The following is a 130,767-nucleotide window of genomic DNA, read 5'->3' as shown; positions in this document are numbered from 1 at the left end:
CTCACTGAGTCACAGGATGGGGCAGGGACCACAGTGGTGATCTGGTCCAACCTCACTGCTCTGGCAGGGTCATCCCAGAGCATGGGGCACAGGATGGCATGCAGATGGTTCTGGGCTATCTCCAGGGAGGGAGACTCACAGCCTCTCTGGGCAATCTGTTCCAGTCTCAAGCAGACCTCGGAGTACTGGGTTGCAGCGCTGACAGAAATGCATGGCAAAACCTAAGAAAATCGGAGGTTTATCACCTAAAAGCAGTAGGGAAGCCTCGCCAAAGACACTCCTCACAGCCACCGCTCCCGCCTCTGCCGCCCCGCGACCACAAACGCTGCGCGGCACCGCAGCCAATCCCGCCGAGAAAACAAGGAGCCAAACAGAAGTCTGGCCTCGATCCACCGAAAGCAGGGGCTCATCTGTAAGTGTTACAAGGTGTTCCCATCCCACATTATGGCCGGACTCCAATTCGTGCAGAAGCTGAAATAATGGCTTTTACTAAAGGAGGCCTCGGCTCACTCCTGCCTGAGCTTCCAGAGGAGCACAGGAGTGATGCTCACTCGCAGGAGACTGGAGCTGATGGAGCCACAGAGCTGAGCTTCCACCTGCTCAGCTAAACCCAACCTGAGCCAAAATTTTATTGAAGTTAAATTCTTCTTGCACAGATTTACAAGATGCGACCAGCTCAAAATTTTAATTGCAAGCAGAGAATGATTAAGCTGCTTGTTTGAAAGGTAAGGCAGAGCGAGTCTGCTGCCCTCAGGAAGCACTCTGAAAGGGGACAGACAGTGAGCCTGGCCGGGCCTGGCTCTGCAGCAGCCTCGCCTATGGGCAGCAGAGGAAGGATAATCATCTGCTGGAAAGCTGCAACACTCATCTGGGCCTCCAAAGCCATTCATTACTGCCAGGGAAACAGGGAAAGTTGGGGGCAGCCAGGGAAGCCCTGCAAACACCAAGTGTGGGTACCATGGTGAGCCGTGCCCTTGCTGGATGGGAGAGGAGGCAAAACTCAGCAAGGGCTGACGTTCGGCTGGGTTTTCTTATCTGAGAGCATTTTCTGATGCTGCAAGGTTATACAGTGATTTAAACCACAGCACTTTCACTGCACCCACTATTGCCAGTCTATCTGTAAATTATTTAATAATAAAAAATAAAAACTCCTCTGCAATCTCCATCCCTTCATTCATTCCCTTCACCACCAGCCTGACACCCACTCCCAAACAGGCACAAACCCCCACAAAACGAGATCCAGCAATTGTAAGATTCAACTTCAAAGACATTAAGAGACATAACATTTTATTTGCCTTCTGCTTTTTAACTTTTGGGGTCCACTCAGGTAATGCTTTTGAATTTTTAATTAAAAATAAAAGCAAGGCTGCTTCTGCTGTCATTTCACTTTGAAGTTGGACATTTAAATATCAAATCTGTTACCTGAAGACTCTGCTAAAGCTATGAGTTTAGGAAAACTGCCCAAAACATATGTCTCAGCAGATCTGGACACTTATTATGGTTTGAGCTGGTTTTATTTTGCCTAAAACTCTTGCTGTACATTCTTTCAGCAATTTTAAAGTGATTTTGATTTCCATGCAGTTTTTCTTTTTGCACTTGAAATTTAAATCAGAATCATAGGACCACAGAATGGTTTTGGCTGGGAAGGGACCTTAAAGCCCATTCAATCCCACCCCTGCTATGGCAGGGACACCTTCCACTCTCCCAGGGTGCTCCAAGCCCTGTCCAGCCTGGCCTTGGGCACTTCCAGGGACAGGGCAGCCACAGCTGCTCTGGGCACCCTGTGCCACAGGGAGGGATTTAATGAAATGAATGCATGCATTTGCTATCGTGGGGACGATTTGCCTCCATTTCCATCCAGTCCCCAGCCCCTCCTTGCTCAGCCCCTTCCCGCCGTCGCTGGGACAGTTCACGTGTCCCGTTGGACCACTAAGGAGAAGCTTCCATGGACACATGGGAGAAGAGCAGGGCCAGGGGCTGTGCTTTCCTAACACCTTTGCTGCCAGGTGGGCATCGGTGCCCACCTTGAGGAAGCCCTGCAAGTCCCGTGGGCCCCTCCCCAGGCCAGCAGCGCTGGCAGCTGTGGCTGTGAGAGCGAGCACGAGCCCCCAGTGTTCCTGCTCCCTCCGAAGCACAGCAGCCCCCGACTGCACGGCTGTAATGGGATCCAGCAGCAAAACACTCTTCCTGCTGGAGGACTGGTGTATTTCATTGCTGAAAGAACTCAGAACTTTTGAAGCCTCTCCTTAATTTTCAATGAAAAGCATTTGGTTCCAGGGTGACAGACGAGGCTCTTAAGAGCTGTTACCACCTGAGGTAATTATAAAATGACGGAAGGGAAAGGGAAAAAAAGCAAGCAAGTGCCAGATTAACACTCAGTGTGTTTGTGCAGGACTACAAAGGCACTTGCACGGCTGCCTGCACAAGAGCTCGGCTACAACAGCTTCCAGTTGGAAAGAAAATTGAAGGAGGGTGGAAGTGAGGAAAGAAGAAATTGCAATTAAAAACTGAAATGAATTCCAAAATAACATATGAACTGGAACGCTACAAAACACTTTCAAAAAAAAAAAAAAAAAAAAGGAAAAAGGAGACTTTTATAGCAAACTGAAACCAGCCCAGATTGGAAAGAAGAGTCAAAAAACCTCTTGTGCAAGCCTGGGGCTGGCTCAAGCCCCAGGACCTGGAGGAGGGCTGTCCTCTCCCTTGGAAGCAGGTAAATCTCAGCAAATTGGAATTTCATTTTGACACTTCACTTAATATACTCTATGTATAACTAGAGGGAAAAAATTAAAGCAAGACAAAACCAGGCAAACAGGCTGAGCAAAGCCCTATGAAATGAAAGGAAATGGTTCCAGCAGTAATAATTAGTTCTTTAACTACAGAATCCCAGAATGGTTTAGGTTGGAAGGGACCTTAAAACCCATCCTGTCCCACCCCCTGTCATGGGCAGGGACACCTTCCACTATCCCAGGCTGCTCCAAGCCCCATCCTAGCCTTGGACACTTCCAGGGATGGGGCAATATGGTGAAATCCAGTGAAGTAAGAACACACAGACCATACAAGAAACATCTGGAGTGGAGGTACAATCCTTTGGTAAGAGATAAAACACAGCAGGTCTCAGTGAGGAGAGGTGAGCCCGAGGTGGGACTGCGCACTGAGTGACTGAGCAGGGCAGAAGCAGCAGACAAGGGGCGTCACCAAGTTCAGTAGCCTTCAACTTTGGATACCCTGCTCCTAAATCTAAATTAAACCAGAATAAAATGCGAGATTATTAGCCTATAGGTCCACATAATAAATTCCTCCTGAATTCTGCCTCCTTGCCAGGAGAGCGTTTGTAGCAGAGGAAAAGCTTGGAAATTCCGTATGGCGAGTGGCCGCACCCAGTGGCAGCCGCCAGTGCCCAGGGACACCGGCTGTGCCCACCCATCCCAGCCCGGAGTGGCGTGCACAGGGCTGATGGCAAAGAAAGGGCCTTTAATAAACCAGCAGCATAATCCAGGACTCTGTCCTCTTTATTTTTTTAATAGAAGCCTTTCACTATATGGAACTAATTATCGCCATCTGCCGTCCCCGGTCTTATATTTCCTCTCTCACAGCTCATTCTTCAAAAACTCAGTAGCTTCCTCCCCTTACATTTGTAAATGCTGTTGACTATGGATAAAATCCATGTTTACTTTGTATTCAGGGCCCATAGGAAAGCTTGTTTTAATCATCAACAGATGTTACATTCTGCTCTGCTGTGCTTGGCACACAACTTCAGAGGGAAATAAAAGAAAAATCTTTATTTTAAATTTAAATTGTAGATTGTTACAGACTAAATAAAATGCCAAATTGTTATTGGAAACAACATGGCCACTGTAATAACTGTAACTGACATTTACTTTTTACAATTAGGGTTTTTTTTTTCTGTTGCTGTATAACACAAGATGGTTTCCACATTTTGCAAAGGACTTTCTTTCCCTTTGCTCTGAAATGATTTGCAATCAAGCCACAGACATTTGTAATTTATTTTTATTTAATACTTTCCTACGAGCTTATGAAATACTGGGATTATTATGCTATATACAGTAGATAGTTTTTGAATACGTACTCTCCCTCCGGACTCATATTTCAATACACATTATCCCCTTGAACTCATTTATAAACACCCATTATTCCCCCAGACCCCGCTATAAACATGGAATATCTCCACGGACTGTTCCGGCCTTATGGTCCTTTTTATCTCTGGCTTCTTTCCTATTTCTGTTCATCTTTGATGTCTGCTCCGCGCTCCCCCAGCCGCGCGCGCCCGGGGCGCGGTGCCCTCCCGAGCGGCCGGCAGCGGGACCCGCGGGTACGGCCCGCAGGTACAGCTCCCCTCCCGCTCCCTGCCCAGCTGCTGGCAAAGCCGAGCTGGCAGCGGCTGCCTCGGGCACCTGCTGCAGGCGTGCCGACATCCCTGCCCGCGGCATCCCTGCCGCTTTCTCCGTCGCTGCGTGAGCAGCGGCAATGGGACCCTCGAGCCTCCGCTGCCTGAGCGTTCACTCCTCGCCCAGCTACCAAACTGGTGCTTTCTTTGGCTGCTAACTTCTCATTTCAGTTTTGTTTCCACACCGCTGCAGAAACTAATTATGAAGTTATTTAGGGGTTTGGTATTGCTCAGGAGCAAAATGGAGTAAAATGTTTGAACATGACAAACTGAAATATTCGGCAGGATAGCTCTTCACTGTACCTTACTTTGAGAGTGATTGCAAGGGCACATCTTCCACTAGGTTTCTCTAAGTCCTGTTCAAACTGGCCTTGGACGGAAAGGATGGATTCCATGCCAAAAGATGTTTTAAATGCAAGCTTTTGAGCCTGGGCTTATGCATCAGAACGTCTGGGAGTTTTTAGAGCAAGTCTGTAAGGGAGCAGAAGGAGCTGTGCTAGACCTGGATGACATGGTGACACTACTGGGGCTCTGAAGGATCAGAGTTGGGGGCTTAGATGTAGGAGAATTAATTTATAAAAACACAATGATGTACACCAAGGGCAGATGTTGCATATATTTGGGCAAATCTTAAGCAGAAACAAGTTTTAAAAATTTTCCTCATGAAACTTTGTGATCCAAAAAATAAATCTCGGGAGGAAATAAATCCTTTTCTTTTAAAAATTGCAAACTCCAGCACAATGCAAACCAGCTTGGAAAGCACCAGACGGCTATTTTACATCGCTGGTGAATACTGTTACGAATTAACAGCTCATTAAGAAAAAAACCTTTGCAAACCATGAATCTCAAAAGAAAGTCTGAGAAACTGTCATCTGCAATCTCCAGTGTGTGAATAAATCTAAAATCCATCAAGGGACAGGGTTCTTCCGAGAGCCAAACAAACAGGTGTCCCCTGGCCTCCCGACCCCGACATCAACAGCGCAATAAAACTCTTCCCAGTCCAGGACCAAACCATTTGGTACCAGTGCATGGGATAATACCTGCTCCTTAGAACACGGAAACACGGATAACAAATGCCTCTAAAGTCCCAGAAGAAACAGAGACGTGCACTGTGAAGTATCCCCCCAGGAATCCTGTAAATCATACCCAAATTTCACTTGTCCTGGAACAGGTTTGAAAATCTGTTTGTGGTTTCTCCTACATATTTTGAACTGTATCTGGTCAGTTCAGAAATGAAAGAGTCCTTCAAATTCCAGTGGAAAGATTCTCTGTACGTGTTATTTTAAAATAGTCTTAAACTGCAGACAAATTTGCTCTGCAAACTCAATTATTTTTATGGTTTTAAAAAATTTACTCTTTTTTTATCACATTTGACTGATCTGTACAGTCAAGTGCCATTACTTCATCCATTCATTCCTCTGTGCCAGATTCGTTCGCGTTGGCACCCAAAGGGCAGTGCTACAAACGCCCTGGGTTATTCTCTGCTCCCTGAGCTCCAGCATTCCCAGCGCAGCTCAAATCATCTCTGGGCAGCTGGAAGCACCACGAGCTTCTCCTGTTGGCTTCTATGAGCCTGGTCTCAGCACCAGAGGGATGAAAACCTCTGCTTTCGCAGATGGTGACCCACATTTAATTTCTGTGACTGCCCTTCCATCCATCCATTGATTTCTCTGCACTTGAAATGTAACACCAGCTTGGAAAGCTCTCCCAAGATAACCTTCAGCATCCAAAAGGCCCCCTCTGACTGAGGGTGAGAGCTCAGCCCCTCTCTGGGGTCACAGCTTTGTAACTCGCTGGGTTCACTTGGCATTGCAGCACAGCTCAGCCAGAGGAGGATTTTTACCAGCACAGGTTTACCTGCAGTTTATTAACATTAAACCCTTCCTCTTCATTGTCACTTCTCCCAGCTCCTCGTGGTTTATCCCATCGCTACCCTAACACAACGTTCTCACACAGATGTGGTAAACACCCAACAATAAAACACACAAGTCAATGTTATGACATGCATAGAAGGCAGCAGAATTAGAGCTGGGAGTGTCACTCCAGCCCTGTATCACACCACGTGTGGCACGGGGTGCCACTGCCACATAAAGCATGGGAGATTTAAGAGAAGAGCAGATAGGCATATGCAAAAAGGCAGAAACATTTTTTTTTTTATTATATTTTCCTGACAGCTCCTCACATTTATTTTCTTTGTTTCACCACTGAATAAATCCCTGTTCAGACAATTCACTATGATGGACTAAAACATAATGAAAAACTCAAGCTGGTAGGACTGAGTTGTTCAAGAAAAAGGAAATTATTTGAGGTCATGTTTATTCAGAAACAAAAGTGCCTTTTTAATTCACCGGACTCAAGATAATGTGATTTTTTGATCCAATTCTTTACATAATACAGGCCACCAGAATTTTCTGTATTACTTCCAGTTTAAAGCTCAATAGCTGCACTTGAACTACAGGTTTAGAAAATCATCCGCTCTTGATGCTAAAATATCCACCATAACAGCCATTAAGTTGTTCCAGTGATTAATCACTTCCCCTGATTAACATGTACATTATTTCTAGTCAAATTTTTGTCTACCTTTAATTCAATTCACTAAATCTCTGTATTTTTTCCTTCTACTCTTTAAGGGCTCTCTATTTGCTAATTCTTTTTGCCCATGCAGGCACTCATTGACCAAGTTCAACCACCTCTTTAGTGCCTTTATGATAACAGAAGAGTTATTTGAGTTGATTTTTTTTATCTGTCACCATAAGATAAATTTTTCACTTATTTAATTCCCTTTGTGGATTTTCAGTGCATCTGTTTCAGTGCCTTTTTCTGAGTGTCAGGCCAAGAAATGGACAACAGCACATGAAGGCACCAGAGGAGCTGCAGGGACTCCCAAGATTAACTAAAGGGAATTATCAGCATACAAAAACTTTTCAGCAATTATTTTTATTTTTTCAAAAGAGCCATGTACTTTTAAAGTGCATTTCAAGAAAAGGCAGTGTCGTTTGTTTTATATAAACAGACAACTTTGAAATGCATTCTCTTTAAAAATTATACCACTTCTTCACATCTTAATTAATGCCAAAACTTGATTTTCTTTCTTAGCAGTGTATTAGAAAACTGCTATTAATGTAATTTAATTTTTGTAAGGAGCAGCATTTGTTTTCTATTTAAAAAAAAATAGGTGGTTCTGAAATGTTGGTCTGTCAACATCACTTAGAACATTCCCATTCCATGCCTCTATGTAATAAATTAAATCAGAGTTTTAATTGTGCCCATGCTTTGTGGTTCCTGGCAGTACAAAAAGATCTTCTGTGAATTCACGTCCCAAAAAGCCCTACTGAGTGATTAATTACTGGTCTGGAAGATATAAATATGCTTTTCAGGGAAGTCAGTATGGACTGCTGGAAGCTTTGGTCTTATGTATGGCTGTAGGTGTCTCTCACCCAGCAGACATCACCCTAATTCAAACAAGATTCCAGTTCCAATATTTACTGGCAGTACAAACCCCTTTCCTGTCCACTTGCCCTATTTAATTAACACAAGATCTATAGATCTAAAAGTGAGGAACATGAGATATGTTTATTCATATTTTAGATTTCCCTGAGTTTTCCTCAGCCTGGAAGAAGCCACCAGCACAGTGTCTTCAGTCCTGCACGTTCTGGACATCGAAGCTCCTCCAGAACATTGTTCTGATCAGCATGGGAGTAAAACCCAGCCCAGCTTCATTTTCCTTCCCACCAGAGCACCATCAGTATTAAAACCAAAACCATCCCACCTGCACATCTGGAGCAAGTCAGTGCCACCTCAGCCAAACGACGGGGCCCAGCTGGAGCTTCCATCACCCCAGGGGAACATCTCCCAGCACGGTGAGGAGCAGCAGGCAGGAGATCAGTCAGCAAAAGGAAAACTGATCAAAACCAGCAGTGATTTGAAAGGACCTGGAACCACTAATGCGACACTGAACTTGTCACAGTCAGGCCACCAACACAAGCCAAAGCAACCTAAGTGGAGATCACTGCCTAATGGCCTGGCAGAGGCAGCTGAGGGATCACAGTCCAGCTCCTTGCCGTAAGGAACACCATTTATGTCACTACAAGCAAGAACATGACAAACAAAGACAAACAAAGACTAACTCCATCCTTCCTCTTTGAAAAGGTCTGTCCATAGTCAAGGAACAGAGCAAAACGTGAAAGAGAAATGTGTTTCTGTTTGGGGGATAGAAGACAAGAGCTTTGCAATCCTCTGAGCACCAAAATTCACTGAAATCACCAGGGCCATTGTGATTGCTCATTAACAATACACATCTTCCAGCTGACATTTTCCATTTGGACCTTGTGAAAACCACAAATCAAACATACATAAGAAGGTAGCCAACTTCAACCGAGGAAAGGTCTTTAAAAAACAAGAAAGAAAATAAACCTTTGATAAAATAATTGCTTCTACTGTTATTTTTTTGCTATTGCTTCAAAAACAATTTCTCTTTCTTTCTTGTTCATCTATCTGGTGTCCTGCTGGTGTGCAGATGAAAGGTCCAGTCTCTTTAAAATTTCATGCAGGGCTCTTCAGAACAACTCAGTTTTAAATGCCCATGGCAAAGACAACAAAATGTACCAGTAAATGGGAAGCAGATGAAACCCCTGTTTATACACTCCGTAAAGGTAGTGTGTGTGACAGGGGCTGTTTCCACACCCATGCACACTGGCAAGAACCATCCATAAAATCACTAAACCACATCACCTTACATTCACCAGGACTGACCACAGCTCAGCATCCCAAAAACTACCTGGGACTTAGCAAACCCAGGTGGGTACAATTCTATCACCTGGTAAGGAAGGTTTTTTTCTCTTTCTGCCCTTCCAGTACCTGAAGGAGCCTACAAGAAAGATAGAGACTATTTAGAAGGAATGACAGGAGAGGGGAGAATGGCTTCACTCTGCCAGAGGGCAGGGTTAGATGGGATATTGGGATGGAATTCCTGGCTATGAGGGAGGTGAGGTCCTGGCACAGGTTGCCCAGGGAAGCTGTGGCTGCCCCTTGATCCCTGGGAGTTCCAAGGCCAGGCTGGACAGGGCTTGGAGCCACCTGGGACAGTGGAAGGTGTCCCTACTGGTGGGACTGGATGAGCTTTAAGGTCCCTTCCCAACCCAGTCCATTCTGGGATTCTGTGGTATAAATGACATTTCCTTCAAGTGATTTTGCCACTCACTGAGAGCATGTTCTGACCAAATTCAAGACAACAGATTCTCACAATGTACTTCAAGTTTCTACGGCTCGTGAGCCAGCATGGTAAGCACCACAATTTAAGGCTGCAGCGTTCAAGTCTGACAGGTTTGTGTGGATTTGTAGCACCTTTTTCCATCTAATAAGTCTAAAGTATTTTGCCAGAACAGTCACTGAACTTCCAACCGGAAGCCACAGCATCTGTTTCCTATATCTCTGCTGTTGCTGCTCTCATTTACAGTGTTCACAACTCTGAGCACTCATGAGGAGATATTTCTCAGCTCACTGTGGAGTTGAAGCAGACGATTCACATCTGTGGTGCTGAAGCAGCTTGGGAGAGACCAGTGGACTCCCTGCCCATAAGTGGGAATATGTATAATTTAAAAAAAACAGAACAAAACACAAAAAACCCATCAGAGGAACCAGCTGTCAAATACTGAGATGCTTGAGGAAGAGCAGAAATGTATTGACTATTTTTCAGAGAACTGTTCCAACATCTAATGGCAATCTAGATTCCCCTTGGGAATAGGGTAGTTTTAGGTGCACAAACTCGTCATGAGTGGAGTTATGTTTTGTACACTAATGATGAAAAAAACAAAAACTGTATCAAAGTAGGTGAGATGGAAGGTTTGGACACTCAGCATCCTGACACATAAAATGTTACCCTGCAGGAGTCACTTGCATTAATCAAAGAGCTCTGGTAGTGAACTGCACATTGAGAACAAAAGCCAACCACTCAGTGGGTCCAGCTGTGTGATGGGGACGCTCAAAGTGAGGATGATTCAACCACAACACATCTCTGCTGCAGTCTAGAGGCTGAGTTTGGAGAGCACTGTGCATCACCCACAAGAAAACTTTTCAGTATCTCAGGGAGCTGCTATCAACAGGCTCATCCTGGATACCCTTGTGCCAAGGCGGTTCCAAGGAGACAAATCAAAATCATCAGATGTTCAAGAGAGCAGCCTTGCAGATGAAGGGTAGTACCACAGAGTGACAAATGAGTGAGTCATGGGCTACTGGATGTGCAGAAGTGAGTCATGGCTCAGTAAATGGGCTTGCTCTGGCCACATCCCTTTGTCACACAGTGCTAATAAGACCAACCCCCCCTAATTGCATCAGCCAGGCAGAGGAAACAATAAAACTCCTTCAGTCAAGCCTGAGCTCCTGCATCCAGAGCACCACCACCCCAAGGGATTTTGCAGCCAAGTGCTGTGAGGTTATGAACAGGGATGTGAAGCACAAACCACTTTCTATATTACCAAGACAGAAGTGAAAAAGCCCTGCGAGCCCCAACTGGGAATGAGTCCATTGTGATTTGCTCCACAGGATTTAATACACACACAAGTCCTGCAGAACATTCTCAGGAGTCTCTGCCTCAGCTGGGGTGGACACACTTCACTTTGGGCTTTTAAGGCTGAAAATAACACAGGTGATTTTACACAATAATCAGACTGGTGTAATATTTCCAACCAAATGGCATCTGCATGACCAAAATGGAAGATGTAAGTAAAAGGAAATCTCTGTTACTCACCCCAGAATTTAATCAAATGAGAAGGCTAAACAGTGCTTTCTTTGACAATCATGTCTATGGTACACGACCTGCTGTCACACCAGAACAACCTTAATACAAAATGAAGAACTCAGGGCTATTTTCTGTAAGTAGAGAAGTAACTTGGAGTTATCCTTTTAGCTTATTCATGCATTATGGACTTAATAGCTCAGTCTTGGTTTTTCATATGTTACTACTAATTAGACACGGTGTAGCCAGAGGCACAAAGCAATCAGAAGCAGCAGCAAAGATCCAGAGTCAATGTGTCCCCCTCCACAGGACCCTGCTCGTTGCCCAGCTGGACCCTCACTGCCTCTGACAGCCCAAGAGACACCTCTGAGCATAAAATTAGTACAAAACCTGTGCTACCTGTACAGTCTTGGGCCAGGACCTCACTGGCTGTAAAGCTGCTGTTCTCTCTGTCTATAAGGGAACCGTGCCAACACTGCAGTTCTGACCTGCACATCCCAACCAAAAAAGGCTTCTCTCTTCCCACTCCAGCAGAGCTGCATCCCAGAGGGATGCATGGAGAGAGATGTGAGCCCCAACAGCCACCTGGTTTTGGTGTTAAGGGTAGACCCAGGTTTGCAGCCCATCATTCCCCAGGGCAGAGAGGGACCAACCCTAGGCTCAGGACATCACAGGTGCTGCTGGTACTAGAAGGGACCATGATAAAATTAATGTGTATTAAAATACCACAGACTCCATCCCGTGACCTTGAGTTGCTCCATGGTTCCTAGTCCAACTGTGGCACCAAGGACCAGGCCAACAAAGTTTTCAGCTCCACAGGCAAAAAAGCTACAGCAGCGATTCTGATGGATTTTTCAAACACACCCTGAATGATCTGCACGTTACCTATAACCTTCTGCCAAGCCCCGGTGGGGCTCTGCTGAGGGCAGCTTTCACCAACACTTCACAAGAGCAGCTCGTGCAATGCCTGGGTGCCTCTCTCTCACCCTGCTCTGGGGACACCCTGTGCCAGTCCCTGTGCCAGTCCCTGTGCCAGTCCCCGTGCCCACAGCCCAGATGGCCCCACACACGTGCAGCCCATGGACAGCTGAGCCCCAGCACAGGGCTGGCAGGAAGGCAGCAAACCAGCCCACCTGGGCACAAGCACCTAACCCAGGAGCATCCTCATTAGAATCCTCATTAGCCGCTCCGTGTAATTAGCTCCAGGTAGTTGAAAGCACATTTTTGCTTGGCCTTTCTACATCTGTGTTTTCCCCAAAGACTTAACTACCTGGTTTAATGCTCAAACACTAAAACTCAGTTCTCCATCCATAAAGTATTTTAATCTAAAAATAATTTGAACCATGTTTATTTTTAAGAACTTTTACCCTCCCAAAAATAATGTTTAAAAGAAAGCAACTTTAACCATGAATACAGAGTAAATAATTGCTGTTGCTTTCCTTGCAAATAAATCACTTTTACTCTGAATTTAAAAAAAAAAAAGATCAAAAGTAACATTAATCATGCTGGCCAGGGAGCAAAAGGACATTCCCAGACATTAACTGCCTTCCAAATATGAAAAACATATTAAATATCTCCCTAAAACAAGATGTTTTCCTCATGTTTCTTTTGAGGGAAAGCTGCTGGGCACATTCCTGCTGGGCTAGGCTGGGGGGGCACCTGCAGTGTGCCACCCCTCAGCACACCTGCCCCACAGGCCTGGCATCCAGCAGGCTCTGGCTGGGATGGAGCTGCTCTGGTGGCATCAGGGCACCTTGCCTTTACACAGGAATTCTGCACTGAGAGCTGTCCTGACTGTGCAAATTGATTTTTTCCCCAAACTTTTGCAAGAAAACACACACATGGAAACTCCCACTCATCTGGCTGCCACCATGGCACACGTGGATCAAACACCACAGATTGTGCATTTACTTAATCATGAGCTGTGATTTCTGTTGCACAGGATCGGAGGCACGAGGGAGAGAAACCCACTTGGGCAGTGTAAGGAAATGCAATTAGAGTCAGTCCCAAAAAAGACCCAGGAAAGCTATTTTTCCCTCAGCCTGGCTGGCCCAGAATCCCAGCACACCCTCAGTAACCTGAGTGAGCAGGAAGGTGCTGACTGGGCCCCCAGTTCCAGTACCAACCCTTAACCCCACAGCGTGGGTTTGTCATTAGGACAAAAGAAGGGGGTGACACTCGGTGCTGGGCATCGCCCACAGAGTGAGGGCCATTAAGAGCACTACTCCTCCAGAGGGGTTTGATCCTTCCCCTTCCCACCTCCAGAGAGTTTTTAATGCTTTAAAGACACATTAAGAAAACCTGGATGCTTTCTTCCCTTAGCAGGAACCAGGGAACTGAGTGGCCAGTGCAGCGCCTACACCCCGCGCTGGGGCACACCAGGTGCTGGCCACAGGGACTGCCCGTGGGAGATGCCACTGGCTGCCAGGCTGGCACACCCACTGCCAGTGCCATTCCATACCGCAATGCCCAGTCTCTGGAATGCCCCCTTGCCCTGATCCTTGGAGCAGACACGCGTTAGACCGCTCCTGCCAGCCCCTGCTGCCACACCACACCTCCACGGTGAGGCTGCTCATATTCCTGCTCCCAAAAACACAGCTCTGCCTAAAAGGAGAGGATGGGCTTGGTGCCCCAGCAATAAAGGCTTCTCAGCACCATCAGTAACTCCTCTTTCCCTTCATTTTCCTGCTCCCCCCAAGAACAGGAGGGACACACAGACAGTGAGGCTGCGGAGCAGCAGCCAAATCTCTTGTTGGATTTGCTGTCTGTATTTCTTTGTTACTGAAGTCCCCCTAATTACTTTGAAAGTCTGTGGATTCTGGTCACAGGAATGAGGGGTTTCTGTCAAAGCAATTTTCCAGAAAAAGCCGTTTCTCTGGAATAACTTCTCATCTGCTAATCCAGCAGTGCCGCAGTTGCCGGCTGGTCCAAAACAAAGGAATAACGTTTTCCTCCCGGACACCCTGAGGAAGAATTTTATTAGCAGCATACATGTATGATTAGAATAACAGAAATAAAAGTTTATTTGTGAAAGAACTGACATCAAACCAATACCCAAGTCCTCTGAGGACAGGGTAGATGCCTTTGAGCAAGGAGCTTTTAAAAAACTACCAAAAGCACACAGGTCACTCACTTTTTCCATCGAGTTTCTTCTCTGTGCCTTACTAGTATCATTTTCTTTTAAAGCAATAGCATTTGAACTTGTACCAACTCCTAAAAAATTAGGATTTTACATGTTTATCATGTCTCATAAGAAGAAATTCCCATATATTCAAGTGGCAAACAGCACACAACACAAAGCCATAAAACTTGGCGGAAAGTTCATAGCTGCAAACCTTTAAAATGTTTCATGTGAAAGAGCTGATAATGCAAAAGGAAAGGCAGTGAGTGAGCATCCCGGGATTTGCAAATTAAAGCCGTGCAGTAGCTGACATCCAATGTCTCAGGTCCTGTTGGGGCAGGAATTGCCTGTCCCTGGCTTACCTGCTGTCCCAAGCGGAGCTCTGCTGGCGGCGAGCCGCGCAGCGAAGGTGGGCACAGAGGCTGCTGCAGCTGAGGGGCTCCCTCTGCACCCTCGTGTTCCAGCTGGTCCTGGTGGCACCAATGGAGCTTGGGAGGTGTTTGGGATCACAGCAGGACAACCTGACAACGCCTGTCCTTGGCTGTGGTGAGAGCACAGTCCCGAGGAGACCAGCCCAGTGCCCGGGCTGTTGGAATGTGTGCCCTTGGCTGAATTGTAGCACCAAAAAAGGAGCCAACAGAAATTATTGTTTTCTGATTCACTCTTAGACTAATACTCAAAGATATACAATCTCAAGTTATTTTCCAAACATTAGGAGTAGAAAAAAACAAATATTTAATAAATTGATTAAACTTCTGTTGGGCAAAAGTACTTCAGAGCATACCCTGAGCTCTGGGTGTGTCTGTGCCACCCCCAACACTGCCAAAAGACCTTGTGCAGAATTGCTACAGTAAAAAAAAAAAAAAAAAAAAAAAGAGAGAAAATATTAATACATGAGGCTTCTCCTCAACCTGTTTTCCTTCCCAAGGAAGGAGACAGTTATCCCTGCTCCAGCAGGACGGAGATAAGCACACACAGAATGCCCAAAGGCTACAGTTTTTCATTTTCCTCTTGGCCGATCTACAACTAAGCTGCCAAAATAAACAAACTTCGCCTTCCAGTCAGGCTCAAAATGAACCAAACTGAATTTTTATATCATAAAAGGAAGCAAAAAAAATAAGCAGGAACAGTCAAAATGCTTAAAATATCAACACTTTTTTCCAGAAGGGAAAATAAATTTCTGAAGACAAGCTATTAAGCACTGATTTCAGGCACTAATTACGCAGTCCCCAACACATCCAATGCAGTATCTCAGTCGCAGTTGCCTTCCTAAAGTCAATGAAGTGAGAAAGTTTGGCTTAATGACATCAGGGACCAAACCCATACTTTTTAGGTCAGAAGAGGACCAAGCACATATTTTGACTGCTACCTCATCTAAACTTGCTCTTTGCAGAGCAACAGCTTCACTAAATGACAAGTTTTTTTGAGTGACATTTTTGTGGCCCATTGAAAGCTCCAAAAAGAACTTGGAGAGAAATCCAAAGCCTCCTCACTGACTTTGAGCAGCAGGGATGCCCCAGGGTCACCTGAGCAGCCAAGAGCCAGCTCCAAGTGCTGGTATTGGTATTTTCTGGAGACACTGAAATTTCTCCAGAAGATCCAGAATACTTTCAATTTTAGACATAATATGAACTTTAAATGATTAAACGTTTCATCGTGTACTGAAGAACCTGAAGGATGAACTTTTCTAAAATGCTGAAACACAATAAGCAGTATGAAGACATAGACCCAGAGACTACCCCACAGCCCTGCCATGCTGCCATCAGTGCATCTCCCAGAATTCTGACCCAGCTCTGCCTCTGGCAGGCCAGGAACCACCAAGAGAGCTCAGCCCAACCTGTGCAGGCTCCCCCACGCCACAGCTCACCTGTCCTGTGTGGCCAGCTCCAGAGGTTTCCCTGAGCTGCTGTGTCGTGCATTGCCTCCTGCAAGAGATCTCTCGGACCATTTGGAATTAGAAACTGTTCCTTTTAATTACCTCTTGCAAATTACTTGCCCTTCAGAGCTAGGAGGGGCAGTGCCCGGGAGGCAATGGCCACGCTGGCCACCCCAGCAGCACCGGACACCTGTGGAGTGTGACAGCTGCCGTGGTTTTGGCCATGGGACAGGGGCAGAGCACCAAAGATTGCTGCAGCACCCCTCCTACCTCATCTTGGAGCAGCCCAGCACCGTTTTAACTTACCAACACCCAAGGCACCAGGGAAGTTGTACACAGGCAGGAAATTGTCCGACAGCAGATTGTTTTGTAGGATATCGAGGAAAAGGAACGCGAGGAGCAGCCAAGATGTCAGAGAACCCTTCAGAGGTTTCCTCCTCCCCGCTCCTGTGCTGACCGTCCCCAGGCTTCACTGACCTGCCAGTCTGAGGCACAGGCACACCAATCCACCATGATGCTCCATAAAACAGTGCAAAAGCACCTGCTTTAAAGAAAAGCCCATTTTGTGAGTCACATAGACAAAAGTACAAACCCCAAGTACCTGCTGTGTCAAGCAAAATACATAAAGCACAATCAGAAAAAAAACATTGAAAAAATGTGAATGCCACACAAAGCAGTCTGGAAGAGTAACTTAAAAGGACTGATGGGCTGCTTGTCACTTTTGTATGTACTCTTACCCTTCTTCCACTCAGTACACTCATTTCCCTTTTTTTAAAACCTATTCCCCTTACTCAGTGTCTTTGATCCTTTCAGAGTATGACACAACATTAATAACAGAGGTAGGCAAACATCCAGACCAAAACAGAGCATGTCATCTATCACACTTGGTTCCTCACAAAGTACAAGTTTAACTGGAATTTGTGTGGCCAGCAAGACTGAATTATAAATAATATAAATAAATTCACATTTTGATTTTTTTTTCCTTATTATTGTAATAGGAAAAAAAAAACCCAAAAAACCAAAAAGAGGAATTATTTCTGCAACAAATATCTTACGAGAACTGCAGATCCAGACCAACAGCGTGCCAGAAGGTTGGAGAGCACCAGCCGCACGCATGCAACAAGTGGAACCACGGCAAGAGTAGCCTCTCTTCGTTTTAAAAACAGAGTGGAACAGCCCAGCTGCCAAGGAGAGGGAGGCCGTGCCAAGCGAGCGGCGTGGCACACCTGGAGCGCGCGGGGCGTGCGCCGGGCCAGGCGCTGGCCCGCGGTTCTCTGCTCCAGCCCCAGCCCCAGCGGGAACGCGGTCCCTGCGCTCCCCTGAGAGCAAGGCCAGGCTGCTCTCATGGGGACAGGCTCAGGCACACACGCAGCTCCGGGCTCCAGCGATGGCAGGGCTGGTGGCTGAAGTTACTCCCTAAGGCGTGGCCTGTCCGTCCCTGCACGTCCAGAGCCAGGTCAGGGCCCCGTTAAAAACACGGGCGTTGATCCACGATGCGTTTCTGAGCTCCATGAGGGACTGCGGCCACAGCCGCTGGCTCCTCAAACAGGGGAAAGCTTTGAGTCACACAGTGGGGATAATTTTCTATTTAATCTCATGGACATTCCAACTGACCCCTGCTCCTGACATTGCCATAATTAGAAGCATTTGACATTACACTTTAACAACATTCTTCTTAGTTGGCATTTTTGTGAGCAATTAATAACCTTGACTAAAAATAAAATTTATGTATATATACACTGCGTTATGAAACACACAATATTTTAAGATAGCATTTCATCTGAATACTTTCTTGAGGTCATGTGGAGCATCTATCTCTTTATATGGATAACTAGAAGCAAAGAGGAATCTGTCGTGATAACATGCAAATAAGTACGGTGCATTCATACGAGACCAAACACTAGAGTAATAAAAAGGAAGGAAAACTACACAGCAGGACAGATATTTCCAGCATTAATGTAGCATTTTCACCTGCTGTGCAGACACAAATTCTGTGTACATGAATTAACACTTGCTCTTATTTGTTTTCTCACCTTCTTTATAGACTAGAAGCCCTATGTGCATCTTTACTTTCAACTAATATTAAGAAGCATCCATGGCTGCAAAGATTATTTCCATTTATTCATGTGAAAAATGGGGTTGTTGTGTACACTTCCTGAGGGAAAAAAATTTAAAGAGTTATGCCAAAAACTAAGGCAAAAAGTCTGTTAGACTCTCATCATTTATCACCAAGATACTTTAAAGAATGACTCTTACATCAAAGCAATGGTCACTCTATTGCCAATAATAAGGGCTAAATCAATTTAATCACAGAGCTTCTGTACTTGCTTGTTGAGCAAAGCTCAGCAGGAGCTCCTGGGCTTCATGGAGGCAGAGACTGTCCTCTGATTTCTTATCTTAATGTTTTACATTAACATTCTTTTAATATTAACAGGAACCTGAAAACAGCCCTGTATGTGCAACTGGATCATGTGCTTATTTCCATCAGTGTTCCTCTCCCTACCAGCTCCTTGTAGATGAGATTTCTAAAATAATTAATACTTTCATGGAGCCAGCTATGTTTTAACGCCAGAGACACGCAAGGAGATGGCTCTGAGAAAAAAAAAAAAACAAACTCATCACCTAAACAGGTAATTTTGACTGAATTCCTGAAGGGCTCCAGCACATGGAATTCCCTTGGCTGTGCTGTATGTTTGCTATCAGAACATATATACCTCACTCAGCTTGGCTCACAAAATCCGAGTGTGTTAAATCTCTCGTGATAGAACAGTCCTGATTGCCTTTGTTCTGCTAATTAGCAGGGGAAAAAACCCTTGGAACAAGTTTTTCCCAGTGAGTGCGTTAGGGCACACACAGTGCAGTAATAGCGCCACAAGAAACTTGTGTAACAGAGAATTCTGGCTTCCTGCTTTCTTAAGCCTGACACAAAGCTGGAATAATTAGGGTGATAAAGTCGAAGCAGCCTGAGTAAATTCAGCTAAATCTGGTATCACCACAGTTGGGACACTTATTTGCATATTTAAATTACTCAAGTGACTAATTTTATAATTTCCTTTTCAATTGCTGAATGCCTTATGTCTCAAACGAGTCCCCTGGGAGGCAGAGGCACAGCGCACGGTGTGTTAAACTTACAAACTTGTTATACTGCACCAGATTAGCATAATATTGCATACGTTATTCCTTATTTAATAAAAATTTAATTGTGCATATAATTTGATAATTCAATACCAATAATTTGTTATACAAATCTAGAATGCACTCATTTGGTTTCTTCCTTGGAAAAAAGTTACCTGTGAGTTCTCAGGGACTAAAACATTCTCACTACAGCTCCCCATTTTGCCATATTTTACCTGCAGCCTTCCTAAACAGGACACAGCTCACACCCAAGGAAATCAAAGCCTTTTACTGGCACTCAAATGTCCTTAAATCCAAGCCCCTGGGCTTTGTGTGGAGGACACAGAACACTGAGGCTGCAGCTCTTTGTTGATGATGTTCTGCTGATTCTCCTTGGGCACACGTTTCACACAAAGCCAGGAATGACCATGGAACTGACCAGGACAAGCAGCATTCTGCGGCCGAGTTCTCCACAGTCTGATGCCATGCGGGGATTTCAATCACAGACTGCAAACAGCCACTGAAAACATCTTGAAAAGCGTTTGGAAAATCCCGTGGTTACATCATTCCCAATTACCTACCCTGGCAGACCAGCCTTTCCACCGGTTTGTTGACATGCACTTTGGTTTTCCAAGTCCTGGGGGGAAACAGTGATCTTGGGAACCTCCTAATGAAAGCAAAACTCACTCAACAGGATCACAGGAATGACAAATTCATTCTCTTCTGTAGAAATTAGCAGAAAATATTTGTCTCAGGTGTTCTAGTAACATGTTATTTCTTCCCTCTTTTCTAGCTTGGCGCTCTGGAGCTCATGAAAACTTCTGACACAAAAAGGAGGGCAGGCAGCACCTCTCCAACCCCCAGAGCAGCCTTGGGGATTTAACACCCATCCACCCACCCTCTCCCCTGGTTGCCAACATCAAGTCCCAGCAATGCATTTTAATTGAGAGCAACCGCTCCACTAATAGAGGAATGCCAGAGAATGCATTTTTCCATAAAAAAAAAAAGTCCTAATAAACAGCCACCTTCACACAGGTGTTAAACCCATTAACCCTCACAGCTGAGAGAGGAAAGGGTTCTTTCTCTCACATGAAAGCAAACTTTTTGGAGAAGGCAGTTTCCACAGAGCTGCATTAACGTCCTCCCACAAAGGTCAGTGCAGCTCAGCCCGGAACCTCCCGAGCCTGCTGAGAAGCCCTTTACATCTGCCAAGCCTGTTTGCAATCTCAGTGTAACGTACAGGTCACCTTCCTAAGCTGCTCTAACTTCTCTACTTTTAAATTATTAGTATCATTTTATTTAAGTTTCCAACTTGCTGTGGTGTATTAGCATATTGAAATTAACTCTGCTGGCTCTAATCACTTTAACTTAATAAAACAGCTTACTAAGGCAAATTTGATAAAATTATAGTACCCCCTTGTGGTGTTACCTTTGTGCCCCAATATAACACCTTTTGATATTATATTTTAAAAAATCCTCTTTTATCAAGCTCAGTGGAGAACTAATTAGCCTTTTCTAGAATGCAACAGGAGCAAAGGGAAGTAAAGGGACTATCACTGGAATCCAAGAATGGATAAGCTAGAACACCACTTTTCTGTGAGCCAAGGGAGTAATCTTTACTAAAACTGACTCATTTTTACATCAACAAATACAGTTTATGACACTTTCATATGAAAATACCACTTGGGCAATTGTCTCCCTGATGTAAAATCAGTAAAAAATGATTTCCATAAAAAAACCCACCAAACTCAACAGCCAGAACACAATCAGCCCAATCAGCTTACCAGTTAAAAAGTAATTTGGGAGTTCACCAGTGATTATAACCCAAGGAAACACCCCCCAAACTGCATAAACAAACCTCAGAGGCATCTCCTTATAGATCCTGGATATGCTGTACCATTGCGCTGCTGCTTCCAGCACTATAAAAACTCATGTGGGAGACTGCTTTAGTACCCAGGACTTCAGGTGCCCTCCAGAACCTGAAAATATGGGAATGTGGGAACATCCAAGAGCCTGCTCAGTGGAATTCCACAGTCAGGGATGCCCACAATTCACAGCCCTTTTAAACCCGTCACCTACGGAGCACGACCCAACCCGTGACCTTCCATCACAACACTAAAAAGTTATCATCTCCTTCCTGTTCATGACAAATGGAGCTTTGCAGACACAACCTTCCCAATATTTGGCTGCAGTCTAAGAATGGAAAAGAGAGAAAGTCTGGCAGAAATACACGGAAGGAGATTTTATCAGGGAAGAGAGGACCTCCTGCTTCACACACACAAGCCATTAAGAATTTTACAACCAAATCATACGGAGCTGCATGTACAGAACGTGTTCCTTCTCCCTTCCAGCATCCCTGATACAGGAGCCTGGCTCCTGGCTGGATGTGTTTCCTTCTGCTTCAGGACTCAACTCTGCCTTTCTTTTTCTTACTGCCTTTCTGAAATTCCATGGAAAGCCATTGTTGTTAAACAGCAGTAAGTGTTACTCTCCCAGCAGTGTACACTAACAATAATTCAGCCCTGTGTCAGGGGAGGCTGTGAGTTCCTAGCTGAATTTATTTGAAAAATAAAGTTTGTTCTTTTTCTCCAAGATCTTTCCTTAAGCCAGCATGGAACTCTTGTAAAAGAAAAGTGCCTCTAAGTACCAACTACCCAAGGAACAGCCTTTTTATTTTATTTTTTTTATTCCTTCCTCACCATGACAACATAATAAATGAGCCCTGAGAGACTTGCAGTGCTTAACTATTTAAAATTGTGTATTTTATCTTTCACTGTAGGCTTCCAGACATAACATCCATGATCTATTTTCAAACCCTCTTCAGTGTCTCTGAGTGAAATGCGCCAATTTTCACCTGCAATACGCAATGATCAGAAGGACACCTTGAGCGGGGATTCTGGTAACACTTTACAGAACTACTCTTACAGTATTTTTGTGATCTATTAATAATTACTCGCTCCTGTAAAAGAAAGGCAACAAGGCAATAGTTTCACCATCTGCTTTTTCCATTTTTGTTTGGAATTCTGCTGGATGGCTCTGTATTCTTTCATACATGACTAATAGGAAAGATACAAGACTAATAGGAAACACAACTGCAACTTCACTTAGGGTTGGTTTCAGTTAACAGATGGGCTTTAAACTATCCAACATAAAAGCATTCATTTCAGAAGAACTGACCCCAAAACTGCTTCATAAAATGAAGTATTTCCATTTTTTTTCCCCTCAAAGCTTTAGGATATTTCATGACACTACAGTATAAGAGGCCCCTGGGTTAAAAAAAAAAAAAAAAAAAAAAAAAAAGTACACACACACACAATTTTTGACCTTAAATATCAGAGACTAAAGGTTTTGCAATAAAAGTATCAGCAGTAACATACATGGCTCTACAAAAAGCCTTCAAGACCACCGTTTTCCTTGCTAAATTTCAAGTGCCAACATAAAAATTACAGCAAAGAGATCTCCAAAATCCCTTTTTTCAGTCAAGTGAAGCTCTAGTTTTCCACCAGCCATACAGCAGCTGTGGTGGGACCTGGGGCTGTTGCAGCAGACTTCCCTCTGGGTGAGTAACTCCTGCGAGGCAGCCGTGGATGGACAGGGACTGGGGGCAGCAGCACAAGTCCTGCCTCCAAACTCCTGGATGTAGAGCACAGCTCGTGGAAAACCGCTCGTCCCACACACTCCTGGATTGTTGAAGAGCATTTGCCCAAGATTAACAAATAGGTTTGTCTAAATCCCTGGACGTGCCCGAGGCCAGGCTGGAAGGGGCTTGGAGTGACCTGGTGTCCCTGCCCAGTGTGGTGCCAACTTCAACCCCAGCCAGGCTCAACAGCGGAGCTTTCCCAGCCTGGCGCTTCCACAGGCTCTGGCTCCAGCCCAGCCCACACCACAGCACTGGCAGCAGCTTCGCGCAGGTTTACACTTACAATCAAAGATGTTCAAAATCGTACTCTACAGTATTTCCTGCAGCTTGGTTCTCCTACTTTCTGCCCCAAAGGTGCCAGTGTAACGCCCCGGACGCTGAGAGTGACGGCGCTTCCCAGAACTTCCAGGCAGAGCCCGAAGGTGGCGGCATTTTCGTATGGAAAAACCAGAATTCCCTTTTTTATAGTCACTGTACAGGCAGATTCTGAGCGCGTTGGTGACAGGCAAAGATTCTCCCCATCAGCTCCTCTCCCCAGCCGGGGCTGGGCAGTGCCAACCAAGCAGCAGCATTTCCCTCTAGACCACAAGCCCAACTTTACTTTTCTCTCCACCGCCTGTTAAGAAGCAGCATCCCAGAAGTCACCAAAGCACAAGTTTAGAAGCAGAGGAAGCAAGTGAAGCTTTCCAAATCTCACTGTACCCCATGGGCATGGATCTTCATTTTGAATACTTTTATTACTTCCTAACCAGAATTCTCTGAGCTTTGCAGAGAGGTATAGAATCACTCAAAAAATAATAATAAAAAAAGAGCACACCAAACAAAACTCCCCAAACCCTGCAGTTAAAAAAAGGCTGTTAAAATTTCATACAAGAATTAACAATGGGGAAAAGTTAGCGAATAGGATTAAGTAGAAAGTAAGTTCCTGTGTTTCCAGCAGTGGCTTTGCCAGATGCATCATCACATCTGCATGTGAGCAATTTTTCATTATTTATAAATGCGTAACAGGAACACGGCCAAGCTACAAACCAAGGAGTCCAACACACATTTAAAAAAAAAAAAAAAAAACCAACCAGGGAATGTGTCTTGGTTATAGAACAAAAGAATTCATTTTATCACTTGGCTTTAGCGCTGGAGAAAATGGCTCCTGGTGCGCTGAACCCCGTGATGAATGTGCCCCCTCCAGATCTTTATTGCCCCTGTAAATCACCGCACTGACAGCACTTAATAAGAAAGCTTTGGAGTGGGTTTGAAGTTTTGCTTTGTACAAATAAAATCTCATATTAAAGAATTTGCTAGTCCTCAAGGTGTGGAAAAATAAGTATGACTAGAACCTGTTGTGCTTGCTTTTTTTAACTGTTTGTTTCCACTATTATTTTTTTTTAAATCATTTTGTAGCAAAGGGACCAGAATAGCATAAGGAAAATGGTCTGTATTAAAATAAAAAATTAGAGTCAGGATTTAGTTATTAAAAACCCCGTATTTCTGATGTTTCTGTATCCTATGATGTCTGGACAGGGCAACAAAATCAGAGGCATAGAATATAAAACATTAAATATCTCCCATGGTGTGATATGACATGTTGACAATACTCCTGGTTTTTAACGAAAGAAAGTGAGGATTTGCTGTCCACAGTTATCGGTCAAAATTCCACTCTTTGAGAGAGGGCAGGATTTTCAGAGTCACCTGCTACCCTCCAGGTGGGAACAAAAGGGTTTAAATCCCTTGGCAGCAACTGCAACAATATTCACAGATGTGGTCAGTAACGACTTCTACATATAAATATATAATTTTATATATTTATACACACACAGCTTTGGTCAAGCACCCTATAGGGAAACAGAGAAATAAATTATTACAACACAAATATTTAAAGTTCATATCAGAAAGTGAATAGACTCGTTTATAATTAGAGATTTAATTGTTTGCTTTAGGGATGACATTCTAGAACAGATATTAAGGGGGGGAAATGGCTCTTTGGAGGAGCTCAAGCAAAGTGCAGCTTGGCTCAGGCCATCATGCACTCACTGATAGACAGTGTCAGCACATCACTGAATTACACTTTAACCAAATAAATCACAATTCATGTGGTGGTGGCTTTCTGTTCTGCTTCCATGACTGGTGCTATCCTTGCTCAATTCCAGGCAGCATCATTCCCTCTAAACCAGTGTATGGCACACCCTGGCTGAGGAAACCTTAACAGGAAACTACAGTTATTTGGACAAAGCTAAATGTATTTATAGGGAAATAAATGTATTTCCTGTTCAAACTGGGAGCACAAAGGTATTATGTGACAGACTATCAACAGGTCTGGAGGAAGTCCAGCTTCTCCTGACGGATAAAACATATTTGAGGAGGTACCTCAAGGAAAATACACGCTAGTGGGCATGGTCTGTAAGGGTAGGAAAAATAAAGGAAGGTTTTTCCCTAAAAACAAACCCAACCAGTATTAAAGGAGCACATTAGTAAGAGTCCTTTAGGATTAGGATCCAAAGTATCAGGTATCAATCTTTCCCAGCTGCATGGACCTTTCCTTGGATCTTTTTCTACCTCTCACCACTGGAAAGAACATCTGCAAAGGTGTGGCCCCTATGACACCAGAAAGAGTAACCTGGCCAGTGCACAACTCCAAACCAAGCAAAAGAAAGAAAGTCGGGGCAAAAGGAGGAGAATCAGGGCACACGTGGATTTGGAAGGAAGTTCCAGGTCCATCATGTTCCCCCCGGGCACCCCCTGAGATGGACACGGAGCCAGCACAGCCCCTTCCCCTTCCGTGGACATTCCCTGCTGCCCACTCCCCTGCAGCTCACCGAGGCAACAACTGGAGCCTGCTTTAACGTTTACAATCATTACCTTGATTTTTAAACTACTTGAGCCTGCTTTAACGTTTACAATCATTACCTTGATTTTTAAACTACTTGAGCCTGCTTTAACGTTTACAATCATTACTTTGATTTTTAAACTACTTTAGGATGGTTTAATCTTATTTCTCGAACAGGAAACCATTCTTAAACCTCTGAGAACAGCTGTGTGTAAGTTTTGGGGGTTGTGTATGGGTTGGATTGGGGTTTACCAACAAAAGAAAAGCCCAGCAAATACTGCAGGAATCACTTGTTCCATCTTAAGGAGCAGATCCCGGGTCCCCTCCTCCCTCCATCCCCACTCCAGGTGAGGCGCCAGTGCTCAGGGACGGTCCCAGCTCAGCACCCCGAGAAGGATCCCCTCCTAGTGTGGATGTTTGCCGCTCCACAGCTCAACCACCTCATTAGCTGCTTTTTATTGAGCACCGACGCTCATTCTCGATCCTCTGATTAAGCACCACCCTGGCGGGATCCCCAGCCTGCGTCTGCCAGCTGATTAGCTCCGTGATTCTGACAACCTCAAACCCAGCGAGCTGGGAAGGGAAGGAGCTGCAATCCCTGGGAGCCGTTTTACCCCTTTGTGCACAACATCCACACCCCAAACTCCCGGCAAGGCGGTCCAGAGAGTCCGACTGCAAACGCGCCAAGCTCCAGAGTCATTTCAATAAAAAGCCACAACGGGTTACCGAAATGCCCTTTAATTGTGTCTGCATCGCGCTCCGCGCTGCTCCCGCCCCTCCGGAGGTTTTAGAGCTGCTCTGGGAGCTGGAGCAGCCCCGAGGTGGCTCTGTCACCGCCGGGGACAGCCCCCCGGCCCCCTGCCCCCAGTCCATCTCCTCGCCGGCCCCCCGTCACTGCCTGACATGATTTAACAACTCTAATTCCTTATTTAACGATGTCAAAGGTTTTTAGGAAATTGACTGTATTTCACCAACGATATATTTCTTCTCGATGACAGAGTGGTTAAAATGATTTTTAAACCAAGACAGCAAAATAAAGCAGTAATAAAATCAATAAAAGGTGCTTAAAACATTCCTTCTATTAGGTAATGGCATTTAAAATATCCGTAGCTTGTAATGGCACTTAGGATATGCCCGAAAATCAATGAGCTAAATTACTTATTGAACTAGTTAATTTGAACATTGAGTTTTATATGTATATTGATAAAACAAGTGACAAGAACCCTGGCTGTGTTGGAATTCGACGGTCAGAGATCTCCCTCTGCTGGGAAAAAAACTCGGGAAACTACACTAGAGACTCCTTTTTCTTTTTTTCTTTTTTTTTTTTCTTTTTTTTTTTTTTTTTTTTTTTTTTGTTTGTTTGGGGTTTTTTTTTAGTTTTGTTTTGTTTTGTTTTGTTTTGTTTTGTTTTGTTTTTGTGGGTTTTTTTTTTTGTGGGGTTTTTTTGTGGGTTTTTTTTGGGGGGGGGGTTGGGTTTTTTGGGGGGTTTTTTGTTTTTTTTTTTAGCAGGAACACCAAAGGATGTAACAACTGAAAACTCCACGAGAGGTCTCAGACTGGGCAGGGTGTGTAAATTGCTGTTGTTTTTGCTAAAATCTCTGAAGTTTTATGATGCTGAATAGCAACACAAAACCTTCAATTGCACCCAAAATACCATTTGGTATTTTAAAATACCAAAACATTACTGCTATATACAGAAATATACAAAAACTATGTGGGAACAATGTAAAAAATAAAGGGATATAATAGTGCTTTAAAAACTGTGAGATCACCCTCAACAACTTTGGTATTTTTCATGTTAGTAACTCCTCTGTGTAACACCTTCAGGTAATACTTCCTTTTCCTTTTTCTTTTCTTCTTTTTATTTCTTTGGGGGGTTTTTTGGGGGTTTTTGGGGGGGGGTTTTTTGGGTGTTTTTATTTTGTTTTGTTTTTGTTTTTGTTTTCTTTTCTTTTCTTTTGCAAGAATTAAAGTGTGAAAGACAAGTTCTGTGTCAGCTTCTGCTGCTGAGCTGCAAAAACCCTTCTCCAAAGTTCAGTCCCACCTGAGCCTGTTTCTCCTTTACACGCAGCAAAAACCTCTACAAAAATCTGAGAGGCTGAAGGGCAGTGGCTTCACCTGACACGGTCCCTGGGAAGAAACCAAACACGAATAAGGATTTCTACCTATTTTGGTGGGCTTTTATCTCTGCGGCCGCGGGATTCCTGCCGTCCCCCGCGGCTCCGGGACCAGGGCGCTCTCCCGGGCCGGGTCGCAAGGCCTGGAGGGCGAGGGTTCCACCCGGTGCTGGCACTTGGACCCCATGCCAGGCTCCCAGCCTGTGAAAAATGCAGATTTTATGATTGGCTTTTCGCAAATATTACAATGAATATTATGTGTGTAACGTTAGGCAGTTATGCTGTATTAATTCTCCAGAGTAGTGTGTTAAATGTAGTTTTAGGTTATAACGTGATGTTAAAATAGAAACTCTGCGGCGTAAGGTATTTTTTTACTAGCTCAAGAAAGGGATGAGATAAACAAGAAACTCTTCACACAGAGATAACAGCGACAGAAAACCTGAAGAGTTACGGCCTCCTTATCAGAAAATACAAACATCCTTCCACCTTCTCTCCTCTTTATGGAACCACCAGGATTAAGGGGAAGAAGTTGACAAAAACTAGAAAAATTCTTAATTTGCAAGGAATTTATGCATATGAGAGATATGAATATGTAACTGGCTATTACTTTTAAGGGTTATTCTTTTGTTCACAAGGCATGGTTTTGGCAGCTCAGTGCCCAAAAACATCTGGACGTCCGTAATTCTTTGCTTTTTATTGTCTCGTAATGTCCTAATCCTCATTGTCCAAATTTTCATTACTCTAATTTCATTACTATTTTTTTTTATATCTATTTTGTTACTAATAAACTTTTAAGGTTTAAAAAAACCCAAGTGATCGGTGTTTTTCACGCAGCCCCATGCGGGATTCCTCCCTCTGCGAGAGGTCACGGAGATCCCTGAGCCTGGGAAAGGGAGGGATGGGGGAAATGAGGGGAAAAGACGAGGGGAAGGCGGGGGAAAGGGAAGGGGAAAGAGGGCTTTTAAAAAGTGGGGGGAGAAAGAGGGGAGAGGAGTGAAAAAGAGAGGAAAGGGGTGAAAAAAAGGGAAGAGGAAAGAGGGCTTTTAAAAAGAAGGGGGGAGAGAATGAGGACTTTAAAAAGCGGGGGAAGAGGGGAGAGGAGTGAAAAAGAGAGGAAAGGGGTGAAAAAGAGGGGAAAAGGGGGGGGAAAGAAAGTGGGGAAAGGGGCAGAAGGGGAGGGAAAAGAAGGTGAAAGGGGGGAAAAGAAGGAGAAAAGGGGGGAAAGGGGAGGGAAAAGGAGGGGAAAGAAAGAGAAAAGGGGAAAAGGCAGAGAAAAGGGGGGAAACAGGAGGAAAAGCAGGGGAGGGGAGGGCTCCGCCGCTGAGGGCCGCTCCCTTCCCGCCCTTTCCCGCCTCGGGCGGAACAGCGCCGCGGCCCAAGATGGCGGCGGCACCCTCCCAAGATGGCGGCGGCACCGTGCCAAGATGGCGGCGTTACCTCCTCAGGATGGCGGCCGTGGCCGCCGCGGCCCGTCCCCTCCGAAGATGGCGAGCGCACCTTCCCAAGATGGCCGCGGGCCCGCCCCGGCCCGGCGCCGCCCCGCGCGCTGCACGCCGGGCGCTCGGGGCGGGCTGAGGGCGCGGGGCCGGTCGGGCCTGCTGCGGGCGCGGGGCCGTCGGAGCGAGCGGGGCCGGGCCGGGCAGGGCGGGCGCCATGCCGGAGCTGGCCGTGGACAGGGTGGTCGTGCACCCGCTGGTGCTGCTCAGCGTCGTCGATCACTTCAACAGGTGCGGCCGGGCGGGAGTGGCGCCGCGGCGCTGAGTCACGGCCGGGCCGGGAGCGGGGCCCTCAAGGAGCCCGGGGCCGGGAGGGGACCTGGCGGAGCGGGAGGGCCCCGGGGTCGGAAGGGGACCCGGTGCCTCCGGCACCCCGGGTGATTTGGGCCTAATTCCGCTCCTTGCCGCTGGTGCCCAGCGGTTTTAGAGCCGAAAATGAAGCCGTGAATCGCAGGAGGCGGCCGAGCCCGCGGTGGGTGACACGGGGGTCGGTCGCTGCCCGCTGTTCGCAGCCGGTGGCGGGGTCGCGTCCCCCGTGAGTGACATCGGCCCGTCCCTGGGGACAGGCTTTGCTTCCGAGGGCCGCGGAACGCCCTTTTGTGGCTGTAAACACAAGCAGTGATAGCACAGTCACAACGCCTCTCTTCCACCCCCGCTGTGTCATCTCCGACTCGGGGTGGGGGTCCCTTCTCCCCTCCTCCCCGTTTGTGGCAGGGACTGACAGTCGTTTTTCCTTTTAGAATAGGAAAAGTGGGAAATCAGAAGCGAGTGGTTGGAGTGCTGCTGGGCTCCTGGCAGAAGAAGATCCTGGATGTGTCCAACAGTTTTGCAGGTGAGTTCGGGTGTCCTGCCCTTCTCCAAAGCCACTGAATGATTTTGTGAATGGATTGTGTTGGGGATTTTGAAGAAACCCTTGATCCATCCATGTACACCTCATATCCAACAACAAATGCAACATGCTGTTGACACCCCTAAGTAAACCTCACTCTCCTTTAGCAGCCAAAAATACCCAAACCCAAAGCATTTCAATAAACATTTTAATTCAGAAAGTTGGATTCTTAAACGCTGGTGTTTTGTTTTATTCCCAGTACCCTTTGATGAGGATGACAAGGATGATACCGTGTGGTTCCTGGACCATGACTATCTGGAGAACATGTATGGAATGTTTAAGAAGGTCAATGGTGAGTTGAGATCTTCTGACAGTCAGGGATATGCTCCCAAAAACTTCAGGGCTGTGGAAAAGGGAATTCCTACTAATCACAGAATCCTTAAGGTTGGAAAAGACCTATAAGATCATCAAGTCCAGCCAGCACCGTGTTCTCCACTAACCATGTCCCACATCCACACGGTTTTGAGCACTTCAGGGATGGGACTTGCATCTCAAGATGTCAGATGTGCAGGCTATCAGGCCCTGAGAGCCACACAATTAACGGAAGCTGTTAATTACCAGTGAAGGGGCCAGGAGAAAAGCTGTGGCTCAGTCATGGTGATGAGTGAGTGCGGTCACTGCTCAAGCCATGGCCTTGTAATCCACTTCCCTCTCCTCCACACAGATCAGACTCTCACCCTCGATCAGCCCACCCAGTCTCTGCCCAGGTCTCTCTGCTGGGGCCTCCCCCAGTTCCTATTCCAAATCCTTTCTGCTTTTGCTCAGCCAGAGAAAGAATCGTGGGGTGGTACCACACCGGCCCGAAGCTGCACAAGAACGACATCGCCATCAACGAATTGATGAAGAGATACTGCCCCAACTCTGTAAGTGGGGCCACCTTTGGCCTGTGGGGTTGTTCCTGCCTCCCTTTCCCTAAAAGGGGCATCTGGGAAGCCTTGTCCCCCACCCTTTTTGCTGGTGACACAGCTGTAAAGTGATTGAGGAACTGGGATCAGGAGGTTTTTGAATCATTGTCTCAGCGCCTGAGGTTACCCCTCTGAGCAGCCTTGTGGTGGTGCTGAGGAGGGAAGAGCTGGCTTGGGTATTTTTTTTCTACTCCATGACTGAAATCCAGTTTTCTGCACGGTTTCTTTCTCCCCAAGGTGCTGGTGATCATTGATGTGAAGCCAAAGGACCTGGGGCTGCCCACAGAAGCCTACATCTCCGTGGAGGAGGTCCATGACGTGAGTGTTCGCTCTGTGAAGTGTCACAGTCACAGCTGGAGGCTGTCACTCGTGGTGTCACTGCCTGCAGCTGCTCCCAGGTGTGCCCAGTCACTGTGGGCCTGCCCTGAGCAGCTCACTGCTCGCTGAGCCCCATGCAGACAAACAGCACCCAGCAGCGAGTCACTGTGATGGCTGCATTTAAATTATTCTGGATGCGTATAAATTATTGCATCTTTTTGCCTTTCTGAGGCCTTCACTGCAGAGCAGGAGCTGCTCTCCCAGAAGGCAACAAAGTTGGATCAGGAAAGAGAGAAATAATTGTGATATTTAGAATTTCCATTGCTCCCTCTGGGCACAGACTAGCAAAATGCAGAAATGGGAAGTTAGCCAGAGCAGGAGAGATTGCTGGGGCAGTCAGTGACACTGATTAAATCAAGGACAGCCCAGCTAGAGCTGTTCCTCTCAGATCCCTTGTGGCCTGTGTAGATCTGCTTTTCTGGTTTCCTCGGCGCAATCCCTCATCCCCTGGCTAAAATCCCCCATTTGTGTGTCCCTTTAGGACGGCACCCCGACCTCCAAGACCTTTGAGCACGTGACGAGCGAGATTGGTGCTGAGGAGGCCGAGGAAGTGGGTGTGGAGCACCTGCTGAGGTGAGGGGACAGCTCTCCTGGGCCCTGCCGCGCTCCCAGCGGCGCTCCCGGCGCCGCTGCCCGAGGAGCGCGTCGAACACGTGGCATAAATCCTGGGAGCCTGGATGCCATCAGCCCTTGGCCGTGCTCACACGGCTGGAAAGGCCCCAAGGGACGGTGCCCTGCAGGGTGAGGTTCTAATCCCGATTCTCTCTGGGTTTCAGGGACATCAAGGACACCACGGTGGGCACGCTGTCCCAGCGGATCACAAACCAGGTCCATGGCTTGAAGGGACTGAACTCCAAGCTTCTGGACATCAGGAGCTACCTAGAGAAAGTAGCCCTGGGCAAACTCCCCATCAACCACCAGATCATCTACCACCTCCAGGACGTCTTCAACCTGCTCCCAGACGTGAACCTGCAGGAGTTTGTCAAGGCCTTTTACCTGAAGACCAATGACCAGATGGTGGTGGTGTACCTGGCCTCGCTCATCCGCTCCGTTGTGGCCCTGCACAACCTCATCAACAACAAGATTGCCAACAGGGATGCGGAGAAGAAGGAAGGACAGGAAAAAGAAGAAAGTAAAAAGGAGAGGAAAGATGAGAAGGAGAAAGACAAGGAGAAGAGTGATGGCAAGAAAGAGGAGAAAAAGGAGAAGAAGTAAAAGGTGTAGGTTTTTTATTTGTAAATTAAAAATCTTGTAAACTAAATCCTTGGTGCTGGGATTTTGTATGTTGTGCTCAGCACCCTGCTCCTCCTCACCCAGGCAGGGTTGGGGGAGCCACGTGCAGGCTTTTGATTTGATTATGCTGTTACACAGCACTTCTCCTTCCCCCAGTGTGTCTTTGGGCGTGTTGAGGCCTCAGCTCACGCACACTCTGCTCTCACTGAGCATATTCCCATGTTCCAGGGCTAATCCTTTGCCATCAGCCAGTTTTGTGCACCACGGCCATCCCTGTTTAACTGGGATGTACCCCACTTGGTTAACTGGGATGGTTTAACTGGCTCTGTGCCCCAGCTCCTCGTGGTGTGACACGGCTGGGATGTTGTCACTGCTGTCACACCTCTGTGCCAGCCAGGCCCCAGCCCGTCCCTGGGGACAGCGCTGCTGGCCCTGTCACCCCTGGCTGGGACCAAGCAGCTCTAGGGGCTGCAGGAGGCTGTGAGCCTGGGGAGGCACCGGGGCCATCACTGCTGACAGAGCAGGCAGGGACAAAATCCTTGGGATTTGTGATCCCAGTGCTGAGCTCCGGATGGCATTGCGGCCCTGGAGCCCCAGCCCTGCACAGACCCCACCCTGGGAGCCACACACAGCCCGGACAGTGAGAGGAGCCAGCACACAGGCACGCCTCGGCAGCTGCTTTGTCGTTTATTGCACACGAAGCCGCGCGGGGCAGGCGGGGCCGTGCGGAACCGGCCGGTTCCCAGCCCGGAGCCGCTGCAGGGTCCCGTCTCCACAGGCCCCGGGACACACGGACACAGACCAGCCGCGTCTGTCACCCGCACACACGGGGAGGGACACAAGTGACAGCCAGGTGATCTTGCCCTCACTGCAGCCTGTGCGGCAGCAGAGGGAACACAGGAGTGTGGGCAGAACCCGGGATCTGAGCGCAGGCCGGCAGGGCCCCAGCAGTGCCCGGAGCCCCCGGGGCTGCTGTGGAGCACCAGCTCCGAGCAGAAACCACATCATTTAAATACAACTGCCCAGGGGTCACGGGCTGCACATCGGGACACGCCACAGACACCCTCAGCCAGGCTCTGGCTCCAGTGGCTGCAGATCTGGCCTGGGAAGGGGCTGACCTGGCGCTCAGGTTGTGCACAAGAGCCCCTCAGAAGCATCGTCTTGGGGGTCCCTGTCACTGAACGCTGGGTGCAGGATGGCACCCAGAAGTAAATCTGAGAGCCATTTTCCCCCTCACCTGCCACTACCAAAATGCCATGAAAAGGCAGAAAACACGAGGGGGAAGAAGAGCCCCTACCAAACATGTAACTGTGTCTGCAGTGGGGGGCTGGGGAGCCCCGGTGCCCCCTGTGCTGCCCCCCAGCCCCTCTGCGCCAGCCCTGCCAAGCTGGGCAAGCCAAGCCCTTGTGTCCTCCTCTCCATCACACCTCGGGTTTCCTGAGGGAGGGAAACACAGCCCTGTTCCCCCAGGGCTGTGTCAGTGCAGGCCTCGCCCAGGAACAAAAGCCACAGTGTCCATAGGGGCCCGTGCACATCCCGGGGAGGGCTCGGCCCTGGGCACCGGCCGGCAGCGCTCCGGGAACGCCCCACAGCTCCATCACTCCTGTCCAAACCCTTCCGTCTCCTCGATGGCGTAAAGCAGCTTCTCCTTCAGCTGCTCATAGCTCTTGTAGGGAGGGAGATCCAGGCGGTTGAAGCTGGGGAGAGAGCGGAGGCTGGGACAGGCCAGGAACAGCAGTCCCATCCCGGGGGACGGAGAGCACCCGCGCAGCCCCGCAGAGCTCCCCGAGTCCCCGCGCGCTCCGGCCAGCCCGAGGGGCAGTGACTTACCACGTGTGGCTCCGTGGCAGCCACGTCTCTTTGCCAACTTTATCGATGCAGAATTTCTGGGGCCCGTTGCTGCCTGTTAATGAAGAGCACAGCAAAGCTCTGTGCACGACCAGGAGCTGGAGAAGAAACCCCTCCCACACACTCTGAGATCCACCATCATGGCCCTACAAGCCCAGGGTCACACAGAGCATAAATCCATGGCAGCAATCCCTGTCTGTTTGCAGAGAGGATGTTCAAAAAACAAAGGAGGAAGCAAAAAGCAGATTCATAGCACAGAGGGGCAAGAGCACCATCTCTGAGCAAGGTGGTTCCATAGCAAGTGCTAAAACTCATTGATCTGTAAATCCTCAGGATTGTGTGAGTCCATCCAAGAGTTTCAAAGAACTTGGCAAGCCACTGAGGTGGCTTTTTAACACATTGGGAATGCTGGAGAGGTTCCAGGGGGTGGAAGAAGCTAATATGCCAGCAAGAACAACTGAGTGGGTTAAGCAAGCTGGTTAGCTTGACATGAATGCCAGGAAAGTCAGAGAAAGGCTGGTATAGGCCCCAAAAAGCAGTAAATTAAAGGAGGAGTGGAACCACACTGTGGTTTTCTGAAAAAGAGGCTTTGTTGCACGAGAATCAAAATTGAATCAGAAATCCAATCTCATTCAGATTGAGATCACAAACCAGCCAGACGAAGTTAACCCTGGTGGGACCCTTTGGTCACGGCCAAAGAACGGGTGTGGAAATGGCACAACACCAGAGCACTGTACTCAGACCTCACAGCTGCCTTCCTGCTCACATGCTGCCCTGAGCTCTGTGTGGGGACAGGGACAGGAAGGTGCCACCCCCCCAGGACACACCGATGAGCTCAGCAAAGCCCCCGACGGGCAGGCGGCAGGTCCCCGTCACGAACTGCAGCAGCCGGATCCTCTTCTCGTTGTCCATCTCCTTCACCACCTGCAGCAGGAACGCAGCAGCTGAGTGGGATCCTGGTCCCATCCTGCAGGATGGCTCCTGCCAGGGCACCCCACGCCCTCAGCTGGGCTCAGACTGACCTGCCAGAACCACTGGATCTGTTTGCTGTTCTTGGTGTAGTGCCTGTAGATGGTATTTTTCTGCCAGTCGTTCATGTCGATCTCCTGCATCCCGCACAGCATCAGCTGGGGACAGGGGACACTCAGCAGGGGACAGATGGGGCTCTGAGCACCAGCCTCTCTGGTGCCAGCCCTCACCTGGCCCAGGTGCCAGCACTGAGGTGTCTGGCACAAATTTCTCCCATCCAACGGGATGTTCTCTTGCCAATGGACCCAACGAGCCACCCCCAGACCCAACACCCAGGGCTGTCATCAGCCGACGGGCACAGAGCATGAGCAGGGTCACCACGTGCCACTTTCCATCCACATCCCAGCCCAGGTGCCAGCTCACCTCCAGCTCCTTCTCGTCGAAGTAGCGCAGCCACTCAAGCGGCACCACCTCGTTGAAGCCGTCCAGGAACGCCTTGGTCTGTTCCTCCACGCCCCGTGTGAACCTCCAGTCCGTCAGCAGCCTGGGGAGGCAGACGGGGTCGGCACAGAGCCAGCACCGCTGGCCTGGCACGGGGAAACCCCAGGATCCCTCCCTGCAGCAGGGAGGGCCCCGGGAGCGTGGAGAATGGGAGAGGGGCTCCCTCAAAGCACCAGGGCTCTCCTCAATTCCCACTGGTGGGTTTCTGTCTCTGTCCCCAAACCCACCAGCAGCATTCAGCCCCGACAGCGGCCTTAGGAGCTCCAGGGGTGCAAACCACATCCCCTGGCTGGAGCTGAGCTGGCCCTGGCAGCCCCCAGGCAGGCAGGGGGAACAGCCATGAGATGGGAAAGCAGCCTCAGCCTCTCTCCCCTCTCCTTTTTCCTGAAAGTACTGGCAACTGCCCAGCCCGCAGCAATCCAGACCGCAGCAGAGCTCGGCCAACCGCGCCAGCCCGGGCTTGTCACAGGCCACGTAGCCCAGGGAAGCGGCCACGTCCCAAGCCCCACGGTCCCACCCCTGCAGCTGGTGGGGGCGGGTGCCTGACAGGACCCCTGGGACAGCCACTCACATGATGTACTCCTCCTTGTTCTCCTCCGTCACACGGATGCTCTCACCACCCTCCTTCAGCTCGTGGGTGGTCACCTTGCCCAGGATCTCCATGTCCTGGATGAAGTACAGCTCCAGGCCGCACTCCTCCAGGCTGTTCTCCCTGTGGGCGACACCGGGATGTGATTCCTGATGGAGGCACCCAGCAGCAGTGGGGGGCTGTGGGGAGAGCTCTGCAGGAGGGAGTGCAGGGCACTCACTTGGTCCAGACGATGGAGTTGTAGAACTCAGGGTCGATGGACTCCAGGTCCTTCAGCGTCGGGCGCTTGTTCAGCATCCGTTTGTAGAAGGGCAGCGTGAAGCCGGTATCGATGAACTTCCCGTGGTACAGAGCCTGTGGCAGGGAGGGGACACCAGGTCACAGGGGACCCTGAGACACAGCCCTGGGGCAAGACGATGCTCCACCCTGGGGCAGCCACGGGGCAGAAGGGACTCATTCAGGGGTTCCTGAGCTACGGCACGTGCTCCTGGCTGGCACACGTGGAGGGGAAGGGTGGGCTGCCCCAACAGCACTTCCCGGGCCGAGTGGGCTGCACGGCAAATTCCACTGCATCTCCCTCTCCCCTCACAGCTCTATTAAGAGCACTTGTTTAAACAGAGCTGTGCTGTGGCTTTCCTGAATCCCTGGCTTCCAGGAGCCCCGAGGCAAAGGCAGCCAAAAATAATGCAGACGCTTGTCTAGAACGGCCCAGCGGTGAGTAATAGTCTGGGGTTTTATTGGTATCCTGCGAGGCGGGGCAGGGCAGGGCAGGACAGCGGGGCCGGAGCCGCCTCCGCGCGCACCCCGCGGGGCTGAGGGCCAGGGACCCTTCCCCGGGCTCGGGGAGCCCCGGCAGCCCCCCTGCCAGCCCGGGGCACGTTGGCCTTGAGCAATCCGAGACAAACGGGAGGAGCCGCTCTGGAGCTTGGGCAGCTGGAAAATCTCACACTGCTGGGACTAAAAATAGTCTCTGGAGCTGCAGACCCGACAGCACCTGGGGTGACAGCCAAAGACCTGGAGCCATCCATCCCCGCCACAACTCCTGGGAAACCAGGTCTCCTCTGGCCCCACAGCCATTCCGTGGATTTAAAATGCATCACCCCACAGCACCCCCTTGAAGGCCCATCTCCCACTGACCCACACGTGGGCAAGAAGGGGCTCAGGGAGGGCAGCAGTGCCGAGCCCAGCACAGCCACGGCACTTGGAGCTGCCCCTTGCCCTGCTGACCACCCTGTCCCCTGCTCTGCACGGGGGACACAAAGCCCTGGTGCGTCCCCCAGGCTCTCACCATGGCGATGAAGCGGCCGATGAAGCGGAAGTAGGTGAGGTGGTCGGGGTTGATGGAGGAGGCAGGGTTGATCTGCAGGCAGTAGTTGTTCTTGCCCGCGTACTCGAAGAGGCAGTACATGGGGTTGAGCACCTCGTGGGACAGGAGGAAGAACCACTCCCTGGAAGGAGACAAGGGGAACACGGTGACAAGCAGCTCAGGGAGGGGACAGTCCCTGCACCAAGTGGGTGCCCACCTCCTCAAGGTGCCAGGCAGGTGTTGGTGTGACTGGGTTTGTGAAGTGTTTCTGGAGACACCAGCTTGCTGCAGGCCCCACTCAGAGCATCAGGAACAGTCCCACACACAGTCCCAGCTGGGCTGTCCCACACACACACACCCCCGAGCACACCCAGTCCCTCCGCACGCGCTGCCCCGGGAGCCCCACGCCAAGCTCGGGACAGCACCGTCCTGGCTTTGCTCCCCCGGCCGTGCAGGCAGACAGGAATCCTCAGGCGTGGAGGCAGCCCCGGCATCCTGTCCGTGGTTCTACCCTGTGGTAGAACAGCATGACGTAACCTACCATAGGGTAAAACCACTGGCAGGACACGGAGAGAGGTGGAGCAGGAGCAGGAGCTGGGGTAGCAGCCCCACGAAGGGCAGCAGGCGAGCGTGGGGTGGCAGCGGGCAGGGACACGCCAACCGAGCTCCGAGGAGATGTCCCAGGTGAGCCAGAGGGGGCTCACAGGGACACAGGACCCCCTCCAGCCAAGCCGCAGCCCAGGCCCTGTGGTAACATCATCCCAGGGCAGCAGCAGAGCTGCAGAAACCACATCACACCCTGTCTGCCCTGGCACACTGACTGTCTGGGAACACCAGGGCCTGTTTGCTGCAGGGAGACAAGGCCACTCAGCCCACTGCCCTCACAGCTGGGGGCAGCAGGGGAGCCCCAGCTGGGTCCCCTGTGCTCTCACTGCCAGGGACAGGCTGATGCAATGCTTTCAGGGTGTTCCACCACTCCTAAAACCCAGCTGCCCATTTGAATGCCCCTGGACTCCTGTGCTCAAGGGCTGGGAGCCCTGAGCGCAGCTGCCTTATGCGTGCGCTGCCCGCAGGACACGGGGCACAGGCAGGGCGTGGCCCTGTGGCCCGGCAGGCCACGCTCACCTGGCGATGCCACCGTAGTCCAGGCCCTCCTCCCCTCGCATGATGATGTACAGCCGGCGCCGCAGGTCGTACGGCTTCATGTTCATGATCTGGGGACGAGCAGGGCAGTGTCACCGCGGCCGGGGCCAGCTCCGCTCCCGCCCGGCTCCGCGGCCCCGGCACCTCCCTACCTGCTGGAAGGAGTCCTCGAAGAGCGTCTGCCGGGACACGCTGATCTTCACGTGGCTGGGCAGCGCGTTTGACTGCAGGCAGGGCAAAGGCTGTGTGAGGCTGGTACGGTTCTCCTCACCCACGCCTGCCCACAGGGCTCAGGGCACCCACACAGCTGCCCACAGCCGCTCTACTCACGTGGCAGAGGAAGCGGAACTGGTGGTACTTCCAGCGAAAGCTCCGGTCGTACGCGCCCGGGGAGCCGCCGTGCTTGCTCCTGCCAAAGCAGCAGGGCCTCGGTCACACCCCGGGCCTGCCCTGAGCAGCCCCCGTCAGGAGCCGGGTGGGAGGAGGGTCACTGGGGAGCAGCTCTCCTCGGTCAGAGCCCACGCGAGCCCCCAGATGCGCTGCTGGGGCTTACCCAGACTCGAAGCCCGGGCGCGGGTCCTTGAAGGTGGTGGTCCGGGTGTTGTGGTCCACGAAGTACCGCACGCTCTCGTTCGTGTACTTCATCTCCCAGCCCGGCGGCAGCGGCGGCTCCTGGATCATCCTGCTGGCAAGGAAGGGCTCACCAGACAGGCCCTTCGGGCAGTCCCCCCCTCAGCTACAGCTCTGTGCCAGGCAAAAGGCAGGATTCGTGGCATGGGACTGGCGAGCGACTGCCCACACCCCGGGAGAGGAGTCCTGCCTGGGCAGCACTCCGGCCACGGCCACGGCACTGTCAGAGCTTCCCCCTCCATCTGTGGGACACATGGCCTCAGTGCAGGCCAGGTCCCTGGAGAACTGCACCTTCCCAAACCCTGCTCCCCCCACGGCCGCCTACCCCTGCGTGCGAGGGTCTTCCCACTGCGTGGTCCGGGTGTTGTGGTTCACGTAATACACTCGCCCATTGTCCTGTCTCTTCTCTAGGAGAAAAGGGAGAGAAAGCGTTAGCTGGAGTCCTGGGAACAGCCCTCCCCTTCCCAGCTCACAGGAAATTTGTCAGCTCCCCCATTCCACCTCCCTGGCTCGTTTGGAAAGGGCAGGATAAACCTCACGTTCCTTCCGCGTGCCCGAGCTGCCTCAGCCCGGCAGTGCCAGCGTGCAGGAGGTGCCAGGGCAGAGGCCAGCGCTGCCAGGCTGGCACAGGGGCTGTGCTCAGCCACACACCCTCGTGGCACACACACAGCCCCTCCTGGGACACGCAGGAGTATCCCTCCACATGGATCCACAGGTGCTTTCCCAAACTCCCTGCATGGCCTTGCTCCAGTGCACACGTGTGTGAACACACACACCCTGCCTGTGCTGCGCACAGGCACAAAACAGCTCCAGCACACACCCCAGCCACCCCTGCACACACCCCCTGCCTCCCTGGCACTGTGTGTGCCCCGCACCTCCTCCTCCTCCATGTGCTGCATCACTTCCCCATGCTCAGCCTGCACCATGCAGGCAGGGTCACCTTGTCACCTCCCTGTCACCCTTCTGGCCGGTGCCAGCCCCTCGCTCCATCACTGCGGGCAGCAGTCCCCAAATGATGGCCAGGACTCATCCATCCCAGGGATCCCATCCATCCTGGGAGCCCCCACCCCACGGTGCTGTGCCTCCCCAGCCTGCCCAGCTGGCACGGGGGATGGGTCCTTCTCCCTGCTGATGGAGGGGGAACACCCAGCAAGGGCTCCACCACCACCCCCATCAAGACACTGCCCCTGCAGACTGCCTGAGCAGCCTTGGCCCCTCTCTCCTCTCCAAGCTCCCACAATTTTAACCCTTCTCCTGCTCTCTCTGGCACAGCACAGCCCAGCTGCACCCACCAGCATCCCAGCCTGCCCTCTCCAGGGATGCTCTCACCATGGAGGGGATCTCTCTGTCCTGGGGGTGGCACAGGGACTTTTCAAAATGTCCCAGCACACAATGCTTGGGCCTTTTGGGGATGACCAGCCCTGCTCCAGACCCAGGCAGAGCATCCCGGGAGGCAGCACAGCAGCGGGACGGATCCCTGCTCACCAGAGGAGGGGTCCAGGGACAAACAAGGACTTCCATCCCCAAAGTTGGGGATCTTCCCCAATCCAAAGAACAATCACAAGCACTTCTGCATTCAGCAGCTGAGAGAGGCTGGGAACTCCTCCAGGAAAAGGGGAAGGCAGGGGAAAAAAAGCTGAATTTCACAGAAGAGATGGTGCTAGTCACAGGCAGACTCAGCCCCACGTGCAGCCGAGCACAGGGAGTGCTGGCTCCATGGCCACCCTTCACCCTTCCCAGTAAGGCCAGGGATGGGAGCGAGGGAGCTGCTGGAGCTCCTGCTCCCCGCGGGATGGGCAGGGTCCTGCTGCGGGCGACAGGAGTGTCCCCTGGGGGCATGCAGGGGCAGGTGAGGCGGTGCAGTACTTACCCCAGCCGGGAGGAAGGGGCCCCAGAGGATCATTGTCGGACGGGGCTCCGGAGGACTAGAGAGAGCAAAAACACGGAATAAACCCCAGAGCCGGGCTGGCTGGGAGGAGCAGAACACAGAGGTGAGCCGGCCAGCCCCGCTTCCACTCGCCTCTCCTTGGCCCACAGCTCCCAGGGAACTTAAAAAAAAAAAAAAAAACAAACTTGCACACTCAAGGAGGGGTTAAAAAAAGAAACAAAAAAAAGCAAAAGATTAAAAAAAAAAAAAAAAAAAAAGCCCAAAAGCTCAGCCTAAGCAGGGGCTGGGCAGCCAAGGGGCAGCGGGGCAGGGGCTGTGCCGGCCGAGGGCAGCGGGCCGGCCCGGAGCGCTCCGGACGTGCGCGGCTGCTCGGCTGCGCCGGCGAACCCTCCACATACACCTCCAGCCTCCTCCAAGAACCACACACAGGAGGGGGAAAAAATATCGCAGGCCTTTCCAATGAAATCATTCCCACAAGCGCTGTCCACGCCCCGCGCTTCCTGGCGGGACGGCGGCCCCCTCCTCCGCGGGCAGGGCCGGGGTGCGGGATGCGCCGGGCCCGCGTTCGGCCCCGGCACACGGCCCCGCCCGCCCCGCACAAAGCGCCTTTCTCCCGGGCCCGCCTGGCCCAGCACGGGCACGGGCCGCCGTCCTGCCCCGGTGCGGGCAAACCCCGCCCCGGCCCCGCTGGGCTCCCTGGGGATGGAGGGTCCCCGGGGTCCAGGGCAGGAGGCGGCCTGGAAGTGCTGTTAATGGTTAAATGAGTCGTTTAGCCAAAAGGTAAAAACCCATGGGGCTGGAGGGGGGGGGCTGTGTCCCAGCTTCCCGCGCCGGGATGGATCCCAGTCAGCCTGGGCCCGGGGAATGCCACCCGCAGCCAGAGCCGGCCCTCCTGCTGGAACCGGGCCCTCGGGGTGCCAGGGCCCCCCACTCCCACAGAGGCACCAAAACCTGGCTGGGTACAGCTCACGGCAGCCAGCACGCCGAGGATGGCTGGCACAGTCTGTGCCCCTCCGAGCTCTGCCCCTTGTACCCACTCCCTGTGCCAGGACTGGCGTGGCCGGCACAGCTCCGACTTGGGGCAGTGTCCACTCCCTCCCCGCCAGGACAGGCTGCCCACACAGACAGCCGAGTCGTGTCCAGGGGTACCACCTCACTGGCACCTCAAAACAGCCGATGAAAGCTACCAGGGCAGCTCCTGCAGCTCCCCACAGCCCCTGGGAACAACCTGGCCCCCGTGCCAAAGACCCTTTGTGCAAAGGATGTGGCACTGGGGCATCTGCCGGGAGAGTGGTCGCTGGCTTCACCCGAGCCCCCCAAACTGTGCCTTTCCCAGGCTCTGCCCCACTGCTCATCACACCCCTACTGTCCCCTCCAGCAAGGAGGGCAGAGGGATGCTGGAGGCAGGAGCAAGTCAAGCAGAAAGCCCCTGTGGGGCAGGAGGCAGAGCAGGAACCATCTCTGCTGGCAGCAGAGCTCGAAACAAAAAGTAGAATCGTTTCATCAAGCTAAATTTGGAGCCCGGGTCCCTCCCTCGGCAGAGCGTGGCCAGGGCGAGTCGCAGGGCCTGGAGCAGCTCCAGGGCTGGCGCTGGCAGGGAGGAGGGACAGCAGGAGCCCCACTGGGCACGGTGGGAGCCCTCCCAGGGGAGCCCCTCCGCTGGGCTCTGGCCAAGGCAGGGCCAGCACAGTAGTGGGGGTCCAGCTCTGCCTGTGAGGCTTGGAAGGGTTGGAGGGACAGCCAGGGAGGGACAGACAGGGGGAGGAGAGGGGCTGAGCTGCTCCCGCAGCCCCGGGAGTGGCCCCGGTTGTGTCCCACACGGAATGCACTTTGCACTACACCCCCTCCCAGAGAGCAGCTGAGCTCCTGGATGGAGCCCTGAGCCCACTCTGGTCCCAGCTGGGACTCCTGGCTTTCTCTGAGGAGATAAAGTCAATGAGAAGTTGGTCCCTGTACGCTGCCCACCTTCCCTCCACAGCTGTTCACAAGTGCAGGCTCACCCCTGCGTGGGGCTGGATCGCTGCTCCAGGAGGCAGAACTGCTCCAGCCCAGCCCTGTCCCAAGCACTGCTCTCCCTGCAGCCCACAGCCACCAGCGCTGCTCAGGTCAGCAGAGGGGCTCACCCCCCTCAGCTGGGTCCAGATCCACGGCAAAGGCACAGCCAGGACAGGTGTGGTCCCTGCCCAGGAAGAGAATGGTTGAGACCATTCCCTGAGCAAGGAAATGCAAATACTCAGCCCAAACCAGGAATGGGGGGAAGCAGCACATAAAGCAGGAGGATGCTGACCAAGTCCAGCTCGTTCCCTGCACTCTCTGGTCCCTGGCTCCTGCAGCCCTCTCCACTTGTACCCTGGGCCTGCAGCTCCAGGACCCAGCCACGCTGTCCTCAGCCCAACAGAGACCTGGGGAGGGACGAGCTCAGGCCCCAGAGCCTCCTGTCCTGCTACACACCAGGCTGCCAGGGCTCCCTCAGCTCCGACAGCAGGCTCTTCAGCCCCACAGGTCAGCAGCAAGGCTTGTCTGATGGGAGCCACAGGAGAATGTGTGGCTGTCCACACTGGCACTGGAGAAACCTCGGGGGCAGGCTGCCGAGGACACCTCCCACCACCCTTCAGGGCCATGCAAGCTGGTTTATAAAAAGCAAGTCACTCCCCCAAGGCCTCTGCCGGCTCTGTGAGCTCCCATCCAGGCACTGCTCTGAGCTCTCAAGGACCCCACACAGCCCAGCAAGCGCCTTCCCACGCCCTGTGGCTCCCAGGCAGCCCCGGTGAGACCAGCGGCAGGGGCAGGTGAGACCCTGGCACCGCCACGCCCGGCTCTCACCTGGTACAGGAACCTCTGGCTGAACTGCTGCATGGCCCCTTGCAGCTGGTTGCGCTGCGACTGCCACTGCTCGTAGTTCCTGACGTACTCGGCCGTGGGGCGCTGCCACGTGGTGGTCCGGGTGTTGTGGTCCACGTAGTAATACCTGCCTCGAGGATCCACGCGTTTCTCCCACCTGGAAGCACCCAAGGAAGTTGTCACTGTGTGGCTCGCGCCGCTTGGGTCCTGCGGACTGACACCCTCCGACACGAGGGCTCCGTGCCCAGCTCCAAAACCACTGCTTTCACACCTAAAGGGGCTCTTCTGGACAAGGACCCACCAAAAGGAAATACAAAGGATGAGTAACTCCTCGAGTAGCTCCTGCAAGGGCACACGAAGCCTGACAGGATGCTGGGACACTGCTGGAGCTCCCACCAGGATGCCATGAACATCCCCCCAAGAGAGCGAGCGAGCCTGGAGCCCCCGAGCCCCTTACCCTGGAGGAAGGGGTCTCTCCCACGTCGTGGTCTTGTTGTTGTGGTCTACATAGTAGACTCTACCATTCGGCAGCTCCCGCTGCTCCCACCTGCAAGGAAAATAAAACCATGAGGCAGGTGATATTTGCTGGCACCAAGAACATCCAGAGAGCTGCTCCTGCTGGGTCAGGGAGCCCAGCCCCTCACGTCCTTGGCATTCCAGCCTTTATTTGACAGGCCTGCGTGGCAGCTACTGGGCCTCCTCCATGGAGACTCTGCGAGAGGGGCTGCAGCACTCTGCTTCCTCAACAGGCATAACTGGAGCATAAACTCCTAATTTCCCCCAGAAAGGTCAGCATAGGATTTCACAGAGGGTCAGTTTTATGCCCTGTGTTTCTGATGTTTTTGTTTGGTTTCTCTTAATACATCTTCAAAGGGGAGTATTTGAGTTGGGGCTGGGGCTGGGATCGCTCCCTGGCAGCCCTGGGCTTGCTGCTGACAGCTACAGCTTAAACACACGTGTGGCCACGGTGCTTGGGCTGGGGTGGCCCTGAGGACAGCCCAGGTGACAGCAAGCCTGGCTTTACAGGCCCACGCTGCAACCATTCTTTGTGTGAATTCATTCAGGAATTTACCCCGGCAAAGGTAAATGCTCTGTGGAGCCCGTGCTTTCTTGTCAGCTTTTATCCTGCAGCAGAGGAGGCGAGCCAGCAGCTGCTGACAGATAAAGTGTTCTCCTGCCACACTTCTGCTCCCACAGGCCTCTCTCCCCATTCAATCATCTGTCTCAATTAATCACCACAAAAAGCTCTAGGAAATTAATACAGCAGCTTCTGTGTGGCAGCAAGGGAGCCAGCCCAGGCTGGCAGGCAGCAGGCAGCCCTGGGGATGGAGCTGCTCCCACAGCCTGGGCTCATCCCAGCTCAGCCCCACAGCTCCAGGGACAGCAATGCCATCACCACGGCCACACACCTGCAGTGACACAGCTCAACTGCATTGCAGCCTCTGCGGAGCCAATGCAACACCAGTGTTGCTTCCAGCCAGCAGCACTGGACCCTTCTCCTCCCTGGAACAGGTCAGAGACACCCTTGGGTATCCCTGACAGAGAGTCCAAGGCAGGACCTGCTGTGCCCCGGCAGTGAAAGGGTGAGGGGCTGCCAAGCCTTGACACCACACGGTTTCCTGGTCACAAACCATGAACTTGGTGCTTCATGAGCATAAAAGCACCAGGACAGGTAAAAGAAGAGTGAAATCTCTAAAGAGAAAATCAGCACAGCTGGGGTATCCTAAGACATGAGCAGGTCTATCCCATGAGACAGATGGCAGAAGGTGCCCAGGCACTTTTAGGGCAGTGGAACTGCCCTGGACAGCTCTTCCAGTCTCATTAACAACAGATTCTCTGATCCACACAGCTCTAAGAACCGGGAAGGTACCATTCCTGCGGCTATAGAGACCAGAATTCCCACGATGAGAATTCCCCCAGGTTTCTGGATCCCTCTGGGTGCACTCATGACTGCAAAGAGCCACGTGGGACTGGGGAGAGCTGCTGGTGGTGGCAGCTACGGCCTGATGTCCTCTGTCCCCACCTCGCCCCCTGTAAAAACACTGATGAGCTCACAAACTGCTCACCAGCAGCTCCTGGGTGATGTGAGGAATGAATCTGCTGAGGGCTGGCTCACCCTGTGAGCCAGTGGTGATGAACCGTGGTTACTGCTGCCACACAGAGATGGGGACAGTGGGGACAACCCATCCTTGCCCAGACCACCTTGCCCAGCTCCACATGGCCCCCAGCATGGGAGATCCATGGTTTTGGGAGCTCTCCCCACAAGCACCACAAAGCACCCAACATGCCAGTCCCTGCCAGCTCTCCTCCAGCTGCCCACAGGCTCTCGATGGCCATGGATGCAGGGAGCCACAGGCACTGGGAAGTGGCAGAGCTGAGGCAACCCTGCAGTCCAAACAAAACGCCCTCCTTACGTAAGAAACCACAGCCCCGTGGGTTCTGCCAGGCAGCATAAAGCACCTCTTTGTGCGGGCAAGGCAGCGCCACACACCCCCCACCCCGCCGCCTGTCCCACACGGGATCATCCCTGATAGGATCCAGATGCAGGAGCCAGCGGCCCCCTCCCCTCCCTCCGCTGCCAATCCGCTCAGACAGCCCAGCAGGAGAGCTGGGACCCCGGGCTGGGACCCCCGAGGCACCACACACGCTCCTGGCTCCAGGGGAACACTGCCCAGAGCATGTGAAGGAGGTTTTGGGCACTGTCGGGCTGGAATTACTCAGAACTCCTTCCAGCCCTCTCCAGCCCCTAGGACAGACTCCCAGTTGTGTGAGGGATGCCTTTGAGCCACCACACCTGGTGCAGATGTTGAGACACAGAGATCTGAGCACAACACATCGCTCGGGATCCCTGCATGAACCCAACCATCTGCCACAGCCCAGAACGAGCAGGGAGGCTGGGGCCACCCTCCAGAGGCTGAAGTGAGTGCTCCCCACACTCCGAGGGAAGGAAGGAGACACTCAGAGACAAGGGCAGGGCTCAGGAGGAACGTGCCTGGCAACTCTGCAGGGGACTTTGCTCCTGGAGTGGCAGAGCAGGAGCCGCCCCCACGGGCCCTGCAGTGCTCTCACAGCCAGCCCAGCAAGGGGCTCTCCTGCATCCCCATCTCCTCAGCTGGGCCCCAAACCACCAGTCAGAATAATTCCGTGGTGAGGTGAGCCCGCCAAAAACCAGCCTCCCTGGATCAGGGCTCAGGAGAACTCCAGAAGCTCATTTACACCACCCCAGGGACACAGCGCTGTGCAATCCCAGCTCAGCAAATCCCCGTTAGCCCAGGACCTGCTCTGGCAGCTCCCTGGAAGGGCTCGCACCGTGGAGACCTCAATGCATCCAACTCCCCACTCTCCTTCACCTGGGAAGCCCTTGATCTCTGGTCCCCCCTGCCCAGGCCAGCACAGCACAAGCACAGCTCATGCTGCCCTCTTTCCCCCTAGCACAGAAGGTGCTAATCAAAGAGAGATCCAGAGATCCAGATTCCAGGAGCTCAGCCTGCCTCACTACCCCTTCAATGTTCCTTTCCATCCAGCTCCCAAAGCACGATAGCTTTATCATCCTCCCTGCTCTGACACACTGATTCTCTGGTGCGTGAGCTCCACAGGGAGATGGGCAAGGAGGACATGGCCACCTTTCCATCTGGCTGGGCCAGGTAAACCCAGCCTGGTGTGTCTTAGAAAGCAGTGCCCGCAGCCTCCGGAACCCGGAGGTATCTGCAGGCTTCCCCGCCCCGGCAAAGAAACAGCAGCCTGTTTCCAACCCCAGGTGGGGAAAAGGAGACCTTCAGTCTACCTGGTAGGAGCAGAAAGGGGCACAAGCTCTGGCTGGAATAAAGGCCTTTTTGAGAGCACTGGACTTTTCCAGCTGCCTGGAAACAGGAAGGGCCCAGGCCAGGAGAACAGAAACCCTCACACACCCGCATAAAGGCACAGTGAGCCGTTAACCCTAATTACCTGTGACTGACACGCGAGCGGGCCCTGACCTTCCAGGCATCGCCTCAGCCAAAGCAAAATAAACAGCTCCCTTCATCCCAAACACAGGCCATTTCACCCCCCGCCCAGAATTCAAGGGGTCTCACACAAGGGGAGAATGGTGCAGCTGCAGCACGCTGGGGGCTGAGCCCAGACCCCAACTGCTGCCCCCCACCCCGAGCCAGCAGCTCCCACTCCCCTCCAGCCCCTTCCCAACGTCCCCTGGAGGAGGAGGAGGAGGAGGAGGAGGAGGAGGAGGATGAGCAGCATCCGCACCAGGGAGAATGAGCACCACTACTCGAGGGTCCTGCCCCCCTGTCCCCAGCAGTGGCCAATGCCTCTGTGGTGTCCCCAGAGCATGTCCGTGCCCTCCTGCTCACTGAGAGCTCCCTGAAAATCCACGCTCAGTCTCCCGGGCGTTTTCCTCTGACTGATCCCTTGAGCAGCCCCGTGAGAGAGGAAGGCTCTCCTGCTCCACGGGCACAGAGATGCCACCCACTGTTCAGCACCCCAAACACCCAGTGGGCACAGGCCAGACCTCGGCCCAGAGTGTCTTGGGCAGGCAGGCAGGACAGGGAGCACCAGCTGTGCCAGGCAAGGGGCACAGGATCCCGGGCACCTGCCCCAGGCCCTCCCTGTTCTGCTGAGCACCAGCATCCCCAGCAGCTCCTGGGGCAGCACCTTCCCTCCCTCGAACAGCCCCTGGTCCCAGCACACAGCAGTGCCCCAGTCGGTTGCTGTCCCCCTCCCCGAGGGGCACAGGCAGAGCTTACCCGGGGGGCAGAGCATCCAGGGCGAGCACGGCCGCCCGGGCCGGGGGGGCGCTGGGGCCCGAGGCCGCCTCCTCCGCCTCTCTGGAGCCGCCCAGGGCAGGAGGGGCAGGGGCAGCCGAGCCCTCGGCCGAGCCCGACGCCGCCGCGGGCGGAACGCTGGCCCCTGCTGCCGGCCTGTCCTCGTCCATGTCCACGGCACCCACGGCGTCCCCGTTCGCTGCAAGGCAGAGGGCAGGAGGTCAGCACAGGGAGGGCCCAAAGCCAGCTGAGCTTACCCGGGAAGCAGCACGTGGTGGGTGACAACCCAAGCACGGCACTCTCAGTGCTCCCAGCCTGCAGCAAAGGCAGCACCTGCTTCACCCAGACCCCTCTGGAACCACTGCCATCGCCTCCATCCTGAGACAGAAGCAGAACGTGCTTTGCTTTTGTGCCCAGGGTGTCTTCTGCCCCTGGAAACAGGCTGAACCCTGGAAGAAGTCCACTCAGTGGTGACCACTGTCCTCCTCACTGTGACAGTGGTGACACTGCTGTGCCAGTATCCTTTTAAACACCTGGGTGACTCCAGAGTGGAGTCACAGAAATCATTCCTGACAGGCAGCACAGATCCTCCCAGTGCACTCAGCGGAGCTGCCTGGCTTATCAGAAGGAAAATCAATAAAAACCCATCAATGCACAGGGACAAAATTCCCAGGCACTACAAGATGCATTACGAATCTCAGCAGAGACTGAGTTTCTCCACAGTGAGTAGCCCTGAGCTCTGCCCCCACCTCCCACGAGCGCTGGGTCACCTGTGCCGTTGGCCACGCCATTGGCCATGCTGGTGGCCGTGCCGGTGGCCACGCCGTTGGCCATGCCGTTGGCCAGGCTGGTGGCTGTGCTGGTGTGCTGTGAGCTCTTGGCCTGCTGCCGGTGCCGGCTCCTGGCACTGGGACTTTGCTCTCCACTCCCCGTGTTTGCCCGGGCTGCTCCGGCCGCATGTCGGTGCGTCCTGCAAGGGAGGGAGCACAGGAGGTGAGAGACATCACATGGAAAATGCCACTCCTGCCTTTTCACCCTGGGCTTCTGCTGCTTCTGCCCAGCACAGCCACCGGTGTCCCCTGGGAAGGGCCAGGATATGGTTCCGTGCCTCTGCTGAGGGCAGCGCTTGGAGCTTCATGCTGCCTGCTCAGACCTGCCCACAGTCCTGGCACACACCTGCTGGTGGCAGAGACCCACGGAGGAGTCACCTGGGTGACACCACCTTGCTTTGCTCACAGGTGGTCACTCTATGTGCCAAGGAATGGCCCCGGGCACTCACAGCCAGACACCTGCTCACCACAGTGGATCCCAGCTTGCTCCGTCCACCCCTGCAGATCCCAGGAGATCCCACAGCAGCCCTGGGTCCTGCACCATGGTGGGGACCCTCTCCAGTGCCTCGTGCCTGGCTCCAAGCCTAGCACAGAGGCAGGTGAGGAAGTGTTCCCAGGACAGCTGTGGCCTCCAGAAAAGGAGGGAACAAGCAGTCAGGAAAGGTGAGAGCTGAAATCACAGCACGAGTTGTGACCAGCTCAGGTGCAGCTGCTCCATCTCTTGGGGGTCACTGCCACCCTGGAGCTCACCTGCCGCCATTCTCCATGGCCAGGGCATCCCAACATTCCCTGGCAGAGCACCTGCAGCTCCCCCAAGGAAACTCACTGCCTTGGACCATCCAGGGGCCCCAAGGCAGCACAAAGGCATTCCTGAAATAGCTGGGTTTCACCTTAAAAATTCATTCCTGAGAGCAAGGAGGGGGACAGGGCAGGAGGGGACATGCTGTCATCCCAAATCTGGGGGGCCTGAGGAGCAGAGGCAGAGCCCAGGCACCTCCACCCAGGCTGGCAGCCCAGGCAGCAACCATCAAGGGTAGAAACTGCAGGGAAAAGGAGATCAGCTTCTCCCAGCCAGAATCTACCTTAAAAGGGCAAAACCCACAAACTGTCCCCAAGTCTCACGGCTGGTGCTGGGAGGGGACAGCAGCTTGGCAGCAACAGGGCACAGATCAGTCATGCCACTCTGAGCAGCTCCAGCAACAAGAACCCTCCCACTGGCTCCAAAGCTGCTCTCCTTGGGGAGCGGCTCATGGCAGGGCTGGGATCGGGAGGAGACATGGGAAAGAAGGAGATGGATGTTGAAAATAGATTAGATGAGAGCCACGGGCAGAGCAGGAGCTGCTGTGACCACTTGAGTGAGTCACAGACCCCTAGGAGGGCAGCCCCAGCCAGGGGCTCCTGCAGGGGCTCCTCAGGCAGTGAACTCCCTGAAACCCCAGCTGGCCCCAGACACGGCTCCATGCTGGGGTTTGCTTTGGCCACCAGGACCCAGCAACTTGGGGCATCTGTGGGGAGAGAAGAGGCTTCTCTTCTCCCATCAAGGGGGCCCCTCACTGCCATGGCTCAGCAGGGCACACTGGTACCATCCACCTCCCAAAAGCTGGCTGGGACCTCTCCCCACAGAGAGGTGAGGCCAGATGCAGCACAGCCCCCAGAGCCCTGGCCAGAGGGGAACAGGCAGGTGCCACCAGCCTGTCCCGCTGGGAGCAACCTCTCTGGCATGGGATGGCTCTGGCCCCTGCCCTCCTCAGCACAGATGAGCTCAGAACTGCCCAGGCAGTTTTTAGAAACCAAAACAGGATGTTTCCAGGCTGCCAGCCGGCAGCACAGGGTTACCAGCCTGAATTAGCCAGCCCGCCCAGCCCAGCCCAGCCCAGCCCAGCCCTCCTACGAGTGCTCCCATCTGGGCATTGTCTTTTAATAGACACTGGAAACAAACCCAGCAAGGCCACAGAGCACGGCAGGATGGGAGTGTGCGCTTAAAATAGGAGCAAGGAAAAAACCAGGCAGAGCACGGATGGGAACAGACAGAGGGAGGGATGGAGAGGGGTGTGTGGATGGCAGCCCCTCTCCCACGCCAGGGGCTGTCCCCCATTGCCTTGGGGACCTCGGCTGGCTGCCCCACTGCCCCTCCTGGGCTGGGGCAGATGATGCCAAAGAGTAAAGTCGCAGCAGCCAGGTGACACCAACCCTCCCTCTTCCCCTTCTGCCAAGGCCGAGTCCCCTCGCCACGGTGGCCAACACGGACCCCAGCCAAGAAACCCAGGCACGGCCAGTTCCTGCAGCTGGGATGGCCAGAAGGTCCCTCAGGAGATGCAGCAGAGGTGGCAGCATGTCTCGGTCTCACTCAGCACATCAGAGCCCAAGCTGTGGCTGAGGAGGAGGAGGGCAGAGCACAGGCTGGAGCCAGGGCTGGCTCTGTGGAGCAGGGCACAATCTCTGGGAAACAGCCGGGAGAGCCTCAGTGCCATGCGGGCTCCCAAAACACGGAGCTGAGAAATTCCCCCTGTCCCTGCCAAAGGAGGGGAGGCAGCCACATCCCCCAGCACCCAAATGAGAGATCCATGGAATAGTTTGGGTGCAAAGGGACCTGAAAGCTCATTCTCGTTCCAGCTCCTGCCATGGGCAGGGACACCTTCCACTATCCCAGGGTGCTCCAAGCCCCGTCCAGCCTGGCCTTGGACACTTTCAGGGATGGGGCAGCCATGGCTTCTCTGAGCACCCTGTGCCAGGGCCTCCACAAACAGGGGTTGTGGCACCCATGGCCCCAGCTCTCAGCCAGAGCTCTCTCTCTCACTGCACAGAGGGCTGTGGAATTTCACACCCAATCACCAAGACTAGCAGCAAATCCCAAGATGACATTTGTTCAGGAGAAGAAAGAGAAGCCCTGACCAAGCAATTTCCCTTGCAGGGACAGTGTGGAAATAGCTGAGGAGCAAAGAATGCCCCTTTTCTTCCATCCTGCCGCTGAGCGACTTTGCCAGCATCCATCACCAAGCCCAAGAAAATAAACACGGCTCTGTGTATAAACACAGCAACCATCAAACAACATTCCCAAGTGCAAGGGACCCACATTCCAGCCTGGAGCGTGCAGCTGCCTCCACTGTGGGTACAGAGAGCAGTGCTCTGCCCCACGGAGCAGCAGCACATCAAACTGAGCAGCCACGTCCAGAAGACCCCAAATTCAGGTGACTGCAGCATGGATTGAGAACTAGCTCGGAGCTTTCCACAGCAGGGCAGCCAGGGGATATGGCTGATGGCAGGCACACCTGGCAGGTGTCTGAAGGTGCCCTGCACAAGTCCTGGCCAGACTTCACCACACTCAAGGTGACACCTGAAGCAGAAACTCCTCGCAGCTGATGGGAAGGCAGTGGGGAATGGGCAACAAGCAGTGCCCAGGCTCAGCCTCCCAAACCAGAATTTTCTTTTCAGGTTTTCTAGCACCTCCTGAGAGCTGCTAAGTGCCTGCCAAGCCCAGCTCAGTCAGGTCACTGAGCACTTCCCACCCCTGGGGAGGCTCTAACACCAGGACAGCAGGAATCAACAGGAGCAGCCACCACAAAAGGGCACGATCTATGCTCACAAAGTGCTCCCAATTTCCATCCCTCTCCCTCCTCAGGTGGGAGATGAACACACAACATGGAAAGACAAGGTCACTTTTTGAGCTAAAAACATCAACTCTGGTGTGTGCCCAGGAGATAAAAAAGGAGCAGAAGGGCTCGGGGTGTGAAGCTTGTAGCTGAGAGTGCTCCTGAGCCTGGGCCACGCAGAACCTCCCACGGACAGGCTGCAGGCGCCCTCTCCACAGCCACACTCCTACCCAGAACATCTGTACAGGCTGCTGGGCCACTGCCATGCTCTGGAAATATAAATAGGTGTTAAATTCAACTCCATGTTGACAGTGTGACACGTCTCTCAGTAACCACAGCTCCAAAAGGAGCAGCGCTGAGCCACTCCAGCCCGGCAAGGAGGCAGGGCAGGGCAGGGCATGGAGCCAGCTGCAGGATGGCCTGCTGCCCAAGCATCTCACTTCCTTTGGAAGCAGCTGCTATTTCCCTGCAGCTCTGCTTCTCCAGCTCTCCCTGGACCTTTGTAAGCATCTCCCTGTGGCCGTTGCCCAGAGGGGCATTGTGCTTCCCAGCCTGGCAGAGCTGTGCTCACGTGCTGGGGTTCCTGTGATCCCCATTTGAAAGGACCCCACTTTGCTGGTTTGCCTCACTGCCCCACCCCCAGACAGACCATTTTTTCAGCTGCCAGTGGAGCAACTGGTGGAAACTCTCTGAGCCATCACAGACTTGATAGTCCTTGAGACACCAACACTTTAGGAGAGGCTCAGGCCAGCCACAGCCCAGCTGTACAGTCACTCCTCTGCACTCTGTGTCCCCTAGCACAGGGCACTCCTGCTCCCCGCCTCCCGTGTGCTGCGTGACAGGGGCTCACTGGGACATCTGGAGTGGGGTGCACAGCACAAGGACAATCCAGACAGAGCCACAGCAGCCCCTCAGTAATGGACACATGGCATGGGACCCTCACCTTGCTCTGCTGCCAAAGCAGTTGGTGCTGGGAGGTTGGTGCCGGCCCTCCGTGGCCACAGCTGTGCTGCTGGGGTCCCGTCCAGGTACCTGGGACCCTGCATTGGGGGAAGAACAAGGGGTGAAGGACTGAACCACCTGTAGATCTACCCTCCTTCCCTCCCTCCTGCCTTCCAGAAAGGAGCCCCAAAAGCACAACAGCCCCATCCCTTGCAGGACAGACCCCCAGCACCCAAGGAGCCCCCACCTCACACCACACAGCCCGGCAGTGCCCGGCCCCCCCAGCACCCCATAGCTCCAAGCGGGACACAGGACTCTGCAGAGTGGCAGTGCCAGGAGAGCACTGCATCCACAGCTCCCAGATGTCACAGGTTTTGTTTTCCTGCGACGAAGAGAAGGAGCCAAGGGAAAGCAATGCACCAAGTCCTGCTCTGTACAAGCTTTGATCTCCTGGCAACCCTGAGAGATCAGCCACCAGCCCATGACCCCACAGATGCTCTGGCTTGGGGAGCTCTCATGAGTGGATCAGCATTTCCCAGCCCTCACAGCCAGCCAGGGAAGGGGCTGATCCAGCCAGGGAAGGGGCTGACCCGCGTGGAAGGCTGGAGGAGGGCTGGAGAAGGGCTGTTCCTCCCAGGCTCTGGGGAGGCTGGTGTGAGCCCGTGGACACTCCCGTTCCGCTCCTGCCACACGCTCTCACCGGCAGGAGCCCACGGGGCTGGCCCGGGGTGGGCAGGGGGCCGGAGGCGGGTGCTGGCCCGGGACCCCGTCCCGGGGGCCGCGCTCGCCCCGCTCCCCTCGTGCGGGCCGGGCACTCACCCTCTGTGCCGGCACTGCCATCGGGAACGCCGCCCAGAGCAACAGCCGGCCCGTCCAGGAAAACCGTCAGCTCTCCGCCCGACACAATGCTGCCTTTGTTCTCCGTCTGCAGGTCCAGGGTCAGCTGCCTGTTCTCCACTGCGGCACACGGAGAAAGAGACCCCCAGTCACCACCGGGACACCGGCCCTGGCAGAGGTGCCTCCACTGCCAGAACCCCGTGCCAGCCTCCCGGGCCTGCCCCCATCCCCAAAGGACAACGTGCCCACCCCTCAGGGCCACCAGTGCTGGCCCCACACCTGCACACACCTACCAGGGCTGCCCGGCCAGTCCCACCACCCGCTCCTGAGGAAGATCCTTGTTCACCAGCCCTCAGGATCCCTTCACCCCTCTACTGGGGCTGCAGCTGCCCCAGGGGCCCTGGCTGTGACACCGAGACCCCCATCGCTCACAGATGCAGGAGCTGTAGGGCAGATCCCAGCAGGAAAGCCAAGGGATTTCACAGAATCACCAAATTGGAAGAGACCTTCAAGATCATAGAGTCCAGCCCATGCCCTAACACCTCAACTAAACCAGGGCACCGAGTGCCACATCCAGTCTTTTTTTAAACACATCCAGAGATGGTGACTCCACCACCTCCCTGGGCAGACAAGTCCAGAACTTTATCACTCTTTCCATAAAAAAACTCTTTCCTAATAGCCAACCTAAATTTCCCTTGGCACAGCTTAAGACTGTGTCCTCTGGTTCTGTCAGTGCTGCCTGGACAAAGAGACTGACCCCTACCTGACTACCACCTTTCAGGGAGTTGTAGAGTGATAAGGTCATCTCTGAGCCTCCTTTTCTCCAGGCTGAACACCCCCAGCTCCCTCAGGAGTTGTGTTCCCAGCCCCTCACCAGCCTGGTTGCCTCCTCTGGACGCGCTCGAGCGTCTCAACGTCCTTCCCAAACTGAGGGGCTCCCTTAAGATGACACAAGGGGCAAGAGGGGTCCTGCACAATGGTGAGCATTCCTCCATCCATATCCCTGTGCATCGACTCCACTGAACAAAACCAGCACGGAGGGCTGTCCCCAAACAGGAACACTCTGCTGCAGCACTGGACCGCACTCACAGAAGGTTCTGGAGAGGGTGCCACGGGCTGGGAGGCTCCTGGAGACAGCTGCCAGCTCCACTCCCTCCTGTGTGAGCCAGTCTGGCTTCATCAGCTTGGCTTTGCTGGTCCCTGGGGCAAGGAGGGCACAGCACAGGCCTCAGCACCCACCCCATCACAGCAATGCATGCCAGTGCCAGCCAGACTGAAACACCCGTCACAGAAGGCCAGAAAAATTTGGCTGCACCAGCCTGGGACACTAGCCCAGACGCTTCCTGACTCATTTGCTCAAATAATATTTTTATTATACACGGATTGCTCATGACACAATGGCACCATTTTTTAGCAACCTGCTTTGTCCCGGTGTGACGCGGGGACGGGGTGCGGCTCAGGCCAGCAGGAGCAGGATGGGAGCACACCCCCATGGAGCCCCTGTCCCACCTCTAGCTGCGAGCTGTCCCACACCGGGACTTGACACTTCCTTCTCCAAGGCCCCCCAAAACACAGTGACACAGGGTCTGCAGTGACACAGGGCTGTGGGACAGCCAGCACTTGTGGATCTGAGGGAAGTCTCCAGTTTTTGGAGCCAAGAGGGCAGGTGTCTCCTGCACAGCAGGGGCACATTGCTCTGTCATTGATCACCATCACCCAGCAAAGGATTCTGCTGAGCCCGGTCTTCCCCTCTGCCTCACGGAGCTGCACTCCGCTTGCTTCCATGGGAAACTGACCTCACAGACAGTTTTAAGAGCCTGAGACAGAAGATGCTACTGAGCACGGCCAAAAACCAGAACAAATCCAGACCCTGTTTCCCCCCTGGCTCCTCCAAGCCGTAGGAATCCGCATTTTCTCCAGGGTCCCTCCATCCCCCTCCACGCGCGCCGCGCTCCGGGGCCGCACAAGCCCTCATTGTGCGGGCGCCCGGCTGAGGCGCAAAGACAAGGTGTCTCCGAGTGGAGGATGTGAACATGAACCTCCCAGCCGGCTTCCTTCTCCCCCCCTCCACCCCCTCCAGCTTTTTTAAAGAAAATAAACACTCGCAGAGCCTTCCACTCCCTGTCCCCGTGCAGCGTGCGGGACACACAAAGGGACATTGCTGCTGCACCGACGGCGGGTCCCCCGAAGGGCCCGGCACAAAGGCTGCCTCTGTCCCGCCGGCTGCCAGAATGTCAGAGGGATTATTATTATTTTGGGAGGGGGTCGGGGGGTGATTTGGTCCTGAATAAGGTCTCAGTTCACCTACTTCCAGTGCCCTGCACGCAGCATCAGAGCTCCCATTTAGCAGAGGTGAGCTGGAATTCACACCCAGCCCATTAAGCGGATTTACGGTTCCACGAAACGAGGCTGGGAGCAGCCGGCGTGATAACGGCCCCGGGCTGAGCCCCAGCCCTGGGACCCCCAGGAACCACACGTGTCTGACCCCAGGGAGCTGCCACACAGGATGGGCAGCCCCTCTGGAAGACCCTGTGTGAGGTGGCTCCAGCTCCACAGCTGCATCCCGGAAGATTTTCAGACAGACAGCCAAAATGAGCTTCCCAAACCTAGCGCCAAGCTCTTTGCCCAGTCCCACTGGATGCAAAGGCCAGTTCCCATTCCAACAGCTCCACGTGATCGTCCAGGTTTTGTCTGGGATGAACCAAAAGCTCCCTGGTGCCGAGCAGGTGAAGACTGGCTCAGCCTTTGTGCATTCCCACAGAAGGAACGACTCCATGCCATGGCTACAGTCCCTCCAGGAACAAGCAAGGGGCAAGTTAAACCTTCTACAGACATCCCCAAACCAAGAAGGAACCCAGAGTTTAGGGGAAGAGATAATCTTTAGTGTCCCATGAAAGTCTCCCCAGGGAAGCTTTGCCTTTGCTGCTGATCCAGCCTTAACCAGCAGCAGCTTAGAGACAACTGTGTCCCACTCCATTTATCTGCCAGGGATGACAAGGAGGCCCTCAGGTTTCTGTATCTTTCCTCTAAAAGGTGACGTGGGATGGGCACTCTCCAATCCCCCCAGTGACCTACTGGCTGGATGACCAGTTTTGTGGGATTACATCCCGGCCATGGCAGAGCCAGCTCACGGAGCTGCTGGGACATGCAGCACAGCACAGCTCGTCTGGCATCACAGCCACAATGGGGTGGAGCTGCAGTTTTCCAGAGGCTGGGAATTGCTGCTGGTGTCCTGGAGGATCCCAGGAGGCTACAGTTCCAGCCACTCTGCCTGGGGCACCGCAGCAGGGACCCTGCAGGATCCCTAAGGCCCTGGCACGTGGTGCCACTCAGCACACAGCGGGACCAGCACAACCAGCAAGGCCCAGCACGGGCTCCCACAGAGCCCAGGATGTGGGGCTGGCCGGGCCAGGAGCTCCCGGAGCCCGGGAACAAAGAGGTGCCTCTGCAGCAGCAGCAGCTCAGGGGCCGGGGCCAGGGGCGTGCCACGGCAAACGAGCTGTTTTATGGGAGCCCTGGGAGCAGCTCGGCTCCTGGAAGGCTCCAGCCCGTGCTGGCGATTGAGCTGCTCCTGACCCACCTCTCCACCTCCCCGGCCAATCCCCGGGAAGGCGGGAGCGGCCGCCTGCCAGCGGAGAGGCCCCGCAGGAAGCGCCGCGACTCTGAAAGCACGGCCGGACCCCGGCGCAGGAGCTCCCGCGACAGCCAGGCTGTCAGCTCCAGAGGCTCCCACAGCCTTCCCGGGAGCTCAGGCCTCATCACTGAGCTCTTCTTCCATGCTCCAGGCCTCAGAGCTGGGACTTTTCCCCCTGCAGTGAGGCATGCTTGGCAGGAGGGCGGACAGCAGCATCCTGGCAGGCGGGAGCCTGGCACGCACTGCCACAGGTGTCACCGGCAGTGAGGACACTGTCCTGCCCACTGAGGAGAGCCACAGGGACACCAACCCGAGGCCTCGGCTACGCTCACAAATCTGTATCTTTCATAAAGCCTCACCAAAACCCTACAAACCCAACTAAAAGGGGCTGCTGCCCGGCAGGAGCTCACTCCTGGCTGAGCACCTCTCAGGATGGCTTGAAATCCCAGATGCCTTCTGCAGGCCCTTGCCTGACCCAGCGCCTTCCTCAGGCTGGCAGGCAGAGGGAACACACTCCCCTATTCCCAGGAGGACAGGAGCCCCTGAGGAAAGGATCTCCCAGGTTCCCATGGAACCCCCAGCAGCCTCTGGCCCTCTCAGACCTGCAGCAAAACCCGAAGGCTGAGCATGAGCCTGCAGAGAAGAGGAGGGAGCAGATGCCAGCCCAGACAAGGAGGGCAGACAGGGGCAGAGGGGCAGCACCTTCCCAGGCAGGGCAGGGCAGGCTCTGCAGCTTTAAGAGTCCTTCCTCCCTCCCAGCCCACAGTGTCAAGGAAAAATCTGACACGTTTTTTCTGGGGGACGTTAACAGACAAGCTAGAACAGCCAGTTGCCTTTTCCATTCATTTTCCACACGGCCTCCCGGGATGGCTGGGAATGAAAGAGCCAATTGTGCCCCCGTGGCGGTGCAGGTAGGGCAGGAACCGCGGCGGCTCCGGGAGCCCAGCACGGCCCCTGCACACCTCGGGAAATAACGGCTGCAGGGGAGGGTGCCCAGGGCCACAGGTCCCACAGCTGTGGGGCTGGCTGGCTGCTACACCCCAACAGAGCCAGCCCCAGGCACACGTCCAAGTCCCCACAGGCCTCGTGAGAAGACAGCAGTAGCAGCACAGCTCCCATGTGTCCCTCGCTGCCGCAGCACCCGGTGCCACCCAGAGCCACGGTGGCACGGCGGGGACACCGGTGTGGTTGCAGAGCTGGCGGCACCAGGGGAAGCAGCTCAGCCCAGCCCCCAGCACTGGGCAGGGTCTGAACCGGCCCCGAATCCCTCGGGGCGCAGGAGGCCCCTCTCCCCGCTCAATACCAGGTCTGTGTCTCACCAGCTTTAATTGGAAGACACAGAGCCAGCCTTTTGCAGCCCCGCGGGGCCGCTCGCGCCGCCCCGGCCCTGAATGGCCGCCTTTATGTGGGAGCTGCTGTCACGAGCCACGCTCTGGCAACCGCAAACGGCGGCAAATAGCAGAGGGGTTTGTGCTCCCCCGCCGGCCGCGGCCAACGGGCTGACGCAGGTACGGCTTCCGGCACGCCCGGCCCGGGGCACACAACGGCACCTTGTTCCCTGCCGGGGAGCGCAGCCGCCGCTGCCCCGAGCCCTGCTCTGTGCTGTGCCCTGTGCCCTGCTCTGTGCCCTGCCCCGTGCCCTGCTCTGTGCTGTGCCCCGAGCCCTGCCCCGTGCCCAGATCTGTGCTCTGCCCCGAGCCCTGCCCCATGCCCTGCTCCATGCTCTGTCCCATACCCTGCTCCGTTCCATGCCCTGTGCCCTGCTCTGTGCTGTGCCCTGAGCCCTGCCCCGTGCCCTGCTCTGTGCTGTGCCCCGAGCCCTGCTCTGTGCTGTGCCCCGAGCCCTGCCCCGTGCCCAGATCTGTGCTGTGCCCCAAGCCCTGTCCCGTGCCCTGCTCCATGCTCTGTCCCATACCCTGCTCCGTTCCATGCCCTGTGCCCTGCTCTATGCTGTGCCCCGTGCCCTGCCCCGTGCCCTGATCTGTGCTGTGCCCTGTGCCCTGCTCCATGGTGTGTCCTGTGCCCTGCTCTGTGCTGTGCCCACCCGTGCCCTGCTCCATGGTGTGTCCTGTGCCCTGCTCCGTGCTGTGCCCCGAGCCCTGCTCTGTGCCCTGGTCTATGCTGTGTCCTGTGCCCTGCTCTGTGCCCCGAGCCCTGCCCCGTGCCCTGCTCCATGCTGTGCCCCGTGCCCTGCTCTGTGCCCTGGTCTATGCTGTGTCCTGTGCCCTGCTCTGTGCCCTGCTCCATGCTTTGCCCCGTGCCATGCCCTGTGCCCTGCTCCATGCTGTGCCCTGTGCCCTGATCTGTGCTGTGCCCTGTGCCCTGCTCTGTGTTGTGGCCCAAGCCCTGCTCCGTGCCCTGATCTGTGCCCTGCTCTGTGCCATGCCCTGTGCCCTGCTCCATGCTGTGCCTCATGCTCTGCTCCATGCTGTGCCCCGTGCCCTGCTCTGTACCCTGCTCTATGCTGTGCCCTACTCCATGCTGTGCCCTGTGCCCTGCTCCGTGCCCTGCTCTGTGCCCCGCTCCGTGCCGTGCCCCGTGCCCTGCCCGGGCAGCCCCAGCCCCGTACGTACGTTTGCCACCGCCCTTGAGCAGGCTGCCGAGGCTGACGGAGGCGGCGCCCAGCAGCTCGTTCCTCAGCGTGTGGCAGATCCACACCTTCAGCTCCAAGTGGCTCTGAGCTGTGACATTCCTGCAGAGAGCGGGAAAGGGGCTGTCACCACGGCCTCCTGCCTGCTCCGTGCTTGGGGAGCAGGCAGTGCCACAGGCCAGGAGCAAAGGAAGGTGCACAAGGACAGGGGGCAGTGGGACACCCTCCTCCCACCGCCCTCCCAGCCTGGCTGTCTCTGGCAGTGTCCTCGTGCAAGGGCCAAAGCTCTGACACCCGAGTGTCCCCAGCCGGTGGCACAGCAGGGCACACGGGGCCGGCCCCTGACCAGTCCCACAGCAGGGGTCACGCAGACTCACAGGGTGAGGATCTCGTTCCACAGCAGCTCTGAGACCCCCATCTGCTTCCCCGTCTTCTTGGTCTCACTGGGCAGCCCGTCGCCGGCCACCTCCACGTAGCAGTTCATCCGTGCTGGGCGGCTCTGGGCCTTGGGCTTCACAGACACAACTGGGCAGGGACAGGCACAGGTCAGGCCTGCGAGACACCCTGACCCTGCCCTGTCCCCAGCCCACCCCTGCCAGCTCGGGGTGCCACAACTCACAGCGGAGTGCTGGGAGAGGGGCAGCGGGGAGCAACGCTCCTGCTGGCAGCGACGGCCGGCACCAAGCCCTGCCCACGCCTGTCCCCAGCTTCACCCCTCCGAGGGTGGCAGGACTGTCACTGTCCCCACGGACACCTCCCCGCCCCAGGGCACGGGGGCAAGCCGGGACGGGGCACCCCCAGGCCAGCAGTGCCTGCGGAGGGGCAGAGCGGGAGGCGGCTCCCAGGGGCCGCGGCTCCGGGCGCCGGGAGCCATCTCGCGGCCGCGGCAGCACCAGCGCGGCCCCGGCAGGGCCCCGGAGCCACGTCCCCACGGCAGCCGGGCCCAGCCCCTGCTCCCCCCGGAGCGCCGCGCGTCCCAGCCCGGGCTGCAGGCAGAGCACGCAGGACACATTCCCGAGGTGCAGGGGGAACCCCAGGGAGGCAGCAGGACCCACCTTTCACAGACAGCGGGGATTTCTCGCAGGGCGGGCCGGCCCTGGCCCTGCTGGAGCTGGCAGCGGCCATGGCATCACCCCCAGCTGGAAGGGAGAGAGGAGACACCTGAGCCCCGCTCCCGCGGCACCCAGGGAGCCCAGGCACAGCCCGATGCTGCTGCGAGTGCCCGGCACGGCAGGGACACGGGGAAAGGGCCGGGCAAGCCCCGGGACACACGGGCTCCCTCTCCTGATGAAGCCCCTGCGCCAAAGGCCCCGCTGTGTCCCTGGGAGAGCAACCCCTGCAGGCAGCGGCACGGGCTGAGCTGGGCAGTGCCGCCTCCAGGCACCCCTCTGGGCACCCGAACCCCTGACCCACAGGCCAGTGCTGCTGGGGGACAGAGCGGCCACCAAAGCCTTGCCCTGGGGGACACTGACTCACCAACGTCACCAACCAGATGGCAAGGACACGGCAGTGTCAGAGGGACATGGCAGTGTCAGGGGGACACGGCAGCGTCAGGGGGACATGGCAGCGTCAGAGGGACATGGCAGTGTCAGGGGGACAGGGCAGCGTCAGAGGGACATGGCAGTGTCAGAGGGACATGGCAGCGTCAGGGGGACACGGCAGCGTCAGGGGGACACGGCAGCCTCAGGGGGACACGGCAGTGTCAGGGGGACAGGGCAGCCTCAGGGGGACAGGGCAGCGTCAGAGGGACATGGCAGCTTCAGAGGGACATGGCAGCGTCAGGGGGACAGGGCAGCCTCCAGGACCAGCTGGACAGAGGGAGGTCTGTCACAGCATGGGGACCACAAACCTCAAGGGCAGCCCTGGTTTCATTATGGTACCAAATCCCACCGGATCACTGAGGTTGGGAAAGGCCTCCAAGACCACCGTGTCACCCCCCGGACGAGAAGGACACACTGTGACACCAGGGAGGGTGGCAGGACCCGTGGCCGGGGCCGGTGCCCAAAGCAGCGACCACAGAGCGGAGGGACGAGCAGACAGCCGTGGGGCTGCTCCAGCCTCCTCCTGCCATTCCCAGGAGCTGCAGAGCTCACAGCCCAGCCCAGAACTGCCTGGCCAGGCCACTGCCAACCTCCCCGACAGGGGAAGCACGAAAACAGGGAAGCAGCTCAGCCCCTCTCCCTGTGCAGGAGCCTCTTCCCTGCCCTCTCTCTACGTCCTCCTTGAACCGCACCGAGCTCCATCCCAGGGCAGATTCCCTGTGAAATCCCCTCTGCCAGGGTCTCCGCTCTCCGTGCCAGCACAGCAAAGCTGCCTGGCGCCCCAGGGCCTGGCTGTGCCCCGTACAGCCCCCAGCTCTGCCTGCGAGTCCCCGCCGGGCACCGCCCGAGCACTGTCTGGCTCTGTCAGCAGCAGCCAGGGCTCCCGGACACAGCCCGGCCTCCTGCCCGCACCGTGAGGGGTCACTCCCAGACTCCCACCCCAGTTACCCGGCCCCCGGGTCACCCTGACTCCCCGAGGACACCGGATCCTCCCGGCGCTCACGTCCCCAGCCCCACATCCCACGGATTCCGCCGGGGCCGTGCCCGGCCCTGTCCCGGCGGGGCTGTCTCCCTTCTTCCTTCACATCCTGACTCTTCCCCATTCCCTCTTTTCCTGACTCCACACCATTTCTCTGGCCCTCGCTCTGACACCCCCGGTCACGTCAACACCTCCGGCCCCCCAGACCTGCCCGGTGCCCGGTGCCGCTTTCCCGCCCCGCGCACCCCCCAGCCGAGCGGGGCCGTGACCGGGCCGGGCCCGGGCCGCTCCCGGCCCCTACACATGGCGGGATCCCCCTCGGCCAGGCCCAGGCCTCCCTTCCTCCGCGCCTTCCCGTTTCCGACAGCCCGGCCTGGCCTCCCGGCACAGCCGCGGGGCCGCCGCTCCGGCAGCGAACACCGAGCCCGCCCCGGGCCGGCCGGTCCGGCCCCGGAGCCCCGCACGGAACCGGGCCGGGCGCTGCGGGCACCGCGCACAGGAGGCGGCGGCGAAGGGTCCCGCCATGGCCCCGCCGTCCCGGGCCGGTACCGGCACAGGCTCAGCAGCTCCCGGCGGCCGGAGCGCCCCACCGGGCCGTGTCCGGCCGACGGACGGGAGCGCCTCAGGCTGGGCCGGGAAGCGACGCCGAGCCGAGCCGAGCCGAGCCGGGCCGAGCCGGTGCCCGTGCCCGTGCCCGTGCCCGTCCCCGTTCCCGTCCCCGTCCCCGTCCCCGTCCCCGTCCCCGTCCCCGTCCCCGTTCCCGTTCCCGTTCCCGTTCCCGTTACCGGCGGCCGCTCCGCTCCCGCTCCCCGGCTCCAGCTCCCGCCGTCATGTGACCCCCGGCCCGTCACGTGATCGCGCCGGCCGGAAGCGCTCCCGCGGCACGGCGCCGCTCCCGGCGCGCCCCGACTGAACTACAACTCCCGGCGTGCCCCGTGCCCGGACCACAACTCCCGGTGCGCTTCCCGCGGCGCTTCGACGGCGGCCGGGGCGGGCCATGGGGCACGCGGACATGGCGCGTGTTCCGCACGTCGTGGCCGACACGGGCGCGTTCCTGAGCGCGGCCCCGCTGCAGGTACCGGGGGAACACCGGGGAGACAGCGGAGGGACGGGGCGGGGAGGGGGTCAAGGGGTTACGGGCCGGTGTGACGGCGCTGCCCGCAGGACATCGCAGAGGCGCTGTACACCGTGCCCGAGGTGCTGGCCGAGATCCGCGACCGGCCCGCGCGCCGCCGCCTCGCCGCGCTGCCCTGCGAGCTGCGGGTCCGCCGCCCGCGCCCCGAGCTGCTGCGCCTCGGTGAGTGCCGGCCGGGCCCCGCTCCCGGCTGCTTTCCCCCGCCGTACCGGCCCCGCGGCCCGCCCGGCCCGGCCCGGCCCGGCCCGGCCCGACGGCGCCGCCGTTCCCCGCCCGCAGTGACCGAGTTCTCCAAGAAGACCGGGGACTACCCGAGCCTCTCGGCCGCCGACCTGCAGGTGCTCGCCCTCACGTGCCAGCTCCAGGCCGAGATCGACGGCCCCGGCTGCGTCCGCTGGGAGCCGCAGGACAAGGTAGGATGGGCGCGGGGCCCCGGCTCCTGCGGCCCGGGCGCGGGGCCCCGGTGCCAGCGGCCCCGCCGACGGCCCGTGCTGCCCCGCAGGTGCGGCTCAGCTCCACCCCGCGGCACCCCGAGGCCCCCCTGCACCTCGCCGGCTTCCACCTGCCCGCCAAGGTAAGGCCCGGCGGGAGGGCGAGGCGCTGCGCCCCGCGGAGCCCCGGCTGAGGGACGCCCGTGCTGTGCCCCCAGCACAGGCCCGCGGGGAAGGGCCCGCGCCCGCCCGGCCCCGGCAGCGGCCCGGCCCCGGCGGAGAGCGACCAGTTCGGATCCTTCCTGTACTGGCGGCCGCCCCTGCCCAGCATCGAGGAGGAGCTGCGGGAGCTGCTGGTGAGAATCCTCTGGAGTCTCCTCCCTGCGCTGGCTCTGCCGTTTCTGGCTGGCCGTTCCCGACCCCTCCGGGCCACCCTGACCGTCCTCGCCCCCCGTGGCCCAGGCCATCGCCGGCAGCCCCGAGCCCCCCGAGGAGCACCGGAGCTCTGCAGGCGGCGCCAGCGCCGGCGAGGAGGAGGAGGAGGAGGATGAGGAGAGCGATGACGAAGGCTGGATAACTCCCAGCAACCTGAAGCAGGCCCAGCAGGACACGGGGCACTGTGACACTGCTCCCGTCGGCGTCCAGGTCGGCTGTGTCACCACGGACTTTGCCATGCAGGTGGGTGCTGGGCTGCAGCTCCGCGTGTCTCACCAGCAGGGTCCCGGTCCCAGGGGCCTCTGCAGAGCCTGTAGGGCTCTGGCTGCCCCAGCTGGCAGGTCCCAGCTGCCGGGCCCGGCGTGTCCCTGCTCTTGCAGAACGTGCTGCTGCAGATGGGTCTCCACGTGCTGGCCGTGAACGGGATGCTGATCCGCCGGGCCCGCAGCTACATCCTGCGCTGCCACGGCTGCTTCAGGTGCTGGGGCTGGGGCTGAGCCCGGGCTGAGCCCGTGTTCCACGGCCCCAGGAGCTCTGAACCCCCCTGTCCCACCCTCGCAGGACCACCTCGGACATGACCAAGGTGTTCTGCCCCCACTGCGGTAACAAGACGCTCAAGAAGGTGGCAGTGAGCGTCAGCGACGACGGGAGTCTCCACATGCATTTCTCCCGCAACCCCAAGGTGCTGAACCCCCGGGGGCTCAGGGTGAGTACCTGGACAGAATCCCAGACTCGCTGAGGTTGGAAAAGACCAGCAAGATCATCGACTCCAACCTGTGACCGATCCTCCCCTTGTCAGCCAGCCCAGAGCACTGAGTGCCAGGTCCAGTCAATTCCTTGCACACCTCCCGGGATGGGGACTCCACCACCCCCCTGGGCAGCCCCTTCCCACGTTTAACAACCCTTTCTGTGAAGAAATTCTTCTATTGGGATCCCAGGGATGGGAGCCCAGCCCGTGGCTGGCAGGTTGGAAGGAATCAAACTGACAACATCCTCCAGATGTTGCGCTTGAAGCCCAGAGCTTTCGGGCTTCCCTGCTCCGTTCTCCGGAGGGCCGTGGGCACCTGGGGGTCCCTGGGAGCCGGGGCTGATCCCTTCTCTCCCGCAGTACCCGCTGCCGGCGCCGCAGGGCGGGAAGCACGCCAACAACCCCCACCTGGTGGAGGACCAGCGCTTCCCGCAGCAGCGCCTGTCCCGCAAGGCCCGGCAGAAAACCAACGTGTTCGACCCCGACTACCTGGCCGGGGCCTCTCCCTTCGCCGAGAACGACGTGCACAGCCGGGCCGCGCACCTGCACCTGCGCGACGCCGCCCTGGGCGCCGGCCGCCGCCGCCTCAACCCCAACGCCGTCACCAAGAAGTTCGTGAGGAGGAGGTGAGGGCGTGGCCTGCCCTGCCTGCAGGACACACCTGCCCAGGTGTGGTGGTGGCTCTGCCAGGGCGAGGCTGCTCCCAGCACCTGGGCGTGGCTCAGGCCATCCTGTCCCCGCTGCGCTGGTGCCCAGAGCCAGCGTGACCGGGGTGGCGGTGACGGGGTTTGGGAGGGCGGGGTGGCTTCCCTGGGCAGGGGCTGTGTCACCAATAAACACCAAACCCCAAAGCCCCGTGGCTCGGTCCCATTTCTGTGGCTGCCTGTGCCAGGGGGAGCCTTTCTCTGAGCTTCGAGGAACAAGGAGGCTGGGACGGAGGAAGGGAGGATTTCTTGGACCATTTGCCCCACAGGATAATGAGCTCCAGAAGGACAAAACCCTGGGGCAGGGGGTTGTGTCCCACCCTGGCACTGGGCAATGCCCAGGGCTGAAGGGGGAGACTCTGGGGTAAAGCTTTTTGGATAAATCTGCTGAAATCTTTCACAGTTGATTGTTGGTCCCAGCTCTTGCTGCAGTTTCTCCTTAGCCCTGCTGAAGTAGTTAAAGATAAGGAAATACCTGATAGCAGGTGTGGCCCCTGGTCCTGGGGAGGTCACAGGCTGCAGGCTGGGAGCAGCAAAGGGGAGCACACCTGGGCCTCCCCAGCCCCAGGACACTTTCAGTGTCTCAAAGCTGCAGATAAAGGGCACTGGGTAAGGCACCCACACATCCTGCTGAGGACGGGGTAACTTCCAGCAGCTTGGCTTTGGACTCCTGGTCTCACCTCCCTGGGGCAGACTCTGCCTCTCCCCCAGTCCCTGAGACGGGATCCCGGGCTATGGAAGATGTTCCCTTGGTCACAATTTGGGGGCTGGGTGGGGCAGCCCCCAGGGGTTACTGGGGGTCCCACACCACCAAGTCAGTGTGATTCCCAAGGACACTCTCCTGCAGCAGCTGCTGCACCCCAGGCATGGCTCTGGAGATGCCCTTGGAAAAACCATCACAAGACTTTACAGTGTAAAATGAAAACTTTCATCGTTTATTCTCGACTGCAGCTGTTTACAGAAATATAGTTGCGAGTATACAAATGTCCCAATAGAAGCAAAATATTTTTTTTTTTTTTAATATTCAACAAGTTATCACAGGAGAGCTAAAAACATAGATGCAAATAAAATATCCCCTCATAGACAAACTGAAAACACCGGGAATCAGTGCTTGGAAAACCCACCTACGAAAGCCATATACACAGAACTGCACGAAGGAGTATCTGGTGCTACTTTCACATTGCAGGACACAGAAGAGGCAGCTCAGCGGTCGAGGGTGCACCCAGAACATCTGGCAGGCAGGGGAGAGCCCACCTGAGGTGCAGGGACAGAGACAGAGGTTGGAGCTCTGCTCTGAAGGGGTTGGAGCTTAACTCAGCATCAGCTCAGGTGGAAATAATTCAAATTGCCTCCTTTTATCCAGAATAAAAAAGCCTCAGGAATGCTGCAGGCTGCTAAGGATACTGGATTGGGATCCCAGTTCTGCAACACCCAAAGAGCCACTTCCAAACAGGAACTTCCCCCTGGCCACGTTATCCCAACGGGCAGCCATGGCACTGCCCAGGGCACTCGGTCGGATCCCGTTCCACGGGGCAGCTCCAGGGCCAAAACAAAGGCAAGGCCATTTACCTGCCAGGTGAACACAGGACCCCTCCCTAATCCCAGGCCTGGAGCTGGAATGTGTCACAGAGGGCTGCTGGGTGTGGGAGCCTTGGAACCTGAACAGAGGGGTCAGTGAGCAGGGAATCCCTGGATTCCTTGCCCTGTCCCTACACAGTGAATGTCACCAGGCAATTTAATGAAGTGTAACAGCAAAAATGACAAATCTCTGGAAAAAGCAGAGTTCAGCCCTGCAAACTCCAAGAGAACAAAGGAGGACACTGGCTCTCAGTGTGGTGGAGGTGATTTAAGAAGACCTGTACCAGGACAACACTGATCCACTCAGGACAAATTCCAGTGGAACACGGATTTGGAATTGAAAGTCATGTTGGACACAATACACATTACTGATTGTATGACCTGATTTAAAGGCTGGAGCTATGTCAGGGCAGGTTTAGGGTGGATATCAGGAAAGGCTCTTCCCCCAGAGGGTGCTGGCACTGCCCAGGCTCCCCAGGGAATGGGCACGGCCCCAAAGCCACCAGAGCTCCAGGAGCCTTTGGACAGCACTGCCAGGGATGCCCAGGGTGGGATTGTTGGGGGGTCTGTGCAGGGCTGGGGTTGGGCTGGATGATCCCTGTGGGTCCTTTCCAGCTCAGGATATTTTAAGATTCTATGATTCTTAGGGTTTAATTCCTCACACAACCTGCAAGAAAGAAATCAGCACGAGTCGCAGCAGGCTCCTCACAGACAGAATTCAAGGGGAGCTTCACTGGCTTTCAAGGAGTTCTCTAGATTTTGACTGTTGCACTAATGAATCAGTTAAAAAATGAGTTTACAGACTCCTGCCCTCATGGGAATAAAGAGAAACGGCAGAGGAGTTTCCCCTCCCTGACCCAGCACAACAGGGACCTTTTGCTACACAACAACATCCCAGACCCCGGGCTGGTGTCAGCCTAGCCCTGGGCAGCACAGCCACCACCAATCCCTGTCTGCACCAGCTGCTGCCAGACCGGGGATGGAAACGGCTCTGGAGTGACCCAGGGGAAGCCCAGGGATGCTCAGGGCTGCAGGAAGCCCATCCTCAGCCTGGGTGTCAGTTCCATCCTAAACTACATCTGCAAGTATGAACTAAAAGATACAAAAATACAAAAGTGGCCACAGCTGCTTGCAAGCCACAGGTCCCAGCGAGGTTCCCAAGCAGAGCAAGTTCTGGAGCCACGTCACCAACAGGGCCACACGTCCAGGACTGAGAGGTGTGAGACAGCTACTCATGAGTTACTACAAAAACCTCCTACTGAGGAAAAGGAGTATTATTTCATGTTTATAAAAAATGTAAATATAACAGTATTCTAATGCTGTGTCTACTATTATTTATATAGAATAATCTGACTCCTCTATATACATATATATAATCCTAGAATATACAGGCAGTGCATATTTACATCCCTATACAGACTGGGAAAGGAAAAGCCTCTCCTCCTGTGTGACCTCCCCGAGTCCCCCACTCCCCTAGAGAATTTCACAAGTTCCCTTTGGCAGGAGTTTACCCCCTGCTGCATTTTTCCTTGTTTCTAACACGTTTACCCCATTTCCAACGCTGACCCTCGGTGCCGTGGCACAGACGCCCTGCCCGGGGCACCACAGCTGGCACAGCTGGCCCGAGCAGGAACACAAAGTGCTCAGAGGCTGCCACAAAAGACTAAACAAGCCCAAATTAAAACAAAGCCCCTGAACAAACACAGCATCCCACTGCTGTTTCCTTTTAGCTTCTACAGAACGGAGCTGCCCCGAGCCCCCCTGAACACAACCCCCCCCAACTCCTTGAGACTCAGCTCTGCACTAATGAGCACTCACCAGTATTTCCTGTTCTCACCTTCCACCTACAGCTCAGAGCATGCCAAGCAACTCCCTCTCCTCTCTCCTGCTCCCCTCACTCAGATCCATGTCTTTGCTCCCTCTGCTCTCCCACAATGGCCCTGGAAAAGGAACCCAACAGTTTGCCAAGCAGAGGCACAACAAAACAGGAATAAAAGTCCATTCGGACATATTTTCCTTTTAGAAATTAAGATTCCAAATCAAAATATCAATGGAAACTTTAAAAAATAAAGTTCAGCTTATGCAAGTGAGGGGAATGTCCACTGACACAGCTGCCCAGACTTGGCACTTCCAGTAAAAACCTGCCGGGGTTCTGTTTAACTGCTCATGCCTTGTTTTATCTCAAAACTACATGGGAAGCAGCCACCCTGTCAGTGATTAGAAGTAATCATAATCACTGATCAGAGAGTGCACTCCCACTTCAGAACAGCCAGCCTGGAATTACTTCTTGAACTAGATTTGTGTTAAAATAAGAGCGAAGCGTTTGGCTTGCTGCAAGACCAGGCAGTGAGGAGGCAATTGATACCAAAACAACTGTTAATTAAGCACAAAGCACCAGTAACTCCGTGCCAGAGGAGATGTTCAGCTCAAACTGTGCACTGAGGGTTGGCTCCCTGGTGTCTGGGTGGGCTCTGGGCACACTCAGGGTAAAAGCTGGGGGGACATGGGGGGGGTTGGCAGCTCCATCTCCCTCAACTCTCACCTGTGCCCACAAATGGGTGCTCTGGGACCCCCAGGGATGCTGGATTGACACGGACTGGTACCTCAGGATCCTCTGTCACCCAAAGGGCCCAGACACGATGCCAGTGCTCCTGGGGTCATAGAGGAGCTCTGCTGCCCAACCTCAGCCGCTGAAAACGTCAGAATGTTCAGGGCCCTGGTAAAACACAGACGTGGCTCAGGCTGTGCTCCCTGCCATGACACCCTGCAGCCTGTCCTTGAGCTCTTTTGGGGCTGATCCAACCCCTCCACCCTCAGAGCCGCTGCCGAGCACGCGCCAACCGCTGAGCGACCTCTTCAGTCACACAAATACTTCTTGTAACCAAATCACATGTTCAAAGTGTTGTACATTTAAACATTGACCTAAAATGAACAGGTAAATTTAACACGAGGAAAGGAAGGTGTTTCCAGAAGGGAAAACTGGGATAGCACAGCCCTTGGTTGGTTTTTTGTGTATGTTTTTTTTCTCTCTTCTCTTCGTAAGTGACCTCAAACACGCCCACAATTCAAACATACCCTTCCCTGGAGCTGTGGCAGGCTTGGGATGAGGTTCTCTTCTGGGCACTCATCCTGTTCCATGGAGAATTGGTCCCTGGTGACTTGGCACTGACCAACAAATGGATAGAGCCCTTGGGAACAAGGAGCAAACTGAAGCAGCACGCGAGCGAATCCGTCGTTCCTGTCACTCCTTCTGTGTCCAATGCCCCAGGTGACACCCAACAGCTCAGCCTGGGACACAGATCCTGCAAACACCACCAGTTCCTTTCCCAGTGAGTGCCTATGGACTTCCACGGCCCTCTGGACGTTGTTGGGTCCATTGTTCTCAGCCTGAGCAGCCCCACGCAGCTCCTGGGCGCTGCTGGGGGCTGCTGCTTTCGTGTTGTGAACCATTACAAGATGTTGGTAATGTTTTGTCTTAGCAGGGGAAAAAAAAAAATAAAATACAGAAAGAAGAAGTCTGGGTCGGGGTTAAAGCAGCTCTGGACATGATGCAGCGGGGAATTCTTTCTGTCCTGATTAAAATTTCCAACATTTGAGCATAATCATAAATTAGGAGTTAAAACACAGAGGCGCTAATAATAAAATATTAAATAGGCAATGAAGAGTGGAGAAAAGCTGAATGGCTCATTCTGAGGGAAACCCCAATATTTCATTTTCATATAATCCTAAATGCCTCTGGGTTTCCTGGCTAGGCTGTGAGTGAGGGACACACCAAACACAGAGCAAAGCTTCTCGTGGCCAGCTGGACCAACACTGCCTGATGGAATGGCGAGAGATGAACACGTTATTTATGTTGCAAAAAGTACTTAAATACTCAATAAAGACATAACAAACCCCACCCCACCCCACTGTTATCAGACGCCACGTTGTGGTAGAACATCAGACAAACTCACAAATTTACCACAAAAATGTGTGGCAAAAAGAATATTTTATATATATGTATATATATAAATTTTTATATTTATGCCAATGTACTCACTCAGTACAAATAGCAAAATAGTTATACCATTTCCTAAATACAAAATATAGCTTTCCAAAAAAATGAAACACACATTAGATATAAACCATCCAAAACTTGAACGATTGAAAACTGTATTCAAAATTAAATGACCCAGAGCAGGTCTCTTTCTGAAAAGTTCCCTTCATATCGGCAAGAAGCCTTACTACTGAAAACGTAATTCAATGCCTCTCAATGAGAGAGAGAAAGAGAGAGACAGAAAGAGAAAGTGAACGTCGTGACAGACCAACAAACGGGGGAAATCCAGGAAAACCAACAAAAAACTCTACACGGCTCAACTACGCACACGAGTTAAGGGGAAAACACACAGTAAACAGACTCGAGGAACTTAAAAAAAAAAACCCATTTACAGACTGTTCCTTTGTTATTTCAAATAACAAAATGAAGAATGACGTGATACCAGCTAACTCTACCGAGGCGGAACGGGCGCCGCGGGAGCGGCTCGGCTCCGGCGGCAGCGGGAGGAACACGGATCTGAACGAGGCTGTAGTGAGAGATCACACACTGCCTGGAGAGTTGAAGCACCCAAAAAATCCACAAGCCTCACAATACACCTGCATGGTCTGGAGTGGGTTGTTTTTACATTCGGTAACATCAGTCAATGATTTATTCCTTAGTTAAACATGGCAATCTAAAACCAGACTTGGGGCTCGGTGGTAGAAAAAGGAAAAATCACTTCAGAACTGCAATGAGCTCCATGTGCTACAAAGATGCAACAGCTCGGGATGAAGTGACCTTTTAAGAAGGCTTAAAAATGATGCAATTTGCCCCCTACTTGGAGTAAAGCCAAGCTGAAGATTTCCATCAGTCACAGCTGGAAGTGGTGGGTTAAGGGGGATTCCTGCAATTAGAAGGTGGTGGAGAAATTGCTTCCTCTCTCCTTACTCCTTGATTATTTGTCAAAGCTTCTACTGACTAAGCAATTTACTGCCAAGGATTCCTAAAAGCTGTTTCTTTAGCTTTAAAGCCAGTAGGATATTTATGTCTTTTTTTAAAGTAACAAAATACAAAACTGAGGGAGAGAAGGAAAACCATGGAAAGAGTAAAAGGGAGAAGCTGGGAACAGCTCATGAGTCTTTACAGAGCTCCAACCATCAGTCAGAACGAGAGACACAGAGGAGTCCCTTCCTCAGCCACAAAGAATGCTCCTTCCAAGCTGAAGGTGTTTTAGAGAAGATTTTAAGACCAACTGGAAGTTCCTCTTCATTTCTTCATTTTGTAGAGCCACCAAACCCTTGCTCTACGTACAGCTCCACGCAACCCCAGCTTCCACGGACGTGGAAAACCGTTAATCCCATTCTCAGATGGGAACTGGTTATTCAGAGCAGCAATTCTCTGCTTGGTTATTACCATTATCAACGCTTCCAATTCATAAAGGGTGGGTTTGGCTCTCCCACTCCGTGTCAATCGAGAGATCCCTTCACTTACTGACAGCTGAGTCACGGCTCGGGGCAGAGGCAGCTGCTGTTTCTGCTGCACGAGCTTCCCGAGGGAAAAAAGGGATAGGAAGAAAGAATAGCAGGGAAAAAGTAAACGTGGTAACATGGATTACCTTCCAACAACAATAATAACTGACCAGATATGCTTTAAATTCCAAGAGCCCCCACTGTAATGAGGTTTATGAACCTGGTAACAGCCCAACCCCACGCCCCAGTAACACAAAGCATAACTCCTCAGCATTATTGGCACTATGGAGCCCAAACTCCATGGTCATGGCCTCAGGTCTGCCACTGGCCACGCGTGTGCTCTTAAAGAGGCCACTTTTCCACAGAAGCAATTGGTTCCACGCAGCCTAATCCAGAGTTGGAAGGTCTGAGAGGATCTGGGAAATCGTCGCTTTTTTTTCTTCACGGAATTTCTGCGTGAGAAAACAAGCAGAAAAGTCAGGCATAACTAATCACAGTCCCCTCCTCCTCCTCCTGTGCAGTGCCTTCATCTTCAGGGTGTTCCTCATGAGCAGACACTGAATTGGGGGTGAGGAGCAAGAGAAGCTCTGGAGAGACTCCAAACTTCCTACACAAACCCCTTTAGAGAGGGAATGAAGTGTATCACTTCAGTGAAAACTCCGGGGGATTTAGGACAAGATCACCCCAAGTTACCACAACCAGCTCCGGACTCCAGAGTCCTCCTGGTTCCTGGTGCTCATTTGTAGTCAAAGGCTCTTCCCCTCTCTGAAAAAGGCACCTTCTAAAAGCAGAATGTCTCCTAGCAACAGCTGATGCCGTTGGCTGTTTCTAACACAGCCTCAGCATGTGGCACCCTCAGGAGCTGCCACATTCCACCAGAACTTGTTTTCACATTATGTTACTGTAACCCAGGGGAAGAGTTCAGAACAGTTCAAACTTGAGGTGTTATTTACTCAGTAAGTCTCAAGTTTTTTAACCACAGTCATGTTTCATAAGGTTCTGATCTGCCAAGCTGCCAGTGAGCCACTCTCCTCCCTAACAAAGTACCACACTCTCATGGCAGATGACAAAAGGTAGGAAAAATGAACAAGACACAGTCTCAACTGTGTCTTCAAACAGGTTCTGACCTCTGACTGGTTTTAATAACTTCATTCTGGTATTATAGTCTTAATTCAGCCTCACTGGTGTTTTAGCTGACTGCTCAAAGCACGGTCACACCCTGCAAGGTATAAACGCACTGAACAAAGCTCCTGCGTGGCAGCAAAGAACCCAGAGACCCAAACTCACCACTTGCCTAATTAAAACGAGCCAGCCATGTTGTTCCCCTGGTTCTGCAAGGACACGAGCAGGTCGTCTATCTTCTCCATGTTCTGGTTGGTGGCCATGGCCGAGGGCAGCGGCGGGGTCTCGGGGAGCTGCTGGGACAGGAGCGCCGGCACCGTGGGCTGGGCCTCGCCCTGGGGCTGCCCGGGCTGGCCCATGGCCATCAGCTCCTCCGGCAGCGCCGCCGGCCCGGGGGGCAGCAGCTGGCCACAGTCTGGGGGACAGAGGGACATTTCAGTGCCTTGGCACAGGCCAAGAGCTCCCAGAGCAGAGCACGCACGGCTGTGACCACGGCCCACCGCCAGCTGTGCGCCCGCCCTGGGAGAGCCGCTCCAACCTGCTGTAAGCAGCACCTGCACCTCTCACTGCTGGGGCTCACGGGCACCCACAGACCTCTGCACACAGAGAAAGGCTCTGCATCCCACAGAACTGGTCATGGAGGCTGGGTCCAGAGAGGAGATACGGAAAAGTGCAGGTTTGTACTGCTAAGTGCACTTTAACAGACGCTCTTCTGGACTCTACAGCTTCTAAAATCCTTAACTTTCCTTCAGCAAGGTGAAGAGAGGCAACACGTATATTGTGGAAACCAAAAACAGCAAGAGAAATGCTCTTTTAGGAGAGCACAATCATTCCTAGATTAGATATTAGTGAGAGACTCTTCCCTGTGAGGGTGGGGAGGCCCTGGCACAGGGTGCCCAGAGCAGCTGTGGCTGCCCCTGGATCCCTGGAAGTGTCCCAGGCCAGGTTGGACAGGGCTTGGGGCAACCTGGGAGAGTGGAAGGTGTCCCTGCCATGGCAGGGCTGGATAGGATTTGTTTTAAGGTCTCTTCCCACCCAAACCACTCCCTGTTTCTTTGGCAGCTCTCCACATGGTAAGCTCAGCATCAGGCACTGGTCACTTACTGTTCTGGATGCCGAACAGGAATATTCCCGAGGTCTGCTGGGATGAGGCAGGGGAATTCTGCAGCTGGTTGATGGCACTTCCCGCCGTGTTGTGGAACAGAGGAGCCTGCTGCTGGGGGGGAGAAGCAGTTCCTGGCATTCCTGCCATGCTGTTTTGGGAGGAGTACATGGGGGACTGCTGCAGCTCCGGCTGGCTCATGCTGTTCTGCAGGGCAGACATGGAAGCTGAGGAGATGAAGAGGGTGACTTGTTGCTCTTGAGAACTTGGGGACCCTTGGACCAGCTGAATCTGGGGCGAGTTATGGAAGATGGTTGGCTGCTGTGCTTCAGCCTGGTTGGAGCCAGGATTCTGGAGAGAAGACACTGTGGTCTGACTCTGGAATTGCATGGGCTGCTGTTCCTGATTCATCGAGGCCATGTTGGACTGTGGATGAAAAATGGACTGGCCTTGTTGCTCCTGATTGGTAACTGGGTTTTGGTTTGGATTGAAAATCATGTTCTGCTTTTGGGGGGCCATTGTACTCATTGCATTTTGATTGCTGAACATCATGTTCTGCTGCTGCTGCTGTTGCTGCTCCTGAGATGGAGGGCTGCTCTGGATAGCAACAATCGAATGCTGAGGCTGGAAGATGGCTCCTTGTTGGTTCTGAGGGATGGAGCTGGACTGGATGGAGCCCAACGACACTTGGGACTGAAACAAACCCTGCTGAGCTGGCTGAGTCTGGGGCTGCTCCTGGGGAAGCATGGAGCTCTGGATATGAGAGATCTGTGTCTGCTGCTGGAAAGAAGTCTGCTGTTCAGTGTTTGCTGCTGTCTGAAGAGGAGAAATGGGATTTGGGCTTGTAAAGAATGACATCTGCTCTTCCTGAGTGGCAGGGTTGCTCATGGAACTCTGGGAAAGGAACATGTTGGCAGACTGCTGGTCTTGAGGCACCGAGGAGCTCTGCAAGACACCCATGGCATTCTGTGAGTGGAACATCGGGGGCTGCAGTTGGTCAGAGGAATTAGTGTTGGTCTGGTTGTGGACAATGGAATTTGAGCTATGAAAAAGGGATCCTTGTGTTTCCTGGGATATATTCTGAGTGTCACCAATAGGGTTCTGAGAGTGGAAAAGCTGAGCTTGTGAGTGTGGAGACTGCTGGATGAAGCTTCCTGACTGAATTGACATCATTTCTCCACCTTGCTGGAACAGACCCCCGCCCTGCTGCTGAGTACCACTGGCCTGGACACTCATCATGGTCTTGGTAGATGAGAACAGATTAACCTGGGACTGACTTTCCCCACTGTGCTGCATCTGAACCATGGTCTGAAACACAGAGCTCTGCATCTGTTTGCTCTGGCCCGAGGCCTCTTCTCCCTCTGCAGAGCTCGAGGGCTGGAACATGGCAGCGCCGTTGCTGGAGACCGGCTGCTGCGCGGGGGCGGCCGCCTCGCCGCCGGACACCCCCGGGGACGAGGAGAACAGCTCACACTGCATCTGCATGTCCTCGCTGGTGGACAAGCCACCCATCATGTGGGACGCCTGCTGGTACACTGGGGACTGCTGCAGGGCTCCGTTCCCCGCCGTGCTGGAGGAGAACAGATCCGACTGCATCTGCGTGGCCGCCTGGCACATGTTCTGCTGCATGCCCATCACCATGGCTGCTGACGTCTCCATGGCCTGCTGCTGCTGCTGTTGCTGCTGCTGGTTGGACAGGGCACCTTCAGGCTGGGAGTGAACGTTCTCGGCTCGTCCAGGCAAAAGGTTCTCCCGTCTGGAATGGACAGCTGTGTCTGAGGAGGAAAACATCCCGGGATTCACGCTGTTCTGTATCTGGCTGACCTGCTGAAAGATATCTGCGTTCAGCTGATCCTGGACATCCTCGCTGCTGTCTGAGCCCGAAAACAAAACGGAAGATAACTGCTGCTGAGCTTCCAGGACCTGCTGCACCAAGTCAACGTTCCTGTTGCTGCCCGTGGCGGTGTTGGTGGGGAAGTTGCCAGCCTGGAGCTGCTGGATGGTGTTCTGGAGCTGACTCACGCCGCTGGCCGACGAGAAGATGCTCGAGGAAATCTGCTGCTGCAGGGCCTGGGCCGGCTCCGAGAGCGTCGGCTGCTGCTGCTGTGAGGCATCAGTCAGCTGTGACAGAGTCACCACTGTGCCATCCGACTGCAGCACCTCCCTGGGCTGGGAATCCCTCGTCTGGAACTGCGCAGCCTGCTGCAGCAGGGCATCGCTGTTCTGCAGCTGGCCCGGGGCGGACACTGCGGAGAAGCTGCCGGGCTGGGAAATGTCCTGCGTTTGGATGGTGCTCAGGGTCTCTGGGTTGTACACCTTGGGCTGGATTTGCTGCTGGTTTTCACTTTCAGAAGGTAAATGGGAAGCAGAAGTTGATATGCCAGACATGCTGTTTTCCAATGTTTGCTGAGTTGGTCCAACCACATTTGAAGCCTGAAAAGAGCAAGACATTCAGTAATTTATAAACTTACTGGGGTTATGCAAATACAATTTCCCAAAATCCCCGATGTCCAGGGAAGATCAGAGGGACATGTGAGATGTGAAACCCAGACACACCCAAACTAGCAAACAAATGATCAGCAGTGGAAACGCTACTACAAGGATGGAATCACAGCACAATTTAATGAAAGCAATGCTAAGAACTGATTAAAAGAATATTCTTACAGTAATTTACTGGTTCTGTGTCACAGGATAAAAATCCCCATCATAGGGTCACTAACCCATCAATCTGTCTGGGGGCAGGAACCAGGTGAGTTATCAAAGGAAACTGTGTTTTACTCATGCTCTGTGATTGTGTTTTGCCCAGACTGATCCTGGACATGGCACTTTCCCTGTCTATTACTCTTCTCCACTACTAAAGCATGGACCAAGGAGCAGATGTAACTCAGAGTCTGAAAGCTGCTGTGCTCAGCCCACACCAAACTCACCTGGAACTTGGGGGGAGAGCATTTTTGTGCACTTACTTCCATTGGAGCCACATCTTCGTTCTTGATCATACTGCTTGGCATGAGTGGAGTTATCAAGGCACTAGGAAGAATGTTCACCTTCTCCAGGTTACAGCCCGTGGCCTTCACTGCTGCAGCCACAAAGAAAAGGAGAACAAGAGGGGCAATGGTGAAACCATTCCATAACACCCTTGAAGTAAATTACAGAATTACTCTTCGACGTAAAGCAGCAGATCTCCACACCCTAAGCAAATTTAAACCTTACAGTAACGTGGCAGTAAAATTTCTGCACATGTGTATAGAGTGAGGAAGGACAGAACAGACCAAGTACATACAGCAAACAAAATTCTCTCTGGTTCACAGTCAACCTGGAGCAGAACAGGTACAGGAATGAAGCATCAAAGAGGAGCTGACACAGAAACCCCCATGAGAAGGTAAATTCAGATATATTGCATAAATTAACTGAGGACATGAAGGAACAGCAACAGCACGTTGTATTCCAAGGAGCAGCAGCTGTTCTCCTGGAGGAGTTGGGATCTTCCCTTGGTTAAGCTCCACACTAAATTAGATGGATGTCAGGCTTACCCTGTATATTAGTTTATATATCTGCTTAAACTAACACTACGCAGTTTCTAATTCTTTGTATTAACTCCAATCCTAGGCTTTTTTGTTATTCTTCACTTGCAAACATGCTAAATAAAGAATAGACTGCAGAGCCTAATGCATGAAAAATGAAACAAAAATTAGCATTATTTTTTCCCTTTTTTTTGTTCTATATTAGCTTGTACTAAAATATGCTGATAGGAATATTGTTATAAAGTAAGTTTCAGAGTCAGAAAATAAACCTCCCTGTAAGAATAGGGGCAGATTTTATAAGCACAGACTTATCACAGGATGTCTGATTCATTTCACCAAATCTGGGTAGGAATTCATAGTTAAATTATTGAGAACACTGATAAGAATCAATTTAGTACCTTTTATAGCCTCTTCAAAAGAACAATGTTGGGCTGGGCTGGAGATTTCCTTCTTCACATTAACATTCAGAGTCCCAGCTGCCGAGACAAAACACATTGAGAACTTCCTTACATTAAATCAGCAAACAAGCCAAAAAAACACAAAGCAAACCAAAACAATTCCTTATAGCTTAAAGAAATTCAGGTTCTTTGAAACCCACACAAACCTTTGCACTGTCTATTGTGATACAGATAAATAAATAAACTAAAATACATGAAGTGGGCAAATTGCAGCTTTCCTCAGGATAAAGCCTGGTGGGATTTCTTGGTTTATTTGGTGCATTGTATGGGATATGTTGATTTTTTTATCGTGCTCAGCTTCATTTTGACCCTTAAACTAGAAATGGATGCTGCTATATAAGAAGAGCTGTCACGAGACAGCTGGAATTTGAAGTATTTGGCACATAAATGAGAAAAGCAAAGCCTTTGGATTTTATTATTAACAGAGCAACACTGGCCAGCAAGGGGGCTTTGGGAAGATCCACGTCGCTCAGCATTCCGTGCTGAGCAGGTGAAATGGCCACTGCTCCCCCAGAGCACCCCACACACCTGGCTCTGGAGTGTAGGTGAAGGGCTGCACGTCGTGAGATCTCCCAGCGTTGGTCACCACGTATATTCCCACAGAGACTGCTGAGGTGATTTGCTGGTCGTGATATGGTGGCACCTTCACAATAAGGTGATTCTGCAAGGCAAAAAGATCACATTTTCTTACTACTGATCTTCATTCTACTTACTTACAACAAAAGACAGAAATAGGCTGACAAAACAGCATAAATAAAAGCCCAGGGTACTGGGGGCAATGCACATGTGGGATACTGCCCTTGGGGATGGGAACAGGATGGCACTTTCCTGACAACCAAAGAGTCCATAAAGAAACTTATTTGTGTCAAAAAAGAATAAATATTCCGTAAAACATTTCAAAGTGGAACAAAAATTCAGCCAGTTATAAAGACTATGCTGCACACACAATCTCCTTCCATGGAAAACTGCTGGGAAAACTGAATTAGGCCTTTTAGTTCCATTGTACACAAGGGCAAAGATCTGCTCAGCAAACTCACTGTGGGATCCAAGCTCTCAGTTAGACACTGAACAATCATACTGGTGTAAACCCAAAATCATATTCCACCAGACTCACAACAGACCTTACATGCAAAAAAATAGTATTATTTCTAGAAATGCACAGAAAGAGGGTAAGGTTTCTTTGGAAACTGAGTCAGTGTATTTTTTAAATTAAAAATATAATAATAGTAGTAATAATAATAATAGTAGTAGTAATGATAATAAAAGTAGTGATAATAGAAGTAATACAGACGTACCTGATGAAATAATTCCATGTCAATTTCAGCTTCTGCCTTCCAAGAATTCTCATCTAAATGAAAATTCAAAAGCCTAGGTTAGAGCAATTTGTTTCAGTGCCTTTGACTCTGCTCCTCAGTCTGCTCTCCCCAGCTGAGCTTTACCCAGCAGTGAAACCCCGACCCCAGGCTCTGCTCAGCATCCCAAGCCAGCCCTGCTTTCACACTAACCGGAAACATTCTCTTGGAAAATCACTTTTGTTCCCTTTAGGAAGTTCTTGCCAATCAGAAAAACTTCCTCTTCACCCTTCACTGAACAGCTGTGGAGACTTTTCTTTAGGATCTCTGGGACTCCCGCTGGCTGAGCTGCAAGGGAAAAAAACAGAGTCAGGAATCAAGAAAATATCAACATCCAAACCAAACCACTTTTACTTACAGGGTTATGAAGGGAAAACTAAAACTCCTGAGCTTCTTTCTTTATCATGTATTTCATTACAAACTCTTCAGAATCTAACCATTTCTATTATTTCCTCACCAAACATAATGAGCTCACAGAAATCACACTCAGCTCAATGATCCACTAATAATCGTTTTCCTTTTCTCCTGCACTTACTAAATCTTCAAGATGAAACTCCCAGTGCTGGAGCCAAAGCTCAACAAGTGCTCAGAAGAGAAGGAAGTGTGGTGCTGTAATTCCCTGGTGTAGAGTGATTTCCAGAGGCATCAACCCTTAGACACACCTGAAGCCTACCTGCAAATTCAGCCTCTGGGTCATAAAGCTTTATTTTTTTGTGAAGCTTATTTTGTTCTGCTCTGCAAAAGAGCAGAAGGAGTAATTCCCCTATTACCTGGAGGGCTTTGCACAGTTTTTTTTACATGACAGTTTTCTGTCTGGTGCAAGAACTAACCCAGGGCTTGGAGCAACCTGGGGTCCCCCGGCCCCTGGCAGGGGGTGGAATGGGATGAGCTTCAAGGTCCCCTCCAAATCCTTGCAAGAATCCCATCTCTGGAGTTGGGAATTTTAGCAATTTGAATCAAATAAACACACCAAGAGGATGTGGTGTTACAGACACACATCCCTGGATGCCCCTGTGCCAGAGGTCCAGATGATGATTTATATCATTCTTAGCATAAACTGTCACTGCTGCAAACCATTCCTACTCTTCTTAAACCTTAAACCAAACAGGACCACGTGTGCTGAATACAAATGAGCACTGCAGACAATTTAAACAGAGGTACATTTTAAAATTATGTGCTTTGACACATTTAATATAAAATAATTCTTGTTTCTAATGGAGGTTCCTCAACCACATTTTCTCCTCTCCACAGCTTCCCAGGGCACACACCCAGACTCGTGTTTCTGCACTTGCCTGGCCCACTTTGTGTGTTTAATAACAATATTCTCTGGGCTTACTACACAGCAGAACATACATCCTGTACCACTCCAAATTATTTAATGACCTTTCAGAAAGGATTTTTCTACAACTCTGGCTGCAGGTTCCCAGGCAACCGTTACGCAACGACTGAACATGCTCAAGGCACATGAAAAGAGTAACTGGATTTAGGTTTGCTAACAAGTTAACAAAGCCTATTTAAAACACAGCCCTCAAATAAAGAGCCTGCAGCTCCTTAATGCCTTTTCTATGGTTTCAGGAACATTATAAAACACAACATAAACAGGCTCTGATGAGTGCAAATGCAAAGCTTGTTGTGAAGGTACATTACACACCTGTAAGTAAGGTTTATGTAGCAAACCAACCCAGTGTAATGTGCCTGAGGAGATGATTTATATTCAATAAACAACACGTTTCATGCCATTTTGATCAGCCAGTACCCATGTGCCAGCACTATTTGCTTGGCCAAGGTCTACTGCAAGTCCCTGTAGCTTTGGCATAAGTTAAGACAGAAGCACAGAGTCCTGGAAGGAGCTGCAGGAATTCCCCTCTCAACCTTCACACCATGATCAGTTTTATTCACATATTCCCCAAAGACACAAGTCTGACCAGAGTATTTTGTTTCTGTGATCTAAGACTTCCAGCAGTGGAGACACTGTAAAATTCCTGGGCAACCTCTTAGCAACTCACACAATTGAGAATATTTTCTTAGCAAGTGACCAAACCCCAGCCTGCCAAAAACCAAACCAATTTACTCTCTGCATCAAATACAGCTTTTTTTAGCTCAACAGCCTATTTTAAAATCAGTCTCTCAATGCTTCATCTCAGACTCTCAGCTTCTACTCACAATAGCAAGTTTTGGACTGTTAAAGAAAACATCAGGTGATTTCCACTCCCTTTTTCTTCTATAGGTGAAATAATTTTATCTTTAACCAGAAAGTTACAAACAAAAGAAATACAGGAATGATTATGAGATTTTATAGAAAATGTTTTTATCTTAAATCTGAAACTTAGTATCAGATACTCCATTACTGTGAAATACCACCATGGTCTACTGACTGCAATGGAGCTGCAAAGATGACTGCAGTTCTCAAAAATAACCCCCCAAAATCCTTTTTATACCATGGCAAGAGCACGATACAAGTGCCCAGGAGCTTCTCTACTCTTTCATGCATAGACAAAGCTCTGCATCTCATTCATCAAGATGAGCTTTAAGGTCCCTTCCAGCCCAAACCATTCCATGATTCCACAATCCCCTTTTCCCTGTTGGTCAGTGGAACCTCCCCAGCCAAGGCAGCCATCTGTGCTCGTGCTAAACAGAGCAGTTTAATAAAGAGCTATAAAAAGTTTTGTTCTTGCACTGAACCAGAACAGATTCAGCCTCTGGCCCACGCAAGGACCACAGCTGAGAGAGCCAGGCTTGCTGACTTACTGCAAGTCCTGTCTAGCACTGAAAGCTGAGGCATGAATGTGACAATACAGAAGAGACTCAAAGTACTAACTGTTGTTTTTCAAAGCAATCACAACAAAAACGGTGAAATTTTAGGAGGCAAAAATTCATTGAACTGAAGATCAGGAATTGTGTAATTATTTTCAATACTGGACAATAATTTTCACTATTACCCCACCACAAATAAAAATCAATCCACTTGATTTCAGCTACAGCAATTCTGAAATTATCACCAATTAACACAGGCTAGGTTTTTTACCCCTCAAGAATCACAGCATCATTTAGGTTGGAGACCATCCAGTCCAAGCTGTGCCTGACCCCCACCGTGTCCCCAGCCCAGAGCACTGAGTGCCACATCTGTTCCTCCCTCGGGCACCTCCAGGGCTGGGGACTCCACATCTCCCTGGGCAGCCGCTGCCAATGCCTGACCGCTTTCCATGCCGAGATCACAGTAAAAGCCAGACCCCTCTACTCTCAGCTCCTTGGTTTGACACTCACTGCACAGAATTGGGGAAGAAGGCGTCTGCAGGGTCAGGGTGGAGCCGTCCTTGCGCGTGATGTTGACGCGAAAGACGAGCCGAGCGCGGGTGCTTTTCTTCTTGGAGCCGGCAATCCCTATCCTGGCTTCCACATCAGCATTCCTCAGCTTCAGGATTCCCACACAATCAACCCTAACAACACAAAACAGAGCAGAATTTCATAGTTTAGTAAGTTCAGCGTTTTTAACAGTCTCTCAAGTAGTTTCATAAGCCAAAGTCAAAAGCCTTGAGGTAATTACAGAAATGTTATTAGATTTCTTTTTATTTACATGAAATCTATGACCTTTTTCAAGTTTTCATTCAACCCTGCCTAATTTGGATGATGAATCATGGCAGAAAGGCATATGAAAGCATGAATAAAACAGAAAGTGCAATATAATTCTGGTAAGCATTCAATTTAGAATCATAGCTCTTCATTCTTCCATCCCCAGGGCGAGATCTGTGTTTGCAGGATTATTGCTTCAAAATATTCTGCATTCACTTAAAGAAAGCAGGAGTAGAAGAAAACTTACTGTAGTCATATTATTTATGTTCAGTGGGACTTGGAAGTGACAGATAAGTCCTCCCTTAAGTGTGGTCCTAGGGGAGATGTACAGGGCCAGGTGAGTGATGCAGTGGTGGCTTTCAGACAGGCTCCATGCAAAATGATTTAAAGCAAAAAACAGCCAAAAAAAACAAGAACAGCAGAAGCAAACACAGCCTGATGTGTTAAAAAGAATACTGCAATTTACCCAGGATTTTGGGTTCTTTGTCCCAAAAGCACAGGGACCACCTGCTATCTCCTGTGAGTACACTGAACTGCAAGCAAGAGCCGAGGAGCAGAGAGAGGAGAGCGCCGAGGTGTTCAGACTTGAACTATAACCCACCATCCAATGGGAAAAGGAAATCAGTTCCCAAACCCAAGCTAATAAAGGCAAATATTCCTGGAAGAGCTACTCACGCCAGCGTCATGTTGTTGCTTGGGTCCAGCCCCACCTCGATGACAGTGGTGCCCTCGATGTCCACCTCCTTGCAGGGCGTGGTGTTCCTGCCCGTGACCCTGCAGGCCTGGTAGAACCCGTGGGGCTTCACGCGCCCGGAGTCGTTGCCCACGAACACCTGCAGCACCACGGGCTCGTTGTGGCCTTCCAGCTGCAACACGCCAGGTGGGCAATTAGCACAGGAACAACAATTAGCTGTTATTATTCATATCTGGCTTCTAAACCAGCCTGAATCCCGTCTACCTTCAGGCAGAATTATCCCAGCTGCGACTCCCGCGTCTCTCACGACCTCCTGTCCTCACCCCAACTGTGACTATTCCCCCCTCTCTTCCCAGGATTCTCCTTCCCCTCCCAGCATCTACATCCACCAGTCAGCCAAGAAAGAGAACGTTTCCTGGGGCTGATTCCAGAGGTGGAGAGGTTTTGCTGCTCAATATGTGTACAGCCACTGGCATTCCAGGACCCCACCTGCATGCCAGATGCATTTTGAAATCCTCCTGAAACCAGATTAGAATTGTCCAATAGTTGCAAAACCCCTGAAGGAGTTAGAATAGGATGAAAGGGAAGCAGAGGGAGAAATGGGCGACTGAATGGTCCAACCATCCAACTGCATAAGCCCAGCTTTCCTTCAGACATCAAAATAAAAATTAAAAATGGTAACCTGACATCTCCTACTTAAAAACAATGTCAGAATTCACTGAAACACTTCATAAATAAGAGCAGGTCAGACATTTTAACATCCTCCTGCAACCCTGTGTGCAAGCCATAATTATCCCAGAACATGTCAGTGAAAAATACATTCATTTTCATAACATCAACACCCTGGCATGAAATGGTTTGTGTCCTCTTAATGCTTCTTTTTATTAGTGGGATCCCAATGGTGCCACAGACTAAAAATACTCTGAGGTAAAAGAAGTCCTGAAGTAAACCTGGACATTGCATTACAAAGGAAATTCTTTTTAGGAAATAATTAAGAAAAATACTCTAAGTGAAAAGAAACATTAGATAGTTGCCAAATTCCCAGGCCAGAGATGGAAATTCCTTGCCAGAGCATTCTAGGACATAAAATGAGTATTTTAGTGTTTCCACTGAGACATTTGTTGCTCAAGGATTTCTGGGTGACAGTATTGTCTTCTGTCTCAGGCCTGGAAGCCCAGGCAGCACCAGTTTCAGTAGTGAGGAGATACAAATGAGAGCAGAATCCTCTGGAGAATTCCTTGGAGGATTATTCCCTGACACACTTAAAAAACGTAGTTTGGAAGTTTGTAGCAAGTTTGAACAAAGGAAAAAAAATAAATAAATCAGCAAATACTGGTAAGATCATTGTGTGCTCATGTCCAAGAGGAGCAAATAGCAAATGTGACTGTCAGAGATGAGCAAGGCCCCAAGATCTCTGGCCCAGCAGAGGCACAGCTCACAACAAAGGGCTCAACAGCCAGTCCCTTGATTATGGCTTGCTTATACAATTTTAATGTTGCCTACTGATTGTAGACTCAAGTTCTAAGTCATCAAGATCAGTTTTATTTAAATGGCCACTGAACCTGCTTCTCCTCCTCGGCCTGTGTCAGGGCCATGCGCCGGAGCCACTCCCAAGCACCAGATCTCTGCTGAGCACCAACATCTTTACACTGCTCCTCCCCACCTTTAAACCCCACAAACAAAACAAAAAACTCCCTTGTCTGTAACGTATTTTCCCACTAGCTCAGATTTCCTGAAGATTCACTGACTCATTTGTCTGTCCAGCCCTGAGAGAGTTTTATCTGCAGGGTATGAACTCCTCTGCCTACTGGTAAAGCAAACTGGAACTTCCAGGAATTCAGTAACATGAGACTCTTCCAAAGAGAATTTTCACTGATGGGTGCTAAAGGGTAACTGGGAAAGGAGTTAAAAGGAAATTCAGATGAACAAAGGCCCATTAAGAAAATCCACATAAATGAGCACTAAATCCCCATAGCAACAGGCCGATATGAATGGATTCTTTTCTTATGAAACTTTACTGGAGTTCTGCATTACTCAGGAGGACTGAGAGAAGGGCTGCTGGTGTTCCTAACACTGCTGAACAGGACTTTGAAGATAAGCCTACTTCTGTATTCTGTCAGCAGCAGTCAGCACAAATTTTAAGGGATGTGTCACAAACAAAACATCTCCTTGTGGACTTGCTAAGTTAGTTTGAGTTGAGAACTGCTTTACTGCTTTCTCAAAGTGACATAACTAAGAAAAAATATTAAATTAAACGTCTTTCACCCTCCTTATCTACATAACAAACCTAGCTGTCTATTTGCTCAACCTGCTGGCCACACTCCTCTCAGAATGCCCAGTATGCCATTTGCCATGGTGCCAGTGCAGTGCTGGCCTGGACTCAGTTCTCTGGTGACTCTCATCATCACTTGTGAGAGGATATTTAACATCAGTTCTTCTGCTTGTCACCCTAAGTCAAGCCCAGCCTTGTTCCTGGAAAGCCTCTCTACCATATCCATTAGGAAATCTTCCTAATCCCTCAAGTTCTCCAACTGCTTTCCCCAGGCTACACAGGGAAGAAACAAGACCTGGAAATTCCCACTCTGTGCATTTGTGTGCAGCCCCTGGAGGACAGCCTCAGCCTTCCTTCCTGAGCAGAAACGTCAAAGATCTCCTTATAACCTTCTTGTGTTTCTCCTCAGAGCAAGAGGCCTACAGCACCTGAATTTTAAGCATCAAAGACTATAGAGTAAACAGGCTGCAACTGTCAAGTGTGCACATAAATGCTGCCTCGTTCCTCGCCCCCATTCTCCAGTTCTAATCCACATCTACCTCTACTACCTCCACCTGTACCATGCTAAACACACTGAGCAGCATGACCTGTAAAACACACCCCAGTGTGATCTCCATGACTCACTTGAAAGACAATGTATACAGCAACTCAGACACGGCTGAATTAAAAACAAGAAAAAAAACACCAAGCAATCAAAAAAAAAAACAAAAAAAAAAAAAACAAAAAAAAAAAAAAAAAAAAAAAAAAAACTAACAAAACCAAAACATCCCATTTATAATTTTTTTTTTTTTTTAATGAAAACTGGTTTTATGTCTTTACTACTACTGGACAATGATGGCCCACTGTCACCAGCCATCAAACAGCTACAGGATTTCACTATCTCACTTTTGTAGGTATGGAATGTCTCAGTATTCACACAGTCCATGGAACTGCAGCCTAACAGGATGTGCATCCCAGATTTTAAATCCCTGCCTTGACATGCAGCTTCCCTCCCCCTGTAACTCTGACCTGCAGGAACAGACCCTGTCCAGCCCCTCCAGCCCAGAGGCTGCAAAGTCTGCTCCCTCACCAGTGCAGAGACTGGAGGCCCACTGAGCTGGAGCTGCCCCGGGAAGGCGGTGCCCGTTTTCCCAGCCTACCTTCACAGTGGGAAAGCCCTGCTGCGTCCGGTCCTTGACGGAGCCCCGGCTGCCCTCAGTCAGGTACCGAGCCCTGTGCTGGGTCTCGGGCTGCACCATGATCTTCAGCTCCTTCCCCTCACTCTTAGTCGGGTACTGACCACACAACATTGGGGTCTTCTTCCCTCCAGCTCCCTTCTGGTTCTCTGATGCTCTGAGAAGTCAAAACACACCATCAAGAAGATGTGAGAAGCGGCTCCCCAGCAAAAACACTCCAAATCACAGATAAGCTAGAAAGGCAAAGAGTGCGTATTAACTGATGGAAGATTTGTAGTTGAGAGCAAACTTTGGAATTCTCTTTCTGCCAGAGGAGACCTGCAGGATGAAGAGGAATGGTGCTTCCCTGCCTCCTCCATCCAGAGTACATGGGAACTGCTTTTCAGGGAGCAAACATAAAGGAAGGGAAAAGCAATTAGCATTAAACGATGTTAACGAACAGAAGGCGGCTCATAACCTGCTTTTTCAGAGTCTATGACACAGCCTGAACAAGCTGTTTTGCTGCTGTGACAAACACACACGTACACACACACTGGATGGATTTAAGGTTAAATGACACTTCTTTAAACAGGAAAATAGCCTCATGCCTGTCTCCACCTCAACTTGTATATCCATGCAAACTCCAGATCCGATTTCTGTCTAAACAGATTGCCCAATTAATGCTAAAACCCAATTAGTTATTGCAAAAGCTCTGGCATAATTGCACCAATGTTAAATCAGTGTATGCACAAGGCCTTTCTTTCCAGGTGCGTTCCATAAGATGTAGTGGCTTGTTCTCAGTTCCATAATTAAAACCAGGATGAAGGAGCCCTCCCAAGTCTAGCAGCACATGAGCCATTTTGTGTTCCCTTTAGAGCACAATGGGAAATAACCCTTGATCCTACTCACACCAGGATTTGGTAATGAACCTGAAGCCCAAGAAACTCCTTTCCCTCTAGGAAATGTGAATGTGCCACAGTACATGATGCAGGCAGGAAAAGGGCTCCATGATTCATGCAAATGTCATATTCTCTCTTCCTAGCAAATCATGGTTTCTAACAGCTAATGCCTGGGAAGAAAGTAGTTTTATATAACAAGTGTGGATTGCTTAAAAAACAAATCCCGTTTCAACGTGCAAGTTATTGAAGTGATTTATCCAGGATTTTTTCCTTCTCAAAAAGGGTGAAAACTGCTTTTTTTTTTTTTTTTCAAAATTGTTCCCTGGGAGCTTTGCCACTGCATGAGGCTCTCACTGACCTGCAGCTGGGGTGACCCAGCTCTTCTCAACTACCAGATGACAAACACAACGCAGCCCTTTCCTAGAGCTCCTGCTGTGCACAGAGCAGCCCCTGGACACAGCACGAGCCCCTGATTGCAGCCCTGTGCTGCTCCTGTTCCTGCCCAGGAAAGGTTGGGGGGCACTTTGCCTCCCAGCCCACCACATCTCACAGCCCTAAAGCCGTGGAATCAGCACAGTGTGCGTTGGGAGAGACCTTTAGAGATCATCCAGTGCCACCCCTGCCATGGCAGGGACACCTTCCACTGTCCCAGGCTGCTCCAAGCCCTGTCCATCCTGGCCTTGGGCACTGCCAGGGATCTGCCCTGTGCCAGGGCCTGCCCACCCTCCTTGTAAAAAACTTATTCCTTTGATCTACACTAAACCAACCCTCTTTTAGTTTAAAACCATCACTCTTTGCCTAATGCAACAGATGCTATTTGTCACACTCTTATTTTCGTTAAGCCTTCCAAAACCTTTCACTACACATAAAAAAAGGGTTAAAACAGACAGAGTTGGTGCTTTGGATGACTTCCATTCCCATTTTCTGTCCATGAAGGTCAAGCACTTCACTGTGGACAGCCCAGCCACTGCCCCGGCTGCCTTCAATATTCATCCTCAACCAGTACCCAGCAGAGGCAGAAACTAGGTAAAAACTAGCATAAAACCCTGCAAAATAATATTAATACCATCTTACAACAAAACTATCTTCCTGCCAAGCAGTCCTGATGACTCTGCTCAGTGTAGTCACTGGGGAGACTGGGATATAGCTGAATTTTGAAGGGAAATGTTGGAGAGCTGGCCATCAAAATGAAATTCACTTTTACCACTCCCAGTGCCATGTTTCAGCAGTGATATTAACACTGACCTCTCCAGGAAAATTATACCCTTAAATCCCAACTACTTTAACTGTCACCATATTAATATTTTATCATTATCATATTTATGCAGAGAGATGCTCCTCACAATTATTTTGTCTTTTCTCTAGAAACTTAATCATTATTTTCAATCAACTAGCCAAAGCTGGAGGCTTAAACCCTTCACCAGAACTTCTCAGTGGTCTTTCTCCTCAAAATACAGGATGAATCACTTAATACATCCTTTCAATTAATGAATTCGTTTTATTTCAGTTTATTCATACTGCAAGTATTCACACCTGTACATTTCATACGCACACATTTATTAATCTGATTGTTACCAGACAAAACATCCTCTAATCTAGCACTTCTGGTTTTTTAAAGGAATAAATGTAAGTGGCAAATCCTATGAATCTACTCAAACAAATCTCCTGAGGAGTTTGGCCTAGTCCTGTTCTCACAGGGCAGACTTTGAAAGCGAAAGTGAGACCACAGAAGCCTGAGTCTCTGCCCTGAATCACCACCAATTCATCCACCTCTAAAAAGGCTTTCACAAATTCCAAGTTTCCACAGGAATATATTCTTTCTCTTCCTGGCTTTTAACAACAACTGTCTCTTCAGGGGCAAATGCCATTTCCATTCACCACGGAGCACGGCAGTTTTTCTTGCTCTTTTCTTTAAGCCAAAAGTAAATGAACTCCCTTGGCTGAGCTCCACCAGGCTGGGAAGTTTAAAAAACTCCAGTCACTACGGTGACCCAGATTTGTAAGGCCAAGTCTCCATATTCCAATGGCAAAATTAAGTTTTCTAAGATCTTGGCCACTTCTTATCGCAGAGCGTTTATTTCCAAGGACGGTTCTGTTACCTGGGAGTTTTCCTGCAGCTCAGTCTGGCCTGAGACACGTAAGGAAAAATATTCCACCTTCTTCCCCTCTGCACTCACAGAACCCACAGATTTCCCTGGTCAGCCTAGTGTTTTTGGGGAAATCTTGTTCTGCTTTTAGACCAAGATCTCACATATCCTTTCAGAGTTTACAAAACCTCCCTGAGATCACACAGTGGCACAGTTCTTGTCTTTCCATCAAGCTTTTCCTTCTGTAAGGGCAAGCCTGGTCCCTCGGAGCTGGGGGAGGCACCTTCCTCATTCCAAGCTGCCCAGGGTCTACCAGGTACTAATATTTTACTTTATTACCATTGATTTTGGCTGGTGAAAACCCCAAGGCCAGAGGGCACCATGCCCAGGAAGCAGCAGCACACTCAGGACATGTTCTCAGAACTGCTTTTCACAGTGAAATTTTAAGTATGGAACTGCACTGACCCTGGGAATACAGACTCCAGGCTCTTTCCCTTTGGGATATGAGAAGTTCATCATCTTTGCCATCAGTCAAATTTTAATATTCACCGTTGCTGTGATGAACGTCAGAACGTACTGCAAGCACAGACATAAAAGTGAAACCAAAATGCACTCCTGCCCCCAAAAAAGCCCAAAATAAAAGAGCCAAATCTATCCATTTGACCACTTTAAAATTACTAAAGAAGCAACAAGTTAAAAAATAAAATGAAAAAAAGAAATGTATCAACACACTCTTGCAAACTGATGGAATTGTCCTCTTTAAGCAGCTACTGGAATGCATTTAGTGAACAGTGTGAAGTGGGAGATGAGGGGCCACCACCCAGGCGTGCCCACGCAGACACACGCACACGACCCAGAAGCACAGAGAGAAACAGCATTAGAGATTTATTTCTGAAAAAATCAAATACAGAGGTGAATTCACAAGGAAAAACCAAAAACTGGTTCACCATATTGTCTTAACATTTCATTAAAAAGTAAAGCAAGTGATAATTTAAATTATGAGAAATCCTAATGAGACATTAGGATCTACTTCTGTTAGCTTCTACTCCCATCCCTATCTCTATTTGACAAATAGAGCAGCAGGTGAAGTGTACAGACTGAAATCCTCACATAAAATCCTGCAAAAAAATATTCAGGGTGCACCAACTCCACTCTGCCTTTCTTTTTAAATACATTTTCATTGCCATTTTATAAATGGAATTGTGTGGCCTTTAGGGAATTTCACTTAAAGAACAGATGAGCTCATCAGCGCTGCATTTAATTGCTGCAGGAAAGTTTAGCTTTATCTTCTATATAAAGATTAACAAGTCTAATGAGAACTTATCACAGAATCATGGAGTGGTTTGTGTTGAAAGGGACCTTCAAGAGATCCAGCTCCACCTTCTGCCATGGGCAGGGACACCTTCCACTAGCCCAGGTTGCCCCAAGCCCTCATGTTCAACCTGGTCTTGGACACTTCCAGGGATCATGGGGCAGCCCCAATTTCTGGGGGCAGGAAGAACTTATCCTGGGCTAGGACATGATAGGGACAGCAGAGAACGGAGGGGTTTACGTGAGAACCTAAGCAGGACATTTGCCAGGGCACGGGGGCACTTTTATTAGTTTGGGTTTACATATGGAGATAGAATGTTTTTTCTTAAAAAAAAAAAAAAAAAAAAAAAAAAACAGATACCAACCCATTTCCTGCTTTTGAGTTGCTTTTGCTGTCCGTGCTGAGCTGAGAAAGGACATAGTGAGGCGCTTTGGCACTGTCGGCATCAAAGATATCCATGTTGGACTCTTCGCAATCTCGGCGTTTGATCCCTGGCCTCTGCTTTGGGTTGCGCTTGCGCGATTTACGTGGCACCTCAGTGTTATCATTGTAGGAACTGGTACTCATGTTACTGAAGTTGGAGGGTGAATCCTCCATCCACATACTGCAGCTCTGTTCTGACTCCAATCCACAGCCCTCATCCTGGCAGGACATCCGGCTGTTGTCCAGCAAGTCCTCGGGTGGTGGCGAGATGTACAGGACTGTGTGGCGCTTCGGCGTGGCCGGGTGCTGCTGGGCTGTGTTACTGGTTATCTGCTGCTCACTTACCCCTCGGGTACTTACCCCCACGGCCGCGGAGCAGCTCTCCACTTGCATAGCCTTGCTGTCGGTGACTGAGGTAGAGTAAATGGTAGGGCTGGAAGAGGTGGTAAAGGAGCTGCAAGCACCGCCCATGGAGGAAGAGGAGGGAGCTGAAGAAGCATCTGCGGTGTACAATTCACAAGTAAATACAGGACCCGTGGCGGGGCGTGCGCTGGCTATAGCAGTCCCAGTGAGATCAAGGTGATTTAGGAACCGATTGCTTTCCCCCAAGAAATGTTTGGAATTTGGTTCGGTTTTGGAATGGAAGTGCTTAAAGCAATACAGCCTAGCCAATGCTTTGGAAATGTCCAAACAAGTCTTAGCACGATCCACTGCAATCGAATTTTTTTTACGACTTAACGTTAATTCATACAAATGGCTGCGAGTAAACAGAGCTTTCATTGCCTCAGCTGGACTAATTATTGGTGTAGAAGCCATTTCGTCTAAAATAGCCCCAAAGCAAAGTGCTTATAATCCACATTCAGTGCCAATTAAACAATTTATTGTTGGAAATTTTTTTTTTTTTGAAAAATATGGGACTGTGCTTAGCCACAAAATATTAAAATAAGTTTCTAACCTATGAAGCAGAGAACTACAGGTCATTTTTAATGCAGACACTCCCTGCTTCAGAGGCAAATCCTGGAATAAAAATATGAGAAAATAAATGAGAAAAAGAGCTGCTGATTATTCCATCATAAATGAGAAATAAAATATAAAATCAACCGAGTTGGTAGGCAAAATGGAACTGGTATCAGTCACTATGAGCGAGCTGTTGATTTTGAAGGTTCAAAACAGGGATGAAATATCTGTGTTGGAGACACGCTGATCCAAGGACTGGAAATTTCTGTAATTTGACTTCTTCAGTCACTGGGACCAATTTCTCTCAGACTCTATTGGTGCCTTCCACAGAGACGGCTTGGGACAGACCTCTGAAAATTCACATTAAACAGGAGATTTCTAACACTGTGACTGCAACTTCTGCAGAGGTCCCAGAGTTCAATTTGGTTTAGAAACATGAAAATTATTACACCAAACCCCTGAAGATTTCTGGAGAACGCTATAATTGTTGCCACTGAAGAATTTTAATGGACAAATCAATGGAATATGTCAATTAATTATCCCAGGGGAAGCAGGCCATGCAAACTTATGTCGTTATTTCAATCAGCTGTAGCTCACTGAGGAATAACTGAATTTTACAGTCAGATTTTAGCTTTCTGTGGGGAAACCCTGTTTTCTGTATTTCTACACTGCCACCCACTCTTGATAAACCAGAAGCACTGAAAGAACTTAATTTTGGAAACAAATTGTACATTAAATATATACATAATAATACAATATGTTTGTTCAGCCACTTACTGCTGTCATACAGGTAAATCTCTATTACTAAGAGGAACATGATGTTTTCCTTTTTGCTGCTTGGGATTTTTTTTAAATCCAAAATATCACAATAGTCTCTCAAGTCTAATTAAAAGATTTAGAGACTGCTGGACTATTCTATACAGTTTTAGTTATTTAAAAGTAACAGAACGAAGTATGTTCAGTCATGATACATTTAATTAACAGTAAAACTCAGCCAACTTGCCTATACTGGGAATTACTGGGAGTATCAATGACTGATAATAAAGAATTTTTAAACCATTGCTGTTTCCTACAGCTTTCCTGTGCTAAATGAATGTAAAAGCAAACTTACACCACTTCAAATTTAGAGGTCATTAGTTTATCAATAAACTACTCTGCCTTCCCTGAGCCTCCCAGTGAACCAGGAGCAGCTGAATGATACCAGTTCCATTTTCCAGCTTGTTCTTTGGCAAATACAGTGGCTGAAATTGGAGAATTCAGTCACTTTGCATTCCAATTTAAAGGCAAATTTCTCCTTTCTATATCATGCATTAATTCAATGCTTCCTCCAAAAACATTTATAGGATTGGCAAGAACTATCAAATCTAGATATTCATTTCAGTGACAATATTTAGGAGCTGATTTGCAGCCACTTTGAGTTGAGAGAGCCCGTTGCTATTTGGGATGTTTGTTTTGGTAGTGAGGATTTGTTCCCGTCCATCATCTATACCTGCAGAGAGAAGCAGAAGTGTGCCCAGGGTCCCCTGGAGCTGCAGGGCTGGGGCTGAGTGCCAGGATTTGCCCCAGCAAAGGAACTGAGGGCAGAGCCCGGGGCAGGGCACGCCGGGGTCTGTGGGACAGGGACTCATGGAATCATTACACACACGGAACAGGCAGCAGGGCTTCGACTGCAGGGCTCCTCCTCCAACAGATTAATATCACATTTATCTTTTCACATCAATCCTGGGAGTGTAAGGAAACCTTGGACACTCCAGGCTCAGCTCTGCATGGGCCACGTACACCAAGCACTGGGCTCAGCTGGTGCTTCAGTGCATGTCCTGGCCAGGAATGCAAAACCTGCACCTTTCCCTCACTTTCCTAGGGGAAAAAAAAAATAAATATATCACTGAACCAAATGCTTTTCAGCACAAAAGAGCTGGTGATGGCAGTGTTGTTTTAGGGTGCAGCATTGCAAAATATTATCATTATTGCAATGTCATCATTATTGCTCTCCAAAACAATTTCTGCCCCTTTTTTCTAGAAGTTATATGTACGAATACGTGCATGTGGGCTTTTATAGTTTTAAAATGTAAATAAACATTGTCCATTATAAATTGGTTACTCTCTCCTCCATTTACCAGAGATGCCCCTGTGTAATGGTAAGATTAGGTTTTGGAAATAAACCCAAATTGAACAGTAATAGCAAGAAAACATCTCATTAGCCTTATATAATAAATTAATGCCATTACTATCCTTAAATAAAGTATGATAAATATTACAGCAAATTGAATAAACTGGCTCTATTGGAACAGCCAAATACACAGATTTAAAAACTTTTGGGGGCATAAATTAGAAAAATTAGTAATTGCTTCAGTAACATTTTAAGTTATGAAAATACTAAGAAGCAGTGAAATCTGTGTTTTCACAGAGTATGCAGGCCTTGAGCCAACTCATCTTCCTTTGAACTAATAAATAAACTGGGTCAATCAAATAAGAATTCACCACGTTACTGCAATGAAGAAACAGTGCTTTACATGGCTCCCATTTGGGTCCATCATTTTATTCCAAAGCCAGTGACATTTGTATCTGGCATCCAAATGAGATTTCTTGGATGAACATGCTGCATTTTGGAAAATAAGTAATTCAGTAATTTTAACTTAACTTGTGCTGCTTCACAAGGTGAGAGCATACACACACCTTCCCCAGCTTTGAGCATTCCTTTTATTTTACTTTCTTTAGGCACATATTAATGGGCACGGGCACAGGTGGCTCAGGATTTGCAATTAACAGTGCATGCAATGACAAATACATGTATGTATTTTTAAGTGAGTAGGTACATTTTGAAATAGAAGACTGAGTGTATTTCATTTAACAGTCTCAAAATCAAACTTGCTTTCAGAGCAATGACACTGAACAGAAGCCAAAAGCTTATCATGGCAAGTGTGCAGCTTCAGGAATAGAAATGAAATGTGCATCAGCATCACAAGGTGGGTTTTTTTCCTCCTTTTTTAAATAAAAAATAAGAGAAAAGAATATTCCACATCAGAGCAACTGTGATGTTGAAACTAAACTTCCTGAATCTCTTCACTGCCATCACTGTTGCATCAAAGGGAGCTGGAAGAATTCCGATTTTGTTGCCTGTGCTACAAGTTTTTCTCCCCTAAGAGAGGCAGAATTGTGTCAATCAATCCAGCACAAGGACTAAAAGTAAGGGAGCACATAGCAGAGAGCGTCCCTGTGAGCAAAGCAGGGCAGGTTTTTTCTTCTCAGTACCAAAAAACAAAGAAAATTTATTACCTCCTTGCAACCAAGGCAATGACATATTTTTTATATCCTAGTCTCCTGTGAAGTCAAAAAAAGGCATTCAGCCTCTAAAAAAAATATTTGGAAAGGCAGGAGAGAGAAAAAAAATCACTACTTGGCATTAAAGGAGTCTTCTTAGGTAATACCTCTGTTTCAGCCTATCCTGAAATCCTTGTTCACTCTTTTTAAATACCCTTAAATACAACAAGGATTACCAAGTCCTCTAACAGAAACAGTCTCCTGATGACTTTGCTTTTTTAATTGCAAAAGTAAGCCATTTCCCAGACTGGAAATCTTAAGATTATAAAGACAAATACACTGAAGATATTTTTGGTTTCACAAGTTTTCCAGCCACCTGTGCCTGGACACCCAGGACAAGCAAAAAGCCATCAAAGAACTAATTTTTTTCTCAGAACCTCCCCTGCATTCCAGGGTATCCTCTATGTTCTGTGCAGAAAACAAGTGTCAAAAATGAAAACTCACCCACAGGGTGAGGGTTAAGTGGTGCATAAGCTTAATATGTGAAGTATAAGTTTTATTAAATGCGTTGATTTATCTAACATGTCATGTCCTTGGTAAGATTTTTTCATGCTAATTGGTTTATTTGAACCCCTGGACACAGAAGAAAAATTTCAGGACAGACCCAGAAGGAAACTGCAACATTTCCACCATCAACCTTTGTGTTGTCAAAGGTTTCCAAGGTAAAACCCAGAACTTACAAAGTGGCTGCAAACCTGCTTTCAACACCTCACATGCCAAACTTGGGGTTCTACTTTTCTTCTTCTTGTATTACTGATGTCATGTCAAAAACTTTTCCAAAAAGTTTAGTTTCAAATCAGTATCAATCCACTATTCAGAAATAAACAAAAAAAAAAAAATTTTAAAAAAAATTTAAAAAAGAAAGAAAGAAAAGAGACTTATGAAGAAGTCTGAAAACAAGACCGACCTATACCCTGGGTGAGATTGGATGGGTTAAGTGTCTCTGGCACTATTTGTCTTCACTATTGACAGACACTGTCACACAACCCACCACTCGATGCCTGTCTCTGAATGGCGAAGCTAGAATGCAAGTTAAGTGTATTAATAGAGAAAAAAACTAGCATCCCAGCAAATATCATAAAGCAATCCAATTCACCAGTTATTAAACACACTCAGATTCAAGATAGGTAGGTTAATTTAATTTACATTAAGCCCAACAGTGTAAATTCCCCTTTACATTCCCATGCTGACCCAAGCAGTGTATTATTATACTTTGGGTAAATACATCAATCAATGGTTTTGTTATGACTCCCATTATTCAATTAACACTCAAGTTTAGGTTTCTAAGGAGGACTTTTGTTAGTGGCTCACACACACCAATTCCATGGATCTCAGATCCTTCCCACTCAGTGTAAAAGGCTGATTCCAAGCAAGCAGAACTCTGGGATCCACAGCTGCTCTCTCCAAGCCCTGCCTGCCACCCCTCAGCACCTCCCCAGCTCCCTGCAGGAGAGCTTAGGATCAGTGGATTTGGCAAAGAACACCTCAATTCAAGAAACAGACTCTTTTAGCTTTTAGATATAGGGGTGGGTTTTTCCTAAGAAGTCAAGAACTGCTCTTGGCCTTCACGATGCTGCTACAGAAGGAGGTGCCCAAGCAGAGGCACAACAGGATTGTTCTTGCCCCTCACGGCCTTGGTTGTCCATAATTCCTTATGGAACAGGGAATTCTCCTGCCACAAAGTAGTTCTCAAGTCCTTCTGACCTAATAACAGCAGCCACCTAACGCAAGAAATTGTTGTAAGAAAAAAACTTCACGGAATGATGGAACGGTTTCTGTTTGATTGAGCAGTTCTAGAAAATTGAGTGTACTGACCATATGAAATTCATGAAGACTGAAAATAAATTAAATTTAGAAAAAAGATGTGAACTAGATGTGAAATTCATCAAGACTGAAAGCATACAATTTAGGAAAAAGATATGAACTAGACATGAATACCAATATAAATATGGAATTCTAAGGAAGCTCATGGAGCAGGAAGGCCCTCAACACACACATGACTCCATACAATTGGAATATTCCAACTCAATTTAGAGAGAACACACCTAAAATGTTTCCATAAAATAGCAACAGTAAGAAAAATCTTTATCTCTGGCATTTCCCAGCAATGTTGTCTCACCAGAAGATCCTCTGGAACGATGAAGGAACCTCTCCAGGCTAAGCTGACCCTCATCACGACCTGGCCTCTCCAGACTGGGCTCCACCATGGCTCTTTTGGGACATGAACTTCCAGGAGAAACACTTAAACCCATGTACAGGAGCAGGAGGGTGAGTTTTGAATGAGCCTTAGGGTCAGCTTCAAGTTCATTGTGTAAGAAACAAGTATTTGACTCGTGACTGCAGCGAGCAGGCTGCAGACAGAAATCCCTGGAAGACATCCTCCTGGAAATGACAGGAAGGCATTTCCAACTGGGAGGGCGGTGGGAAGAGGAAGGGAAAAGCCTACAAAGAAATGGAAGTTTTTACAGGCATTGGAGACCAACTACAAAGAAGAATCTTTTTTTCTGCTCATTTGTTTACAACGTGCAATCGTAAGCCCAGGATAAGAAAACTGGGGACAGCACTGAGATCCCCTTTGAAATGTCTGGTAATTATTTCTGTATCAACAGGAAAAACTGACTAATGACACCAGGAAGGATGATAACTGAACAAACTATTTTCAGTAAAAATAAAAACTAAGAAGTCCAAGAAGCCACTCAGGGAAAACTAAACCAAAACAAACCCATCTCCATTCTGAGGCCTCATCAGAATCTTCCGTTAGAGAAGGATGAAAAAGCCTTATTTTGGCAGCAGAAAACATGACTCCTTAGCAGCCAGTTTCTACCCTACAGGCAATGCAGGTATCTTTACCCATGCCTCTAAAGCAGCAATTCCGAATCAAAGCCTTATTTTCATAATTAAAATGACCAAAGATGCTTATGGCAACATTTCACTTAAAACTCCAATCAAAAAAGCCAATTACATCTGTTTGGGCAAGTAGATTGTCCCTTTAATTAAAAATAAGTATAAAAAGAAGCCTAAAATTGATCACAAAAAGATAAAGTTTCACCATTGACCTACTATTTTCCTAGGATGTAATCACAGGTGCTTGGGAGCCAGAAGACTTCACTACGTCACAGATTTACTGTAACCCAGTATGGAGAATGCAAAAGAAGAGATCAGTAAATACACTTCAGTAGTACAAAACCTGTTCCCCTTCTGCTGCAGCAAGAACACCACTCTGGAGAATTCCACTGGAGATTAAGAACTGGAAACTGGACAGCAATATAAAAAATATGGAATTATATATATATATATATATATATATATATGCCTCTGTGGGAAATGGAAAGCAGCTTGAGAGATCATCAAGATGAAGCATCTCATTCCAAGTTTTGCTGCAGGAAGAACAAGGGATGGTGAGAAGGGAAGTGAGTTTCTGTAACAGTTCACTGGGGTTCAGAAGGGTCGAGCATTCCTGGCACTGGAGATGGAAGATGAAAAAGCAACACTCATGTAAAGAATATGGTTGAAAATACTCCTGATCATCCCCCAAAGACAAGAACCATGTACTACCTACAAGCTGGAAAGACATCTTTGAAAAAGGACTTAAATTGGCAGAGTGAATTTTAAGCATTTTAAGGTACCAAGTGTCTTGATCAACACAAAAAAAGTTGTTCAGGCTTTTAGAACTGACTGAGGAGAGACTCGAGCATCGCTCCTCACAACTGGAGCTCACAAACACCGTGCAGGAGCACTGGGAAAGCTTCAGGAACATTTATTTCATGTAAAATCTCCAGGCAGAGCACACAATGACATTTCTCAGCATGACTCCCTCATGCATTTCCAGAGACTGGAGATGATTCATATTTAATGTGTTTATGGTGCTGCACCAGGCAAAATCCTCCTTTTCCTGTCCCCTGAACAAAGACACTGGAATTCCAATAGCAAGCACAGAGAACAAGGTTTCCAGGGATAAAAACAGATCTGTTCCCTCCCTTCTGTTTTCCAGAAGAACTACAGAATTAGAAGCTTGAGATAGCAGCTCAAAATCCCAGAGTTCTAATGAAATCATACTTGTCTGATATTCAGAGTGGGCAATGCCTCTTATGTCTGGATTAATGAATAGGAGATACACCTTTATTAACAAATTAATGAAAATCCAATCAGCAACATTTCATTTTCATACTCTTACAACTGTTCTGTAAATCATAAAACAAATTTCCAAATGGAAGAAGAACTAGAAGTCTGTCACTGTGAGGTCATCACTGCTAAAACCAGCCTTATCCTGCTCCTCCAAAAAAACCAGGAGTTAACTGCAGCAGTATTTCCAACTTATAATATGATTTATATGGGACAAAACCCCACAGCAAGGTGACAAAAAGCCTTGAGCAAGTTGAATTTCAGCCAGATATTGCCTTACTTTGCATTCCAGGAAGCAGAGAACAAGCTGTGTGAACTACTAGAGGAGTAGGGAAAAGCTCTGAACACTTTGGATCAATCCCTGTCACGGAATCCTCTCATTATCCAGAGTAATCAGATCTGCAGGGGAATTCTGCATGGTGTGGCTAGCTGTTCAAATTAGCCCTTCCTTTTAAAAAACTAGAGTAAATGAGATTATATACAGCCTTATGCAGACTGAACTATCATTTCCATCTCATTCCTAAAAAAAGGAGATTTTAAGGCAAGTAAGACCAGATTAAAAAAAAAAAATATTTACACAAAACAAGGGAAAAATTTCAGATACAGCACAAGAGGTTGCCAGTCCTTCCTCCTTACCGTGCTCCTGTATAGCATCAGCTCCCCAAAAATCTGCCTACAGTCTGCTATTAAACATTTGGTGTATGCAAATGATAGTCATCTTAATCTTTTGAAATGTAAGTGCAAAATGTGTGTTTGCTTCCCTGTATAAGCACCTGGTTTGCACAAAGCCCAGGATAATTTTCCTCTAAAGACACCCGAGCCAGATCTCTCATTACTACTCAAGGCAGGGTAGCAGACTCAAAGTGTGGTGGCAACTTCTCAAAGATGCTGCAGAAATCCCACAACAATTAAAGAAAATAGTAAACCACCCTTTTCTCTACCAAGGGGGTGCAGCTACAGAAAGAACATAGAACGTGCCATATCCAAACCAGCAATGGAAACAAATCAGGTCTTTGCTCCTCTAGGGTTTTGTCTTGTTGGGTGGGGCAGTTTAAACAGAATTTTGAGCACCTGTCACACCAGGCCCTTGTCCCAAGTCCCTCTCCAGGTCTCCTGAAGCTCCTCTAGGCACTGGAAGAGCTCTAAGGTCACCCTGGACCCTTCTCTTCTCCATGCTGAACAATCCCAGCTCTCAACTTGGTATCAGCTCGGTCTTTGTGACCCTCTGTGGTCTCTGACACTGGAGAGTGTTGATAGGTGAATGATCAGGTCTTCTTTCAGTTTTAACAAGAAGTCTCAACGTTAATTTTAAAAGTTTTTCATTCCAGAAACTTGTGCTGCAGTTTAACCCAAACACACCTAATGAATGTGTCTCAGGTTTTTTAAAGGATCTGGACTGGCTGTTGGCAGATGCCAAATACCTGGAGGCAACAGACTTTTAGTTCCATTCAAGTTTAAGTCTTTTCTGTTAGGTACAGAATTAATTAGCAGTTCAGGCCTGTCTGTGGATTTAGAGTGTAACAGGGTTTGTGGGCTGTTTTTGTTCAGTTGTTTTCAGGATACAAGTTTCTACAAGATTTGGTTGCTGCTGTCTATGAACCAAACCTATCATTAAACACCTTGATTTTAGAAATAGATGCCCAAATTATTTTCTTAGTAAGTGATATAAAAACATCAAATTCTTTCAATATGATAGAAGCATCAAATTCTTTCAATGACCAAATTCCACTGTGCACAGTTAAATCCACAGGTTCTCAGGAGAGGTCTGGCAAAACATGAATGGTGAGCAGTGCTGTAAAGTTTCTCTGACAAACCTACAACCACTTCAGGTTCTGATCAGAATTCCAGGACCATGCAAATCTGGGAAACATTCTCACACAAACATTTAATGCGTATGAACTTGGAGAGAGAGAAACAGGAATAATGCAGCTATCTGAATCCTCACCCTATAGCCTTTTTTTTCCCCTCAAGCAACAATTTAATGCCAATTAGGAAGTGGAACATGACCTTGTAAGAAATACGGGGATCAAATTATGGGAAAAAACCCTTATCCAGTGAAAGGAGACACATCTATAATGGGCAAAATGATCCTTTTTCCCCATTGCACAGATGTGAACTAATATATACAAGTTATTGACAAGAATCCCAGATGCAAGCCAGCACTGAGGCTAATGTCCCAAATCAAAGCTTTGCCCTTGGATTCTCACTTTTTACGTTTAATGAAGATCAGTGAGAGTCTTTAAAGTCTAGAACATAGCTGGGAATAAGAAAAGGATGCAGATTAAAAGGTCATGCCTCTTTTTTATATTGTCAATTAGAAAAATAACTACACTGGTCATTTACAGACTTCCAGCTGATATACATTATATCCTCATGTATTTGAGGACCTTTTACCACATCACACTAGAGATGTGTGTGAAAGGAGTTTAAATACTACACTTCCTCAGGCCCCAATGGGAAACATGACCTTTTCTTCCTCCTCACATTTTGGTAAAAGCTTCATGGCCCAAAATGTCATCTCCCGTTCCATTTTTATCCTAACTAGAATCCACTGGTTTACAGTCAGTGAGCATTCCGCCTTAGTTCCAACCAGGGATTTATTCCCTTGGAAGACAGAGTGCATTCTAGGAGTTAATTGCCTGTGTGGCATAACAGAATACAGGAACAGCTAATTTATTTCCTGTGGAGATGCATATATGAAACACAGCAACCATTATCATAAAACACCTGATGCTTTTGATCACCCAGCTGAATTATACCACCTACATTCTCCTAGAATGAACTCTGTTACTTCTCCACAAGCTCTTTTTTACACTCAGAACTTTGCCAGCACTGTTCATGTTGGCCAGAACATCACAAACCTCAAGAAAACACCAGAATAAAGGAGAGTCCTTACCAGCAGCAACTACAGCTGGAGGCGGCGAACCGGCCTCACCACCGCTTGTTTGGCTCATGGATGCTATGGATGTTTCTCTGGAAGGTGGTAACTGCAGCTCCTTTGGGAGAAGGTCATAGACAGATTCTGTGGAACAAAAAGAACTTGATCAAAAAGTCACCCGTGTCCCACACAAGAAAAGAAATAATGTTTTTGCCTAAAAGATATGAACTATAACCCAACCCTTTCAGAACCTTTGGAAGAAGTTACAGTAAGTGCTTGGAAATAACAGCATGGAAGAAAGTTATTTCAGAAAACAAACAAACATTAAGATGCACATTCTGAAGACCGAAACAAAGGACACAAACTTGTTCAAACAAAGAAATAATTCATGAACTTCCAGAGAAACTGTTCTCATGCAGAACGAAGGGCTGAGGGCAGCACATCATGTGAGAATCTGAGACAAACCTGTTTTCAGAATTCCAACTGTGCAACTGACTTCCTAAGGGAAAAAAAGCCAAATTTAGCACCACCACCCTAACAACATCCTATGGAGTCTTAGAATCACAGACTGGATTTGGGTGGGAAGTGACCTTAAAGCCCATCCACTTCCACCCCCTGCCATGGCAGGGACACCTTCTGCTATCCCAGGCTGCTCCAAACCCCATCCAGCCTGGCCTTGGACACTTCCAGGGATCCAGGGGCAGCCACAGCTGCTCTGGGCACCCTGGGCCAGGGCCTCCCCAGCCTCACAGGGAAGAATTCAAGAATTCCTTCCCAGTATCTGATGTCTGGCAGTAGAAGCCATTCCCTGTGTTCTGTCACTCCAGGCCATGTCCCCAGTCCCTCTCCAGCTCTCCTGGAGCCCCTTCAGGTGTTGGAAGGGGCTCTAAGATGCCCCCTGGAGCCTTCTCCTCTCCAGGTGAGCACCCCCAGCTCTCCCAGCCTGGCTCCAGAGCCAAGGGGCTCCAGCCCTTGGATCAATGACCTCCTCAGGGGTTGCTCCAACAGCTCCATGTCTTCCCTGTGCTGTATTAATCCCGTGGGTTTGATCTCTCTTCCTCATTGTGTGTTACCCATGAGACCTCCTAAGGTTCCCCCCTAAGAGCTTGCTCCATCCTCTCGTTTTTACAGCCCTCAAGTCAATTCCAGCCCCCTCTACACCTGCAGCCTCAGGTGTGCTCACCAGGGGTTTCAGGATAGAGGCTGGGTGTCGTATTTTAGACCACATTTCAAGTACCTTGGTCTTTATCAATGAAGCATGAAATTAAAGATTTGCTCTTAATGGTCTTGTGATCTTTGGCAATGTGCTTCAATTCTAATGCTGGCTTTTCCTTCCCTCCCTCTTTATCATATTGTTGGAATTATTCACAAAGATCAGAATTGTGCTGTTTCTGGATTACTGCAAAATCATGTGCTCCCTGAGAAAAAATTATCCTGTGGGAGTCTTGGATGTAAGCATACCTCTAAAGCAAAAGGCTTGACAGAACCTTCGCCACATTGGAGAGTCAAAAATAAATTTCTTAAACAAAAAAATCCCCAAGAATCAACCCAAAGAGACAAGCTCTCAATTACCCAAGAACTTGGGGTTTCGAAAGGAACTTTTGTAGTCAACTCTGAGAATATTATGAGTCATGATAGATGATGATGACAATTCACTCCTCTCAGAGGATTTCTTGAGGAGAAAGGAAGTGTGTGTACATATTCAACTTACACATGAAATATAAAGCATTCTATAGTTACCTGCAGACACACACTGTTGCAATCCCTCATTTTGGAGCCCCTCACTAAACATTTCGAGTAGCAGCAGCCCTGAACACCTGCCTGTGATTCTCCTGTCCTGCTAAAGGTAGAAGTGCCAGTGCCAGCTGGAGTAAAGGCTGGTGCTCATTTACGAGGGCTTGTAGAAACTGCTGCCTCATCTCTGAGGAAAAGCAAACGCAGCCGCTCCTTGTAGTACAACAGGAGCAAAAGTGAGAACAAATGTTACCTTCCAATCCCCTCCAAACCGTTCTGTGAATCTATGAACTCATGGCAGAGGTGATGGTCAAATCCAAGCTTTCAGGGGAAAAACAACTCCCCTGGCTTTTCTTGCAATCAGATGCAGCTTCACAGTCTAAAACACACCATTACTGAACTGCAGATCAACACTTTTCAGAGGATTCCCAAGTGCCTGGGTACCTTTAAGAACTCTTGCTGCCACAAATCTACTCCACACTCATCAGACTTCAAATGAAACTTTGTGTTTTCACCTAAACACAAGCCAATGTTTATATATGCTGAACTATAAATAGCATTAAAGCAAAAACTGACAAATTCCAGAAACATGAGAGTTGTTGCAAGGAAACTGATTCTTCCCCGGAGGATACACCTCCCCCCATGCCTCACACTGTCCTAAGAGCTGAAGCTACTGCCCCTCTCCATCACCACATTTTACACGTGTGTGCACTCACCAACACTGAGAACATTAAACTTCCTGCTAGAATTTTACGTTGATTCATGCAGAAAACACCCACTAAAGGCAAAGGCTGCTGCAGAAGTGCAGTATTATATTTGGAAGCAAAAATAGCATTTCAACATCATTACGTATTTCTACATAATTAGCAAGACAAAGATGTGTAGACAGAATTCCTGCTTCCAGCAGCCAGCACTGAATCAATGAGGAAGTTTAAGCTGCCTGACAGCACTAAGTGTCCTGTAATTTATTGCTGATTTCAATTCCTTTGACAAATACATTGGTTGATCCCAAGTTCCTAGGGTTTTTTTTCCTGGAAGAAGCTCCATCCATACCCAACAATTAAACACATTTTCTATCTCCCTACAGGAAGCAAGGAACATGTGTTTCAGGATTAGTGTTATTATGAACTATAAACAAGATAACACACAAACCAGATAACCAAACACTAGTGATCAGCCAGAAGTCCCACACACTCATTTCCCGACACAAATCCTCACCTGCATAAAGTTAATCAGTTATCAGACATTATCTACAGTAAACTTCCAAGTCTCTTATCTTGCCCCAAAATATCTTGCCTAGACAAGTCCAGCTTCACAAATTCTCCTCCCAAAACCAAGGACACACAGGGATAGGCAGATTTACAAAAAGTATTTTAAGTGTCAAATTTCTTCAACTGCCCTTTATCCGATTATCCTGCCCTTATAATCTCTCATCTGAGATCAGCTGCTTGGAACTTTGATCTTCCTGCCAGTTGTACTGATAGTCCAGAAAATTCTATTTCACATGGTTATATGGACCAGAACCACACCAAACATGGGATCAGGATCCAACAACACAGCACTTGGAATCAGGAAAGAGAAGATTCTGCTGTGTACTACTCGAACCTGCACACAACATTCTGAATTTAAATATTAGTAAAAAATAATCAAGAAATTAAGGAAGGAATTGTTCCCTGTGAGGGTGGGGAGGCCCTAGCACAGGGTGCTCGGAGAAGCTGTGGCTGCACTTGGATTCCTGGAAGTGCCCAAGGCCAGGTTGGACAGGACTTGGAGCAAACTGGGATAGTTCCACCCATGGCAGGGGGTGGAACTGGCTGGGCTTTAAGGTCCCTTTCAACACAAACCTTTCCAGGATTCTCTGGAATTGGGTCATTTCAAGTTAAAACAACTGCACAATAGGTGTATGTGGCAAGGCTGGACACATGACCACCAGTCCACACAAAATACATCCTTGGGTCAACATGGACCTGGATCAGTCCCAGCAGCTGGTGACAGGATCTCTGTCTTCGAGGGGGAGAGGAGAGGCCTTGGAAAGATTCAGGAAAAATAATGCTGAGAAGGTACAAAACAGTGTGTGAAACTGATGTGGTGATGCTGCAGTAGCAGTGGTGATGCTGCTGGTGGTTTGTGATGGCAAACCAAATTCTACGAAGTCCTTCACCTCCTGTTTTACTCATTTCCCCTCAGTGCACACACACAGTTACCCTTTTCTAGGAATGATTTTGTATTTCTGCACACAACCTAACCAGGCTGAGTTACAGACCTGGGCTACAGCAAAGTCTGAGTGCTCGGCCATCCCCACCAGCAGCAAATACCTCTGGAATTCCATCCTCATCCTCACAGCACCAAGGGACCTTTCAGAAACACAGCACACCTTGTGACCTGCAACATCACATTCCTCCTCACTCACCAGCATGCTGTGATTCCATTTAAACTTTATTTTTAGGAACAGAGCAATTAAGCTTACAGGAGCAAAGAGAACACAACACAACTGCTTGGACATGTCCCATACAAAGCCCAGCTTTTCCCAAAGAGTAGGTATTCCCAGCATGGAGAGTGCTCTCCCTCCTCATGGAAAAAGTCTGCTGTAAGGCAGAAAACCAAGTGCACATGGATCCTCTATTCCACCACACACAGCACTTTCTTCTCTGGGCCATGAATCCTCCATGACTTTCTGGCTGCACCTACACAGACATTTCAGCTGCACAGAATAAAAACTGTGATTTCTAGAAATTTAGTGCCCTGTTATCTTGTGCTGTGCTGGTACTGGCTCAGGGTGTTACAGAACCTCTCTGTCCTCAAACCTTTTGTGACACAAATTGAACTGAGATCCTTCTGGTTGGTTGACCAAATTGCTGCTACCTGTAACTCAGCACCTGGTGATGCTGGGAGCACAGAGACAAGGAAAAGAGCAGAGAATACCCAATTCCAATGTTTAAAACAACAGCAGCTCATTCACAAGGAATGCAGACATCCTCACTTTGCCAGGACCTCCAAACACTTTAAACATTACAGGGATTTTCTTTACATACAGAAAAGATACCCCTAAGCTTTGCTACTCCATATCAAAAGCTAAGCCATGCTACCCAGAACTAACACAGCTGGAAGCCAAGTCACAAACCCGATAGAGAAGTTTGCTCTGGCCTGCAGGCAAGTGAGGCCACAACTAATGCAGAGGGCCCTGGCTGCAGCTCCAGCTCCAGCACCACTTCTCCAGGCTGTTCCCAGGCCCAGCCTGGAGGAGGTTGTTGGAATCCAGCCCCAGCTCTCCTCCAGCTCACCTGTGTCTGTCCCACCACTGAGACCTGCTCCTGGGACTTCACCCCCTGTAATGCCAGGGGCTCCTCCAGCAGCATCCCTTCAATCCTCACCCCTGGACTAACAGGAAATGACAGGTTTGCTGCTCCACAGAAATCATGTGGAGAGCAAGATCGATACAATGGGAGAAGATGAGAACCACCTGAGTTATCAGCACTAGCAGCAGAGATGGGGCATTTTCCACTTGCTGCTGACATTTTTTGCCCTTAAGGAAAGGTACATCCTGGAAATCCCTTACCACTTCCATGACCTCATGAAGAGCAGCCAAGTTAATCCTTGTCTTTAATAAGCTCCCAGCACTGAATGGCTGCCCATTTGATCCCCACTGATACTCCTCTCCTCAACATGGTTTAATACCCGCACAGATTTGGCTGCTTCTTCCAAAGCCATTTCCTTGCTGCAGCACATGACAGTCACACCAGAGATTAGACAAAACCTTGGTGTCCTCCTCTAATCAGCTGGCAGCATTGGAGCAGAAATCTCTTCTAATGATATTCACTAAGCTGATCAAAAAAACAAGCAAGCAAACAGGCCAAGAAAGTTGTTTATATGGAACTGAGATTAAAAAACAATTAGAAATCATGAAGCAGCAAGTAGCCTCTGCTACATGGGGGACACCAATAAGGTGAAGTGAGCACACATGCTCAGCAAATTAAAGAAACTATGAAGGAAGCATAACAGCATCCATATTCCACTCACTCCCACTAGGGATGCAAATTCAGTTTCAGAGCAAAGGTCCTATGATGCTAGTCTAAGACACAGTTTTGGGCTAACCCTGTATTACCAAGGCTCCAAATGTCAGTTTGTCACTCCTCACTCCAAAGGCCACTGCATTTTAATAAAACAATATGTGTGACTTAACATATTTCAGAAATTTTTGGGTAAGGGATGCTAAAACCAGAATCTACTCTAGGCCTAAAAAATCGAGGCCTCTGCCAGAAGACCTTGTGGTTGGTTTATCTGTTTATCTTGAAGTTCAGTTCTACTCAGAATTTCAGTGTCCATAACCACCACAACTTAGTGGTTGAGCTTACTGGAGGCCACTGATTCCACCACATTATCTTAGTTCACAGAGAGTTTTTAGAGAATGATGAAGGAATGAGGGAGCTCTAAATATTCAAAATCTTATCAAAGCTTCACTTTGTTAAAAGACATTTGTATCACATGGCCCTCAGGGATTCTTCTGTATACAAAAGGTTGGGTGTGGGAAGACTTTGAAGCAGATTATTTTGCCCATCAGGAAGAGCCAGCTGAGGAACCCTCCAGCTCTTCACCCCAAGATTAACAGGTTTTCCTGCAGGCCCCACAAAAAGCATTGACTGAGTAAGTTTGGTTATTACAACACAGAGAATTCAGAGAATCACAGAATCCTGGAATGGTATGTGTGGGAAGAGACTTTAATGCACATCTCATTAAACCCCCAGCCACAGGCAGGGACACCTTCTGCTATCTCAGGTTGCTCCAAGCCCCGACCAGCCTGGCCTTGGACACTTCCAGGGATCCAGAGGCAGCCACAGCTTCTCTGGGCAACCTGTGCTAGGGCCTACCCACCCTCACAGGGAAGAATTTCCTCCCAGTATCCCAAGAGAATTCAGGATACATTTCAGAAAACTTGGGCCACCCCACTAGAGAGAGCTCACATCTCACAGTGAACTTTCTCTCCCTTCCTCAAGGCTAAACCAGGAGAAGAAACCTCAGGACCTGCTGGAGTAACTCCTGCAGTGGAAATACAACACTTCAGTACCCTTTAGGATTTGAGTGAGCAGACAGAACTGCTCCTCCAGCTGCTTTTAGAGAGCACACCCATAACCATTCCCTGCCAGGGAATGACAGGGAATCTGTCCCCAGCCCACGGAATGTTTCGGGCATTGAGATGGCAATGCCGATAACACGGCTGGCACGGGGACCGGCACAGGGACCCGGCACAGGGACAGCGTGGATGCAAGCCAAAGAAGGATAACAAGGATTCAGTAAGAAGCTCAACAGAGGAAGCTCTGAGATTCTGAGAAAGGAAACTGGGAGAGAGACAAAGCTCAGTGCATAAACCAGAACAGAAACAGACTGAGACAGGCACAGCCCAGACAGATCAGTGACCACTAAAGCACTTCCTACTTCAGTGCAGAGGGTTTGTTGTTGTTGAGGTTTGGGCTTTTTCATTTTTCTTTGTTTGGTTGGTTTTTCTGAGTACTCCTTAGGTGATCCAAACTCTCACTTGCACAAGTGAGAATCACCCATGACAACTGCAGGCCATGGCAGCTCTGCTTAAGAGACAGCAGAGATTTTTATATTATAAAGTTACAAGAAAAAAGATTCGGAAGACATAAAGAACACACAAACAGAGTAAATGAGCTTTTGTTCTGTATCTGTCAGAAGAGGATTTAGGACATATTACAGACTATCATACTCCTGCATTTCCTAACACCTTTCCAACTTCACTGATTTAACATCACAAGTTTGGCAGCAAGGAAAACGAGATAAACAGTCCTGAAATCAGGTTTATGTTTCACATAGAGCAAAAAGGAAGGACTCTGCTTCAGCATACATAGAATAGATATAATACAGCAACTGTTCAAAGAATCACAGAATCACTAAGGTTGGGAAAGATCTTTAGGAACACTGAGACCAAATGTTAACACAGCACTACCAAGTCCCACTGAGCCACAGAGATACAGATTTGGATGGGATACTGGGAAGAAATCCTCCCCTGTGGGGGTGGAGATGCCCTGGCACAGGGTGCCCAGAGAAGCTGTGGCTGTCCCTGGGTCTCTGGAAGTGTCCAAGGCCAAGCTGGAAGGGGCTTGGAGCAGCATGGGACAGTGGAAGGTGTCCCTGGCCGTGACAGGGGGTGGGACAGGATCAGCTTTAAGGTCTCCTCCCACCCAAACCATCCCAGGATTTTGTGACACTTGTGACATTCTGTGACATAACTGAATGGCAAAAGCCAAAGAGCAAGAAGCAGCCCATAGGCAGTGAGGCTAAGCAGGAGGAGAACAGACACCCTAAAATATTTTACAGCTACTGGTCTAATCACTCCTATTTTTGCAAGAGTTGAAGCTGAGTTGTGATAAGATCATAACTCACAAAGACCCCCCATCCTATCTGTCTTACCCTAGTGCCAAATCCACCAAGTTACACTTACTAAAACATTGCTTTTATTTCATATTTTTGAGTATGTCTCAATACAATTAAACAAAGGACTCCATAAAACTTGAGCATGCAGCCTAAAATAAGTAAAGACTAATTAGCATGTTCTTCCTAATTGCCCAACTCTGCCCATGGATTTCTGCACAGCTGCCAGATGCAGGTCTGTCACCAGAGACTTGCCATGCTGTCCTGACAGAGGAAACCAACTGCAGAGCACTGTTCCCTCTGCGTGCCATGCCACCCTCAGCCTATCTGGGATGGTGGAGCAGGGAAAGACTGGAAGCAGGTCTTCCCGCCAGCACTCCTGTTATTGTCAGCCCTGGCAGGGCTAGATTGCTGCTACAGCAACAGTGGCAGGTTTTCAAAGAAACTGCAGTGTATACAAGGATGTTTTACACAGCCAAACAGAAAATCTTCCTTCCAGTTCCCCCTGGCCTCAGACAAAAGCAGCAAACCCTAAATCAACAGGCTTCACGCGCGTGGAGGGAAAGGCAGATGCCGTGGTGCTGCCTGTGCTAGAAAACTTCAGGACTAAAAAGCTGATGTTGGTGCAGCTCCACCAGGAGCTGAATCCCCAGAGGATCCGTGTGCTCCGTGTTGATGACGTAGCACTGGGCACTAAAATTCAAATATTGCCTGCAAATGCTGCTACTCCCTGAAATGCACATTCTACCATGTTAGTGAAGGAGAGAGAGGAGTGTTCTGAAAAGCTGTTGTTTTAGAGAAAGAGGACCAGTAATATATTATTAATGATAGATGACCAGTAATATATTATTAATTACTAAAGTCACTAACATTTGAATCCCAGGCTGGTTTGGTTGGGAAGTGACCTTAAAGCCCATCTCATTCCAACCTCCTGCCATGGACATGGATATCTTCCACTAGTCCAGGCTGTTTCAAGTCTCATCCAACCCAGCTTTGAACACTTCCACAATATCATTATTTCTTGTACTTAAAAATAAAAATTTAAGCTAGAAGTTGTTTCTTGTATTTTTCTAAAGGACAAGTATTACTATCAAAAATGGCAGTATTAAATAGGTAATTTTGCAAGCAATTCGTAACCAGCTCCTGCAATATATCCCACCAACCTTCAGAAAAGTTGCTAATCTCAATATTCAGGATTCTGCACAGCAGGGTAGAGTTGAGAAATTAATCCTTTTAAAGTTGAATTTCAACAACTGACAAAGGCATGTGTTAGCTGAATTCTATTTATGGCATTCATCCAAATATCAAATAAGGCTTTCCTGGCTGTGTTTCAGTCATCCCCATTCACAGCTCAAAGAGGACTTTTATAAATGTAGACAGGCAGTATAAATCCTGGATCTTGTTTGCATCCAATTTTACACATATCAGAATGGGAGAACAACATTATTTAGGAATTGTCACTTCAAGGAACAGACCAGTAATGACTGAGACATCTATCCTGTGCAGTTGTAAACTCCAGACAGAAACCAAAGAACATAAAAATACTTCTAAAATATCACTGTGGACAAGGCAGAGCAGCAGGCAGGCTGACAGAGCAGTAGGTACATGAACACAGAATCGTGGAATCACAGAATGCCAGACTGGCTGAACTTGGAAGGACCTTAAAGCTCACCTCATTCCACCCCCTGCCATGGGCAGGGACACCTTTCACTACACCAGGCTGCTCCAAGCCCCGTCCAACCTGGCCTTGAAATGTTTAAAGAAACCCAAATACCAAGCGATCAAAGAACATCAGTAATAGCTATTTATCAACCCCTTTAAAACACCTGTGTTGTTTCAAAAATCAAAGTTCACCAGAAACAGAGGCAATCAGGCACTTCCTTAGGTACAACGCACCACCCAAATTCAGGGACACACAGAATCCACCTGACCCACAGTTTACTGTTGTCTTACAACATTTCTCAGCCTGTACAGGTTTGCACCATTTTTTCTGATGGGGTTGTTTTTGTCATCTCTTACATTTGCTGTGAGCAAGAAAAGCAGCAGCAGCAATGAAAGACACAAGATTCTTTCTTTTGAGGCTGTACCACAATACGTAAGGTGAAGAACAAAAGGCATTCTGACAGACTTCCAACACACTGTGGCCACCCCTTGGATTCAGTATTTCATTACAAACCTGGATGTACAGGCTGTGCTCCCGTCCTAGTAACTCTCATGACATTCAGCATCTCGAGCCCACAAAGCACCTCCACACCTCCCTGCCTTTGCTCCCATTAAAAGGTATGTTCTTTCATCATCACCAAGACTGAGAAACGTTTGTGCTTCCTACCATCACTTTGCTTTCTACTGCTAACTCAACTGTTTGATGATAAACACTGTTCTTCAAACCACAGGCAATGTTCAATGCAGAGCACTCCTGGCACAGCTACACAGCTCTGGCGAGAGCCTGACCCCCCTAACGCTTCGAAGGGACCGACTGATCAGGGACATGAGGAGCATGCTCAGGAAACCTGCAACAACTACTGCACCTGGAAGGGATTCCTCAGGGAAATAAAGATGGAGAAGGCTCAGGGGGATCTTATCCATGTGTGGAAATTCCTGACGGGAGGCAAGAGAGGCTCCTCTCAGCGGTACCCCACGACAGGACAAGAGGCAATGGGCACAAATTAAAGCACATTAAAGTCCATCTGAATTATCTTATCCATGAAGACAGCCAGGCACTGGCCCAGGTTGCCCTGGATGGTTGTGGAGTCTCCGTGAGGACAGTCAGACCCTGCTGGGCATGGTCCCAGCACCCGCTCCAGCACTGATTCCCTGATCTCCAGAGGTCCCTGCCAGCCCCAAGGGCTGAGACTGAAAGCTGGCACTGCTTCCACAAGACTCACCCACATCCTCTCCCACCACCAGAACATCTGACTGCTTTCAGAACTTTAACCTAAAGCAGATTCCTGGGCTCTGCATCATTTATTTGTGAGATAAAACCAAGACTATTAGAAACTGTAATTATAAATTCCTCAGTAAATCTGCTTTAATAGGGATACACATTCCAAGGAAAGCTGCCTTTTTTCCTCCCTAAGAAACAAAACATGCTCAAATATTAACAGGAGACCTCCTCATTCCTAAACTGAAAACAGAATAAACTTTAAATGAAATACAAGTCTTTCTTCACCACATATATAACCAGACTGTGGGATTTCTTGCTGAGTCCAAAAAGAAATCAAGAGTCAGAAAAGAACCGAGTTAAAGTCCAGATACTCCTATTCTGCCCCAAATAGTAAGGATTCACGCTACAGGATCCTCACTGCAAAGGCAGAAAGCTGTCAGTTAACAGAAGCTCTGGACTCTGCAGCTGATTATTCCCCAATCACCCCATGGTGCTCCTATCCAAACTCACTGACTCTTCTGCCGAGTGAATCCACAAACACCAAAAACATCAGGCCTCCACACAATGAGGGACTGAAACAACTGGATGTAGTGTCAGTTTTTCTGAACGGGAATGGAAACGCCAACATTTGGAAACTTTTTAGGACTGTCTTTAAACCTCTCTCTTCTGTATCTTCACCCTGTCTGGGCACTGACAGGAGCCACTGTCCATCTTTCCTGTCTGCCAAACCTCCTGAGCTTCACCACAACTCAGCCTGCTTTTAGGGTCAAAACCTTGTGTTTCTTCAGCACATCACATCAGTTTCATAAACTTTGTAAGGTGACCCCAAATTCTTCTTAGTTAATTTACAAAGCAACCATAAAACCTCTCCAAATGCTGAAGGGACAGGTGATGGAAGGGAATGGAGAACAATTAGAGTGTATTTATGTAAACAGTGACAACATTCCTCAGTCTAGTTAAGTGATATTCACCTCACAGATGCCTCAGAGCTATACAGTATAGTAAAGTAAAGCACCTGAAGTTGGACATTTGCATTTTAAACACTGCTGAATCACTGCTTGCTTTGCAAACAGCAGTTACTGGAGATTTTACTGCATGTCCACTAGCACTTGCTATTACTACACAGTTCAAAGTTGGATCTGAGAGTTTGTTCAAAGCTGGATCTGGGAGTTTGTTTCAGTCAGTTCCTAAAACAATTGCTAATGACAAACTGGCCTGACTGTTCAACCTCATCAGTTTACTCTCTACATACCCACCGAGATAACACACGTGATAACTGCAAGAGACATGACCACACACCTTACTTCACCTGCACTTTGGCCACCCACCAACTCCTGCTGGCATTTACCAGCACTTCTACACTTCAAAATTAGTTCAGGCCATTGCCTTTTTGTATAAAATGAAGCATTAGTTCATTTTCACCGTCCCTGGAGGTGTTCAAGGAATGAGTGGACACAGCAATGAATGCTCTTGTGTGGAGATCACTCAAAAAGTTGAACTCAACCTTAGAGGTCTTTTCCAAGCTAAATGATTCTGTGAAATGCATTTCATATAAAACTACATAACCTGTGTTATTCAGCTGTGCAAAAGTCAGATAAAAGCTCCAGGATGCCAATCATTTTTAGTGACAGATACCAAAAGGTAACCATGCTGTTGAAAATTTATAAATAAAGGTCAGGTGCTTCATAAAAAAATGAAAAATCTTAACCTACAACCTCAGAAATGTATGATGAGAAAATTCTATTTCTTGACAACACTAATCTGCAGTACAGAATCACAGAATCATGGAATGGTTTGGTTTGGAAGGGACCTAAAGTTTATCTCATTCCACCTGGTGCCATGGGCAGGGACACCTTCCAATAGACCAGGCTGCTCCAAGCCTCATCCAGCCTGGCCTTGGACACTTCAAGGGACAAAAGAATTGCGCAATGTATGGAGATTCTCTAACAGAAAAAAACCTACAACTTTCAGAGAAGGACAAAGTAAACAGTTTTACTTGTTTACAAAACAAGTAAAAAAACCCAAGAGTTTTACTTGTTTACAAAACAAGTAAAACTGACAATCAAAGACTCCAACTAGTCTTAGAACCAAAGAACCACACATTTCTTCACAGAAAGGGCTGCCCTGCCTGTCCAGGTTGCAGCATAGGCACAGCTAATGCTACAGAAGGCACAACACAAGGAGCATTTCTTTCCATGGCAGAGCCAGTTCAGCAATTTTAGCTCATCTGCTCCCACCTCCACCACTCGATGCCAGTGCTCCAGAGCCCCCCTTTCCTGCCGTGACACCACTCCTTGTGCAGCTGCACAGTAACTAGACCAGGAAGCAGAACAATGTGAGAAAATCCGATCAAAAGTACAATATCCCCATTCTAGATCAGTTTCCCAATCCCATTCATCTCCCAACCACAAACAACAATTGTGCTGGCACGATTCAGAGCACAGTCCATGGGTGAGAACAGACGGTGAGGAAAAGGGGCTGTTCAGACAGCTCTGCCACCGGAATATTCAAATTACACCCTGGAAAGCTGTGAATTCAAAGTCCTCCCCCTACTCCCAGCACCACACAATCATCTTGCAGAAACACATTCCACAGTTTTGTTTTGAAAGCCAATAAAGGAGGAAGATTCCAAGGAGGAAAGGACATTTACGAGGCTGACACACAAGTTAAAGAACTTCAGATGAATCCATTTTGGTTAATTCAGAATGTTTTGGGGGCATTCTGGCAGAGGTGCAAGAGGTGGATGTAGGGATCCATCCCTCACGGAACACTCAGCACGGTGCATCCACCGTGGCACCTTCTACCAGCTACAAAAAGAAGATAAAAATTGCTACAAAAAGAAGCCAAGTCTGATTTCTATTCCTAAAACCTGCTAGTACCAGTTCTAAAATTCTACGCTATTTTTATAAAGCATCTTTTCCAACCCTCTCTGATAATTTAGTCACTGGCTTACTAGAGTTATCCCTGGGATCACAGGAAGAAAGGAGTTCTGGTAAGGAAAAAGAAAAATCACCAAACCCCACATTTTGTATCCCAATTCCCAGCAAACACAAGTGGATTAGAGTCAGTTCACATTTACGCATGAAGAACCTTTGAGTTTTGGTTATATGACGTTTTTAGGGCAAAAGAGCTATTTATCAGAATACTAACATTCTTCTTGTTGCTACCAAATTCCAGGAAGTCTCTCAGTTTTACAGTCACTCCATTGTGGAAAGCAAAATGCAGGACATGAATAAAAACTTCGAACTGCACTTGTGCTATAGTGCAAAAATGCCATTTTATTAGTACACACACATTATTGGGAAACTCAAAATGAATGTATTAGCTAAATTAATCCCATGTTTAATCAGATTTGGTCCCTGACATCTGATGAACTGCTTTAATTACAGGTTTTCACCTCTGCCTGCTGCCAACGAAGAGCCAACTTTGCTCTATTTGAATGCTGCAGATGATATTCAACCACAGGACAACCAGCCTCAAGGTTTTAGGTTTTATGCTCCAGTGATTTTTCTACTACATTACTAATCTGTATGCACATTTGGGTTGGTTTATTCCAAAAGGGACAGTGTGTTATGTAAAGATGGGAAAGAAACATACTACAGCCTAAATATTTTCAGCATGAAGTGATGCATATTTTTTTTATATCTCCATTAACTTCTTAGCAGAAGAGGTCATCCTTCTGCAATTGTTGCAAAGCATTTCTTAATTGATTATACATTATTTAATATTGACTATACATTAGAAGACTGGTTTTAGTCCTTCATACAAGTCAGCTCCTCAGGGTCTGTGGGATGAGCTCCTGCAACAGGCCTTGGAATCCACACTTCCCATTTCTTTCACTTTTAAGAGCTACAACCAATATATGAAACATTCAGAGATACCATTGCAGAGGCCTGCAAGTTCAGTACAGTTTCACTATCATTTTAAGCCAATATTAGCTGCTGAAAGAATTAGTCCCACCTTTCCCCAAGGCCAGTTTCCACATGTGCCTTCCTTGAGTCAGCACAAGCCATTCACGAAGACCCACAGCAAACAGAGGACACTCACCCCATTAAAAAGCAACATTTCTCCTCCCCTTTTCCTTTGGGAAAGAATAAGGGAGAAGCTGAGTTAATTTTAACATGATCAGCTCCCCAGTCCAGCTCACTGTGGCCACGTCAGAGCTGGCGTGAGCAGAGCCACAAGGAAAAGAGGAGCACGCAGCTGCCTGAACTGTGCACGTGGGAATTCACTGGGGCTGGAGCTGCTCGTGGAAACACACCTACCTACAGGGGCAAAAACTGGAACAAAAAGTATTTAGATACTCCAAGAAAATACCCCGCGTCCCAAGATACACACAAAAGAAAAGAAATGACTCGAATGAGTTACCGGAGCAGAGTTTACGTTATCGACTCTCGCTGCGGGGTGAGTTTATATTGCCCACTCACACTCACCTGAGGTGTGGCAGCTTTTAGAGTTTTGTTTCAAATTTTTTTTTTTTTTTTTTTTACAAGAACGTGAAAACAAAATTCTTAACCGAGATGGTGGTGCAAGCCAAAACTTTTAACACATGGTGGGGGGAGAGGCTGATGACATAAGTCAGTTTGTCCAGAGAAGGGGAGAAAATACACCAGAAAAAAAAAAATTAAAAAAAAAAAAAAAAAAAAAAAAAAAAAAAAAAAAAAAAACCTGCTAAAAAGTTCAGCCACTGGGTTTCCAAACGTAACTTTGCTTTTTTTTTTTTTAAATCGATGCACGAAGACTCTGCCACTTTAACTCCACCAAACCAAATTTTCTCTGTCAGAAACCCCAAGCTGAGCTTCCCCCAGCAGCTCGGTGCTCCCCAAGGCCCATCGGGGATGGCTCCCAAGGCCGGGATCGCCAGCCACAAGCACCCGGAGCACAGGAATGCGACTGAGAGGAGAGGGACTGGCCCCAGTTCAACCTGGGGCTGGATTCCACCCGCAGGGCGGCTGCGCTGCTAAAAGCAGAGCAGTTATAAGAAACTACTCGCTCTAACACACCCTCATCATAAATGCATATTTGTGGTTCTCTCACTGTGTTCAGACCTTTCCCTTTATCTCATCAGTTGTATTTGTACCCTGAGCCAGAGCACTTGTCCACGGGATAAACTTATCTGTATCTATCTAGGAAAAAAAAAAAAAGTACACTGGAGTGTGTTCTGATCAGTCAGAGAACCAGTAACACTTCTTCCGAAATTTCGGCTAAAATCATACTCGCAGTCACTTTGCTATTCATTCTCAAGAAATATATTCATTGCTTCTAAAGTTAAATTGCATTCCAACTTATCATCTCCTTGATCTTTTGTAATGACAAAATATGAACAGCAAAACTTGCTTTAACCTCTTTACAACCCTTCTGTGCGTTATACACCTCTGCCATGGCGTCTTGCTTGGATCGAGCAGCTCGCTGTGACCACAACATCCTTCCCTCGACCTCTTCCAGCTCTGAACCCACATCTATGCACCAGAAGAAAAACACACTCTTGATTAATTCAGTTTGAGACTCTCTTCCAACCTGAAACACTCAACCATTCCATTCAACACAAAAAAAAAAAAAAAAGAGAATTCAAAGTAAGTTTGGGCAGTTCAAAAGTTCTCCTCAATTAACAAGTCCATGAAGTAATTTTGTGACTTTTATTTTCGTTGTGTTACAAACTAACATTGCACACTTCCCAAATTTCCAGGAGGAGAAATCATAACTTCAATGGGGTTTATCACCTGTATTTATAATTTAATTACCCTGTTCCAAAATACTCTTCCTACTGCCGGTACAAGGACTGAAACCAACTGGAACACCTTGTCCTGGGTAACCAGAGAGCCTTGAGCCCCTCTAGTAACATCCTAAAAAAAACTTACAAGCTACCAGTGATAACTTTAAAGAGAGAGACAATTACTCTGAGCAGTTTGAGAGGTTCCAATACGTACTTTAATTCATTAAAGTTTTTATTTCATTATTCTTTTTATTTCTTATACCTTCATCTCTTACCAACACAGAACTCAAAGTTAATGACCGTATTACAGTCCTAAAAAAATTAAATCTTTACTTTTAACCATGTTAATGCTGTAACAATATTAAACTGGTTTAAACCTTCACTTCAGGGTAATAAGAGACTTTTCCATTTATTTCATTTTACGGCCCTAAAATTGCTCCCCTCACCAACAGTACTGTGGGCAGGTGTGTGCAACAAACTACTAGGAAACTACTAACTGGTACTTCTGCTATCACAAACTAATAGTAGTGGCTTTCAAGTCTTTTAAACACGAGAAAATTAGTTAAAAACTCTGTAGTACGTAACACTTGTCCTGCTGGACTTAACCATGTTCGCGTGCACTTGTGAGAGCTCAAATTCGGTATTATGAAAACAGAAGTTAAGCTAATTTACTTTTAAACCCACTCCATCCCCTCCGGGTCCCACTCCCCACAGACAATGCTGCTTTAGCCCGGTGCACGGGGATAGCGCCCGGAGATGCTCCGAGCTCCCGGCACCGGGAGCCAGGACGCTCCGCTTCCCGGGCTCTGCGCCCGTGTTCACCCCAAACCAGGGCATTCCGCCCCAAACATCCGAGCCTCCCTGTCCCACCGAACCGCGTTTAACGAGCAGCTTTGGGGGTCCGCACCCGCCCGCGCTCCGCGTTAGTTCCCGCTCCAGGCCGGAGCGTGTCCGTCCTGGAGAGCAGAGCCGGGGCCGGGAGGGACCGGGAGGGACCCGGGGAGGGACCCCGGGCGGGCCGCAGCCCCCCGCCGCCGGCCCCGCCGCCGGAACCTGTCGGGACACATTCTTGCGGCGGCCGCGGCCGGGCCAGGAATGCGGCCGGGGGAGCCGGGGCGGCCCCGCGCGGCCCCGGGGCCCCTCCGGACGCGCATCCCGGGGCGGGGGCGGCGGGCGGGCGATGCCCCGCGGCGGCCCGGAGCGCGGGCCCGACGGTACCGGCGCTGCCCCCCCCCACCACCACCACCACCCCCCCACACACACAGCGCGCCGCGGTCACTCACCCTTGGAGTAGAGCGACTTGGGGGACTCGAGGTCGAGGTCGGCGCTGAGCAGAGAGATGAAGTCCGAGGGCATCGCAGCTCCGCGGCCCGGCGGGGGCGAGGGGGCGGCGGGAGGAGGGGGGGGCCGGGCCGGGGGGGGGGGGGGGGCGCGGCTGCCTCCGCCGCGAGCGGAGCGGAGCGAAGCGGAGACACGGGCCGGGGGAGCGCGCGGTGCGCACGGCGGGGCCGCGGTCGGCGGGGCAGGCGGGCGGGCGGACGGGCGGTCGGGCCGGGGCTGCGGGAGCGGGCGGCGCTCGCAGGGCCGGTGTGCAGCGGAGCGCGCCCGACGCCGCTCCGAGCCCGCTGCGCCTGCGCGGGGCACGGGAGGGGCCGGCGGGGAACGGCGGCGGCGCGGCCGCTCCGCGCCTGCGCGAGGGAGGACGGGGGACCGGCGGGGGCGGAGCGGCCGCGCGTGCGCACGCGGGGGGGTGCGGGGGAAGAGTCTGGAAGGGATGGGGGGGGGGAGGCGATGGAGCCTCAGGAGGGATCCCTGCCCTGAGGGGAGCCGGGGTGAGGAGAGCTCCTCAGAGGAGCCCCCGGCATCGGGGACCCAGGCGGGCCCTTCAAGGGCAGCCCCAGGCTGGGCTCTGAGGGGAGCCCCCCGGGGTGAGGGGGCCGGGCTGGTCCCTCTGGGGGGCGCCCCGGCGTGAGGGCGGCAGGGCTGGACCCTTTGCGGGAGCCCCCGGGATGGTCTCTCAGGGAGCCCTCAGGGGAAGGGCGGTAGCAGCGGTTGTCCCCAGGTCCCGCGGCCGGGGCTGTGCCTCAGGAGGCCGTGCCCGCCCGTTCTCCCCCGGTGCTGGGGGTCGTGATGACACCCCGCGGATCAGGGCCGGCTGTGGTGCCACCAGAGCTCCATCCACCCGCAGGGCTCTGCCATGGAAACCCACAAGGCAGAGCTGCCAAACCCACTGGCGGATGTTGTCCCAAAAAAACAGCTATTTCCAAATAACATGGAAATGCAAAAGCAGTGTCAACAGCGCGTTATCATTGACGCGGATGGCAGCTGCCTTAAGACACAAGTGCCCCACATGTGGGGAGTCGGGAGAACACGAGCACTGAGCTCTTGAGAGGGAGTTTGGGAGTCCCTTTTCCTGAAAGGTGTAAGAAGGGGGAGGAGGTGTGGAAAGGTGTCTCGCACAGACGTACAATTACTTTTCCAAAGTGTCCAAAATCTGCTTTGAAAGTGGGGAAAGGATGGGAAAATAAGAAGGGCTGTGTGTGAATGGATGGAGGTGCCAGGCGAGTGCTTAAGCTGTGAAAAATGGAGGCGGAAGGAGCTGTGAACAGCTGCCGCGTGCCTCCGGCGCCGCACAGGGTCCAGTTTCCCTGGGACACCAAAAGGTTGGCTCCTGTCCCTCCTGCTGCCAGCTCCTTGCCAGTCTGCTCTCGGATCCCAGCGAAATCTCCCTCTAAAAACACTCAGTAGCTTCCAGGCGCTCGCTGCAGCCTAAGAGCCGGTGAAGAGCCCTTGAGCCCCATGCCCCGCTGGTCAGTCGGCATGGCCGCGCTGGTGTCCTCACCAAGCTCTCGACCACTGTCCCACGTTTGTGACACCACTGAGTTGGTCCTTGGAGCACCGGCGCTCTGTTCTCCACATCCCCTGCCCGCAGGGCGCCAGGCAGTGCCCGTGGTGTCAGGGTGGGACACGCGTGGTGTCCGTGTCTCACAGCCCTGGCAGAGCAGTGGCAGCTGCGCCGTGCGTGGTTGGTGGCATTTGAAGTCGGTTTCTCTTTCATCCCAGCTGCTTTAATTCCCGGAGCTGTCCCGGCTTTTCATCTTCTCCACCTGACTTCATTCATGACCTGGCAGAAGGGCACAGGACTCCAGTACATCTGTGGATTTCATCCCTGTCAATCAGCCATCGCAGCTGGTGACCAGCCCCTGCCCAGAGTGTGCCATGGAAGTCTCCAAGACCCTTCCCCGGGCAGTGACAGCCGGGATGCAGCTGTCCTGGTGCCCAGGAATACTCAGTCATGGCACACCCACAGTTCTGCTGCTGTTTCAGGGTGCTCAGCACAGCTCACCCGTGCATTGTTCAAATCAGGCACGAGTGTCCTCTGTAGTTAAAAGTCTTCCAAAAGGGTTTGTTGTGATCACTGAGTCCCTCAGCAAAATGTCTGGGAATGGGGCAGCCACAGCTCCCCTGGGCAACCTGTGCCATGGCCTCACAACCCTCACAGGGAAGAATTCCTTCCCAATATCCCTGGCAGAATAAGAATTCCTATCCTAATATCCCCTCTGGCAGTGGGAAGCCATTTCCCCTTGTCCTGGCACTCCAAGGTCCCTCTCCAGCTCTCTTGGTGCAGGCATACTCGGGATAGCTGAAGGGAAAGGTTCCCCTTTGGCAATCTCAAACCTGACAACTTCAGGGGAAAGGGGGATTCACCTGTGCCAGGCAGGGATTGCCCAGCCTTGCAAGGGAGGGAGAGCTACCGCTATGCAGGCACTGCAAAACTGAATTGTTTGGGAAGCATCAAGGGAAAACAATGTAAGGCTGTGCTATACTCACCTCCTGTCTGAGTGATGAGGAAGACAGAGGCTCTTTGAGAAGGTGCCACCACCAGATGGGCTGTGGTGGGGAAGGAAAACGGATCTTAGTCCTGAAAGGGAAGTGGCAGAGAGAGCCCTCTGAGAGACAGAGTGCTCAGGGATGGAGCAATTCAGGATAGAGAAGGTGCCTTTGGGAGGCACAGGCATTCATGGCTGAGCAGTGAAAGGACAGCGCCAAAAGCCCGGGCACTGCTGGCCCAGCAGGAGCAGCTCCACGACAGCTGCTGGAGAGTGTTTGGCTGTGAAGAGCTTTGCAGAGTCCTGGGAAGGGCAGAGCTGGGACAACACAAATAACAACACGGAACAGGGGGTCAAAGCAGAGAAAAAAGGAGTCCTGGTGCTCCGTGGAGCGAGGCAGGAGCAGCCTGGCTGTGCAATCCCACCTGTGCTCACCCAGCCTGGGGGAACTTCCAAAGCACTGCCCTGGTAACAGCTGGAAAGGAGAGAGGCCCTGCCGTTCCCAGCATTCCAAGACTGGGAGGCTATGGACAAAGGCCAAACTTGGAGAAAGAATTAATTATTTTTTTTTTGGGGGGAGGACCAAATAGTCCTGGACAATTAGAATTTTAAAGGACTAAATAAATGATCATGGTGCAGCACAGAGCAGCAGAACTGGGGGGAATAACCACACCGAGGCAGGTCAATAAAGCACATGTACAAGGTTTCCTGGGATCCAGTCAGAGCCATAAAACTCCTCTTGTGGGCCCTAAAACATGGAAAAGCCATGGGAGGAGGCTGCAGTGGTTCTGTGTCATTGAGGTATTTTCTCTCTTTATTATGAAGTTCCTCTTCCTGCAGAAGCAGCCGGAGAGCAGCAGGTGTGAGGGGGAAGGAGCCTAAACCGCGATCATGGGGACAAATTAGCAGGTGCCTGCAGAATATCACTAACCCCGTCTGCGATTCCGGAGCCTACGTAGGTGTTTTATTTTCTAGCGGTGTTAGAAAGACTGTCAGAAAATAATTAGGCTCTGTCAACAGTTCCCCTATTCCCAGATTACTTACGACTTCCTGACTCATTAGAGCTGCCGAGGCTGGCAGGAAACCTGTTTTATAGTAATTTCTGTTAGTGGTGTCCCTGGAGGAGAGACAACACGGTGCGGGTGACACCAGCGTGTGACACCAGCGTGTGACACTGGCGTTGACTTCACCCTCGTGATGGAGGCACCGGGGCCGTCGGGGTTGTGCAGGGCAGTTAGTGCTGGCAGGAGACACTGTCCCACTCTGTCCCCATGCTGGTGACAGGGAACAGGACACTTGGCTGCGGGGCTGATGCTGGGCAAGGTCCAGCTTTAGGTGCACGGGATTTGCTGGTGTCCTGAAAATGTTCCTGGTTTGTGAGGGTTTTAAAAACAGAAGGGACACGTAAGTCCCGTTAACAGGGTCTTTCCATTTAATCCTGGAATAAAGCCACCATAGCCTCCCTGTCCCAGAGTGGGAGCTGTCACGTGCAAACACAAGATGACTGTGTCAGGACTCCTCTGAGGCCCACTGGCCCCTGAATTTTACCATCTCTGTCTCAGACACCCTGCAAATCCTCCTCAGTGCTCAGAGGAGCAAGACCGTGCGTAGTACTGACCCTGCAGTGCTTGGAAGCAGATTTAAAAATAGTTCTGAAATCTTCTGTTTATTTCTCTGATTTTTGGATCCAATTCCTCTAGATCAAAGATAAATAAAGTTTACAGTGAGATGGTGCTTGCCAAGAACACAAAGCCCAACCTTCCTCCCCAAAACTTGCACTTCCCACTCAGTTCATGCCCTTTTTCCCTACATTATCTCAGCTAAAATCCAGGACCAAAGCAGATGTTCCCATTGATTTCCCATGCCCTTTTCCCCAGTCAGCACCTTGCTGACCTCCGGCTCCCTCCTGTGAGGCTCCAACCAGGTACTGCTGCCCTGAGGGTGCTTATGGTACAGTGAGATCCATAATTAGGCAAATTTTAAAAGCCTGATTCTGCTGACAGACACGGGAGTGGGATGTTACATCCTATTATAAGCAGACATGTAAATAGGATACAAAATCCATGGTCTCCATGCCATCTTTCCATTGAAAACAACCCTCCTACACACTCTTCTCGTGGACGTGTCACTGTGAGAGTCCTGGGACCACAGGGCAGTCACACACCATGCGGGTTCTTCCAGAGAAAACCCATGCCCATGGCTGCTCTGCCACTTGCTCATGGCACTTCCAAAGAGGTGAATGGGATTATCAGGGTGATGTAGGGAGCTGCCCTGCCTGCTGCAGTTTTTGAAACTCTCACTGTAATTACAGCCTGGAATATTGTATGGACTCGGGAGCTGCTTGTGCAGTGCTTAGCCCCAAACTGCTGCTTCCCCAACACCCACAGGGACCGTTGGGTCGCTCGGCCACACATGCTGCCAATCATCCTCGGCACAGGCTCAGCACCAGCTTCTGCCAAGGAGAAGATTTTTCCTCTACCAACAGGAAGGCAGATCCCTTGTCTGCCATAGCTCACCAACGCTGGATATTTGAGCCCTGTAACATGGGGGTTACACACTCCAGGGTAACAGGGATGGAGTAACTAAACATCCCACACCTGGGGGAAGACAAGATCCTTCATCTGTTTGTTGTACACCTTTATTGAACACAGCAAACACACAGCCTGGCACCTCCTGCCAGGCAGACAATCTCCAGGTAACAAGAAATGGCATTTTGTGGGTGCCTGCATCACGGAACATGCACCAACTCCCCCCAGGAACACCCTCAGACCTCCCACCCCTTCTCCGCAAACCATCAGCCCAATTAACAGCTACATTCTGCGTCATCAAGGAACTCGGGGTGGTGGAGAGGCAGAAAAGGCCGGCACTGCACTCCCAGGCAGCGCTACCACGCTCGCATGAACCACAGGAGCTGCCTCCGTGCTCGTATTTCCAGCTCCTCACTCAACCTCTCCTCCGCAGCACCTGAAGGAAGCGGAGCACAGCCCAGATTGAATTCCACCCACAGAGGTTTCTGTGGGGTGAAAGCTGAGACGGCTTTGTCCCGGCATTGTGCGGAGACCTGGCGGCAAACACGGGCTGTGCGGGTTCAGCGTGGGGACAGAGCTTGGCAACTGCCTGCTTTAATCCTTACACAAAGTGAGTAAACGAGCTTTGTTACTGCCTCCCTTGCTGCCTGAGCCGTTTCACACCTGTGGGACCCTCCTTGAGCCAGCCAGAAGAGGCTGGTGTGGTTTCACCACCACACCAGAGGACACCCGGAAAGCACTGGGCTCACTCCAGCCACCTCCACCCCAGACATGCTGTCCCTTGTCATTAATGGAGAAGTGAGAAGACTTCGATGTGGCTTCTGCAAATGCATCTCAAGCACCCTGAGGTCTTTGAGGAGCTGGCATATGTGCAGATAGAGGCCACTTGGGGTTCCACAAGGCACTGGACAAGGATCTTACCAGCTCCAAGAAGCCTTAGAACAAGACTGAGAGTCTCCCTTGGGCAATTAATCCATTAAGAGGAAAAAAAGCTTTCATAACGTATGGGAATTGACAGGCAACTTCCCCAATAGCGGAGGGTCGAGAGCTGATAGCAAGGGTCAATGATGGCAAGAAGTTCTTTAGAGCAACCAAAATGCAACTGAATGTAGACCGTGCCAGGAAAACAGTATTAAGAAGAAGTCAAAATACAGCTAAAAGTGCTGCCTATGGAGAAAACAAGTATGTTTCCAGCATCACACCTGCCCCATTCCTCAGGTGAGCCTGGTGCTCCTGGATCAAAACCAGCTGACCTTTGTGGAATCTTGCACTGCCCTGAACGACCTCAACTCAGCAGGGTGATACTGTTGCCAACATGCGCCTTCCAGCTTCAAAACCTTTCCCTAATAGGGAATCCACTCTAAACTTCCCCAAATTAAGTTCATGGTTCACAATTTCGTGTTAAATGTGAAGCCCTGGCAGTGCTCTTACTCCAAGTTCCCTGGCCTTCAGTTTTAAAAAACAGAGTGTAATTCTACATACAAGAATTTCTTCTATACAACCTTCTGGAGGACACAGTAGTTTTTTGGAAGAGAGAAGAATCCCCACAATGCATGGGAGGTTTTCACAGCAGGACCCCAGGGTATCACTGCCCTTTTTGCTGCAATCCCAGGGGATGATCAGCTGTGCTGGAGGTCTGGATTGGGAGCCAGTGTCGGTGGCACAGCCCTGCCAAAGGGCAGCAGGCACCAGGACACCACTTCCCTTTATTTAGCAGATCCCAAAGCCCCAGATCAGTGTGCTGGAAGAGCTGGAAAGGTTCCTGCCTTAGCACAGGAAGCAAACTGTG

The 130,767-nt window shown here is 50.5% G+C and overlaps 4 protein-coding genes and 1 long non-coding RNA gene across 11 annotated transcripts; 3 read left to right on the top strand and 2 right to left on the bottom strand.

Moving 5' to 3' along the window:
* Positions 1–29,416: 29,416 nt before the first annotated feature.
* Positions 29,417–32,759, top strand: PSMD7 (proteasome 26S subunit, non-ATPase 7). Its single transcript, XM_053987652.1, has 7 exons — positions 29,417–29,557; positions 30,067–30,158; positions 30,415–30,507; positions 30,981–31,078; positions 31,358–31,438; positions 31,980–32,071; positions 32,275–32,759. Exons 1-7 carry the CDS (start codon positions 29,484–29,486, stop codon positions 32,711–32,713), a joined length of 969 nt encoding a protein of 322 aa, XP_053843627.1. The 5' UTR covers positions 29,417–29,483; the 3' UTR covers positions 32,714–32,759.
* Positions 32,760–33,399: 640 nt separating this feature from the next.
* On the bottom strand, positions 33,400–65,038 carry WWP2 (WW domain containing E3 ubiquitin protein ligase 2). 2 transcript variants are annotated; one of them, XM_053987648.1, is made up of 24 exons: positions 64,929–65,038; positions 62,679–62,762; positions 62,001–62,148; positions 61,607–61,725; positions 55,382–55,519; positions 54,564–54,660; positions 49,971–50,170; positions 49,183–49,399; positions 44,904–44,993; positions 44,429–44,603; positions 41,588–41,642; positions 40,043–40,124; positions 39,641–39,772; positions 39,418–39,496; positions 39,240–39,311; positions 39,070–39,158; positions 37,927–38,086; positions 36,859–36,992; positions 36,621–36,761; positions 35,972–36,092; positions 35,602–35,706; positions 35,407–35,503; positions 34,562–34,634; positions 33,400–34,428 (listed from the first exon to the last, which is right to left on the bottom strand). In XM_053987648.1, the coding sequence occupies exons 2-24, from the start codon at positions 62,746–62,748 to the stop codon at positions 34,329–34,331; spliced, it is 2,694 nt and encodes an 897-aa protein (XP_053843623.1). In that variant the 5' UTR covers positions 62,749–62,762; positions 64,929–65,038; the 3' UTR covers positions 33,400–34,328. The 2 variants fall into 2 exon arrangements, with proteins under 2 accessions (XP_053843623.1, XP_053843625.1); XM_053987650.1 differs by having other exon boundaries at positions 39,641–39,769.
* Positions 65,039–65,108: 70 nt separating this feature from the next.
* Positions 65,109–67,724, top strand: NOB1 (NIN1 (RPN12) binding protein 1 homolog). The gene is made up of 9 exons (XM_053987651.1): positions 65,109–65,218; positions 65,308–65,440; positions 65,558–65,691; positions 65,781–65,852; positions 65,928–66,065; positions 66,172–66,387; positions 66,525–66,622; positions 66,706–66,850; positions 67,253–67,724. The coding sequence occupies exons 1-9, from the start codon at positions 65,141–65,143 to the stop codon at positions 67,520–67,522; spliced, it is 1,284 nt and encodes a 427-aa protein (XP_053843626.1). The 5' UTR covers positions 65,109–65,140; the 3' UTR covers positions 67,523–67,724.
* Positions 67,725–68,510: 786 nt separating this feature from the next.
* On the bottom strand, positions 68,511–124,001 carry NFAT5 (nuclear factor of activated T cells 5). Of its 6 annotated transcripts, XM_053987645.1 has the most exons (15): positions 105,921–105,994; positions 99,810–99,922; positions 95,580–95,641; positions 94,566–95,124; positions 89,889–90,081; positions 86,459–86,649; positions 85,478–85,650; positions 82,367–82,501; positions 82,157–82,209; positions 81,390–81,522; positions 80,802–80,879; positions 79,846–79,958; positions 76,885–79,315; positions 75,946–76,195; positions 68,511–75,110 (listed from the first exon to the last, which is right to left on the bottom strand). In XM_053987645.1, exons 4-14 carry the CDS (start codon positions 95,093–95,095, stop codon positions 75,957–75,959), a joined length of 4,269 nt encoding a protein of 1,422 aa, XP_053843620.1. In that variant the 5' UTR covers positions 95,096–95,124; positions 95,580–95,641; positions 99,810–99,922; positions 105,921–105,994; the 3' UTR covers positions 68,511–75,110; positions 75,946–75,956. The 6 variants fall into 6 exon arrangements, with proteins under 6 accessions (XP_053843620.1, XP_053843622.1, XP_053843617.1 ...); XM_053987647.1 differs by lacking the exons at positions 95,580–95,641; positions 99,810–99,922 and adding an exon at positions 123,904–124,001 and having other exon boundaries at positions 79,810–79,958; positions 105,921–106,046; XM_053987642.1 differs by lacking the exons at positions 95,580–95,641; positions 99,810–99,922 and adding an exon at positions 123,904–124,001 and having other exon boundaries at positions 105,921–106,046.
* On the top strand, positions 75,519–86,409 carry LOC128812943 (uncharacterized). Its single transcript, XR_008438879.1, has 3 exons — positions 75,519–75,731; positions 80,191–80,261; positions 86,279–86,409. It is a non-coding gene; the product is annotated as an uncharacterized LOC128812943 (long non-coding RNA).
* Positions 124,002–130,767: the final 6,766 nt, after the last annotated feature.

The sequence above is a fragment of the Vidua macroura genome, chromosome 11, assembly GCF_024509145.1.
Source record: "Vidua macroura isolate BioBank_ID:100142 chromosome 11, ASM2450914v1, whole genome shotgun sequence".
NCBI classification, from domain to species: Eukaryota; Metazoa; Chordata; class Aves; order Passeriformes; family Viduidae; genus Vidua; species Vidua macroura.
This window is presented reverse-complemented; position numbering and strand designations above follow the sequence as displayed.

Excerpts from the sequence above, each read along its gene's own strand:
- PSMD7 (XM_053987652.1), top strand. The coding sequence starts at position 29,484 with ATGCCGGAGCTGGCCGTGGACAGGGTGGTCGTGCACCCGCTGGTGCTG. Across the intron at positions 29,558-30,066 it reads GTCGTCGATCACTTCAACAG|AATAGGAAAAGTGGGAAATC; the intron begins GTGCGGCCGGGC and ends TTTTCCTTTTAG. Across the intron at positions 30,159-30,414 it reads TGTGTCCAACAGTTTTGCAG|TACCCTTTGATGAGGATGAC; the intron begins GTGAGTTCGGGT and ends TTTTATTCCCAG.
- NFAT5 (XM_053987647.1), bottom strand. The coding sequence starts at position 123,976 with ATGCCCTCGGACTTCATCTCTCTGCTCAGCGCCGACCTCGACCTCGAG. Across the intron at positions 90,082-94,565 it reads AACTCAAAAGCAGGAAATGG|AGCATCAGAGAACCAGAAGG; the intron begins GTTGGTATCTGT and ends TTGACTTCTCAG. Across the intron at positions 76,196-76,884 it reads CCTGTTCGGCATCCAGAACA|ACTGTGGCCAGCTGCTGCCC; the intron begins GTAAGTGACCAG and ends TCTGTCCCCCAG.
- WWP2 (XM_053987648.1), bottom strand. The coding sequence starts at position 62,748 with ATGGCCGCTGCCAGCTCCAGCAGGGCCAGGGCCGGCCCGCCCTGCGAG. Across the intron at positions 55,520-61,606 it reads GCTCAAGGGCGGTGGCAAAC|TGGAGAACAGGCAGCTGACC; the intron begins GTACGTACGGGG and ends CGTGTGCCGCAG. Across the intron at positions 36,993-37,926 it reads TCGGCCGCTTCATCGCCATG|GCTCTGTACCACGGGAAGTT; the intron begins GTGAGAGCCTGG and ends TCCCTGCCACAG.
- NOB1 (XM_053987651.1), top strand. The coding sequence starts at position 65,141 with ATGGGGCACGCGGACATGGCGCGTGTTCCGCACGTCGTGGCCGACACG. Across the intron at positions 65,219-65,307 it reads TGAGCGCGGCCCCGCTGCAG|GACATCGCAGAGGCGCTGTA; the intron begins GTACCGGGGGAA and ends CGCTGCCCGCAG. Across the intron at positions 66,066-66,171 it reads AGGAGCTGCGGGAGCTGCTG|GCCATCGCCGGCAGCCCCGA; the intron begins GTGAGAATCCTC and ends CCCGTGGCCCAG.